We start from the raw sequence: 140,040 nt of genomic DNA on the forward strand, positions 1-140,040 counted from the left end.
TGGCAGAGGCCGCGGGACAATTAGTCCCCCGACTATAAAAAACCACATTACGGAAGGGCGTGGAGCCGGCCCTGCATTCCACTGGGGCGTCTGTGGAGCTCACGCTCCCCGAGACGCTCCGCTGGGCTGGGCCTAGGCCCCCATGTGCCACGTGGCAGCCCAGACAGCCACCCCGGCCACAGTGGGGAGCCAGCTCAGGCCCTCAGAGGACCGGGCTCCTCAGGGCCGGCCTCCCAGGACCCAGCGCTGCCCAGTCCCCACCCTGCGAGCCAGCTCCCCATCCCCACCCGGGCTCCTGGGATGCCCGTGGATCGTTCCAGACTCAGGGCACATAGCATGACTTTTTATGCCACCTTTCCTGACCCCTAATCCTTAATTCCCGTCTTGGGGAGCCAGCGGTTCACCCCAAGATGCCTTCACGGATGCTGCCTCTGGGCTAGACCCCACAACGTGCTTCTTTGCCCTGTCTACAGACTCAGAACCCAGGCCAAGCGCCGCGCGGGCGGCGACCACGTCAGGGCGCCTCATGGCCCCAGCAGGGCCCAGTGCCTGAAGCCAGGCACCCCCCCATGCTCGGCCGTGGATAGACACTCCTAGGAGAGGCCGCCGGCCTGCCCTCCCTGGAACATCTCTTTGTCTTGTTTGTTTCTTACAGGGAAGGGAGGGAGGACAGGGCCTGGCCCAGTTTGGGCACACTGGGTACAGGTGTAGCCACCAGCTTCTTCCACCCCTGTCCACAGGCCTCCCACCCTGGGAGGCCGGGTCCACTGCCCTCACTCAAGCCCTTCCCGTCCTGGGCTGAGTCCTTAAGGGACCTGGCAGCTTCTGTTTGCCCCCATGGAAACAGTGTGGAGATTCCCGGGAGAACCTGCTGGAGAGGGAGGCCTGGAGGGGAACTGAGGCCTCCTCGCCACGGCCAGCCCACGGCCACCCTCGCCTGGCAGCCGCTGCCTGCAAGAGCCACGCTGAGAGAGCAGGGCGGAGGCGAGCCTGCTGAGGCCGCCCAGGGCCCCATCCACAGCCCTCTAAGTTTGGGGCGTTTGTTACAAAACAGTAGATAACGTGGAGAAAGAAGGTAAGGAGCCAGAGTTCTGTGCCTGCCAGGCTGGCAAAGGCTTCGGCTCTGGAGAGACCGTGTGGGCTGCTTTTCTGGTGGTGAGCGCCGGGCCATCCCATGCCAGGTACATTCTTGAAAACACAGTGACAACCAGTACACACATACACGCACATGTGCTCATACACAAACATCTCCAGAGCAGAGCACGGGCGTTTCAGCTCCAGCCCTGAGCAGGGCCTAGCACTACGTCCCTGTCCACCAGTGCACACCCTGCCCACCACAAGACCCAGCCGAGGACGGCCCTCGGTGACCCAGCGTGCGCCTCCTGCCGCTGCCTCACTGCCCCGCGAGGGCCTCTGTGAGCCTGTTCCTCAGGCTCAGGATCCCCCAAAGGCAGCCTGGCATTAACTTTCCTCTGCGTCTCCCAGCCCGTCCTCAGAAAGAGGACAAAGTGGCCAGCCTGGACCAGGAGCAGGTGTCTCTGTCCCCTACAGGGACAGCAGACTGTGGGGCTGGGGTGGGCCACACTGCAGAAGGCACCTCAGCAGAGGCCACCGGCTGGGGCCCTCCAGACACCCACAAAGCCACCCAGCTGCTCCTGAGGGGGAGGGTCTTGTCAAAGACTGTTCAGTCCTGTCCAGAGGGCTGGACAGGGTTGCTGTGTGTGCTTGTGGGACCAGGATCTAGCACGGCGCTCTGTGGACACAGCTGGCTCCTCTCAGCATCCCATAGTAGGGCACAGGGACCCACGGGGTGCAGATGAGATTGGCACTCAGCGAGGTCGAGAGGTCAGAGCAACCTGCAGACAATCCATCCGTCATCGTGGACACCCCAGGGAGAGTGGGCTGATGTCCAGCAGCCTTGTCACTCACACGTGGAAACCAGCTGAGAGTACTGTCCACAGGCCTCTGTCAGGCCGCACGGCCGCTCAGCCGGCAGTGGACGCCATGCCCCCTCAGGCCACTCTCCTGTCCTGAGCAAACAGGCCGCAGTTGACGGGCCCTGGAGGAAGTGCGGTGGAGCTGCGGACAGCTGGCAGGTGTCTAAATTACCCGGCAGCTGGTCGGGCGGCATGGACCCGGCTTGCCGCCTGCTCCACCCAACAGGGCTCTTTGCTTCTCGAGAGGGCTGGGGAGGGCCGACCTCTGTGGCCATGCAGGCTCACGTGGACAGGAGCCACAGGGCAGGAAGGGTGGACACAGCCCCTCCTCAGACCCAGAGCCAGCCTCGGGAGCAGGCCCGTGAACAAGGAGCAGCCTCCCTGGACGCCACAGCCGGGGACACTAGGATCACCCAGGCCCGCCCGAGTCCTCATCCGTACAGTGGGGATGGGGCGCACACGGAGCCGCGAGGGCAGGTGTTAGCACAGGTTGCCCCGGACAGGCCACATGGTGCCCCAGGGCGGCTGCAGGAAGTCCCACTTGTCTGTCCACTGGCCGCCAGCTTCGCTGGACACTGAGGAGCAGCACATCCCCTCTCCCCACATGCTAGGCCCCGGGGAACCTCAGAGCCAGGCAGAGGAATCGCAGCCCTGTGGAGCTGTGACAGGCGGTCCAGAACAAGGGGCTTCCATCGGTAGGGCAGTGAGTCAGGAAACCCGCAGAGGTCCGTGGGATGGCCCCAGTTCATGAAGTCAGCCCTCTGCTGCAGGGACAGGACAGGCCTCTGTGTATGCGGCCCCAGGACACCTGCCTGCCCACAGGCAAAGCACTAGAAGGCACCCAGCCCCTGGCCCAGACCCTCCCCAGCAAGGCCCTTCCTCTTCCACCACCTCAGACGTCAGTCACCAGCTGGTTAACATTCCTGAACCCGGCCACCCTGCCCAACAGCTGCCAATGGGGTCCCCACCTGGCTCTGGACCACAGCCAGAGCCTTCCTTGCCCGCGGCTCTTCCTCCAGACCTGCCTGCACCCTGGAGCCAAAGTGATCATCCCTAACATAGCCCTGCTGACGTGACTCCATGACACCCCAAACCAGGCCCGCAGCTGCAGGGCCCAGGCCACACCACAGCAGCTGCCCCCAGCCGCCCCGGGGCCCCCTTCTCCTGAAGTCTCCACAAGGCCCATGGGGACCCACAACACATGCGCCTTGACTGTGTCTGAATCACACATGGCCGTGGGTCTCAGGGTATCTCCTGTCACTCTCCCAGAGGGGGCCACGATCCCCCCAGGTGGCCCTGACTCTGAGCAAGGCGGCTCTTGGCACCAAACACGAAGCTTAGAAACGAGACCAAGTCACTCTCCTGTGACTGTCCCCGCCCCAGAGAACTCCACCAGACCCCTCGAGTGACAGGCAGGCATGGCGGAGTCCCTCGGGGTCCCACAGTCCTCTCAGCAGCCAAGGACCCGGCTCCTCTGTGCACGGCCCGGCCCCGTGCAAGTTGAGACGTCTGGGGAAGCCTGGGGGGAGCAAATTAAGAGTCGGAGAATTTCTGAATCGGCCCTTTCCTCCAGGAACTCCCAGCATCCTTAGTGCCCTGCCCACACGCCCAAGCCCTCCCTGGGGCTGCCTCTCCCACTGCCAGAGTCAGCGGCTCCTCTGCACCACTCCGCCAGGGCACTCCAAAGCCCAGGCATGCGGGACCTGCTAACGAGTTCGGTGGGCAAAGGGCAGCCTTCGGGGCCGGGGATCCTCCTGCACTCTCTACATCGCCACCTTGAGTGGGGCCAAAGGACATGGTTCTGGGGTGCCCAGGGCCAGGCTAGGACCTTCTTCCAGTGGACGTGTGTGTGTGTGTAGTGGACGTGTGTGTGTGTGTGTGTGTGTGTGTGTGTGTGTGTGTGTATGCTTGTGTGTAAGCGGGTATAGTGGAATTAAACCCAGAGGAACTCTATCTCTGGGCTAGACTCCCAACCCTATTATTTATTTATTTATTTATTTATTTATTTATTTATTTGAAGCAGAGTCTCACTAAGTTATTAAGATTCTCGCTAATTACTGGGGCTGGCCATGAACCTGGACCTCCTGGCGTTACAGGTGTGCACTGTCACGCCTGGCTCTCTTTCCGGCCTTCTTATGGCACTCTCTGCCCCTCCCAGTTGTGCCCACCAGACACAAACTCACCACGACCCACATTCTAGAACAGCACAGCTGAATGGTGGCCCTAAAGGGTTCAGATCTTGAATCCATGAAGAGGGTCTTTGCAGATTAAGGCAAGGGTCTCTAGAAGGGGCAATCCTGGATTACCCGGGTGGACCTAGGGTAAACCCAGGGGCAGCGTCCTCGTGAGAGACAGGAGAGGAAGCAGCGCAGACGCTTCGGCGATCTGACCCGGCCCCAGGGGCCTGGCTCCCAGGAGCAGGAGGGAGCAGGCAGACGCGCCACCCCGGGGCCCTAAGCGAGGGCCTGCGAGCCTTGGGCTGGGGGACTTCTGGCCCCAGACTATAAACTGACTCTGCTGCAGCAAGTTGCCGTCTGTGGCCCCTCATGAGAGCAGCCCCAGGACACAGTGCCGCTGCTTCCTGTGCCCAGGGCAGCCAGGCCTGCGGCACGTGGGACAGACACACTGCCCTGTGGCCAGCCTGCCCTGCAGCAGGGTCACACCACCAGCCAGAGTGTTGGCTGAACTTGGCTCTGTGGAAAAATGGGCTTGCCAGGGACGGAGGCCGGGCTGGCCATTCGAGCCCCTCCACCGGCCGGCAGAGCCCTCATGTGCTCCAGCTCTCCAGCGGCCAGCGGCCTGCAGGCTGAGCAAGGCTGAGCTGGAGGGAGACAGAATCCCCAAAGCATCTGAGCCACGGCCCCGCTGAGGGACCCAGGCTGGCCGGCTCCGAGCACTGCAGTTACAGGCAGATTTTTACAGCATGGCTGATCAGGACATACCAGGACATCCCTGACAGTCCTGCCAGACAAAGTGGGAGAGCACAGCCCAGCACAGCCTCTGACCTCCCAGAAGAGCAGCTGCTCATGCCAGGATAGCCCACCAGCAGGAAGAAGCCCACCCACAGCAAAGACAGAATGGTTAACTCTGAAGCCTCACACGAGAGACAGAGAACCCTTTCCATTCTGCCCAGAACACAGTCCACAGGTTTCCAGGAGATGGGTCCTCCAGCCCCACTCAGTTGCCAGAGTCATCTCTGGCCATCTGCAGCCTGTGCCTGGGAACGCCACACAGAAAGGAGGACACTGTCCCATCCTCCTGGTGCTCGGAGCCACTTCAGGATCGCCCAGACTCTCCAGGAAGGGAGCTGCCACGTGTCTGAGCAACTGTGAGCTATGAACCCAGAGCTCCCGGCCATCCCAGGCAGAGGGGAGCAAAGGCCAACCCACCAACCCAGCCCGTCACCTCCAAGGCCCCCGCTCCCCAGATCTGCCAAAAAGGAGAGCCTCGCACGCCTCCAGACGGGAGGACTCCAGCTGTCCCATCCAGCTTGCAAGCCACGCAGTGGCCCCTGCTAAGCATTCTGCAGGTTGCATCTGGTCTCCTCAAGTCCCCGACAGGACTGACTCCCGCCCAGAGGCCCACTGGGTCTGCACCCAGTATCCAGCTAGACAAAGGACATGGCACCCAGATGGGATTGCAGCCCCGCCAGCACCTTTGCAGAACAAGAGCCCCAGATGACCGGCACCCAGCACGACCCTGCCCACCCCTGCACCTGCTGCGCCCCATTGGACCCGGCCACGCATGCCAGAGGAGTGCCGAGGCGTCACACTCACACACCCAGCGGTCAGCTAACACCCCTCACACGAGAGGCAGGGACAGAGGCCCCTGGAGCCCCAGCCAGGAGGCTGGGAGGCTGGGAGCCTCCACCTCGTCCTCCACTCCAACTATGTCCCCATGGGGGCCAGCAGAGACAGGCGGCACGCCTCTGGAGGAGAGGGGACCTCTTTCCTCCCACACAGCTACAGGCCCACCCATGGGTGTGTCTGCAGCCCACCCGAGGACAGCCGGCAGGACAACCCGCTCCTGCAGTCAGCCCCACGGCCAGCGCGGGCCTCGGAGCCGGGGAGGTGCCCGGCTGTGCTCCTGGGGCTTGGCTGCTCGTCACTGCCTTTAGGGCAGCTCTGGGCGGCACAGGGGCGGCAGTGGCTGGTGCATCTGGGAGGAACCTCGGTCCTCAGTGCGCTTCCTGCGTGGCGCCCGCAGCGGGAGCTCACTCGTCTACTCTGGGCACACGTACTCTCTTTTTTCATCCAATCTGAACAGGAGAGGCTCTGTGCCCTCATCTGCAGGCCACGAAAGGCCTTGTCCCGGCCTCTCTGGGGAGAGGCTGGGAAGCCAGCCTCTCACCCCCAGCAGCCAGGGACAGCGTAGCCGCCCCTCCACACTGCACTCAGTGCTGGGCTTTGCTCCCCTGCAGGGAAGCGTAGACATGCCCAGGCCCCCCTAGGTTCACCCACAGGTCAGCCACGACCCCAGGTCCCAGCGCCAGCATACTTACAGTACCCACACCTGGTCCCGCCTTCGAAGATGAACCCGTTAGGCACGGCCCCATAGCGCCGGAGGTCAGACAGCTTCCACTGGCCCATGACGGCTGGAGGGATGTCCCTGGCCAGGACAAGGGCGTCGTTGCAGAGGTGAAGGGTGGCTGGGCCGCTCTCCAGCTTGGTGCCTGGAGCCACCGTCACGTGGAACCTGTGCACTGAAGGCCAAGCAGGGGCAAGAAGGCATCACCGGGGGAAGTGGAGGCCTGTCAAAGGCAGCACGACCCCATGGCCTCCCTGGCAGCTGCTCCCCTGATGAGGGAACACGCAGCCTGGGCATGAGGTGGCCGTGGGGGCTGCCCACCATGGAACCCTCCACTGCCCTGCAGAGGAAGCGAGTTCTCCTGGGGCGTCCTGACCTCTGAGCCCCCCTCCATCCTAACAAGTGGCCTCATGGGTGGGAACACAGCACCTCCTTGGGAGCCCATCCCACCCCGACAGGAAGGCACTGCCACAGGCGGGGAAGCCAAGGCAGAGTGGGGCCTGTGCCAGAGCTCAGCCTGGCCTCAGGATGTGCAGGGCCACGGGCCACCTCCCTCTGGTGAGCACTTCTCCCAGACACTGGCCTCCCCAAGAGATGGCTGGGCATGCCCGGGCCCTGCCTGCGGCGTCCACAGCTGGCCGCACCCACTCCATCCCCTGCCCGGAACGGCCTGCCCCACGCTGCCGCCTCCTCAGAGCTGTGGCCTCAGGCGGACTGTCTTCTCCCGGCCTGCCCACAGCCGGCACAGGTCAGTCGGCCTCATAAGACCCTCACAAGATGCCTCTCAAGGTGCCCGGCGGCCCCTGCCTCACTCGGGAGAAGAAAAGGGACCCTGCAGATCCAGGCAAGCCCCCACTGGAGAACCTTCATGGAAAGGCAGTGCTTCCTGCCAAATGCTCCCGTGTGCCTGGCAAAGCTCCAATGTAGCACCCCATACGTTCTCTCATCACTTAGACTGGGGGGCAATGCTCAGATGCCAAGAATCTCAGCAGGCGAGGGCAACATGATTTAACATGGTATTTCTTCTGTGTGTGTGTGTGTGTGTGTGTGTGTGTGTGTGTGTGGCATTGGGGATGGAACCCAGAGGAATTTGACCTCCAAGCTACATCCCCTGCCCTATTTTTCATTCTTTATTTTGAAACGGGATCTCACTAAGTTGCAGAGGGCCTCACTAAGTAGCTGAGGATGGCCATGAACCGCCATCCTCTGGTCTCAGCCTCCCGAATGCTGGGATGACAAGCGTGACCACCATGCCCGGCTATTTTTCATTCTTTATTTTGAAACAGGGCCTCACTGAGTTGTAAAGGGCCTCACTAAGTAGCTCAGGCGGCCCACAAATTGTGATCCTCTTGTGTCAGCCTCCCAAATGCTGGGATTACAAGTGTGTGCCATCACGCCTGGCTTCTAACAAGGTATTTTAAAACCCAAAAGGCATTGCAAAGAACCCAGGAGGAAGGCCGTGTGGAGGTCACGGCAGGCCCTGTGGCGCCCGGGTGTAGGCCGGGTGAGGACCTGGCTCTACTTAAGACCTCCACATAGCGTTTGTCCTGAATTGGTGCATTGATTTCAATATTTTAGAAAATACTATATTAAGAGTCAGCGTGGCGGCGCACACTTGTCATCCCAGCATTTGGAGGCCGAGATAGGAGGGTCGTGGTTCCCGGACAGCCTCAGGTACTTACAGCAACTCAGTGAGACCCTGTTTCAAAATAAAGAATAAAAAATAGAACTGGGGTGGAGCTCAGAGGTAGAATGCCTCTGGGTTCCATCCACAATACTTCAAAAAAAAAAAAAAACAGAAAGAAAGAAAATACTACATTAAAATGAAAATATGGCTGCCCCAGCTGGGCGTGATGGCAGCATTTGGGAGGCTGAGACAGGAGGATCGTGGTTCAAGGACAGCCTCAGCTACTTAGTGAGGCCCTTTGCAACTCAGTGAGACTTGGTTTCAAAATAAAGAATAAAAAATAGGGCAGGGGGTGTAGCTCGGAGGTTGAATGCCCTTGGGTTCCATCCCCAGACCCGCAAAAATAAAAAATAAAAAATAAAAAAAAATATATATAGCCGGGCGTGGTGGCACACGCTTGTAATCCCCGCGCTTGGGAGGCTGAGACAGGAGGATCGCGCAGGTTCGAAGCCAGCCGCGCGCGCTGGCTTAGGAGACCCTGTTTCCAAATAAAAATGTAAAAACAGGTCTGGGAGTGTAGCCCAGAAGTAGAAGGGCTTCCAGGAACCCCAGTACCACCAAAAAAAAAAAATATATATATATATATATATATATGGCTGCCCCTCACCGCTCAGTGGTGTGTGTGTGTGTGTGTGTGTGCGCGCGCGTGCGTGTGCGTGCGTGTCCACAAATGCGCCTGGGGTTTCTGCCTTGTTCAGCACCCCAGTCCCGGGCTGCACTCCACCCCGTCCTCACAGTCAACCGAGCTCAGGCTCTGGAGGCCTGTCCACTCCACGCCGGGCGCTCAGGGCCCCAGGCCCACCCGCCCTGCACTCTGGGCCAGCCACCTCTGCATGCCACCCTCTGTAGACAGCTGCCCCCTCCAAGGCTGGCAGAGCTCGCCTTCCTGTGCACCCAGCAGCTCGGCCACTGCTCTCCCCCCGCCCAGGCTGCCCTTGCCCTGGACACTTGCTCCCCGGGGCCTCTGCTTGTGACCTGAGCCCCCATCCGGTGGAAGCAAGGGCAGGGCTGTGGGACGTCACCCTCTTAGATGCCAGGGCGCCACTGGACAGGTTAACTAACAGGGCCGAGTTAGCAGGCTCAAGAGCGCAGGGCCACCGCAGTCCCTGCACTGAGCACCCCAGGCAGGGCCGGGCTCTGTGGCTTTTTGTCTCAAGCATGAAGCCCAGGCCAGCCAGAGCAGGTAAACATCTGAGAACTCATTTCTAGGAAGTTCTCCCGAGTCCCACCTGCCTCTTCCGCCCACGTGGGTGGGGGGCCGCGGGACTCTCGGGGGCAGCCCTCTCCTCAGCCCCCACTCACCCTCGCCCAGCGCGTAGCGGATGCGGGCATCCCAGGCACACATGGCCTCACGGCTGTCGAAGCCCAGCATGACGGCCTGGGACAGGCAGATGATGGCCAGCGTGTGGGCCAGGCCCTCGTAGGGCAGGCCAGGCTCCAGGCCGCAGATGTCCTCCAGGGTGAGGCTACTGCGCTCCCGGAGGCCCTTGGTGCGCTCGGACTTGTCCTTGTAGGCCAGCATCAGCAGACAGTCTGCACGGGAGACAGGCAGGGCCGCGTGAGCCCACTGCCTAGGATGCTGCTGGCAAGAGACTGGCTTGCCAGGACGCCCCTCCCCACCCCAAGCCGCCTGCACCAGGTGGAACGCTCCCCACCCTCATGGCTCACCGCCCCGGGAGCAGAGGCAGGCCCGTGTCATGGCTGGGCCCCGTCCCCTGGCTGCCTGGCCGCTGGGGCCTTGACTGCACCAGGGTATCCGCTCTGACCAGGTCCTGCAGCCCACCCTGGCTGCCTACGGTCCGTGGCTCAGGGAGCAGACAGCTTGGGCCTCCTACCTTGGCTCTGTGACTGTGCCCCTGCCCCGGGCCTGCTCCCTGGCACACCAAAGCCTGCTTCACCTACTTGCTTTCTTGGCTTCCAGGAGATGGCCTGAGCTCTAACCTTGGGAGACGGGGCGCAGTGGGCCTTGGGGGTCACCCAAGCAGTGCTCAGGCCTCTGTCTCTTCCCTGCTAGACGGCCAGGCCGAGTCTTATCTCCTGGCTCCAGGGCTGCGCAGGTCCCCACCCAAGCTCCTGTTTTCCATTGGCATCAGGACTATCAGCGCTGTCCCCCGCTTAGTCCACAACATTCACAACTGCAAAACAGCACAGCTTTCCCATAGGGCAGGAAGGCTCAGCCACAGCACCCCCTGCCCATAGGGCAAGAAGGCTCAGGGCCACAGCACCCCCTGCCCATAGGGCAAGAAGGCTCGGCCACAGCACCCCCTGCCCATAGGGCAAGAAGGCTCAGGGCCACAGCACCCCCTGCCCATAGGGCAGGAAGGCTCGGCCACAGCACCCCCTGCCCATAGGGCAGGAAGGCTCAGGGCCACAGCACCCCCCTGCCCATAGGGCAAGAAGGCTCAGGGCCACAGCACCCCCTGCCCATAGGGCAAGAAGGCTCAGGGCCACAGCACCCCCTGCCCATAGGGCAAGAAGGCTCAGGGCCACAGCACCCCCTGCCCATAGGGCAGGAAGGCTCAGGGCCACAGCACCCCCCTGCCCATAGGGCAAGAAGGCTCGGCCACAGCACCCCCTGCCCATAGGGCAAGAAGGCTCAGGGCCACAGCACCCCCTGCCCATAGGGCAAGAAGGCTCGGCCACAGCACCCCCTGCCCATAGGGCAAGAAGGCTCGGCCACAGCACCCCCTGCCCATAGGGCAAGAAGGCTCAGGGCCACAGCACCCCCTGCCCATAGGGCAAGAAGGCTCGGCCACAGCACCCCCTGCCCATAGGGCAAGAAGGCTCGGCCACAGCACCCCCTGCCCATAGGGCAAGAAGGCTCAGGGCCACAGCACCCCCTGCCCATAGGGCAAGAAGGCTCAGGGCCACAGCACCCCCTGCCCATAGGGCAAGAAGGCTCGGCCACAGCACCCCCTGCCCATAGAGCAAGAAGGCTCAGCCACAGCACCCCCTGCCCATAGGGCAAGAAGGCTCAGGGCCACAGCACCCCCTGCCCATAGGGCAAGAAGGCTCAGGGCCACAGCACCCCCTGCCCATAGGGCAGGAAGGCTCAGGGCCACAGCACCCCCTGCCCATAGGGCAGGAAGGCTCAGGGCCACAGCACCCCCTGCCCATAGGGCAGGAAGGCTCGGCCACAGCACCCCCTGCCCATAGGGCAAGAAGGCTCAGGGCCACAGCACCCCCTGCCCATAGGGCAAGAAGGCTCAGGGCCACAGCACCCCCTGCCCATAGGGCAAGAAGGCTCGGCCACAGCACCCCCCTGCCCGCTGAGGCTTTCAGGCACTTTTTCTCCCAAGCACTGCCCAGGAAGAGGCTGTGGCATCAACAGAACCCAAGCAGGGGAGAAGAGGCAAACCCCATGAGGGACAGAAACAGAATGTGTCCTTAGGAAAAGCCCCTCGAATGTGTCACGGGCGCGCCAGGGCGCGACAGCACAGAAGGCTCCAAACTTTGCTCCAGGGGCAAGGTTGGGCCGCGGAGGCCGTGGGCATGGGCAGAGTGGGTGCCTGGTCTGCCCGCGGTACCCGGCCATCTGGGCCTGAGTGTTAGGAAGGCCTGGGGGAGGCCGGGCCTCAGCCCTGGAAAGCTGAGCCACGTCCACCAGGAGGGCCGCGGAATCTCCACCCGCCTGGTCCCGCCCACACCTGCCATGCTGGGGGTCCCCCAGACCTGGGGGAGCTGGCTCTGCCCCTCAGCCACCCGGCCCTAGGGAGACACTGGAGCTCGACTCCGTCTCCTCCATCCACAACACGGGGACAACAGGACACCCGCCTGCAGCCAGACCGGAGGGCTGAACGCAGGAAGGCGTGCGGAGTCCCGCTTGCAGCCCGCGCTCAGAACATGCTCACATATGCCCACCCATCGCTCAGCTGCGCATGTGACCCAGCCATAGACCTGCCTGGCCAGACTCCTGGGACCTGGCCACGTGCACCAGGCCAGCCGACGCTGCCCAGTCATGGCGCGCGGCATGTGGCCTGCGCTGGCCAACCCACCACCTCTCGTTGCTGCCAGGTCCTTGCAGGCTGACCACTCGGCCCTGGAATCATGGCCAAGAGCCCTGAGCAGGGCCGCTCCCTCCCCAAAGACCCACCCCTGGTGGCGCCCTGGCCCCTGCATCCGTGGCTGCCTCTTGAGGCCTGCCCACGGCCCTCAGGTCTGCCCTGGGCAGCAGCATCTCTGCCACGCTGAGGCCGGCACGGCCATCTCTCCTGACCTACACGGACTCCAGAGCAGCTGGAGGACGGCAAAGCCAAGTCCCCCCGCGAAGGCCCCGGTGACTCCCCTGGGATTCACCTGTGTGTGCGTGAGGGGCGGAGCCAGGGAAGAATCAAGATGACTCCAGGGATATGGGGAGGGACGGGGAGAGCCCTGGGTGGGGTTGGCATGGGGTCTTCCTGGATGAGAGAGGCTGGAAGCCCTCTCATGGAGGGCGACGCCGGCAGGCAGCTGCACCAGCCACTGGAGATGTAAAAATAACCGTGGAGTCATGAGCTCGCGGAAGCCCTCAGAGCCAGGACCGAGCCGTGGGAGCGGGAGGGCAGGCGTTGCAGCCAGGGCCTCCCAGGTGCAGGGAGAGCCCGGGGATGAAGGAGGCAGGGCCAGGCCTGGAGGCTACACAGGAAGGGAGACAGGCCACACCCACACGGCAGGACCCACAGAGGTCACGGTGACCTTGAGGCAGCACCCTCGGTGGGCGGAGACATAGACAGGAGGCTGAGGGGACTGCTGAGCACGCAGCAGCCTGGGGGCAGCACTGACCAGGCCAGGCCGTGCCGTGCCTCCTCGGACCAGAGGCACCCGGCCACACGGGGGCAGGATGTGGTGCAGGCCCCGCCTGGTCTCCATCTGACTCTAGGGAGATAGGTTTATGTTCACAGTGGCTGCCACCTGGTTCAGGCTCAGTGTGGCCCACGGCAGGGCTCACTCCAGAACTCCTCTGCTCTCCCAAGCACCTAGGTAGAGGGTGCGCCGGGGACCAGCCTCTGCCCAGCGCGAGATGTCTGGCTGAAGGCAAAGATGCTCGAGGAGGGCAGCGGCACTCCTGGCCGCATGGCATGCAGGAGCTGAGCAGATGTTAGCCCCATACTCTTCAATTCCCTGCCCCAAGAGGGAGCTGGGGAGCTTGGCCCTTAGGGCCCGGCCCTGTTTTATCACAGCACCAGAGGGAAAGGGAGACTGGCCAGGGGCTGAGATGTTCCCCCACCCCACGGGGAAGGAGGCAGGAGTGCAGGTAATCAAAGCATGAGGTACCAGCTCCAGAGGGCACCCCCTGGTCCACAGGCCCAGAGCCCCATGTCCTGCTGAGACACACCTGGAGGCGTTGGTCACAGAGCTACCAATTGGGCAGGTGAGGGGTCAGGTTGGCATGCGCCCAGGCTGCCAGCCTCCACAGCTTGTGGACGGGGGTATCTTCCTGTTGCAGGACTCCCAGCCCCAGCCTGCCTGCCTGAGTGGTGATGCCAGACTGGGGACCCAGGGGGCAGCACAAACCAGTCAGGCTGAGACAGGCGCTGTGGCTCCAGCCTGGCCGGAGCCTCGGGCTCCTGGCCCTCAGCCTTGCTGCCCACGGCGAGTCCAAAGGCTCTGCCTCTCCAGGACTCGGGTCCCTCCAGGTGGCTTGCCCATGCGGCAGGGGGAGGGTAGAAGCGCCTCGGGCCCGTCTCACACACCTGCTGGAGACCCGGCCCTTCTGCAAGTGCAAGAAACCAAATGTTTCTTGCCGCCAGCTGGACTCTAGTGCAGCCACAGAAGCCCATGGTGAAAGAGGGTGCGACAGAAAGGTGCCCTTGCCTGCCACCGGCCTCTGGGCCCTCCGCAGAGACACCACAATCTTAAGAACTAAGGGCCCTGGGTTTCTTATGGTAAGAAGGCAGGCTCAGCCCTCCTCTCCCCTCAAGGGCACGGGGTGTCAGGGGCTCTGACCCAAGGAGGGTCTAGGTGGGGACAGGAGCGTCCCGCCTCCTGTGGGACTGGGCAAGAGCAGGGAAGCCAGAGCGGAGGGGTCTGTAGCAGGATGTGGTGGGCGGCTGTAAGGCCAGTGAGAAGGCCATGTCTGAGAGCCAGGACCATGGGCAGTGCACTGTGCTCAGGACGCGTCAACCCCGCCACCCTCCGCACAGGTCACCTCCCACCCAGTCCCCAACCAGCTTCAGAGCCTCCTTTGGGACAGCGCATCTTCTCAGGCTCCCTGCCGGCAGACTCCCAGACGCTCTGGTGCGCACAGAGCACCCCCTGCTCACCTATGAGCTCACCCCATCGGGGCCGGCCAGCCCTGCTCTCCATGGTCAGGAAGAGGACAGAGACCACCCCCACAGATGTTCTTCAGGTGGGCGCCTGTCCCAGCTGCTGTGCCTGGGTGCCAGGCTTGTCTGGGGACTACAGGTGTCAAGCAGCCCTGCTGTCCCACTGAGCAACACCCAATCCTGCCGCCGCCTCTGCCCCGCCACAGCTGACCAAAGCCTTTCACACCCCCTGTGGCCTCCTCTGCCTGGTGGCCTCTCCCTCAGCAGCAGCATGACCCAGCCCTCCTCCCGCAGACACCCGAGGACAAGAACCCAGGCTCTGGGTGGTATGCAGGACCAGTGAAGAAATGCTGGCCGTGGACATGGGGCCCTTGGAAAGGAACTTGAGACCCATTCGAAAAGCGACTAGGTCCCCAGAGCCAGCAGCTCCGCACCCCCATCCACACCCCTCCCTGGCGCTGACTGACGCCTGTACATCCGCACGCGCGGCCACACGCCCCACCTCGCATTCCCGCAGACCCCGGGCCTGGCCGGCTCCAGGGCACCTGTCCTCTCCAACAGCTGCAGCCTGGCGCCAGCCTCCCTCCTGCGCGTGGAGCCTGGAGCTGCCCTGTGCTTCCTCTCCCATCAGGGGCACCGGCTGGGGAGAGGGCGGAAGACCATCCTCTCTCCGCAGAGGCCTGTACCCCCAACAAGAGAGTGCCACTTCTAGGAAAGGGCAGTACCCCTGCCTGGCAGCCCAGCCTCTGCCCGCCTGGGGAGGTGGGCAGGGAAGGCGGGGCACAGCTCCATCCGGGATGCGGGTTTGGGGGCTCCTGCTCTGACATGCTCACCCCCAGGCACTCAGAAGGTAACTTTCTGGGGTGCCGTGCTACTCCGTGCGGGGCTCTGGGGTTTGGCCCCGCTCCAGCTGCCACCCCTACCCCTGGGGCTCTGCTCTTCTGGAAAAGGGGTTGGTGGCCAGTGGGGCGGGGGACTGGGACCCCAGGGCCGCTTCATTGGACCCACCTCAGCTCCCGGGCCCCTAGGCAGTGGCAGGGTCCCCTCGGGCGCCAGCCCGGCGGCTCTCCGGTTACTGGCCGGCTGGGTTTCAGGCTGGTGACACCAGCTATTTCGGGCACTCTGGCGCAGCATAGGGGCCGCGGGGCCGCTCCGGCGAGTCCCGCCCGCCCCAGCCGCCCTGGCCACCCGGCCACTCACCTGCCACGGGCGACGGCTTGCGCAGAACCAGCCACCTACTCTTCCACTGTGGGGACAAGCACAGCGTGAGCTGCCGCCCCGCGCGCCCCCGCCCCGCGCCCCCGCTGCGCCCCGACCTTCTTGCCGTCCCGCAGTTTGACCTGGCCCTCCACCAGCGCCGCCTCCGTCATCTTCAGTCATGGTTCCGCTGCCCGCCGCGCCCTCTCCCCGCACTCTGGCCGCCCGCGGAGCCCAGGGTCACTTTCAAAATAGCTCCGGGAGGGCCCTGGGCTGGGCCAGGAGGGCGGGCCTGGCGTGGCGGGCGGGGCTCTCAGCGAACCCGGACCTGGCGGCAGTGGGGCGGGACGCCGGCGCCGTCCGAGCCAGCTCCGCTGCCAGGTGGAAGTCTGAGGGGTGGGTGGCTGGGCGTGGACGGCAGCAGTGCCCCACTGCCCTCTGGCCTCCGCCACCCCTGCCCATAGAGCAGCGTGGCCACCGGAGGTCACCTGAGGCGGCCGCTCTCCAGAGCAAACACCGCGGACCTATGGGAGGCAGGAGTCCTTCCCAAAGTAGGGACCACCCAGCAACGGCACTTCTGGGACAGGGTCCCAGTTCCAGAGCTTGTCTCTGCCCCAGCTTCACGCCCCTTGCCCCACCCAGGCCCTCGCGGGCACTCCTGACCGCACTGGCCATGGCAGCCCTGGCCCAGGACACTCTCCCTAGTGCCCAGGCTGGTGCCACACCCAGAGGTGACTGCTGCCCGGGCAGGTGGCAGGGCCACCTCTGTTCCTGTTCTGTTTGATGCACACTTCTGCTGGCGCACACGAGGCGGCCTGGAGGCAGGCCGAGGGCCCCTGGACATCGGTGCCCAGTCCTCCCCCAGGCCCGGGTGCACAGCGGGCCCTGTGGAAGCCTGCCCAGCACACACGGAGCCCCCCATGGCACCCTGCACAGCTGGGTGGTCTCTCTGTAGCCACAGTCCAGCGGCTTCTGAGGTCTGGCCTGGGCTTGATGCGAACCCAGTTTATTCTGGGTCCATCAGGTGCCATAGCCACCCCAGCCGTAAGATGGTCCTGTGACCCGGGACTTGACAGCACCCACGCAGGCAGGAATGGCGGTGCAGACGGGGGCCGTTTACACCAGGCCAAAAGCCCCAGACAAGCAGCGAAGCCTGTCCACCTGCCCACCCAATGACCCATCCCCCAGGCACGGTGGCTCTAGAGGAAACAGGCTCAGGGCCAGTGTCCACCACAGGGCAGGGGCGTGAACCTTTCTTTTATCCCATTCAGACCCCTTAGGCTGGGTACTGTCTGCCTCATGCAGAGGAGAAACTGAGGGTCAGACAGTGTGAGGATTTACGCCAGGACTGAGTGACCCCCCAGCATCCCACCTGGGGGACAGGCCTCAGGGGGACTGGCCGGGTGGGTTCTGTGCTGCCCTGATGTCCTGCAGGGGCCTAACATGGAGAGGGGCCTCAGACCCAAGAGGCAACTCTGGGCGTCACACCCCAGTCACCAGCGCCTCCGAGGAACAGTTGCCGCCACAGAGCCCCATTCATGCTCCCTGGACACCGCAGGCCCCAAGAGGCTACCCAGAACAGCCGGGGTGGGGTCAGGTGGCAGTTGGGACTATAGGCACGGATACATCCGCCGTCCCGGGCGCCTGGCACTTGCTCATCCCTGCAGGGAGGGGCAGTGGCTGCTGCATTCCCAAGAGCTGGCCCTGGCCCAGCCTCGGGCCACACCCGGCAGCTGCACCTGCTGCCATCCTGGCCCCGGAAGTGCGGGCGCCACGGGGGACAGACACCTCCCCTCCCCCACCCACGGGGCTCCTGGACAGACCTGCAGCTGCCAGGCAGTGAGAAGCAGGAAACGCTACCTGCTGAAAGAAGAGGTGGCAGGCCCCATCCATGTTTGGCTAAGAACTCTGTGGACCTGAACTGGCTTCTACCCCTCTTGGTGCCTCAGTTTCCCCAGATGTTATGGCCAGATTGTTGATTATAAGTGGTGAAACACTCTGGCCTATAAAGTAGGAGCTACTGGGCAGGACAGGTCTCTCAAGTACCAGAGGGGACAGCGGGAACTGGGGTACCTTGGGGGAACGGCAGGAAGGCACAGTCCTGAGAGGTACCACTCCACCCCACACCCCCAGGTGGGCTTCGAGGGAGCCTGTGGCGTGGGTCACAGCTGCACCCCTGGCCTTGCAGACCCCATGCCGGCGACCCACCAGCCAAGTGCACTCCCCCACGGCGTGCGTTTCTGGCCTCAGCTTCCTCCTCCAGCCTGACATTGCTTCCAAGAGCCCCAGGGACAAGATGGATGGGGGGCTGCAAAATGGCCATGGTGTCACACACGTGGAGGGTCCTGACTGGGGCCGACTCTTTCTCTGGTACCTCTAGGTGGCTCAGTGCGCTGGAGAAACACTAGCTGGCCGCACGAGCACTGGGCCTGCCACCTGTCCACCCCCAGGACCCCTCCTGACCTAAGATTCTGGCTGGTGGACAGTGTGGAAGTAGGGCCATCGTTTCTGGGCAGGCACCAGGTGCCCTGTGCCATTGTCCATCCTCCTTTCCTTGGTCTCATGGTGAATATTATAGACTGGTCTGTATCCCCCAAAGAAAAACCCCAAACAAAATTCATTTGCTGATCTCTGGCCTGCAGTGTGACTATGTGCGGAGGTGACGAGGTTGAGTGGACTGTAGGTGTGGACACAGCTGCCATCCTGGGCGCCCGTTCTGAGAATGTAAGAAAAAAGAGCATAGGCTAATCTCACTCATAAATGCAAAATCCTAAGCAAAAGACAAGTCAATCCGAAAGTTTAAAAATAGAGCATGTATCAGCCAGGGGCTCAGCAGGCTGGCCCTTAAACAGAGGGCATATTCACAAAGACTGGGTTGGGATGGGGACCACGGGGGCAGCTCGGTAGCCCTGGGCAGCTGCAGGGGAGAAGTGGGCACCGCAGGCCGACTGAGGGCCGTTCACACCTGGAGAGCATTCGTGGGCTCTGCGGCCCGGGTGCTTTTCTGCTGTGGCTGCAAGTCAGGGATCCCAGTACTGGGAAAGGGTGGCGGCCCCTCCTGCGGCCTCCTTCCGACTCAGTGCCCCATGTGGTCTGTGTCCGGATCTCAGTTGGGCTGCACTAGGACCCACCCTGATGAGCTCACTTTGTGTGAAGGCTCTGTCTCCAAATACGGCCACGCTCGAGGCCCGAGGGTCAGGACCTCGAGAATTCTAGGAAGACTCTCCACCAGTGCCGAGCAGGAGGGCGCCAGGGAAATAAGAACCCCAGCCCACTCTCTCCTCCCCATCTCCCGCTGGGATCCCACGTGGGGCCTGTGGGGGTGGAGGCCAGCCTGGAGGCCCGGCCAGTTCCCCTCCACACCCCGAACTCCCGCAGAGGAGGCCGGCTCCACAGCACACAACAGCTCACCTCAAGCGGGGCGAAAAAGCATCCATGCCCATCCCAGGCCACTCAGGAGGCGCACGTGTCTCAGAGCAGGCCTCCGCTTCCACAACGAGCTGTGGGGCCATGCAGCCCTCTGACCCCCAAAATGGGGCCCTCTGTCCCCCAAGCAGACCATGGGAGCCACCCACTGTCACTCTCTGTCCCCCAAAACAGACCGTGGGAGGCCTGCACTCACTCTGTCCCCCAGAACTAGCTGTGGGGGCCATGCTCCTTGGCCCCCACACACCCTCCATTCCCCAGAGTGGACCATGTGGGAGCCCACGCTCCTCCTCCAACCCCCAGCATGGGTTGTGAGGGGCCCACACTCCCTCTGTCCCCAAGAACAGGTCGTGGGGGGCCCATGCTCCTCCTCCATCCACAGAACAAGCGGCAGGGATCCACGCTCACACTCTAAACCCCCAAATAGGCCATGGGGCCATGCTCCCCTTTGTCCCTCAGAACAGGCTGTGGTGGTCCTACACCTGCCTCTGTCCTCCAATTGCTGTCCTGGGCTGTGACCAACCGGTGGCTGGGCCCAGGCCAGCACTGGGTGACACAGAAGGGGCAGGATGATGTAGGAGGGGCAGGTGATAGAGAAGGAGGAATAGACTTGGAGGAGGGGTGGGCGAGGGAGGAGGGGCAGGTGTTGGAGAAGGGGTGGTGATGGAGGAGGAGGCAGGTGATGGAGGAGGGGCAGGTGATGGAGGTGAGGTCGGCGATGGAGGAGGGGCAGGATGATGGAGGAGGGGCAGGTGATGGAGGAAGAATAGACTTGGAGGAGGGGTGGGCGAGGGAGGAGGGGCAGGTGTTGGAGAAGGGGTGGTGATGGAGGAGGGGCAGGTGATGGAAGAGGGGCAGGTGATGGAGGAGGGGCAGGTGATGGAGGAGGGGCAGGTGATGGAGGAGGGGCAGGTGATGGAGGAGGGGCAGGTGATGGAGGAGGGGCGGTGATGGAGGAGGGGCAGGTGATGGAGGAGGGGTCGGCATGGAGAAGGAGTGGTTGTTGGAGGAGGGGCGGGTGATGGAGGAGGGGCAGGTGATGGAGGAGGGGCAGGTGATGGAGGAGGGGCAGGTGATGGAGGAGGGGTCGGCATGGAGAAGGAGTGGTTGTTGGAGGAGGGGCGGGTGATGGAGGAGGGGCGGTGATGGAGGAGGGGCAGGTGATGGAGGAGGGGCAGGTGATGGAGGAGGGGCAGGTGATGGAGGAGGGGCAGGTGATGGAGGAGGGGTCGGCATGGAGAAGGGGTGGTTGTTGGAGGAGGGGTGGGTGATGGAGAAGAGGCTGACTGTGGGGTGGGGATGGGGACAGAGCCCACCCTACTGCGTCTTCCAGGACCCTGTCTCCCCTTTGCTCTTGGAAGTCAACCATGAACACGACTCCAGTGAGGCTTACTGGTCATGCTGACCCTGTCCCCTGCTCTCACCTCCACAACCAGGGTGGCCATGCCACCCATCCAGGCAAGTGAGCGCCCACCAAGTGCCAGCCTGTGAGGCAGGGTTCGGGAGTGCTGGTGACCGCAGTCAAGACCAGCATCGAATGACCGCAAGGCTTCTATGAGATGGCCACACCGTTCCCGTCAGACGACACAGCCAGGTTCTGAACGTGTCCTAAGCAAGCCAGAACCAGACATCTCAGTGCAAAGCCCGTGTCCTTCTATCCAGGCGTCTGCACTGGCCCGGGAGGACCTCCAGGACACCCAATGGCCACGTCAGGGGTGCACAGGAGAGACCTCCTGTGTTCCAGAACGTGGAAGAAGGTGGGCGAGGTGGGAGGCTGCAGCACGGACGGGTGGGCAGGCAAAGCACCACTCAGAGGCGAGCAGGCTCAAGGGGGCGTGGAGAGCCCCCCCACTCAGAGGCGAGCAGGCTCAAGGGGACGTGGAGAGCCCCCCCACTCAGAGGCGAGCAGGCTCAAGGGGGCGTGGAGAGCCCCCCCACTCAGAGGCGAGCAGGCTCAAGGGGGCGTGGAGAGCCCCCCCACTCAGAGGTGAGCAGGCTCAAGGGGGCGTGGAGAGAGCCCCCCCATAGGAACCACAGACCCCCCCACCAAGAGGCTGCGCTGGAGGAGGAGGGCTGCGGTCTGTCCTGCACCTTCTGTCCTGCGTATGGACTTTAGGACCTCAGGACAGCCCAACTCCCCCTGCAGCCCAAAGGCCAGGTGGTCTGAGCCCCTGGCCTCCTGGCCTGCTTTCCGGTGGGATAAGCCTCGGCACCCTGCCTGGCTGGAGCTGGGGCGGGGGCCGGTTCCCTGCGTTCAGCCCCATTACCTAATGCGTCCCCTTCAGAGCCAGTCACAGCCAGGGCACCACTGGCAGTGAGGCTGCGGTTTAGAGCGGCTGGCCAGCAGCAGGCGCTGTGGCGGCCTTCTTGGAGGTCCATATTTCTCAGGCCACTGGTCTGGACTCAGCTTCCATGTCCTACCCTGGGACAGCCCAGGCTTCCTGGACCCTGGCCACACACTCCCACCTGGGGTGAGCCCTGCAGGGGTGTGGGCTGGTCACTGTGTAGGCCTGGAGAGGGCTTGGGCCGGCCTGACCCCATGGCCATAGGACCAGGCCCTCCGAGCGGGTTGCAGATTCCCTTCTACACTGAGGAGCTGTGCTGGCCAGAAGCCCAGCCCTGAGGCCATGGCATTACAGCCTGCCCAGGCTGGCTCAGGCGGGAGGCTGGGCTGAAGACGGCGCGGACAGGTGTTTGGAAACATCTTTATTGTTGCAGGCAGGCAGTGGAGAGAAGGTGGGGGTCCCCCCGGGACTCAGGAGGAAGCTGTGGGCCTCCTGGAAGGCCGTACCCGGTCGTTGATCCAGTCCGCATAGTTGGCCACGCGGGTGTAGACACCTGGCTTGTTGAGCCTCCCACAACCATCACCCCAGCTGATGATACCGTACAGGTAGGCCACCCCGTTCTTCTCGCAGACCAGGGGTCCACCCGAGTCCCCCTGGGACAGAGACACAAGTCAGAGCCACCCACCAGCAGCCAGGGCCTGGCCCAGGGACATGGAGAGTCCTCCAGGGCCCCTCCTCCCCCAGCCTCCGTCCCCCCAAACGCCAGAGAGTGAGAAGCCGCAGGCACTCCCAGTGAGAGGGCCCAAGCCTGACAGCTCAGGGGACAGGCAGGCACTCACGGCACCAGAGGTGCAGAGCACAGGGCCACCCTGCGACACCACACGGCCTGGCAGCCCCTGGCAGCGCTCAGGAGACCAAGTGCCCGGCTCCCCCAACAGCTTGGCTCCACGCACTACACTGCTTCTGAGCTGTGTTGACCTCTCTGGGCTCAGTTTCCCTCCCTATAAAATGGGCCTTGCCTTGGCTTGGGTTGACATGTGACCATCACCAGGCAGCAGAGCCCTGGACCCTGGTTGGCTATTGGGATCAGTGGTGACTGATGAGCCCTTTGAAGACAGCGGACGTCTGATGTCTAACCCTGGCTGGCAGCAGGGCTGTACCCTGGTGCCTGTCGTCTGGTGTCTAACCCTGGCTGGCAGCAGGACTGTACCCAGGTGCCTCTCGTGTGACCCTGGGCTGTCTCTGTGCCGCAGCCTCCCTAATTGTTTGAGGAAGTGTTTCTGTCCCTGCTGTGAGGACGCCCTGCCTTCAGGGGCCTGGCAGCCTCCAGGACTGGGTGTCCCCGGAGCACTGGTGTGCTTTCGGTCCAAGGGTCTGTGCTGAGCCCGGCAGCCCTGTCATCTCATCCCAGGTGCAGAGGCCTGCTGTCTGGCCCGGGGGACAGGGCAGCGTACCTGGCAGGCATCGGACTTGCAGTCGAAGTAGCCAGCGCAGAACATGTTGGGGCTGATGTCGGCGCCGTACACCTCGGGGCTGCTGCACTTGTGGTCAGCGACGAGGGGCACCAGGGCCTCCCGCAGGGCGCTGGAGTAGCTGCTCGCATCTGCGGGACAGGGTGCCTAGCTGGGCGAGCTCCTGCGGCTTGCCACCGCTCCCGGGCCCCTGAGGGACCGCCCACTCACTCTCCTCCATGTGGCCCCAGCCCGCAATCTGGCACTTGTGCCCAGCGGGGAAGGAGACACCCGGCTCGGGCAGGCAGATGGGCTGGACGAACTGGGTGCGCACGGCACAGCGTTCCCCCTTCTTCTTCAGCCGGATCAGGACTGGGAAGGAGAGCGAGCGGAGGTCCTGCTGATGCAGTCCCCAGCCGCCGCCTCCCTCCCCGTCTGTGGGCCCTCCCCCTCCGGCGCCTAAGCTCATCCCTGTGCTTACCGAGGTCATGGTCACTAGGGTTGAACACGGAGTACAGGGAATACGGGACATACTTCTCGATGGCAAACGTCTGGGTCACATCCGTGGTGCGGTTGAAGAAGTGCTGGCCCAGCACCACGGAGACGCTCTCCCTGGGGGGGCTGAGCAGGCAGGTGGCAGCGGGGCCCTGGCCCTCTCCTCAGGCCCCTCGGGCACTCTCCCCTGGCCCAGGCTGAAGGAGAGGCCTGTGCAGGACTCTGATATGGGCATCGCTGGCCCATGGACAGAGTGAAGAGACAGGAGCGTGGGGTGGTAGGGCCACAGTGAGCCCAGCTCCAGGCCAGGGCTAAAGCTCAGGACTGCCCCACTAACAGCCCCGTGTGCCCTGAGCCGGGACAGTGGGTAGCGCTGCCCTGCCTGGAGGCTCTGTCTCAGCTGGGGACATACAGCCCTTCACCCCTGCAGGGCAGGGAGCCCAGGCCCCCATCAGCCGCTCTGTGCTAACTGGGCCTCAGTTTCTGCAGGGCCTCCCCTAGACCCTACTGTCCTCGTGGTCAGCATGGGACACAGAGCTGTGCCTGGTCAGTCCTAGTGTCTCAGAGCTCAGCCTCCTGTGGCAGGAGGGAGATGGGTCCCATGCCCGCTGCTGGGAGCCAGCTAAGTGGGTGGGCCTCAGTGTCCCTGGCTGGACGGTGACCTGGGGGGCTCCAATGCCATCAGTACCCACTTGTTTCCTGCCAGGTGGGCATCCCTCTAGCACCTGGGCAGGGTAAGGGATAGGGCCTGCCCCCACCCTCACACGCTCCCCGCCCTCCATCTGGAGATGGGCCATGAGGACCCTGTGCCCTGTCCCAGGGCTCTATGGAGCCTCAGTCAGGGCCCAGCTTGGGGCTGAGTGTGGAGTCCGGGGCGTGGGGAACAGGGAGCAGGTGGACAGAGGGACCAGGATGGACACATGGGAAGGCCCAGGCAGTGTGCCTGGCTGGAGGGAGGGTGGGCAGGCCAGCACTGGGCACAGATATGATGAATGGGGCTGGCGTGTGGGGCCAGGGCAGGAGGGCACTGGGTTTTGGCCGCCCAGCCCGTGGGCCAGGGTACGCACCTGTTGGAGAAGCAGTGGGCCGCCGACACCACCCAGCAGGTGTGCACCAGGCTCCCTGCACAGAAACTGTTCCCAATGTAGATGGCGGCCAGCCAGGGGTGGGAGCCGGGCAGGGAGGAGGAGCCCCCGAGGATGCGCGGGCGCAGGAACGTCCTTTTCTTGTGCCTCTTGCCACAGGTCGGGCGAGCAGCTGGGGCCGCGGACTCAGGCAGGCTCGCTAGAACCTCAGGGGCTGCGGGCTGGACTCGGGCCAGGGATTCTGGGGGCAGAGGTCACCTGGTCACAGTCCCAGCATTCCACAGGTGCTGGGACAAGGGCCCACCCTACCCGGAGCCCCGGTTTCCTCCTCTTTCAGTGACAGACGGCGAGAACCAGGCTTTCCCCATAGCCCACCCGATGGTCAAAGACCTCAGGCAGCCCCTGGGGATCTGACCCAGGCACTCCTGGTTCCCCACTCTGAAGTTGCACCACCCACCCCCCCTCCCTCCCTCCACAAGCCGCACCACAGGCTGGCAGGTGGCAGTACTCCCAGGAGAGTGCATGGTCCTTCACCACGTAGCACCAGGGCCTCTCGTCCTTGTCTGGGTTCCTGCAGGCATGGGGGAGGTCATGTAGGGGGCCTGTGGGGTGCTCCTGGTCCCCAGAGCCACACTGCTGACTCTGTGGGCCGACAGGCACCCTCTGCCCAGCACCCACCCAGGTGCAGCCTCCCGGGAGACTGGGAGCCACCCTGCCTACCCCAGAGGAGGTGCTGGGTGACCCCGGGGTGCTGACCGGCAGTAGGCATGGGGGCCCAAGCCCAGCAGGGCGGCGGCACCCACAGAGTCCACGTGCAGCTCCTGGTAGAGCAAGTCCGAGTTCCAGGCCAGGCAGTCCAGGCCCGAGGCAGCGGTGCTGGCCACGCCACGGTATTCCGTGCCGTTTCCCAGGAAGCAGCGCTCGGTGGGCACTGCGGACACAGTGAGCAGTGAGGCCAGGCTGCGATGAGGCCATCTGCACTGCGCCCGGCCCCCAAGGCCGCCCGGTGCTCACCAATGTTGCAGAGCCGCCCGGCATAGCCCGGTGGGCAGGCACAGACGCTGGTCCCCGAGTCCACGACCAGGTGGCAGCTGCCCCCGTTCAGGCAGGGGCTGTTCAGGCAAGCTGCGGGAGGGCGCAGACGCTAGGCTGGGGTCTCAGAGCCCAGCAGGTGTCTTCCTGGGCCCTGGCTCCCGGTGACCCTGGCAGCCCCTCTGCCCCTCTCAGTGGGACGGGACCCCTGTTGGGGCTCAGGACCACCCCTGCCCCCGCCATGGCTGCCCAGTGGCCATGCATACCTGTGTGCCGCGTGTCTTCGCAGCGGGCCCGGCCGCCCATGCAGTCACACTGCTCCACGCGGCCCTCGTGCACGCGGGCCCAGCGGTCCCCAGCCTCCAGATACTCGTAGCGTGTCTCGTCAAAGCACTTCTCTGCAGGGGGCTTGGTGAGCCCCACTGCCCTCCCCACGCCCTAGGCCCATGCCCGCTCCCTCCGCTCCCGGGACTTGCTTGGCCCCCAGGCCCAGCCCTCACCTACGCCGCAGTCCATGCCCGTGAAGGCCAGGGGGCAGGTGCAGTGGTAGGACACAGGGTCCTGGGTGCTGGAGCAGGTGCCCCCGTTGAGGCAGGGGCCGGAGGCACAGGGGTCCCGGGCAGCTGGGGACACAGGGGAGGTCCGGGGGCTGGGTAGGGGGCTGTCCTTCTACGACCCTAAGCTGTCCCCTCTGACACCTCAGGCAGGTGTGGGTCTGCCCCCCACCCCAGGCCCTCCCCCGGGCACCTGGGCAAGTGGCCCAAGGTCTTCACTTGGCATCCTAGAAGCCAGACCCCCACCTTGCCGGGCAACGTGGTCCACTGTGTGCCCAGGACTCCGAGTGAGCAAAGCTGCCCAACACTCCAGCCCCCACCAGGACTACGCCCCCACTCTGCCTCTCCAGGGCTCCCCGGGTGGGCACGGGGCCAGCCCTCACCACCAGAGGGTGCCTTGTCCCCACCAACAGCTGGGCAGCAAGGTCCTGCCTGGAGGGGCGTCGCCAACATCCCAGGCCACAGGGGGTCAGACCCACAGGTCCCCACTCACTGCAGGCAGGGCTGCCCTCAGTCCCTCCCAGCCCCTCCTAGCCTGGGACCCCCACCCCGACCCAGCACCCACCTGGGTCTTCCAGAGGCCGGGTGGCCTCCGCACAGTAGCCCCAGGCCCTGTCCCGGTCATAGTTGTGAGTTGTAGCACACCTGGGGACGATGCCAGGGTGACGGGCCCAGCCTGACACGGCGGCCGCAGCCCGGGTCCTTGCCCTGCTTGCCTGCACTCACCATTTCCTGCTCGGGCTCCCCTCTGAGGTGCAGGCGTGCAGCATGCGGCCGCCATAGCGGAAGGGGAAGCGGCAGGGCCGCCCGTCCTCCGTGAGCACTGTGGGAACAGGGTCAGAGGCTCCCGCAGGGCTCCACAGGCCCAGCACTCCCTGACTGGCCTCGGGCCCCTCCCAGAGCCGACCTACCCACCTTGGTCCCCAGGCCTGCCACTGGGGGGCACTGCCCTGGCTGGGGGAGGCTCCCGGCCTCCAGGCCTCCTGGCCTCCGCCTGCGGAGTGCTGTTTGCCGGGGTCTCCGTGGCCACAGAGGTGATAAGGATTGCAGGGGTGCTAGGAGTGGCCATGGCATTAGGTCCTGGGCCTTCTGTAAAGTTCTAGAAAAAGTCAGAAGGGCAGTGCCAGGTGGGTGTGGGACACCCCATACTCGGATCCATGTGGGGAGGTCGTGGCCCCGAGCCTTGGGTCCCATCCTAGGGCCTAGGATCCTGGAGCAGAGTCTGAGGGACTCAGAATCCCCCTGAGGCTCCTGCAGGCCTGTCCACTGCCCCCACCTGGAGCTCAGGTCACAGCCCAGCCAGGTCCCTGGGTCCATTTTGGGGTGGACAGGAGCAACAGGAGACCCTCAGAGGGTCTCCCATCTAATAGAGGACCAGGAAGCCCAGACCACAGAGATCCAGGCCTCAGTGGGACCCACAGCTCCAGGAGGGGCCCAGCAGGTCAGGCCCCAGGCCCCCCATGCGAGCCCAGCATCCCACCTCACCCCTGAAGGCCAGCCTTCACCCTGATCCCCATACTGGGACCCTGGCCCAGCCCCACCCCTACCCTGGGGGACCCTCTCTGCCTTGTCCTAGGCACTGCCTGGACACAGGAATCCTTGGCCACACTGCACGGGGTCAGCACTCACCCCACTGGCCTGGGGCTGGGATCCCCGAGACAGCAGCAGCAGCAGCAGCAGGAGGGGGCAGAGCCCAGGTGGGGGGCAGGGGCCAGGGACCCAGGCCCAGCGCCCCATGGCTCCTCCTGAGGGCAGCGGAGGCGGGAGGGAGCCAGCAGCCAGGCAGGCGGGGTCAAGGCCAGGTGGAAATGATTAACCCCAGTGTCCAGCACCCACCCACCTGCCCCGCACCCGCCCCTGCCCAGGCCTGGCCCACACTGGCTGGGGGTTCCAGCCCAACTGCAGGCCCCGTTGACCACAGAGCCAGCCACGATGCCTGTGAACTCTTCACAGGAGCCCGAGGTTCAGTCTCATGGCCCCCACACCCTGACCGGAGGCGGGGGTGGCACTGTTCAGAGCAGCACCAAGGGTAGGTGGCCCTGGTGGCCCACTGAGCACTGTAAACAAGCCCAGGCGGGACCCTCTGCTGGCCTGACTCGAGGGAACCCAGGACCCTCCCCACATTGCCGCCGGGCAAGCTGGGGCACTTCCTCCAGGAAGCCTTCTGACCCTGCGGTCTGTCCTGGTCAGTGCCCCTGGCCTGGGGCCGTGCTGGCACGGCAGGGCGCCAGGGACTGGCTCCCTCCTCTGGCCTGGGGCTCTGCCGGGGCTGAAGTTGGCTTGCTGAGTCCCCCAGGCCCCCGGCTCTGGGCCTCCCCTTCCACCTGAGCGGCCCTGGGTGAGCGCTGGCCCGCTCGGGAGCAGGGCCGCAGCGGGCTCAGCGCACAGCAAGGCCAGGCTCCTGCTTCCCATCCCGAGGCCCCAGCCCTGCCAGGCAGCCCACCACTGCGGCCCCTCCCTGGAAACACTGCCACCGCAGGAGGCCTCTGACAAGGCTGCCAGGACCGCCCCCATTCCAGGCCCCTCGCAGTGGCTCACGGCAGCCTGGGCCTGGCAGTGCCCAAGGAGGAGACTAGTGGCCAGCTGAGTGCCATTCCCAGGCAAGGCCTGACCACTAGTGGTCACCCCAAAGAGATGATGGAGGGGAGTAGATGCCAAAAGACCCCACACCAACCCGTGAGCAGTGTGGCGGGGACAAGATGGGGGCTGGGGGTGCAGGCCCCCTCCTCCCACCCCAAGGCTCAGCCTGGCCTCCCAAGGTGGCCTCCACTTCTCTGCACATCAAGGTCGAGGGGGTTCTGACCCTGGGACCTGGGCACCTAGCTCCCTCTCCTCAGGATCCCCTGACCTCACTCCCGGGCACTCTGCTTCTCAGGACCATCCACCTTTGGTAACAGCCCTTCATGAGGCTCCCTGAGTCCCCGGGAACCGAGCTCACCAAGGGCGGCACCTGTGCTCAGCCCTCGGCACCAGGCTGACACATGACACTCAAAATACTTTATTGGGCTGAGTTTGAACGCCGAGGGGCCACGCGGGGCTGGACAGCTAGCCCTGCGACCAGGTCTTCCTGTCCACTCCTGGCTTGGCTCTTGTGTGGCGCCCAGTGGCTGCTCCTGGGCCTCAGAGAACTCTTCCCTGGAAGGCTTGCCCCGCTGCCCCAGGAGTTCACAGACTCCCAGGCTGTCCATGTGTGAGCAGAGGCCGCGGTGGCTTGGAGGGGCCAGGTGGTCAGCTTCAGACGAAGGTGGCATGGTGCGTGTTGGCCTTGGGCTTGGCAGGCTCTCCTGGGCTGGGGCTCAGGCTGGAGTGGTCTGACGTCGGCGGCCGGCCAGCCCTTGCCCTCCTGGGGTCTGGCTGCACCCCCAGAACGTTGCCACCCAGTCTGGGTGTCACGTCAGTCACGAGGTCTACATCGATGATCTTGTTGACCGGGAGGTCTCGGCTGCGGCGGGCCCTGCCCCCTGTCACAGGGAGGAGAGAGGCGTCACCTCCTGGCCTGGCCCTAGGCTTCCAGAACCCAGTGTGCAGGCAAGCAGAACTGTCCACCCAGGGCCAGGTGGGGCTGCAGGCCAGGGCTCCCCCTAGAGGCCTCTTGTTACAGCGGCACAGCACTGCTGGCCCCTCTGAAAGTACACAGGGCCATGCCACCAGCCAGCCCAGAGTGTCAGGAGGCTTGTCTTTGGAGCAGCAAGGGGCCTGGGCCTGGGGGCTGGCGGGCCCGGGCAGCCCAGGGCATTCTACACCTGCACCACTGTGGGGGCCTCACCTCCACCCCACCCATCTGTGCAGCCCTCCTCAGCTCTGCGTCCTCCTCCTCCTCCTCCTCCTCCTCCTCCTCCTCCTCCTCCCAGAGGACATGTGGATGCCCCTGCCCAGCTCCCATGGCGTCCATGGGGACGGGGAGCTGTCCCTAGCCGGAGCCACCTCCACCCAAGGCCTTGCAGCTCAGCCCAGAAGCCCTGGAGGACAGTGCCATGGCCACTCCAAGGTGGTCCTCAGGGCCCCATGCAGGCAGGCACAGCGGGCGATCAGCAGGGGCTCATGAGTGTGGCCCAGTTTGAGAGTGGCATCTGCTCCCCACACTGAGCACTCCAAACCCCCAGACCGGGACCAGGGCAGCCTCTGGGGATAGACCCTAGCATGTCCTCTGCTGGGGACCCTCCCCTAGTGACTCGTGCTGTCTGAGGTGGGACTCTGGGGATGCGCCGCTGCCCAGCAAGCAGAACCTGACCCACGAGAACCAGAACTCCAGTCCCCACTACCAGCCGCCTGCCTCAGTGCCCCAGCTGCAGTGGGGAGGAGCCTGCCCCTGCCCTGCTCAGCCAGGCCCTCAGGCGACCACGTGGTGGCCCAAAGTCCCCGGCCCACCTCACCCTCAGCCCCAGGCTTCCAGAAATGGCTTCTACACAGCCTCGCGGAACCAACCCAGCAAGTGCAGGCCTGTGGGCAGAGGGCGCGGCGTCCTCTGAGGCCACCCAGCCCATCCTCAGACAAGTCGAGGCGGCATCAGAGGCTCCTCCTGGCTCCAGGGCGCCAGCGGCAGGGTGCTCCCTGCCCAATGGCCAAGACCGCAAATGTCCGGCCAGTGTCGCTGCTGCTCAGCAAGTACTCCCCTTAGGGAGCACCCACCCACCCCTGCTTGTCACAGGTCCCCCGGTCTCCAAGGCCAGGCTTCGGGGCCAGGAGCGGTGCCAGAGGCCACTGTCCCTCGCCAGCCCTGTGTGGCCACCTGGGCAGCCCATGTGCCCAGGATGGAGGCCCGTCTGCAGGAACGGGCAGCCCCTGCAGGGCCGAGGAAGCATACAAGCAGGGAGGGCGGCCCAGCCCGGCCCAGCCCAGCCGCGCTGAGCAAGCGCAGCCCTGGCCGTGACTCACTGCCAGCCGGCCTGCCGAGGCCTGCCCCTCCAGAGGGCCCCAGGGGTGTCTGCAACCGCGGAGTAGGTCTGGCCTCCTCCTTCCACCCTGGGAGCCTGCTTCCTCAGACCTCTGCCCAACACTCTCGAACACCCAGACTGAGGCTGAGCCAGCCTTCTGGGGCCCATGCTCCCCTCCTTGGTTCCACGTGGCTCCCCTGAGGGCGCCTGGTGGAGCCCACCCAGAAGGGAACCAGCTTTGCTCCTTTCCGGGCCTGGAGGACCCCTGCTGTCAGCCAGCCCCTCCCATTGCCTGGCCTCGAGGGTCCCCTGCTCGTCCACCGATAATGTCCTCTGGGCTGGGCCTGGGCCTCCGAGTCCACCTACCCAACCCATCTTTGAGACTCTGCGACTGAGATGGCCACAGTAGTCGGGCCCTCCTGGAGGGCAGTGTGGGGCAAGGGCCTGCAGGCTGCCGTGCTGGTGGCCTGGGGTGCTGCAGCCAGGCCCAGTGGCAGAGTCCCTCCTGCCCTGGGGACAGGCAGGTTGCATCGCAGGCCACTTGCAGCCTGTGGCGTCCACTCTGAGACCTGGCTGATGTCAGGTAGAGGCAGATGGGGCTGGGGGGGCTGGAGGACCAGGTGTCACACCCAGGCCAGGGACCTGGGGCCAGTGCTGGCCAGCGGGGTGCAGGGGCCTGGGGCCTCAGCAAGAGATGGGTGCTGGGACTGAGGAGGCGGTTCTTTGGGGAGGCTCTGGTGGAGGCTGGCCTCCAGGAGGCCAGCAGTAACGACACGGCGAGATTGGAGTGGTGTGAGTGACTCGGGCCTAGGAGTCACCCTTGCACACTTGTCCTGGGCTGGCGGAGGCAGGCCGGGCCACAGTTGCTTCAACAGGGGAGCTGTCCTGCCAGAGCTGGGGAGGTGCCCAGGAGTGGGTGAGAGGTCAGCCCGGGACTGACCATGTGAGGCAGTGGTCTGGATCACCCGGAAGTGAGGGCCAGGACCCCTGGTGGGGAACCCAGCCACAGTCCTTGGGAATGACATGCCCTTGGGGGCCCTGGCAGCTGAGAGACTGGGGCTTGATGCCTGTAGGTCAGAAGCCCAGCCCAGGGTGCCTGAGGACCCCTCCTGGAGGGCTCATGCCCAGCCCTCCTGGCAGCCCCTGAGCCTGTGTCCCCTGGGCCACCTGGGGGCTGCCGCTGCTGCAGAGCAGGGGTGCAGCCTGGCCACAACCCTGTGAGCCTGGCCTTCCTGAAGGGGCCGCGAGGGGCTTGCTGGCCTCCTTCCGCAGCCAGGACCTGACCACAGCCTCCAGTGACCACGTTCCAAGGTCCAGGCTGCTGGTTCCCGGGAGGACAGCGAAGGCTGTGCCTGGGCTGGGCGGGGGCAGTGGGATGGAGGCCTCAGAATGGGGAGGGTGCGGGGAAGGGCTGGCTGGAACGTCCATAGAGGGACATTGAAGAAGTAGGCCCTGGGAGAGCTCCAGGTGTCCCCACCCGGTCTTATGGCTGACCTGTGCTCCTGTGCTCTTGATGACCCCCAAGTGTGGGGTGGTCCTGCTACGGTCAGACCTCAAATCCCATTACCACAAACAGTTCCACAGCCCGTTCCCCTCATTAGGAGCTCTGTGTCCTTTAGGATATAATCCCAACCCCGCCAAGGATGTGCAGAAACGTGCACCGCCGCAGCAAAGAGAGCTGGCCACACGGGGAGTTGGAGTCACAGCCTCGGGCGTCCCACCAGCCCCAGGTAGCTCTAGGAAGGCAGCCTGGGACAGTTAGCAGGGCAGCGAGGCTGGCACAGGGCTGCACATCCGTTGCTCCAGCTACTTGGGAGGCTGGGGCAGGAGGATTGGAAATGCAAGGCCAGCTAGGGCAATTTAGAGAAAACCTGCCTCGAAATAAAAAATAAAAAGGGCTGGGTGTAGCACAGGGCAGAGCGCTTCCTGGCAGGCCTAGTGAGGCCCTGGTTCCACCCCAGCAACACAAAACCCAGTGAACAGCGAGGCCGGCTTCAGGCTGCCCAATCTTGGGCTGTGTTCCTGGCCCACAACCTTTCAGAGCACCTCTCCTTGGTAAGATCAGGGACAAGGCATGCCGCCCCAGCCAGGGGCCTAGGACAGCTGCCCGAGGCAAGCTCTACAGAGCGGAGAGGGGGCGCCCCCTGGCTTTCCCCACCACGTGACAGGCATTTTGCAGTTTCCTGTGTCAAGGCGCAAATATACACAAAATACACCATAGAGACCCACACACATAGATGCGCACATATCACACGGCACACACAGGCGGGCATACGTGTGCCATATGGACGGAAAACACACTGTAGATACACACCAGGCGCACACCAGGTGGACATGCACCAGGCCTGTGGGCGTCACACACACACACACACACACACACACACACACACACCCCGAGCAGCTGTCGAGATGGGCGCCAACGCCCCTTTCATTGGGAACCTCTAGCTTACGTATCAGAACACAGACGCCCAGGAGGGCGGGGCGGCCACATGCAGGCCAGCTCACACAGGTGTGGCCGTCCCCAGGCCTCTGGAGGGCTGGACCCCCAGGTGCCTTCCTCACGGTGGCCTGGCTCATGCGGTGGGCCCCGTGGGTAGCATTTCCTGCCCTGGGTAGCGGGTTGGTGACACTAAGAGGTATTTCGCGTGGTTAGCATGAGTGAACTTCCTTCAGCGCCAGGTGCAGGCTGTGTGAGCGGCTTCCCTGCAGAGAGGAGCGCCGTTTGAGCCTTATTAGGGCGCATCCAGGGTGTCCAGAAAGAGTGCACAAAGAGACTGCAGCCCCGGAGGAGCCTCTGCCTCCGGGAAGACCGGGCAGGCCGGTGTCTATGGCTGTCAGCAGCCTGGGGACAGGCTGGCGGAGCCTCAGACGCCCCTCTGTCATCTCCTCTAAGGCACAGCCAGTCTCCCAGGGTGCTAGGGACCTGTTCCCTACATTGCTGGTACTGTCCCCACCCCAGTGCCCCGAATGTGCCAGGGACAGGCCAGCGGAGGCCACCTGGCCAGGCACTGTATCCATGCCAACACCCTGTTGGGAGGGAAACTGGCCCTGTGTGGGCAACCACATGGCCTAGTCCTCCATACGGTCGGCCATGCCCTAGGCATGGAGTCAGGGACAGTCCCTGCAGAGCCCGGGGCAGCGTGTGAGTGGGCAGAGGCTCCGCACCAGCCCAGGCCAATCTCAGCTCTGGTTCCAGGAACAACTGGATGACACCAGCATGCCCACCTCTGCCACCCCACCTCTGCTGTCCGCCATTTTCGGCCCAGGTGGGGTAGTCCCAGGTAAAGAGGGCAGAGCAGACATGGGGGCCGCAGACGGTGAACACAGAAGCAGGGCAGCTGGGCTTGGCAGCCAGACAGGAGGTGCTCAAGAATTGTGTTGGGTGAACAGTACATTTTTAAAAGCCAGTATATTAGGGGCAATCCATTTAATTACAAACTGTGTAATCCTTTCCTAGATTCGAATGCAGCTGTAGTTTTGTGAAGTAGAGACACATTTAGAAATGGAGAAGAAAAGAGCTGAAAGCCAGTCCAGTGACGAGATCTAGAGTTTATTATCCTGGAAGAACAGACTCAGACACAGGTGGAAATGCAAACTGGCTTCTACAGAGGCAGACAGGAGGAGGCGTGGAGCCAGGCCAGGCGCCCAGGAGCCCGCCCCGCGCCGTGTGCCGAGACACAGACATGCATGGCCCATCACAGCCTGGCAGGATGTGATCCCGGGCGCCCTAGCCGGGCGCAGGAGCCCAGAGACCCAGGCAGCTCAGTCTAGATGGAGGTGTGCATGCTGAGTGTGTTCTAGGGAGCGCACACCCAAAGGCTCGTGGCCTCCACCACGGGGCTCCACACGGCCATGCGCAGGGGGCCCTGGAGCCCTGCTGGCCACATGCAGGAGCAAGGAGCCTCGCCTGGGCTCTAGAATGTGCGGCTGGCGGGAGCCACCCGATCACTGGGCGACTGTCACCTCCACACACACTGAACTCCCGCTTCCACTGAGATGTCCAGCAGGCTCCAGGGTGGCCGTACCACTTGTCAGGTGCCCAGCACGTGGCCTGGTGCTGGGGGCTGGGGGTGCAGCCTGACCTCCCCAGAGGGGCCTGTCCTTCCATAAACCACAGGGGCTTTGTTCACGTGCTCAAGACAAATACTACTTTTTTCTTCCATCTTGAGATTAAAACAACTAAAAATGGCAGCTATGCAGATTTTTAAAGTAACACCCACAATTTCAGAAACCTCAGCTCTGCTCAGGGTGTCAGTGGACCCAGGGTTCCTGTCCCCAGGTACCCCTGCAGGGCAGCTAATCAGCAGGTCTGAGCCTCAGAGTGACCCACCCTGACAGACTCAGACCTGGCACCCCCTGCCACCCACTCAGAGGCAAAGGAGGCTCCCAGAGACGGGGCCCACATGGGGAAGGGCGCCCTTGTGCAGAGCTCCTGCTGCACAGAACGGTGCCAGGTGGCCCGTGCCACGCTGTCCCTTTAGCTGAGCACGTGGACCGTGGGGCTCAGAAGCTGGAGGTACCTGGTTTGGGAGGTCCGGGTGTGTGCTGGGGGCTGGGGGCTGGCGGCAGCAATGTGCTGTTGGGGCTGCCGATGTCCCCCTCTCCCATCAGGGTCAGGTCAGCCACGTGCTCGTCCTCCACAGTCTGGATGTGCCCGCTCTCTGCGTCCTCTGACCGCCTCCTCCAGGCATGCGTGGAGCCGACGGCCCCAGGAGGGGGCTTCTGTCCAGGGGGGCTGGCCCCGGGGGGCCCAGGCGGGCTGTGGGCTGAGCTGAGACTGTGGGCAGAGCCAGGGCTGGTGGCCGGGCTGTCGCCGCCGTCTCGGGCTGGCTCCCAGCTCCCGCTGGGCGGGGACGAGCTGTCTTTGCTGTGGCCTGCTGCAGTTCTCCTGCCGAGGCCCTGGGCCAGGGCCTGGGTGGAGAGGGCGAGTTCTGTGGAAGCAGGAGGTAAGCGGAGAAACTCGGGCAACACCAGATCTTCCTTCCTCAGCAACCCACGCTGGTCATCTGCTCGGCTGCTCTGAGCTTTGGAAATGAGCTCAAAAAACTCTATTGGAAGGAAATCCACATTGACCGCTTTAGGGAGAGCAGAAGGCACCGTGCTGCACACGCTCGCGGGGAGGGGCCCTGGCAGGGCGCGCTGCCTGGGCAGATGAGCTGGGGCCGGCTGCTCCACCAGCAGAGCCAGCTGAGGCCGGGCCTTGCTCCGGGCACCACCTGCTCCCAGAGCCCCAAACATCACCCTGTCAGAGGCAGACCTGACGGGGCAACCTCCACTCCCCGGGTGATGCACGGATGGCATTTAGCCAGCCCAGGCCTGGCTGGCCGTAACACTCGGGGCCTTTTTACACCTGGGTGCTGGCTCCCTTCTGAGGACAGGACAGGAGTGATGGGCAGAGCCAGGGCCCAGCTGTGGCTGTGACACCCGGGTTGGGAGCCGAGAGCCAGCCTACAGAGGCAGGAAGAAGGCCCTGGCTGCCTCTTGGGGGCACCACCTGTGGGCGAGGAGCCACTGCATGGCACCCGCCCTACCTAGGCTCCACAGCCCTGTGAGGCAAGGTACCTGGGCCTTACGCCTGCCTGCTGCCGGGGAGGCCTACACACAGCCCAACTTCATCACTGGCTCCTTCAGAACCTTCTTCCTCATCGGGCCGGGCTTCCTACTAAACCCAAATGCGCCATGCAAAGTGCAGGTGTCTAGATGAGCTTCCTCCGGTCCCCAGGTCACCCCGCGTCTGCAGATGCGGAGGCTTTATACACTCAGCCCCGCCATCCTCAGAGGCCGGGCTCCGTGAGGACCCCGGAGTCACGGCGCAGCCACAGTAACAGCCGCCAGCCTCTCTCCTTCTGTCCCCAGAAGGCCTCCGTCTCAGTCTCCGGGGACTCTTCGGCTCCCCTGGGGGCCCGGGGCCACCTCCCGCCTGCCCGCCGCCCCCGGCTCGGCCCTGACCCGTGCCGACGGTCCCGCCCCGCACGGCGCTGTGCCCCGGCCCCTGCTCTCAGCCCCACCACTGGGCTTCGGTGGAGTCATGCCAGGCTGAGTGGCGGGCACTGGAGTCGCCGGCCCCGGGCGGGGCAGAGAGGGCTCAGCGGCTCGCTGGACATGGGGAGAGCGTTCACTGAAAGGTGAGGATGTTTAAGAAGTACACATACCCTCTGCTTCGTCCAAATTAATTTTCTGATATTTTTTTTTCCCAATCTTTGCAATAGATTCTTCTCTCTTTGAAAGCCGGGGATCCCTAGCATTTTTTCCATTTTCTCCTCTTATCTTAATAGAGTTAGACTTGCCTAGTGTTCCTTCCTCTCCCTGCATCAGAAGGAAAGTCAAAGTTCTACTAACATTCCAACACACGACAGCACGATTCATCTGTAGATACGAGCCCGTGAGACGCAGAGCGCACCCACAGGGACTCGTGTGCGCCGCAGGCGATGGAGCGCGCCAGGCCGCAGAGGGCGGCTCTGAGGCCCACCTGCCCCACGGGGAAGCTGAGGCAGCTCACTCACTCGCAGGACGTGGGGGTCCGCGGGGAGTGCAAGGAGCCTGCAGGCTCTGGGCCTCAACTCCGAGCACGGAGCCTCCGCCAGACGGACGGGCCAGGACTGGACTCTGGGGAGCGCAGGAGCCTCGCCTGCCCCAGAGGAGAGGGCGGGCGCGGGGAATTACCGTAGCCGAGTGGTTCCTGGGACTGGAGTCCGTGGCCGTGTTCTGTCTGGCTGGTGCAGCCTTCTGCTTCTCTGTGGATGCTAAACACAGTGCGACCCGCTGTGCAGCAGCCCTGGCTCCCAGGCCCCCGCACCCGGGTGCAGTCTGGTTCTCTGTGTTTTCTCGCGTGTATATGTCTGCCCACCCATGCGTGGGACTGGAAATTGAACCCAGAGGTGTTCTACCACTGAGCTCCACCCCCAGCCCCGTCTTATTTTTTATTTTGAAACAGGGTCTTGCTAAGTTGCCGGGGCTGGCCTTGAGCCTGTGATCCTCCTGCCTCAGCCTCCTGAGTCCTGGGACAGCAGGCGTGTTCACCACGTCTGGCCTGTTCCTCTGTCTTTGAAAGCAAAGCAATAGAGAAGCCAAATGCACTAAGCTCCTTGTCTAGGAGCATGCGCTGGCCGGAACCCACGGCACCCCCAGGGCGGGCGGACGCCGGGCGGGCGGTGCCCGGCTGCTCCCGAAGTACAAGGGGACTTGGGAGTCGTGTTCCGGCATGCGCGCTCTCTAAGGAGAAGAGTCGGCTTCATGGAGGACTCGCCAGGTACGAGCATGCCACGCACTGCACCTGCCCTGGAGGGAGGCAGGAGAGCTGCTGGGTGGAGCTGGTGGCCGCCCTGTGGGTGACATGCGCGGCACTCAGCCAGCCCACTGCCACCAGGGCTGGGCAGGGCGGGCACTGGGGACTGAAGGCGGGAGGGGCAGGGATGGGATCATGGAGGCCACGGGCTGCAGCACAGCGGGATGGAGACGGGCGTCCCGTGCCAGCCCTGCGTGACCCGCTTCGATGGAGCCCTGGGAATCCCGGGCCCAGCCCTGGAGAGGGAGCTTAGCCTGAGATTCCTAGAGCAGCCGCGTGCAAAGTCACCTGCCCCACCTGCACCAGCGTCCGAGGTTTACAGAGAGCTCTCCAGGAGACCAACTCCCTGCTGTCACCTGCCCCGAGGCCACACCTCGGCCTGCCTGAGGACAACTACAGGTGAGACTCACCCACCTGGCCTCAATGCCTCCCCTTCAAGAGTCCCAATCCCAGTGCTTGTAGATGGCAGGGGCATGAGGCCTGAGGCTGCTCTGAGCACTCGAGGGCAGGACGGCCATTTCGAGGCACCCAGTGGGAGAGCTCGGTGACCACCTGGCCCACCGCGCACCGTGAGCAGCACGGCAGTCCAGACGTGGCCAGCGTCGGCTCTCGCTGGCAGGCCCGCACCAGACCAGGGCAGGGGGTAAAGGGCCAGGAGGCCACAGCCCTTGGGGGGCCTGTTCTAGAGTGACTAGGGCTTCCCAGGAAGAAAAAAGAAAGACCTCTGAGTGCTTTCTAGCAGGGCGCTGTGGTGGGTGAGCGCCCTGGGTCTTCCCCACAGCTGACAGGCTCAGGGCATCGAGCTCACGCCTTGTGTTGCTGGCCCTCCCCTGTGGGGCGGTGCCACCCTCAGTTCCAGTGCCCACAGGCCCTGAGGTCACGAGCCCACTGCCTGACAGCGTCATTAGGGAGACTGAGAGCAGGCCGGGGCTGGCAGGCCGACGCACTCCACACACACCTTTACCTCTGGAAGGCTCCTTCTCCTCCAGGACAACCCTCTGTCCATCCAGACTGGATATTGGGGCACCAAGGTCCAGGGGCTCCTTCTCTCCACTCTAGAGACAGATGATGCACTAAGCAATTTATTTTGATTGGAGCTTCCTGGAACAGTTGCTTGTGACCATGGCAGCGAGGCCAACGGACCCAGGCTTCATGGTATCTTACATCAGCCAGCCCTGGGATCAGAGCTGCTGGCCAGGAACCCACAGGGTGGCTCTGTCTACCCATCGCCCGGGGGAGGCAGGACAATGGAGAACTCTTGGGGCACAGCTGGAGAGGGTGCGTGTACGCGCCCAGCATCCTGGCAGTGACCAGAAGCTGGCTAAGTCTTGACAGTGCGCATAACCTCTGTGGGGGCTGACCTGACAGTGCTGCAGTGGCCCTTCTCAGGGGGCTCTGGTAGCAGGGTACTGCTCACATGGGCAGATCAGGCCAGAGACGGGCAGTCCTAAGAGCAGCTGGGACCCAAATGGCCCAGAGCTCTTCTCCTTCGCTGGATAATCTCACGATTGGTAAATCTCAGCCCCTGCTTAAGAAAGGAGACTGGAGCCTGCAGTTTGGCGTTCTAAGCCCCATCAGCCCAGAGGGCAACAGAGAGAACAAATACAGGCTGGGGCGGCCGGGGCTCATGGCGGGCCGAGGCCTCCAGTACCTGCAGGTGCGTGCACCGGGTGCTGCCTGGGCTGTGGGAGACCTTGGAGGTGCTCTGATGAGGCTCCTCCCCAGAGCCACTGCTCAGTGGGGAATGAGCACCGCTCAGCCTCTCTACGGCCCATTTTACAGTGGGAGGCTGAGGCACGGGGCGAGTGACTGCCTGGGTCCTAGCAGCGTGGAGGAGAGGGGTGTTCCCAGGGCCAGGCTGGCCCATCTCTGCCCAGCAGACCTTGCAGGGGATGTGGCTCCAGACACTCAGAGCGGGTGCCAGGCATAACTGAAAAGCTTCCTCTTGTCCTCTTCAAGGCCAGTTTCCAAAAAATTTAAAACTACTTGGAATCAGCTCTGATAGAGCGGATGAGGGAGAAGGGCAGCGCTTGGAGCCAACCCGGCAGTGCGGGCCAGGCGCACGGGTCCCAGCCACTGGCTTGCGAACACCGTGGGGGTGAGGTGGTCAGGGCGCTGCTGAGCTTCTGCCAAGCTTCCCCCTTAACCTCAGGTACAAAGTAATGGAGGCCCACGTGCCGCCAGGTACAGCTTCTCCATCCGTAATGGGCATGCGGCTCGGCACAGTGCCACCCGAGGTCCACAGCAGGTGGATTTGGCAGCCCTATTTGCCAAAGATGGTGGGGCACTTCAGGAGAGTGTGTGTGTGTGTGTGTGTGTGTGTGTGTGTGTGTGTGCATGCGCACGCGCGCGCGCATGTGTGTGCGCGAGCATGTTTCTCATTTGGGTTTCTCTGGTGCAAAACCATACTGCAAATATCAATCCCTAGGGACTGTCCCGTAGCCCCGGAGGACAGTGACGCCAGGTGGGGCCCGGCTCCTCGCTGTGTCCTCCAGGAGCGACGGTGGATGCCCACAGGGCACGAGGGCTGGCACTCACCAGCCTCACCAGCAGGCCTCCCAGGTCCAGGCCGTACTTGGCCACCACGGGCCGCAGCACCTCCGTGACAGGCTTCGTAGGCTTGGCCTTGAGTCCCACCGACCGGTTAATCGGAACGAGATCCAACCTGGGAGGGGACATTCACAGAAAGCTCTTGTCTGTCTGCACCAGGAGCTCAGGAGAGTCTCCACGCAGGCCCAGAGGACTGAGCCCAGCCTCGGCCCTGAGTGCCTTCCTCCACGTGAGAAGAGTCCACGGCCTTTCTGATATTAACAGCTGGCCTGAGCAAGGGCCATGGACCTCGTGCTTCACGGCGGGCCTGAGCTCACGGGCAGCCTGGCCAGTGCCAGGGTCCCCAGGTGGAGGGCACTGACCCCTTTCCCGGCACGCTCTTAGGGCCAGAGCAGCCTATCACAGGGCAGGATGGGAAAGCGGCCCTCACATCTGCCCCCACCACTGCCAAGAGCCTGTCCCGGACGTGTGTTCATGCACTGGTAAGAGCAGAGGCCAGAGCAGTGCTTGAGCGCCTGGGGCCTGAGAAGCCGAGTGGAGACTCTGGAAGCCTCCAGAAATGGTGTACGTGCTGTCCTCTTACCGAAACAGAGTGCGCTTCTCCAGGCGCAGGTCCCTCGACGCCAGGATGCTGCTGTCCTGGTGCAGCACCAGCGGCTGTGAAACAAGAGGCAGCGAAAGTGGGGGCGCAGGTCCCCAAAACGCCGAGCACAGGGTGCACAGCTGTGCAGAACAAAAGAGCAGCTCCAAAAACAGCCGTGCAGAGCACCCTGCCACTGGCCAGACACCAGCCGCTGCCACAGGCCCCGCTCCTCACCGCGCACCCCCAGCTCGGGAGCCAGGCGCCCCCTCACCGGGAGGCCCGGCACCAGTACCTTGTCCCCGCCCACCAGGAAGAGGTCCACTGCGGCCCCGTTGATGCCATGGCGCTCGCAGAGTCCAGAAAGGACCTCTTTGATGGAGAATCCTGACTTGACGGCCATGGTGCAGGACGTCCCGTCTGGGAAGTGGATGCGGCAGTGCTTGGCAGCCTTGTCCTTCTCGGGTGCTGACATCCTATTGGCCTCTGGCTGTGGGCGGGGAGGCACAACATCACAGGGAGTGGGGAAAGGCCCAGGACCCCAAAGCCCACCTCATCGCTAGGCTCTCCAGTCATCACCAACAGTGTCTCTGGGCCACGTGCGATGTGTCCCGAGCTCTGGGTCTACGCCTTCCCAAGCCAACCCTCGCCCTGGACGTGGGTGTGCCTATGCGCCCGCCGCCTCTGGGGCTGCAGCATCAGCCCCTCCAGCGGCAGCACCTGCAGCCGCTTACCTCATTATCACCACTCCTGCCCACAGCGTGGACATCTCTTTAGCCTAAGGTGACTCCTAGAAGCTGGTTGGCTGGGCCCATTTCTGGCTCCCTGTCCTCCCATGCAGCTCCTCCCTCGAGGAGGAAGGCCCAAGAGGGCAGAAGTACAGGGCCGGCACCAGCCTAGGCTTCCGTGCTGGCTCACGCCTGGTCCCCAAGACCACCCGGGAATAAGACAGCTGGGTGCCAGGTGTGACAGACTCATGGTCCAGCTGGCCCCGCTGCCCAAGCCCACAGCCAGCCAAGCCAGAGAGGAGCCAGGGACCAGAGGCAGCGGGAAGGCCAGCCTCCCAGAGTAGGCAAGACACACATTCCAACGCCATAAGAGACATTTTTCGATCCAAACACTTGAGTTTGGAGGCTCATCAGGCACATCACTAGCTGACACGGCCCCTGGAGTAACTGAAGAGGTGGTGAGCCTGCACTGCTGGCTGCTTGGCAATTATCGATGATAGGACACTGGCAGCCAACGTCTCCCAAGAGTCCTATCAGACAGTAGCTAAGGAACGGCAGATCCTGCGCCCAAGGCCACCCAGCTCACTCCACAGCTGGGATGGAGGCCCGAGAAGCCCGAGACAGGCAACCGCACAGCGCGTGAGGGGCGCTGGCGCGGGGAGGGCGGCAGGCTCCTGGGGGGCTGCAGAGAGCAGCTGCGCAGAGCTGGCGGGAGGGACACAAAGCCCTGGCTTCAAAGTGCTGTGCCATGCCTCGTGGGAGTGCAGAAACGTTAACTAACGAGAACAGAAGAATTTAAGAAATAAAACCCAGGCTAGTTTTAGTCCTCCAGAAGCACCCCCCACCACCAGTTTCTCACACTGCTGGGGACCCTGGGCCAGGGACCAAGAGGCCGGGCTCCCTGCTGGACCCTGGGCCCATTTGTGAAATGAACGCCAGGTCTTCATCACATGCTGGTTGGGCAGCTGTGGCCGCTGGGACAGGGGAGGGGCAGCTCACCAGGTCCAGGCTGCCCGCAGAGGACACGGAGCCTCGGGACTCCCGACGGCACAGGCCTCCGTTGGCATGAAGGGCATCTGGGTCAGGAAACAGAGACGCGCCTGAGTCCAAGGGGAGAGCTTTGCTCTTGCTCACGTCATATAGACTAATCTTAGGCTGACCTATGTGCCGGGAATACTCCGACACAGAAAGGACTTTTACGTTATTTCATTGTGTGCGTGTGTGTGCGTGTGTGTGTGTGTGTGTGTGTGTGTGTGTGTGTGTGTGTGGTGCTGGGGACAGAATCCAGTGACATTCTACCTCGGGGGTACAATCCCAGACCTGCTTTTTATTCCTTATTTTAAAAGAAAGTCTCACTAAGTCACAGAAGGCCTCACTGCTGCTGAAGCTGTCTGCAAACCTCCATCCTTCTGTCTCAGTCTCCCAAGTACTGGAATTACAAGCCAGAAAGGGCTTTAAAACACAGATCTACTCCCAAGTCAGGCTGCTGAGCATGGGGTCAGAGGTTGTCAGGCTGGTGGTTGGTAAGGCAGCGCTCCCAGGTCCCGGTGGCCCTCCAACCACCAGCCCATCCCAAAGAAGTGGATTCCCAGGCTCCACCCAGGCCCTGCCCTCACCCTGGCTGAGGGGATCTGGGGGATCCCCTGCCAGCGAGATTGTAGGCACCCTTTCCAGACTGTCAGGTATGGGACAGACCACGTGGCGCACACTCCCATCTCCCAGGAACTCGGGAGCCCTGGCCCCATCTAACCACCCGGAGTCCATCCCCAGTGCCCTCTCCACCTCTGCTTTGGAGAGAACCCCTCCCACACAGCCAGCCAGGAGTATGGCCAGGCCCCCAGCTGCTCCGGGGAGGGAGAGGCAGCGCACAGAGGCCGACCCCGCACAGCACTGCCACAGAGCACGGGGTCTTCTCACCTGCCTCCCCGCTCTGTCATCTTGGGCTCACTCAGTAATGGTCGCTGCCCAGTTATAATCAGGGACCACAGGCTTAGTGCCAGCCCCTTGCCTCTAGGCAAGACCCTCATTCTCAAAAAGTGATCCGTTTCTCAAAGTCTTTAGGGAAGAAAGTCTTCCCCAGTCCTCTCCTCTCTCTCTGGCACCTGGCACGCACAGCTCCAGGTGGCGTGGGGACAGCGCGTGGCCAACAGAGGCTCAGACCCAAGGCCCTCCCAGCACCGCCCAGCTGCCTCCCTCCAACACTCGCGGGCAGCCCCGGCCCTAGAGCGAGTCCAGTGTGGGCCTGCTTTAAGGTCCACAACTGGCAATGCTTGATGCTGAGCTGGTGCACATTTTGTAGGAAGTGTAGAAGGCCAGCGTTCACCTGCAGACCCAGAACAAGGCCAAGTGCAGCCAGGCTCCGTGGGTGGAGGAGAGCGGCCTTTGTGCTTTCTCCTTTCTGCTTAAGCACCTGCTGCCTCGGCCAGGAGCAGCAGAGAGCCGCAGGGTCAGGTGAGCTGCCCCTGCGAGAGCCTCTGAGGAAGCTTCCAGAGCCTCCAGCCCGCTCGAATGCGCGGATCCCAGGCGAACAGGCCTTTCCTCGTCCTCCAGAGGGGCCTCTGCGCCCGCCGGCACCTCGGGGCCAAGGGACGTGCACGCACCGTGGGCATGGTCCCCAGTCTCCTTCTTCTTCTGGGACCGGCCCGTGCTCCTGCTCCTTGACCAGGAGAAAAAGGGCCCTCTCCGCTTCTTCTCGCTGTCTTCGTCCGCCGCGTCTTCGTTCAGCGACCTTCCTGATTTCGTTTTTCCACTCAACTGTAGGCAAACGGAAGCCTCGGGTAAAACGACGGGAAGCCACTTGAACGTTACGCAGCGCGCACACCAGGGGGAGGCCGAGCCGTGCGCCTAGGGACCCCGGGATGGTCTAGACGCCTCGGCACCCCGAGCCCCAGCGCCGCCCTGCTGGCCAGAGGCCGCGGCCTGGCCCTCACGCCCACGCGGCGGGGAGGCGCTGCCGTGGCACCTTTTTGGGCGTGGACAGGCTGGAGTGGTCGGAGCTGATGCTGTGCTTGGAGGCGGGGCTGCTGGGGACCTGCTGGGAGTCAGGCAGGGCGCGGCCTTCCACCTCCGCCAAGATGCACTCTTGGTACAGCTGCGACTTCAGGAAGCGAGTGTAGCTGTCGAACTTCATCAGGTTGAAGATCTGGGGAGTGAACACGACGCAGCGCGTTACAGAAGCGACTGGACATTCCCCCACGCCCCTCGGCCGTGCCCTGGCGTTTCCCTCGGCCGTGCCACCGCTTCTTATACAGCTCACTTTCTCTTAACAGATGTTCCTTTATCACTCTTAAAATGAGTGAATTCCTGTGATTCGTGCAAGGCCAGCAGCCAGGGCCTAGTGGCGGAGCAAGGGCTGCCTGGAGCCCCACCTCTTCTTGTGTTTCCTGTCAGTCCTGCAACCCTAGGTCACAGCAGGTCTGCCAAGGCCGGCGCAGCCTCGTCACATAGTCCCCCCAATTAAAAACATCAACAGACAGACGGTGCCCAAACAATGGCAGCAGGCCTCGCCGCGTTCCCACTACGCGGCGTGTGAATGCAGGGTGTGCTCCGTAGCGACCGTGCTGGTGGCTGTGGCCCCCGGGTACCCGCCACCAGCCTCAGCCTCTGAAGCCGGTGTGGTGCTGGTGGGCTGGTGTGCACTGCTCCTGCCTGGCCATCGTGCCCGTAGTGGGCTTGTTGGGCTGGGGCCCAGAGCCAAGCCAGGCATGGGCTACATCACTCAAAAGGGCCCGGTGTCGCCTCCACGTGCACACATGAGTACGGCCGTGCAGATGGCTGGGCCATGGAGGGCAGCCTTCTTGTGAAGTCGCCTGGCCGACCTGTGCTCCTCTGCACCGAAGCCCAGGGGCAGCTGCCCTCCCCACGCTGTGGTCGGCAGCTCGGCGGTGCCGCGTGCTGAGCCCAGGCCCACAACACCCAGGCCCGCGCCGCAGTCCCACCTGGAGCTGCTGCTCCTTGAACATGTCCGGGTGAGGCGCATTGAGGATGTCGTCCGCCAGCTGGGCCTGGCTGTCGATGTTGACCGGGGTGGTGGCTTTGCTGCACAGGAATTTACTGAAGATCTCCCGGGCCCTGTAGGAAAGCTGCCAGGAATGGAGGCGTGAGCAGCTGCGTGGCGTGGCTTCTCCGCGCCGGCTGTCTGCCTGCCTCACTGCTCCCCCGGCCTGGCACGACTCTGCGCACTACAGACCACACTCATGGGCCGCCCTAATGTGGATGCCCTGAGCTAATAAAGAAAAGGCCGAGCCAGTGAGAGCCTTTGCTGAACTCCTCCTCCTCTGGAAGCTTCCAAATGGCCCCTCGGCAGGTGCAAAGGCAGGACGTGCTGCCTGCGGCCCTTAGGAAGGCTCCCTGTGCCCCCGCCAGGAGTGGGTTCACACACGAGGCCTGGCAAAGCGGGGAGCTCAGAGCACGGGGCAGCTACCAGGCCTCCACGGGAGGGTCCCTGGGGAAGAGCCCACAGGCCTGGGCCAGGACGCCGAGGGAGGAGTGCCACGCCGTGGGTGGGGGTGCTCGAGCTCGGCTCCCCTGCCCTCCTCCCAAGCCCTATGCTTTGAGTGCAAAGCATCTGCTGGCAAGCCCCGTGGCTCAAGGCGCCCATGCAAACTATGATGGGCAAAATTAAAGATCATACATATTTAAAGTTTGATTCTGAAAAAGAAATAACTTATTTCCGATCCTGTGAAAACGCTTCTCCAGCAGCTGTACAAGCTGTACTGATGCCAGCCCTGCGCCAGCCTGCCGCTCGCCTGGAGGACCTGAGCAGGAGATTTACCTCTTTCTTGTCGTGAGCAGGAACATGGTTAAAGTGTTCGCAGGCCTGCCAGAACAGAATGTTCTCTTCACTGAATTCTTTCCTTAGAAAGTCCTAAGAGAAACAGAGAGAGGTGAGCTGGCCCCGCTCTGTGCCCGTGCCCGCTCAGCACTGGCCACGTCTTCATTCCTAGGGTCTCCCTACTGCCTCCTACGGAGACCACAGGTCACCACCAGCAAGCCTCTGTGACCGACCCGAGGGCTCGAAAACTGAAGGGCTGCCTGACTTCAAGGACGGCCACGCTGGCGCTCGCCCTGCTTTCTTGAGGGCCAAACGTGTCTTTCGTAGCTGGACCTGGCAGCACACGCCTGGCTTCCAAGCACTTACAGAAACACCGCAGCACCTGCTCTAGAGCTCTCGGCCAGGCCAGGAAGGCAGGCTGGGCCGGGGCTCCCACCTGGGCCCTTGAGGGCTGGGGCGGGTGCCAGTGTGAGGGGACTCTACCGCAGGCTGTGGGGGCTTGCGGGAGACGTGGTCGATGGGGGCCAAGACACCCCTCTGAGCCCTGGGTGCTGGATCCCCTCAAGCGGCCCCAGCACAGAGCATAGGCAGTGCCACTCACAGAGAAGTAGCGGACGCCGACGGGGTCCTGCAGCAGACGCTCGAACGACACGGCCCAGCTGGCAACCCTCCTCTCGCGCAGGCGCCGGCAGCTCTGCACGCTGGGGAGGCTGGCATTGCTGCTTAGGCTGTTGCTGCTGACGCAGTCCTTCAGGTCAGCGCCCGTCAACTCTGCGAGACCAACACAGACACACTGGCCCGCCTGCGCCTGCGCCTGCCCAGAGTGCCCGCCCCGGGGAGGCCGCCCCTGCTTCCAGCTGGCCCCACGGTGCCTGATCGGGCAGCGCGTGCTCCGCCGCAGCCGCCAGGAAGCTCGGACAGTAGCAGGGCACACACAGCAGACCTCACCTCGCTGGCTGCACAGGCTAGCTCAGACACAGCTCTGCTGCACACTCACACCCCATGACCAGGGGGTGGAGAGGAAGAGCCTTAAGCAGAAGCAGCACGCGGAGCTGCGAGAACGGCGAGAGCCAGAGAAGATGGCCTATACAGACGGAGGGGCTCGCCAGCACGACGCGGCGCAAGGCCTCGGCCTGCAGCTTGAGGCCTGGTCACACGCGAGTCTTTCCCCGTGTCATTCACCTCTCCACCCCTGGTGACCCCAAGTGGAGGAGGAGAGGTGTCCAGGAAGCCCCGCCACCATGCTGCCCGCGGACGGAGCAGGCAGCCTGACCTGTCCCCGAGAGCACAGCCTGAGCCTGGGGGTACAGCCAGCGCTGGGTGGAAACTGGGCACCGTGGCATGTCGGGCCAGAAGATGCATTCCTTGGCACGAGCAGGGCACGTCCCACGGGAGCGGAGCTGGATGAGGGCGGTGAGGCCACCACCGCACTGCGCCATGAGGCCTGGGCTCTGAGCAGCAAGGCCAACGAGGACAGTAACTCCTCACAGCACTGTCAAGTCCAATGAAACGCCATCATTTCACAGCTGCCACCCCGCTGCTTCATCTGCTCCGTGCACCAAATGGACACCACCCGCTGCCCGGCCTGTGGTGTAGGCCATCTGGGCTGGTCTGCCACGCAGCAAAACTCACGGGGTGAAACCCCAGGGACTAGTTAATGGGCTCCAGCTCCAGGCCAACCTCTGACATGCCCTCTCTAACGAGATGGCCCAGAAGTAGGAGAGGAAGGAGGTCTGCGTACGGCCGCAGGGGCCGTGATGACACCTGACGTTGTGCCCACACCAGACACGGACATGCGCACAGCATCTGTCACAGCTGCGGCCCAGGATGGTCTTCAACCCAGGGTGTGGAGGGCTTCAAAGAAGGTCACAGAAAAGTGGCCTTCAAGGCCAGGAGCAGGAATCGTGACCTCAGGCCTCCAGCGCTCAGTCTTAGGGTCAGTGAGCAGCTGAGGCTCTGGGCAGGGCCACCCAAGCTCAGCCAGTTCACACTCAGAGGGCAAAGTCAGGGAGTCACATGACTGCAACACCAGAGAGGATTCAAGGGAGTCCCCTAGAGGACTGAAGCCCACACCATTCCCTGGTGTGAACCCACCCTGGGGTCGGAGTCACTCCTGAGGTCAGTGTTCGTGTGGTATCGGGCACCAGAGCTCTGAGGGCTCAGGGAGGCCTGCGCTGGCTGGCACACAGCTCCGCCCGGCGCGTCTGGAGGGCACAGGCTCACCCAGGGGACAGCGCAGCCAGCGCCTCTAGGAACCCGGGGCCCGGCCTGGCTGCTGCTCCACTCAGCGGCTGTGCCACCAGGCCCACAGAACCATCTGGAAAGGCCTCCCCGCACTGGAAAGCTCCATTTACATGCGCGTGGGCTCAAACCACACTCCTGAGCACATCCGCACTCTCGCTCCGCCCTTCCCGTTGGGGCAGGGTCCCAGCGGGGGCTGGCTCTCTATAGTAACTGTGGCACAGGCACCGGTGGGCCCGTGGGCGCCCTCTGCAGCCTCTGACTGGCCAAGGTCTGAGCGCAGAGGCGCCTCCTGTAGGCTGGGCGGAGAGTGGGCAGGAAACCCCGCCAGAAACACCTGCCCTGGGCCGGCAGTGAGGCCAGGGTGCCTGGACACTGACCAAGGACGAGGCTCCAGGCCTCTCGCATGCAGGGGCCGGAAGCTGAAGCACCTGATGCCATCCCGAGGCAGAGCCAGTGCACTCAGTGGCCGCTGGCAGTGGGCACACACTGCTGCTCCTAAAATGAGGAAGGACTAGGGGCCAGTGGTGCCCAGCTGTCAACATGGAGGTGACCAGAGAGTGACCAGAACACACATGCCCAGCGGGGCCCTTGGTGTGGAGTGAGGGCGCAGGGCCAGGAGCCTTGCCATTCAGTGTGGTAGGCACACGGCCTCAAGACTCCGGGGGATGAGGCCAAGCAGTTTTCCTCTGGCTTCTTTCCCTGGGGCAATGAAGGTTGACTACGGATCAAAAGGAACGGAAGCTGACCTCGGCGTGGGAAGAGCCTTCCGTGCCAGGAAACGCATGCATAAGGCACCCAAATGAGGGCGCTCCCAGGGGCCCGTGTTCCTCACCCTGCGGGGGGTGGTCCGAGGCTGCCCAGGCGGCAGCCAAGCGGTGGGCACTAGGAGGCAGGCTGACCCACTGAACTGCAGAGAGCCCAGCTAACCCGACAGACCAGGATGAAGCTTTTCCTTCTCAAATAAAAGATGTCTGGATCCCAGCAATAAATACGGTGTCAGGAAAACACCTACTCCTGCTACCTGGAGGCACAGCATGCTGGAGGGAGAGTCCCACCAGAGCCCCAGCCCAGCCCTGTGCCGCCGCCCATCAAGCCAGCTGCAGGTCAGCCAGCCGGGGCCGTTCTGGCTTTGCCCGGTACTGGCCTTGCCCGGTACTGGCCGTCCTGGTGGCATGTTTGTCGAATGAATGAACGTTGGTTAAGGTATACGCACAAGATGGCCTTTATGTTGACTCAACTCATCTCTATAAGATTTGGCAAATACGAAAAGCTTCCTAAGACTCACAGATCAATAATGACTCTCTGAAAGGCCAATTCAGAAAGAAATTAACATTTCTGAAAAAGCAAACGACTCATCGCCTTGTGTGCTGGCCTGCTAGGTTGTGGAGTGCCCACTCTATGACATCTGCTGGTGCGGGCCAGTCCTCGCCCTAGGGTCTCCCAAGCATGATGTCACGCTGAGAAGACACAGCCTCGCGTGGCAAGACCCACACCACACAGCGGACACAGAGAGCCAGGAAGGACGCGTGCGGGCGAGGCGCTCGGGACCAGGGAGCAGCCACTGCTGCGCCACACGGCCCTTCACTGCGGGGGTTCCGGCGTGCCCCGCACTGCTGCGGGGCTGAGAGAGCCCCGCCTTCAGACACTGAGGGCTGCGTCCCCGCACGGCAACCCAGGCCCCCCTAGCCAGCCTCCCTGACCTGAGAGACCAGGCAGGACGCAGCCAAGCCTAGCACCACGGCCCAGTAGGAGCGCTGGGGGCAGCCTGACCATTTTGTGTTTGACGGCCACATCCCCAGGCTCGCACACATGCTTCAAAGCGGGGAAATCAGGGCGATTACGGTCCCATAAAAATGTCCCCACGGGACTGTTCTAATCCTAAGAGCTCACACTGAAACGTGAGTGACTCTATTTTAGATATGTGCATCTAGCCAGGCGTGGTGGCACACACTTGTAATCCTAGTGCTTGGGAGGCTGAGACAGGAGGATCGCAGGTTCAAAGCCAGCCTCGGCTACTTTGTGAGGCCCTCTGAAACTTAGTGAGACCCTGTTTCAAAATAAAAAATAGAAAATAAAGCCGGGCATGGTGGCACACACTTGTGTTATCCCAGCATTCGGGAGGCTGAGACCAGAGGATTGCGGTTCGCGGACAGCCTTAGCTACTCAGTGAGGTCCTCTGCAATTCAGTGAGACCCAGTTTCAAAATAAAGAATAAGAAATAGGACAGGGGGTGTAGCTCGGAGGTCGAATGCCCCTGGGTTCCATCCCCAGACCCACAAAAAAAAACAATAATAATAAAAGAAAATAGGCTGGGGGTGCAGCTCAGAGGTAGAATGCCTCTGGGTTCAATCCCTAGTCCTGCAAGAAATAAATAAGTAAATAAATAAATCTATGCATGTAAGTTGCAGAAGAATAGAGAATACAGAAGAGGGGGGGACAGAGCCCCTTCAGAGGGGCTAAGGCCAGAGACCTCCATGGATTCCAAATCACAGCCCTAGTCTCTACAGGGCTCAACACACACAGTCTCCTCCTCACCATGGTCCACATCAATCCTGAGTTTCACAGGCCACAATTGGGCTCGTCACATGCAAAGGGGTACACATTTATGGCAGGCCTGATGTGGGGTGCCAAGCAGCACCTGGATGTGAGGAAATTCCTTGCACACACCAAGGTTCCTACCCAAACCTCAGGGCCAGACTCGGAGGGACCACACACCAAGCCTCAAGTTCAGTGGCCATTCCAGCTGCCGACCTGAGCCTCTGGTGTTAACCCTGCAGCAAAAGCACACACCGTATTCTAAGCCAAAGAAGAAAGGACGTCTACAAGCTGGGTGCAATAGTGCATGCCTGTAACCCCAGCAGGGGGAGGCTGAGACAGAAGGACCTGCAGGTGTGAGATCAGCTTCAGCGACTTAGCAAGGCCCTTGGGCCTAGAGAGACCCTGTTTCAAAACCCCGAATTTAAAAAGGGCCAAGGGTGTATCTTAGAGGTAGAACGTCCCTGGGGTCAATCCTCAGGATGCCCCTGCCCACCCCACACACAGCTCGGCATGTAGCTTGGAGGTAGAACACGTCTATGTTTAATCGCCAGTAACAACAACAAAAGATATTCATAAAATACACCCAGCCTGTCTGGATCACTGCTTTAGAGAACATTTTCTAATTATTGTTGTGGTTTATTTTTTTTCTTTCAACTGACCAATCTGAGTCAAAGAAATGCTCTCCTGGTGAGAAAGCTCTATGGTTTGTTTCAGGCTGGCTAAAACTAGAAAAGCCACCAGTCGCGCTGGTCGGCTTAGCACACGGGCTACACGCCACACACCTCGGTCACACGCAAGACTGAAGTGGACCTGCGACACAGGCCTCTGCCCACCCCGTTCACTGGCCTAGAACCCCGACTGGGAATGGCCGAATCCAGCTCCACGCCAGGCGGCAGCCAATCCGCACACAGGCGCATGCAGGCCCCTCCCCGGGCACACATACCTGAAGACCGCTCAAGTCAGCCTGCCCTGACAACCACGGCAAGGTGACAGGCGGAGGAAGGACTTTACCTGGGTGAAGCTGATAAGAGCCACTGCGGTGCCACTTAACCACGTACTTCCAACCATTCACCGTAAACCACCCCTCTGAATCCATACCAGGGTCAGCCGGCACAGCCCCGGGGCCAGGGCAAAGGCCCGGGCCACACTCGGGGACATTGTTCCTTAGCTCGGCTTCCCGGGAGGGCAAGTTACTGCGGCTTCTCTGGGACCCAGGCCCCGCGTGACAAAGGCGGCCCTGGCCTTCCTGCGCTGCTCCTGGGAGCGGGCCCTGCGCCGCACAAAGCCTGGAGCAGCTGCATGCATAATTCACAGCGAGACCTTCCTCCACCACCGCCAAGCAGCCTGAATTATTTAGGCCGGGCAGCGCACAGCACCGGTGACCAAGCACTTGGCCCAGACGCTAGGACGGACCCTCCTGCAACGTGCTCATTACACGAGCCACAGAGAAGGAAAGATGAGCACTCCGGCTTCTCACGGTAGCCCTGAGGTTTCTAAACCCTTATTTCCCTGTGTCTGCTGGGAGGCTGAGAAAAAAGGATCTCAGGTTCAAGGACAGCCTCATCAGCTTCAACTAAAATATTCTATATCCCATATACGAACCTGTCTTCTCAATGAGAAGGGCACTCCGCAATCTGCATGGTTCCGGAGCATGTTTTAGTTACAGGAAAAGCAACCGGACGAAATCAAACCACTTCCCAAGCACAACAGCACAGTAAGGACAGATGCTGTGTGTGTGTGTGTGTGTGTGTGTGTGTGTGTGTGTGTATGTGTGTGTGTGTGTCTGGAGATTGAACCCAGGGGCAACCTACCTCAGAGCTACACCGCCAGCCCTAATTTTTTTAAATTTTGAAACAGGGTCTCGCTAGGTTGATGAGAGTCTCACTACTTACTGAGGCTGTCCTCAAACCTGAGATCCTCCTGTTTCAGCCTCCCAAGAACTGGGAGGATAGGTGTGTGCCACTTTGCCCAGCTCAAGGAACAGACACTTCTAGAGGAGACTGGCGAGCCCCGGAGACCTGCACCCTGCAGGCCTGGCAGGGCCCCCCCCCCGCCCCCTTGTGGCTGGGAAACTTCCCGGCACCTGGCAGGTGCGGGCCTGGCGCCTCTTCTGGGCAGGCCAGGCAGTGACTGTTTTCTGTTTTCTGGGGAACGGTCTCTAGCCATGAGCAAAGAGCCTTTGGTGCTCTGTTAGGGAGGGACGTGACAGCCGCCACGAAGCCTCGTGCTCCAAATCCGGCGGTGGTCTAGATCTGGCTGCGGCCACCGCACTCTGCTGCGGATCCCGGCTGGACACTGCTCCACCCACACGGCGTTACTGTGGCTGGGAACGCGTTCGTCAGTCTCAGCATTTTCTTTGAAAAACCATGCTACAAGTGATGGTGGCACATGCCGGTGACCCCAGTGCTCAGGAGGCTGAGGCGGGAGGGAGGATCGCAGGTTTGAGGACGATGCCAGTAACTTAGTGAGGTCCTGTTTCAAAATTTACAAAATCAAGGAGTAGGATGTGGCTCAGTGGTGGAGCAGCCCAGGTTCCCAGTAACACACACACATGCATGCGAGCGTGCAAGTCCCACACAGGGTTTAAAATGAAGGTGAGCTCAAGGCCTCCCTTTTCCACCAACACACTTCTCGACCTCAGTTTCTGAGGCGCCCGATGTGAGTGCTGGGGGGGACAGGCAGGCAGAGGCCCCGGAAGCAATGCACGCCCGCCTTGGGCCTCATGCTCTGGCCCACAGCCCAAGGAGCCCGGCAGGGCCGCGAGGACGCCCAAGCGAAGGTGCTGGCACCAGTCGGCCAGTCCCTCCGGGGACCAGGGCCACTTGGAAACACCTTCACTCAGCCTAGGAATGCCCTCCTCCAGCGCCCACCACGCACGCGCGTGGTAACGGGCTGAACCCAGGGACATTCTGCCTCCAGGTTATACCCAGCCCTGTTTTATCTTTATTTTGAAACAGGGTCTCACTAGGTGGATAAGTCTCACTACTTGCTGAGGCTATCCTGGGACCTGCAATCCTCCTGCCTCAGCCTTCTAAGTACCAGGATTACAGTCATACGCCACCATGCCCGGCTAGCAGCTTTTCATTCTGACATCATTTCAGGCTTGAGAAAAGTTAGAAGGGCAGTAAAAAGGACCCATGCCCCTCCCAGGCCCACTGGCCACGTCTGCTCAGCCCCTTCCATCCCCACCTCTCAACACACCCACCACTGGTGATGGTTTCTGAGCTACGTGAGACCACTAGGAACTGCCTGCCTCTTCACCCTGCAGCTGGCAGGACGAGGCTATCCTCTTATAAGCAAGTGCAGGCATCAATGCCAGGGCACTGCACACAGCCCGCATCCCAGCCTCGCCAGCCTGGGCTTTGCAGGTTTCCCACAGCCGTGTTGCCAGGGCTCCCAGACCTCCTCTGTGTCTAGGCCTTGATGAAGGCCAGGGGCTTTGTTTACAAACGTGCAATCCTCCTGTCTCAGCCTCCCTGGTACTGGGATTACAGGTGTACCACCATGTCTGGCGTGAGGTCAAGGATTTAAGACTGTTTCTTAATTTGAGTCTGTCTAATGCTTCTTGAGATTGGCAGAATACCCCAAGCCGACACTGTCCTTGGCCGCCTCTCTTTAGGAGGTGCGTGATGTCAGTTTGTCACGACATTCTGCTCAGTTCCGCGGTAGGGCACCGAGCTTCAGCGCTGTATCTCCCTCTCCTTGTAATACAGGTGGACCAGCCTTAATCCCAGATCTAAAATCCAAATTACCCAAATCCCAAACCTTGGACCAGATATGACATCACAGCAGAAAACACTAGGCCCGACTTCCAGTGACCATCACAGAAAACGCTGGCCCACGAAACAGAGCTCACAGCCATGCCTTTCAGGCTCTGTGCACTGGCATACCTGAAACATAAATGACCTTCACATGTTGACCCAGGTCCCATCCTCAAGATGTCCCTGTGTGTACTCGAATATTCCCCTCCAAAAGCAAAGTCTGAAGTCCCAAACACTCTGGTTGGTCCAAGCATTCTGGGCAAGGGTGCGCAGCCCGTAGTTAGACTATGGGGCGCACCCTAGGTTGGCAAGCGCCTTGCTCCTCATGGGGCCTGTTTCAGTGGCCCAGCTTCCTCTGGGCTTTCTCCTCCGCGTTCTTGGCGGGGTTCTGCAGTAAAGCCTCTGCCGGCATGGTTCAGTGGCGTTGATTTAGCTGATGGCGGAGCCTTCACAGATGGCCTTTCTCTGTCCACTCAGTCTCCTTCAGGGGCCCCAGTCTTTCAGAGGCGTCCTCACCACACACAGGGCACCCTCCTATCACCAATTGGAAAACCAAAGCCAAAACCTGCAGGCCAATCGCGTGCCTTCCCTCCAGTGGCCCAGGCCGCCGGCTCTGTCTACGGAACATCACACATAGACAGCAGCATCCGGCACACGCTCCCATGTCGCTCTCGGCCCCGGACAGCGCTGAGTGCAGACGTGCGTGCCTCCGTCTACACATCTGCTCAAGCTCCCCCAGTCAGTGCGTCGTCAGCCCCTTTCCATGTCAGTAGAGAACTGGCCCCGTCATCCTGACTGTCCTTAGCCATTTGCCCCTAGAACACACACAGAGCAGCTACGAGCCAGCAGCCCTCACCACAGCAAGCGCAGCGCACGCCAGGGCAGGTCCGCCGCGTGCTGCGTGAGCAGTTAGGACGAAACGCATCTGAAGGCTGCAGGGCCTCCTCACCACAGTGGAGGGATGGCAGTGTCCCTGGACAGGCCCCTTTGCGGGTGAGGCTGCCGGGTCTGGGGTGCTGTCTGACCTGCCCGAGGCTGGGGAGGACCGCGGAGCGGGGAGTTCCAGCACCACCACAGCCCTTCTCACTCCGGCGTCGGCCCGCAGGGCGATGCGGGCTGGGCAATTCCTAGGAAAGCTCCGGGGCTGCGTACTTGTGGTACTGCTGGGCCCAGGAGAAGCGCCGGCCCACGCGGGACCAATCTGCATCCGGGTCTCTCCCGGGGCCAGCGCTGCACCGTCTCATCTATAACCGCTCTCACAGCGCTCCGCAGAACAGACTTTCTGCATCCGAAGTGATGCTTCTGGAGAGTGAAATGCCAAGCAGATGGGGCAAATGCCAGGAGAGCTCGGCGGCCGCCAGGGTGGGCAGAACGGCAACGGAAAAGGGTCAGTGTGGGAAGTGTCGGGCGGGAGTGAGACGCATGCCGTCACTGCGCCTGCCTCCCAGATCCCAGGCTTGGAGCCAACAGCTGCCACCACCAGTGGCTGGCCGCCAAAGCCGCCTCTGGCCCCAGGAGCCCAGCACTGCCGCGAGGGGACGTGGCCCATTTTTCAGACGAGCTCCCTCTTCTAATGCTGGCTTGAGCCTTTGAAAGAACTCACATTATCTACTGGTGGCTGATTCCTTTGTGAAACTGATTTATATCATTTCCACGAATAGAATGCTTATGATCTATGAAGTTATTCTCTTTATTCTTGTGCCAAGAGCCACACATGAAGTTGAGCCTGGCCAGCTTGGCAGGCCCCACTAAGAGGACGCTGCCCCATGCAGGACTCCCGAGGGAGCCTCCCTGGAGCCTGGGCAGGGCCACGGCACTGGAAAAACCCAGGGCCACAAGGCCTACGCGCAGGGCCGGGGTGGAGCCGAGGAGAGGGCACAAAGCCCACGGGGCAGGCAGGACTCCTTCACCAGCCTGAGGGCTACAGGCCACCCACCAGGGAGAAGGGACACGAGACCAAGGACAAGACCATGACATGAGGGTGAGCGTGGCCTGGCAGCCATGTGGCCTGCACTTTCTGGGATGATTATGACTTTACATCATTTCAGTAATAAAGGCAGTATGTTAGATGTAAAGCTAGACAGAAGGTGATCTGTGTACTTTCTCCTTTTGAGACAGGTCTCACTATATTGCCCAAGACGATCAAGAGCCACCTGCCTCGCCCCTGAGGCCTGGGGACCACAGACGTGAGACTGCGCCTGGTTATTTGCACCTTTAGTACGGCTCAAGTTTAAAAGTCACTTGTCCTAGCCATGCTAATCCTAGCTACGCTGGAGGCTGGGATAGGAGGACCTCGACTTCAAGGCCAGCCTGAGCAACTTAGTGAGATGCCGTCTCAAAATACAAGAAAAGGGGCTCGGATGCAGCTTGGTGGAAAAGTGCCCCTAGGTCAGTCCCCAGTACTGCCCAAAAAGGGGGGCAGTTAGTCTCAAACTGGGGTTCTAAAACTGTGGTCATGCCCCCTGTCCCCTGACTTGCAGTTGCAAGCAGCTCTTGCCCACCCCTGGGCCTGCCGCCGTGGCCTGACGTCTCCCCAGTGGAGGGGCAGCGCTCGGGCGCCACCCTGAGGGCCTGCGTGCTCTCCCTCCTGCATGCCCACACGAGCTGCAGGCCTTGGGCTCTTGTATGGAGGGAGCTGTTGAGCTGGGCCCCCTGAGGGGGAAGCAGCCATGCCCTCCCTTTCTCCCTAAAACCAAGTGGGGAAGCAGTCGGCTCTGCTCTCTGGCTTCTTCTGGCTGTCCCACTGGCCCGGCAGGGTGGCTGGGGCGGCACGGCCACGCCCTGGCCAGGAGCCTTGGCGCTCCCCTGCCTAGCTAGGCAGGGCGGTCCACCTTTCCATAAAACAGTGGTATAAACCAGTGGTAATAATGGTGCTCTGACCTCACAGGGATGTGGCCAGAGCTCCATCCTTACTGAGTAACTGGGGAGCTACTTAGCCTTCCTCTAAAACCACGGTAATAACCATGTCCTACAGCATAAGAGCCACGAGAGTACCAAGCACACGGCAGGCATCCAATGCCAGTCTTAAGTGGGTCACCTGTCCCAGATGCAGAGGCTGAAGAGCATGTAATTTCAAATTATACACATTGTGCAGTTTGAATGCATAATTCGTAAAATATTTTTTCTTTTAAAATTTTAAATGTAAGCTGGGTGCGGTGGCACGTACTTGCAATCCTAGTACTTGGGAGGCGGAGACAAGAGGATCTAGTTCACAGCCAGCCTCAGGTACTTAGTGAGACCCCATTTCAAAAATAAAGAATAAAGGCGGGCGTGGTGGCCAAGCTTGTAATTCCAGCACTCGGGAGGCGGAGACCAGAGGATTGCGGTTTGCGAACAGCCTCAGCTACTTGGCGAGGCCCTTTGCAACTCAGTGAGACCCAATTTCAAAAATAAAAAGACTAAAACTAGGGCTGGGGGTGTAGCTCAGAGGCAGAATGCCCCTGAGTTCCATCCTTGGCACCACACAAAAAATAAAATAATAAAAAATCAGGCTGGGAGTGTAGCTCAGAGGTAGAATGCCCCTGGGTTCAACCCCCAGCACCACACACACAAGAAAAATTATACATAAATGTATATCTAAAACCTCTACTGATCCTGGTCCTATCCCCTCCCCAGAAATAACCCACCTCTGGGATATCAACATGCGGTCCCACAGAACTGCCGCGTGGCTCAGGAAAGCCGCTAACGTCTGGTCTGTGAGCTCCACTAGTTCTAGTGGTCAGGCCTGGCATGTGCTGTGCTCACAGTTTTGTAGTTAGATGGTAACATCACTTGTAAACAATGGTTATTTAGTTTTTTCCTCTCCATATTTTGGTTTACTTACTTGGTTTTCTTATCTTTTAATACTGACCATACCTACAGTGCGATGTTGAAGAGTCACCGAGACTGGGCCATCCCTGGCTTCTTCCTGGATCCTGATGTCAGACTACTGGGCGGGTCTTTAGAACAAGCCAGGTGAGTGCTCAGTGCTGCTGGATGTGCGTCTGGCCTCCATCTCGAGTCACCTGCACCCACTCCCTCATCATGAACAGATCTGCTCGCACGCCCCCAAGAGTCCTCCCTGGAGGGCAGGGCTGTTATACTCACAATGCACCCACCAGTCTTCAGAATAAAGGAGAAGCTCAAAAAACCAAACTGCTAAATGAATGGGGACCTGAGATGTAAGTTCCCCATGTCTAACTATCCTTGCATTCCGTAGGTAAAACACAATTACGACTGCACTTTTTGAAAACACCAGTGGGTTCAATTTGCTAATATTTAGTAATTCTTTGTTCATAGATGAAAATGACCACTAATTTAGTGTTCTCATGCAATCCTCATCCAGTTTAATAGTGAGGACGGCTAAATCTTATAAAATGAGCTGAGTAGCCGGGCATGGTGGCACACACTTGTAAGCCCCGCGCTTGGGAGGCGGAGACAGGAGGATCACGCAGGTTCGAAGCCAGCCTTGCTGGCTTAAGAGACCCTGTTTCCAAATTTTTTTTAAAAAGTATAAAATAGGCCTGGGAGTGTAGCTTGAAGGTAGAAGGGTTTCCAGGAACCCCAGTACCACAAAAAAAAAAAAAAAAAAAAGAGCTGAGTAGTTTCCTCAACTATACCATGTGTGGTAGACAAAGTTAAGCTCAAAATATACGCTGCTCTCTGCGTGGGAGAATTATGCATGCTCCTGGTGCCAAGGTCAGGCCCGACCATGATGCGTTTCGGTGAAGCCTGTGCTCCAAGAGGAGCAGCGTCAAGGACCATCAGCTGGCTCTGCCGTGTCCCGAGGCCCCCAGTGTCCCACACAGAAAAGCTCTGACAGCCAGGCTCCTGCGGGGAACGCTTAAAACAAAAACAAAACCAAACTGCAGTAGGCACGTTAGAAATGATCTTCTGTGTTGAAGCCACAGGGATTGGGGGTGTTTTTACTGCAGCGTTACTTAGCCTGAGCTGACTGATACACTCACACATAACTGGTTTGGGCCCAGTGGGATGGGTGCCTGACCTCCAAATCACGTTGCCTCTGCTGATCAGCAGCTAATCCGTTTCTCCTCCTGTCAATGTTCATAGTCTGTATTTTCCTATAAGTTGTCCAACTGATCGAGTCATCAGAGGGATTAGTATAGAGTGCTCATGTAATTTTCTTGTAACTTGGGTCTCTAACTACAAGTAGGCACCTTTTCATCTGTGGTGCTATCTTTGTCTTCTCCCTAATTTTCTTACTCATAATTGCCTAAGACATTTCTTTTAGTGCTATTATTAAGTTACATACTATTTTTTTTTGTGTGTGGGTCTGGGGATGGAACCCAGAGGCATTTGACCTCCAAGCTACACCCCCAGCCCTATTTTTTATTCTTTATTCTGAAACAGGGTCTAAGTAGCTGAGGCTGTCTGCGAACCGTGATCCTCTGGTCTTAGCCTCCCGAATGCTGGGATTACCACGCCTGGCTATTTGTTTTATGTTCTCTTTTTATTCTTATTATTTCCTATTTTAATATAGCTTTGAATTTATTTTATTTTTGTTTTATCCTACTTCCTTTTCCTTTGGTACTGGGAACAAACCCAGGACCTAAGCCATACCAGGCAAGCACTTCACCACTGAACTGGAGTCCCAGCCTTTTTTAAAATTTTATTTTGAGACAGGTTTTCATTAAGTTAAACAAACTGGCCTTGAACTTGCCTCAGCCTTCTGAAGAGCCAGGTTACAGGTGAGTGCCACTACGTCCAGCTTTCCTGCTTTCTTATGGTGAATGCCTACTTCCTGTATTTTCAAGCTTCTTTCTAATATGTACCTTAATGCTTTAGATTTTTCTCTAAAAATTACTGGTGTTGATACACAGTACTGTAATTTCTAAATAATTCTAAATTGTACCAGGGTTTCCATTTTAATTTGCTCCTGACCTATGGATTATTTACAAGTATGGCTTTAACTTTCAAATGTATGGCTATTTTTGTTATATTTTTGTGACTGACATCTATTTAACTACCCTGCTGGCAGCAGATATGATTTGTATGATATATATATGTTTTCTAAATGTGGTAAATGTCCCGTGTGCATCTGGGAAGCAGTGTGTTCTCTAGCGGGTGCAAAGTTCTGTCTGTCTGTCAGATTTAATTTGGTCGTCTTGTCATTCAAACACCCCAAGGTCTCGCTGCTTCTCTGTCTGCTCGAGCTCTCAGAGTCCGCAAGGCCTGCTGCTGTCCACAGGCGCATGCGTCCCCTGCTGAAGCCCCAGCATGCTCTGCTCTGTACCCTCGACTGGGCACTCTCAGTGCACACTGTCCCTTCGCTGAGTTACACCGTCTGATGCTACCATAGTGATGCCAGTCTTACTTTTTGTAATATCTCCCTGTGTCTTCTTTCATTCAATTATCTGCAGTCTCCTTGCGCTTCGTTGCTGTGAAACTGGGTTTCTGGCCTTCTAACAGTGTCTGCCTCCCCTGACCCCTTCCCGTCCTCAGGTCTCATCGTCCTCTCCAGACCCCGTCTTGGGTGCCTTCCTCGCCGGTGCCCACAGCAACGGTTCCCCACCCAGGCTCAACTATATTGGAAGTGCAACCAAGCAGCGATGGTCATGCCAGGAGGACGCCTGTCCTTCACAGAGCTTGATGACAGGCCAGAGACTGCTCTAAGCACATCAGTGCATTTCACTCTCACACCTCGGTGAGATGGAACCTACCATCCCTCGCTTCCAGACGCAGGAACTAGCACGCGGCTGGCGACAGCAGAGCCGGGACCACACTACACAGTTGTCTCCAGAGTCTGCTCAGATCTGGAGCTCCAGCCGCCTGCTGCCTCCGCCACCTCCTCCTCCTCCTCCTCCTCCTCCTCCTCCTCCTCCTCCTCCTTCTCGTCCTCTTCCTCCTCATCCTCTTCCTCCTCATCCTCGTCCTCTTCCTCCTCCTCGTCCTCTTCCTCCTCCTCGTCCTTTTCCTCCTCGTCCTCGTCCTCTTCCTCCTCCTGCTCCTGCTCCTTCTCCTCCCTCCTCCTCTCCCTGGGCCCCATGCATGCTAGCCAGGCAAGCACTCCAGCACTGAGCTGTACCCCAGCTCCCCAGCCATCTCATAGGTTCGAGGCCTACCATTTCTTGGGGATCTCTAGTCGCTCAGATTTACAAAGGCACCGTGTCACCAATACTCTGAGGACCCCAACTTGACCCTTGCAAGTCCAGCACTGCGCACTGTGCCTGGGCACCCACTTGGACTCAGATGGACATCTCAAGATGGTGAGTCTGAGCAGCACAGACCACTGCCCATATCCGCTGCTTCTTCCCCAGCTGCTCCTTCCCATCTCTGCAAACCAGTTTCCCAAAGCCAAGGCTGGAATGGGGGCCTCTCCTGCCTGGCTCTGACAGCTCTTTTAGGTCCAGAGCTGGCCCTTATGCTCCTCCTTAGTTCCTTCCTGCTTTCTCTAGTCTCCCCAAACTCAGGCTAGGGCCACTTCCACTCAGCCCTCAGGTGTCGGCTTCACTGGGCCCCGGACTGCTGTGCTGATCCCAGCTCCCTGTTCTCTTCCTGCCACCAGCTTCACCTCCTGCTAGGACCTGTCTCAGCCACCAGTGGCATACATAGCCTCCCATGGGCTTCTCTCCAAGACAGGTGCCCTGAACACGAGTCCTGGCAGTGTGAAACAGTACCATTTCTCCCCTCTCCTCCGCAACCACAGAGCCCATCACTGGGTGGGTGACCCCCGGCCCAAACCACTCTCAATGAATCCTGGTTTCTGACACTTACAGGGCTCCCTCATCTCACAGGCAGCTTCTAAGAGACACACGACGCCACTCAGATTTAGTTTTACTCCCGGGAGCCTGGCCTCAAGATCTGTATTGAGTGAGGCAGTAAATGGCTACACAGCGCAGGTCACAAACCTAGAATTAGAGCACTTGAGAAACCCCGCTGCCCCATGGCAGGGGATGTTTGTGGCTTGTGATAACATTTCTGATTGGGAGAGTCAAACACAGATCCCAAAGTGAAGCAAAGACGGCTCCGGAAAGCTGCCAGGGGCTTGAAATGGGGTCCACGGCGTGCAAGAAAATGCAAGGGCAAGAAAGACGAGGACCTTCAAAAACAAGCACGAGGGCCACGTCAGCGAGAGCCACGCGCGGCACACAATGTTAAGTCCTGAGCCAGAGAGAGACAAAGAGACCAGCAAAGTGAAACAGAGGCCGGGAAGAGAGCCACAGGCGGACGACTCCCTGAGGGCGGAGTTGCTTCAAGCAGTGGGAAGGATCATCCCTGCAACATGGAGCTGGGGGAAAATGACTCATCCCTACCTCACGCCATACACAAAAACCCATCCCAGTGGATCTAAGATACCATATAAATGACAAAAGTGCAATAGTTTTACCTCCATGGTCTTCAGAAGGGCCAAGAATGCTTCAGAAGACACAAAGCGGTGCTCTAAAGAAGACATGATGTGGTGGCGCAAGCGCAGCGATGCACATGTGCAGTCCCAGCACTCGGAGGCTGAGGAGGAGCGCTTCGCGGCAGCCTCACTACTTACTGAGGCCTCCACAACTCAGTGAGGCCCTGTTTCAAAGTAAAGAATAAAAAACAGGGACGGGGGGTAGCTTGGAGGTTGAATGCCCCAGGTTCCATCCCAGACCCACAAAAAAGAGAGGGAGGGAGGGAGGGAGGGAGGGAGAGAGAAAAAGAGAGAGAGAGAGAGAGCATGAGCAGCGGGATTGCTTTCAGAACTGTGGTCATGAAAGGCAACACTGAGAACAAACAGGCAGGCTGCAGAAGGGCTCACTGGCATACATGAACTCGGCATAAAAATGACTCCCGACACAGGGCTTATGGACATCTGTGGATACAACACAGGAATCGTTTCCAGAATTCATACTCTTCAATTTTCTACTAATCACTATGGTAGGCAATCTAAAAGAGAAACAAATCTTGAATAGGCACCTCACAAAGTAGATACTCAAGTGGTCAAAAACACATGTACAGTGCTCAGCTCACACCCTGGAGAGCTGCAAACCAGAACCACAACCCACTGCCCATATCCACACCGGAATGGCCACAACCAGAACAGACAGTGAAGCCAGGCATGGTGGTGCATGCCTGGAGTCCTAACACTTAGGAGGCTGAGACAGGAGGATCGCAGGTTCAAAGCCAGCCTCAGCAGCTTCGTGAGGCCCTCAGCAACTTGGTAAGACTCTATTCCCAAATAAAGAAGAAAATGGAGGCGTTGCTTGGAGGTAGAATACGCCTGGGTTCAATCCCCAGCACCACAAAAAAAAAAAAAGAAACAAAAAGACAATGAAAGTGCTGGAGGGTGTGGACTAGAGTCCTCACACCCTGTCGTCAGTGGAGGACTGGCAGTGTTTACCACACGACCCAGGGCCCAGCATCACAGCAAAAGCCACGCAGATGTCCACCCCAAGGCACCACTGATGAGTTTCCCAGCACCCGTCGTGCAGCTGCAAGTCCAAACCAACTCAGAGGCCACCAGCAGGAGGAAGGGTCAGTGGTGACCGCTCTTGAGACGGACTAGTACGCAGCCAGGAGAGCCGCCGCTGCGGACAGTGTACGCAGCGCAAGGCACTGGGTGGGTGTCAGAGGCCAGACGCCAGAGTGTGCACCGCACCCACAGTGTCTCAGTGTTTAAGACGAGGCCAAAGCGGCCCGCGTCTGCGGCCAGGCAGGCGGCTCCCACCCCCCCAACCCCCTGTGTGCTGCCGATGCATGCGGGGCGCCCTGGCTGGTGCCGGTCTCCTCCGTGGCAGCTCACTGTTCAACAGAAAATGTCGTTACTTAGAGACACTTGTAACCACGATGCACCCAAAGTGTCGGGACATAGTAGCATCATGATGGGGGAGGCGGCCTTTCTAAATTAGGGCCGCACACATACGAAGTAATTTTGCATAATGATGTAAATTAAGTATTCTAATTAGCTCTTTGTTATCTACATTCATTTCCAGATTTTATCTACATCTGACATGCTCAAATTGGCCACGATCTGGTTTTGGAGGGACTCGTCGCTGGGGATAAGAGGAGGGCTGTGGCGGCTCGCTGCCCTGCACGGGCACACAGATGGCCGCGTGCCTGGCCACCAGCAGTGCTTTTGTTTTTACCCAGCACCCAGGAAAGTGACTGATCCAGAAAAGGGTCACCGCGTGGTAATGGACGACGCTGGTATGGGTACGCCAATGCAGTGCAGAGCTGGGTGAGGGGCAGCAGGAGGGACCGGGCAGGGGCTGGTCTCGGCCTCCTGCTTCCTGGCCCAGCTGGAAACACACAGGGGCCCGCCGCACGGGACGAGCACCTGCTCCCGCCACTCCACAGTGATTCTCTTGCCGTTGCTGCTGCTACTAGGGATGGCCAGGGCCTTGTGCGTGCTAGGCACGTGCTCCCACAGAGCTACCTCCAGCCCCAGTGTTTTCAAGATAAATCACCACTGGCCGGGCGTGGTGGGTGCGCTTGTAATCCCTGTGCTTGGGAGACGGAGACAGGAGGATCCCACAGGTTCGAAGCCAGCCACATGCGCTGGCTTAAGAGACCCTGTTTCCAAATAAAAATATAAAATAGGTCTGGAAGTGTAGCCCGGAGGTAGAAGGGCTTCCAGGAACCCCAGTACCACTAAAATAAATAAATAAATAAATAAATAAATAAATAAATAAATAAAACAAATAAATCACCACTGGCGTCAGTCGCTTGAGCCTGATTAATGTAAACCAAGTTGAAAGGATGCCTTTTTATGGTCGGGAAAATTAGGTCAGGCTCTCAGACTTGGTGACTGGTTTAAAACAGTGCTATAAAAACTTTGGCCACAAGGGGGCCACACAGATGCCCCCGGTGTGCAGTGTGCGCGCCTTCATCACCACGGGCCTGCAGGAGGGGGCCTGCTGAACAGGAGCAAGCACCCACACGCGACACGGCTGACCTCGATCACACATACAGCACCAGCCAGCGAAGGCACGCAGCTAGCCCGCTGGCCAGGGCCCTGGGCCCAACGTGTCTTCTTTGAGCAAACAGTGGTACCAGCGCCAGCACGTGGCAGAGGGCGTGTCCCCCTAGCCAGCCTGAGGGGCCTGGGCCCTAAGCACACAGACAGTAGCATGGGCCACTGTGACGCCACCTGGCAGGCACGCGGACTGCTGCCTACACGCACAGCTCTGCCCGTCTGAGGACCTCCTGCTCAGTGCCGGCCATGCCTCTAGAGGGGTGCTGGACAAGCCACGGCCCCAGGGGTCTGAATGACCCCCATTCCCTGCAGACAGCGGGAGCCCAGAGCTGGCCCCTGGAGGGATCCCGTGGCCTCCCCTGACCCAGGGTTCCACTCCACTTCTTCACCCTGACACTCTGACCTTTTACAACTGGATGCTTGGGAAGGCAGTCGGTGCGGCTGACTCCAAGATACGGAAAGTCTGTTCACCAGCTGCCGCCCAGGCCCAAGACTGCAGGCACCACACACCGCGGGCAGGGCCCCCTGGAGCGAGACCCACGCGCCCTGGGTTTCCTCCGCGGGGCAGGCGACACGCCACGGAAGCTCTTGAGATGAGGGGCCACTGTGGCCGGCACTTTGTTCTGATTTCTCTCTTTCTTTTTGTGGTACTAGGGATGGAACCCAGAGGCATTCAAACTCCAAGCCACACCCACAGTCCTTCCTTTTATTCTTTGGAAACAGGTCTTGCTAGGTTGCTAAAGGCCTTGCTGCACTGCTGAGGCTGGTCTCAAACTTGTAATCTGTTTGTCCCAGCCTCCCCAGCACTAGGATTACAAGTGTGTACCACCGCACCAGGCCTTTTGTTCTTTGGTATGTTGGGGTGCTAGGGATTGAATCCAGGGGCATTCTGCCTCTGAGCTACACCCCCAGCCACCCAGCCCTATTTTATTTTTTATTTTGAAACAGGATCTCACTAAGCTGCAGAATACCTAAATGACTGAGGCTGACCTCAAACCTGTGATCCTCCTATTTCAGCCTCCCAAGTACTGGGATTATAGATATATACCACCATGCCCAGTTCTCCCAACCTATTTTATTTTGAAACAGAGCCCTGCTAAGTTACTGAGGGGACTCAAACCTGTGATCCTTCTGCCTCAGCACCCCACCACCACCACCACCAAGTGCTGGGATTCAAAAGATCCTTATGAACGTTCAAATTCAACTACACTGTTATGGTTTTCTTTTGTTACTCAGCTCTTGTATTAATTCAGTCCCGAGATCTTGCCAACGAGCCCACAGAAGAACTCAGGGGCTAAGTGAAGGGGCTGCCTCTCCCTCCAAAGCTCTTTATCAAAGAACAGCATGTGCAGGGAAGGGCGCAGAGCGCAGGCTGTGGCTCAAGGAGCTGGCACAAGTGCGCACCGTCACCGCTCCGGCTAGAGCAGCCCGGCCTCCAGGGGAGCACTCTTCAACCCTGACCCCGCGTTGCCAGCCAGGGCTTGCGTGTTTCTCATGCCTAAGGCCTCATAAAAAAGAGCTTGGTTTGGTTTGGTTCTGTCCCCAAGAATTAAACTAACAAGTTCCTTGGAGAGGGGAGAGTGCACGCCTACACCGCGCGGGCCTCTGGGAGGAGGAGGAGTGAGGACAGGAGGACGAGGGGACGCCATGGTCGCCCTGTGCTGAGAGTGAAGCTCTGAGGAGCAATCCTTAGGTCATGGAGGAAGGGGCGTGGTCAGCGACTTCACCACTTTTGAACTTCTGTTTGCTAAAAAAAAAAAAAAAAAGTCAGCCAGGTGTGGCGGCGCACGCTTGTAATCCCAGCATCTGGGAGGCTGAGACAGGAGGACTGCGAAGGTTCAAAGCCAGCCTCAGCTACTTAGGCCCTTTGCAACTCAGTGAGACTATTTCAAAATAAAGAATAATAAAATAGGGCTGGGGGTGTCTCTCAGAGGTAGAATGCCCCTGGGTTCCATCCCAGTACCGCAAAAAAAAAAAAAAAAAAAAAAAAAAAAAAAAAAAAAATCATGATAGAATTACTAATAAAAGTCTCTCCAAATATCCTGTAGAAGTAGAACACAGTAAGTGCTCTGGGAGGCATCTTGGCAGAAACCAGGTCTCTGTGCTTCGCAGACAAAACCTACAGTCTGATTCATGTGTACAAAACCATCACGGCAATTCACATCCATCGCTACACTACATGATTCAGGATATACGTTTTAAGTCTAAAAGCAAGCCATAAAGAATGTAATGCGTTAAATCAAATAAAGGGCTCTGGATAAAACAACCACTTTCTTTTAGCATGTGACAGTTAACATTCCATTTCTGCTATTTAGCCAACATTTTTGAAAAGTGTGTAATTAGGCTGCACTGCTTCTCTGATGAGAAAAAAGTGCTGTGACTTCACCAACTAGCGCTGTCTGTCAGTAGCCGTGGCATCGCTTCTAGCTTTCTCAATTCCCTGTCTTTCATGATTTTACAGTGTGCAAAGTTACTTGCCAAAGTATGGACAACTGCAATACTCTCTATTACTGGTAGTACATGGTGGTACATGCCTGGAATCCTAGTACTTGGCAGACCAGACAGGAGGATCATAGATTTGAGGCCATCCTCAGCAACTTAGCAAGACTATTTCAAAATGAAAATTAAAATAGGGCTGGGGGTGTAGCTTAGAGGTAGAATGCCCCTGGGTTTAATCCCTAGTACCAAGACAAGAAAAATACCTTGAAGATGGATGCAGTTTATTTTTTTCTCTTTTTTTTCTTCTTTTTGTTTTTGGTGGTACTAGGGGTAGAACCCAGAGGCTTTCTACCTCCAGGCTATACTCCCAGACCTTTTTTATATTTTATTTGGAAACAAGGACTCACTAAGTAGCTGAGGCTGGCTTTGAACCCGTGCGATCCTCCTGTCTCAGCCTCCCAAGCGTGGGGATTACAAGCGTGCACCACCACGTCCGGCTTGGATGCAGTTTAATTCCCCCAAATTACTCCAGCTATAGCAGCAGCCCTTCGGCACCAGCAGCCATGGAGGTGCTCACCAGGCCTGTGAGAGCAGCCCGCTGCGTGGCACCCCAGGGACAGGCTGAGAGGACTCCACCAGGCCCGGAGTAAAGGCCACTCAGCCCAGGCCGCCTGTGGGTGCTGGGTAGAGCCCATCCTCCCCCAGCGACGGAAGTGCGTGGTCAAGGAGCACCAGCAAGTATGGTGTAGAGCAGGTTAGGTTATGCCAAGGATAGCAGAGGTCACAGTGAGCTTTTCTGGGTACAGAGACAGAAGTTGAGGGGGAAGCCTCCAAATCTCAACCCCTGACACGGTTAAGAGTCAACTGTGTTAAGTTTAACACAAAATATAAGTGCTTGAGAAACACCTAGAGGGCACCAGAGAGGGGCCGGCTGCTGCCTGGGAGGGAGGAGGGTGGAGGGAGGAGGGAGACCCAGCGGGGCATGGGAAGGCAGATCCCCGTCAGGCCTGGTGGGACCCTGACCACCACTGCTCACAGGCATCCAGCTCTTGAACCGAGCGGGTTCCTAGATCCTACCCAAGAGCCCACACAAGAACTCAGGAGGCAAGAGAAGGGCGTCTCTCCTCGTCCGCGGGGTCCCTGGGGCCACTCCGGCGAGGCGCCCTCCTCTCAGGCGTGCTCAGGGTCTGGAGCAGGGCCCCGCTGCGCCAGGAGCACAGTACGAGGGCAGACGGGCCGCTCCCACTCTCGTCCACCCCACCGCCTGCCAAAACTCCACTGCAGATAAAAGCCAAAAGGCGCTGTACACGAAGGCCACCCAGGGTACCAGGTCCTCCTGCGCCCTGCAGCCGGGGCAGAGCCGTCAAAGAAGAGGGACGGTTCAAGCCACTCGAGGACTGGCGAGATGGAGATCGGCAGGGAGGCTGCAGTGGATGGCGGCTGAATGCAGGGAGGCGCTGAGGGCAGAGCTGAGGCTCCCGTGAAGGACCCGGGGACAAGAGGCACGGGAGAGCTGCAAGCGAGAGTGAGCGAGAGGTGTCCAGGGACGGGCCATCCATCGCCTGACTCCCCACCCATGGCCGGAGTGCCTGAGGACACTGCTGATGGCCTCCATCAGCAGGTGTCCACGTCTCCTTGGCGCATCGCAGAGCAGCTATTCACAGAAGCCATGCACTCTGCTGTCTCAGGGGCGACTGGCGTTGGAAGCTGCCGTTCCATTTAAAAACTAGACACAGAATAAACACCTGTGCCAGCAGCTGCAGCCAGGAGACGTGGAGGATCTTCCCAGGGGCCTGGTGACCACAGCCGGCTTGGCCAGAGAAGGCACAGCTGTGTGGCTAGGCCCTGGCAGGCTGAGCACATCTCCCTCCCTCCCTCCAGACATGGCCAGGCCCAGCCCCTCCCCCCCGAGGCACACCCCCAGGCTCACCAGAGGCTGCTTCCCCATTACCTGTCCGCTGCTGGCTCCAGAGCGTAGAATGATCAAATCTTCAGGGGAAAGATAAACCTAACACTTCCTCACCCGGTAAAGACAGGAGTCGGTGGAGAGGAAATCCCGGCAAAGCTGCTTGTACAGACAAACCAGGCAGCCTCGAGCCCAAGCCAGGCCAGGAGCCCGGCTCCTCCCACGCCGCCCTCACACACTTCTTCTTTCTCGCTTTTCTTTCTTTCTGCAGAGTTGGACCCAGAGCCTGCCGTGCCAGGCCAGCGCTGCACCTCCGACTGGGTGGGCCCCACCCCACCCCTACTTACACGTGGGTCTTAAGGACTGAAGATCCCCTTCCGGGTTGAGCTCACCTCCTGGCTGGATCATGGGGAAGTCTCTGGATGCTACTCCTCCTCTCGAGGCAGAACCCGCTGTGCTGTGCCCCACCAGCTTGCTTCCAGAGCCCAGCCCCCTCCTCCCTTGCCAGAGGCTGCCGCTCCTGGGCCCCCACCTTCCGGGAACCAGAAAGGCACGCTTGCTGCCCCGGCTGCGGAAGAGCACGTCTGGCTTCCTTACAGTAAAGCCTTCGCCCGCCCGGGAGTGAGACACAGGACCAGTACAACACAGGCGGCGTGCACACAATGGCCAGAGCGCAGCTCCCCGGCCCGCTAGCTGAGCGCACAGTGCTCCGGGTGGGCAGCGCCAGGCTGCTTTCTAAAGCCGCCCTGGCCCCGCAGCGCTGGAGCACATTTTCCCACAGAAGCCATGTGAGGCCGTGGTTCCCAGGCTCCCTGTGTAGGCCCGAATCTCCTGCTGACCAGGACTATAAAAACCTCTGCCTGCACACACATCCACGTTTCCGCCGGCCCCTCTCAACAAGCGCCTGGCTTTATCTGTGGGGGGCGACAGGGAGCGTGCTGGGCCCTCAGGACCCGGCACTTTGCAGCAAGATGGCCAGGTCACAGGGACAGGGCATAAAGGCCAGCCCAGAGGCTGGGGACCAGGCAGGCAGGGAGCCTGGCTGCCAGCAGCTGCCCCGGCCCAAGCCCCACAGCCTTACCTGGGGACCTACTTCTCAGCCTGCCTCGGTGGCCCTACATGGAACAACGGCATAGCCTCCTGCGATGAACACACGAAAGAAGCCAGGAGACCTTTCCTCTGGACACTTACAATCAGAAAGGAAGGTGGAGGAACAGTAAGCATGTTTTGGAAAAGTGGCTGCACGGAATGCTCATGCTGCCTGGCATGGCTGCTGCCGCCCAGGCATGCTCCTGAAAAGCGTCCCTACCCCCCCCAGGAAGAGGACCAGCCCTGTGGCCCGAGGCGGGGAGCCACCCGCCAGGACGCAGCGTCCTCAGAGAGGGTGCTGGAGCAGGCAGAGCCGGAGCCAGGGGCGTCCCACACTTGGGGAGGCTTCCTGAAATCATAACGTGGATGCCATAACACAGATCCATGGATCCCCTCCTCTCTCGCTGAGAGAAGCGAACTTTCAGTGGTGAGTAAAGATTTGCGGCCATGATTAAACTGGACTACTCACACAACACCTGAAGCTTATGCGTTTCCTACAGCAATGGACGCCTCCAACAGCCGAGAGGAGGGTCAGGAAGAGCGCAACGCCTCCACCTGTGAGGCCCGCGCCTCGCGCACCCTGCTTCTGTTGCGTGGAGGGAGGTTTCCCTACTCCCAGCTTAAGGCTGATTAAATGACAGGATCATCCTTACAAATAGCACGGGAAGCGCAACTCCTTTTATTCAAAAGACTAACTCCAGCACAGAGCTGCAGGATCCCCGGGTCTGGGCCCCAGGTGCGAGCAGGCTTGTAACTCAAGACGCATTCCTTCTGGCTTCCCACAGAGCAAGCCCAGAAGGGCGGCCCTGCCTGCCGCTGCCACCAGGGCTGCCAGCCCCTGCCAGCCTAGAGAAAGCAGCCCTGCCAAGCAAGTGCAGGCAGGCAGGGGCAGCAGGGAGTTTCTGGACACTGGGCCTGGCTTCTCCGTGACTTAGATACAAGTTCAGGCGGCAGCCGCGCTCAGCACAGAGTGACAGAAAGTGCACACTGCTCAGAGACATCAGCACCCAGCTCTCAAAGACAGCGAGCAGATTAAAATCACAGAGCAGCGGCGGGCGCGCGCAGACAGCGTCCGTGAGCACCGTGAGCACCGAGCGAGCCCTTAGAGGAGGCCTCTAGGCAGCCGGGGGCGCCTCAGGACGGCGGGCGCTCGGGAACGACAGGGACTGTGGAGCGGAGCGAAACATCTCTGGCTATTTCCTTTTGGGATCAGTCCCACTAAAAGAATTCCTTCACACAAAATTGCTTGAAGACAGAAAGCAAGCCTTGGTTGTCTTCAGCCGTGCTCTCCGTTTGCTACTGCACGCCGCCCAAGACGTGAACTTAGCAGCCGAGTCGCTCACGTCCAGGACTGCTCGGAGCAGCCGCTGGCTGGGGAGCAGGAGGAGCAGTGCGAGCCCCAGCCTGTCCTGGCGCACAGCGTGCGGGGCAGGCGCCACGCCGGGCACAGGGCGGCGGGGACGCCATGGCTGCCACGCACTCCAGAGCCACCCCCACGGAGACCCGGACCCTCCCACGGGCGCGGGGGAGGGGAAGGTGAAGACCTTCACATGGCATCAAATGGCAAATACGTTTTCACAACTTGAAAAGCTCATGACAAATAATAAAATAGACATCAAAGTGTGACTTACCCCCATCAGACACAGTTGCAGACTGAAAGAAAAGAGAGAAAGACATGGGTTAATTAGGCCTCATGACAACAGGAAGGACCAGGTGGGCGCAGTGCGCTCCCTGCAGGAGCCCTGACCGGGTGAGTCAGGCCTGGCTCCGCCCCGCCCGGTGACTCCTGCAGGGAGGAGGTCACCGTCATTTTCCTTTGAAAAGAACAGATCCCAGCACGTCAGGCCTTACAGCCTCCTACCAGCCTCAGTGCCAACCACTTAGGCTTCCCTGTGGGCCCGCATCTGACAACCCTGCCTGGGGTGCCAGCCACGAGGGCCCTGACGAGCGCCCACTGGCCTGCAGGCCCACCTGTGAATGCCCACCGACAGCCCTTCCCCAGGATGGGTGGGGCCCGCACCCACAGGCGCCCCAGAGATGGTGTGGGAGCAGCCCTCAAGGAGGACGGGAGGGTGGCTCTAAAGGCCCAGGGTTAAGGACAGGCCCCGGGACAACAGCCGCAGAGCAGTCCTCTGAGGGGCCTGGGAGGGCTGTCTGGGCGCTCCCAGGAAGACCTATGGGGACGCCGGGGGCCAGGGAGGTGGGGAGCTGCTGGACAGGGCAGGGAGAGGAATCTGGAGAAGGGCTGAGGGAGGCAAGCACTGAAACGGGGAGCAGGGCTGCACCCCCGGTGGGGTGTCCTGGTCCCGACACTGGCCACAGCCCTGAGAGTGGACAGGAAGCAGGATCCGATGGCTGGGTAGGCAGGCCCATGTCTGATGTCCCCCACATGCAGTCCTCTGCTGCCCTGACTACAGCACACAGGCGCCAGGAATGCGCCCTGCCACTGCCTCTGAGCGCACCCAGGCCCAGCCTCCCAGGCGCTGCCGTCCTGCCCCATGCAGCGCTTGGGCCTTGGGGGACTGCTGGGAGACTGGCACTCAGGGCCTCTCCTTCCAGGCACTGGCGATCAGATGACCGCAAGAGATGGCCGGATGCAGCGACTGGAATCGCAAAACAGAGCTGGCACCTTCCTGCATCCCAGGCCGCCCGCAAGCAGGGGAGACCACTAGGGCTTTAAGGCCCCTCAGGCTGAGGCACTTGCCTCTAATCCCAGAGCTTGGGAGGCTGAGACAGGAGGACTGCAGGATTGAGGCCAGCCTTGGCAACTTAGCAAGACCCTCCATGTTTCAAAATAAAAAATAAAACCGGGAAGAAAGGAAGGAAGGAAGGACGGACGGATCCCGCGCCGTTTAAATTGGAAGCCAGTGAGCCATATTAGTCCAATGTGACTCTGGCCCTGCCTACCAGACCATGCGGGCCAGCCAGCCAGCCGTCGGCACTCCACAGGACTGCTCCCGAGGCCCCCACTGCCGGTTCAGGTGGAGCCCACACCTGCAGGATGCAGAGGGCCCGCCTCGGGGGCATGTCTCTCCCCCAACCCAGAGGCTGTCCTCAGGCATCGGAAGCCCTTCCTGACAGCGGCTGCCTCAAACCGTCCCGGGGCCTTGTTCAAGCATAAAACCAGAGTCCAGAGGGTCCTGACCTGGTCCTGACCACGTGCCACAGGCATCCTCTCGACTCCCATCCCATCGGAGAAGGCCGACACTGCCCAGCAAGCAGCGTGGGCCTCCTCTGGAAAGCGGCCACCCTCTCCGTGCCCTGACCACGTGCCACGGCGCGCTCCCTTCGGACCACGGGCAGGTGGTGTGCACAGCCGCGCACAGCCAGGAGGGCTGCCAACAGCAGTGGCTGCAAAACCCGCCTTAAGAGCACAAGCTTGCCAACTGCGGGTGCGGCGCGCGTGTTCGCAGGTCAGGGCTGAGGGGAAGAGCCCAGGAGGGGCCTGGAGGTGGGGCGGGGGCAGCGCGCTCCTCCAGCAGGGCTGCTGCCAGGGCGTGTGCCACACAGGTGACACCCACCCAGTGGAGTCCACACACACGCTTTTTAAAATTATTTTTTCAAACAGTTCTGGATTTATCAGGGAAAAAATAGTACAGAGACAAACATGCTTTTAAATACTGCTCCCAAAATTTTAGGCTATCCCCATGAGGCAAGAAGGCAAGGAACTGGGTGCAGCGAGACCCCCAGGGCAGGCCGCCCGGACGCGAGCCTGGCCACCGCATGAGGGCCGGGACTACTGTCCCCGGCCACAAGGCCTTCAATGGGAGCTGTCCTGGGGCAGAGATGGCCTGGCTCCAGGTAGCACCAAACAAGCATGCGGGAAGAAAGCCTTCAAGGTCCCCCAAACCACACCACCCAAACCCATGCTCACCACCAAGGCCCGGGGCCACACGGGCAAGAATCCGCAGACAATGGCCTCAGATGCCAGGGAGACCTGCGCAGCATGCCAAGTAGTCGTGAAATGGGCCGGACGGTGGCACACAAATGAAATCCCAGTTCTCGGGAAGCTGAGGCAGGAGGGTCACAGGTTCGAGACTAGCCCAGCACTTTAGCAAGGCCCTCAGCAACGCAGCGAGACCTTGTTTCAAAATAAAAAAGGGCTGAGGGTGTAGCTCAGAGGTAGAACCCTCTGGGTCCAACCCCTAGTACCACCAGCAAAACAAAACAAACACACATAACTAAAGGAATAAAAAGTGCAATAAGAAAGGGGCAGCAAGATGGCAGATTTGAAAGATGATCACAGAACACTGGATGAGGAGAAGTGTAGCTGCTGAAGCTCAAACCTCAGGTTAAACAGACACTCAGGGCTTAAAGAAAACACTGGGGAGTTGGAGGACGGTGTTCACAGAACACACTGTGTGTAGCACAGGGCAGTAAGTCGCAAAAGCAAGAACAGAGAACGAGCAGGACAGACACAGGAGCTGGGGGAGGCGAAGCCCAGCCCACGGGCGGCCGAGGGGCCCTCCGCCACGCCCGAGGGATGGCAAGGGTGCCGCCCGCCCAGGAGATGTTGCCAGGTCCCATCTATGTCTTGGTAGTTAGCACTTTCCAGAGGGGACTCAAAGTCTCTGACCAGGGCCTTCCCTTCCCTCAGTCTGGGTTCCAAGCCCAAACTCTAAGGAAAGTTCTAGAGACTCCGGGAGCCACGACTGGTAGACTCTGCTCTAGGACTTCACCTACTAAGGCCAATGAGAACACGGAGGTCACAGATAACAGCCCTCATCTTCTCAAGGTCCCTGAACTCTGCACACAAAAAAAGACGAGCCAGTCGCTAGGTGTAGTGGCACTTCCCTGTGATCCCAGTGCTTGGGAGGCTGAGACAGGAGGATCGCAGGTTTGAGGCCAGCCTGGGCAACTTAGCAAGACCCTGCTTCAATATTTGCAAGAACAGAAAGTGCTGGGCATGTGCAGCTTGGCAGTGGAGCAGCCTGCAGGAGTCCCTCTGACACGCCGGGCACTGCGCTCTCCTGGCACCCATGAGGGGCCTGTTCTCAGGGCTCACTGTCACCCTGGTGGTAAAGTCGGGTGGGCAAGCACAGCATCACCTGGACCCAGGGCCACGCCCCCTCTGAGCTCACACACTCGGAGAAACAGGTGACAACGAGGTGATCTGTAATCACTATAATCTAAAGGCTTTTGTTCCACAGCTAAGGTTTATTCTATTCCAAGAGCGCACCTGGGAGACAGCACTGTGCGCCACACAGACTGCACCAACAGCCCGACGCCCGCGCCCTGACCGGGCCACAAGGTAGCCGAGGAATGTGCCCTGGAGGGGCCGCACGCCCACCCGCAGCAGAGGGTGGGGAGAGGAGGGGCGGGGAGGAATTGCCCCCTTTGCCTTGGGATGAATGACAGGTCTGACTGGGACCACAGGACCCTTCCTGGGCTGCACAGTGGCTTCTGAGCACGGCCTGGCTAACAGAGCAGCAGTCCAAGGTGGCCACGACTCAGAGATTCCCAGTCACAAAGCGCACCGTCCGCCAGCGGTACGGGCTCGCCGCACTCCGGCGTGACTTTCTGATGTGGTGTCTGCGCCGCTCGCTATCTCCAAGGTGGGGTGGCGGGGCGTGCACACGGCGGGCGGCACTGCGTGGCATCATGGCCAGGTCTGCCCCCCAGGGAGAGAGGAGGCCGTTGGGCCAGAATTACTGGCCTGTAATCAGCACGGGTAAGGGAAGAGGGCACCTGGAGGTCTGTGTCGAGTCCAAGAAAGGTGCATCTCAGCACTGTTGGAGGCTTTAAAAGTCACGCCATCAGGGTGACTGGGGGGAAATTCTATACCAGGATTACAAATATGTACACTTTTAAGAATTTGCAAAGTATGTAAAAGAAATACTCTCAGTGACTAAAAAGACAAACGATTCACAAGGAGCGTCAGAGGGCATCAGCAGTCGCTGCCCTTAGGTGGTGCAGCTATGAGTGTCCTGACAGGTGAAATCTGTGTGTCTTTAAGGTGTGCAAGGTGCTACTTTCACCTAGGGATACGCTGACAGGACCGCCATGACTGTGTGTGGAGAGGGGCTGTCCCAGCCAGCGCGTCTCAGCTGCAGAACGGTCCCCAGCACCGTCAGCACGTGGCCCCTGCGTCTCCAGAGCCACGTATTCTATAAAAACATCAGCACCCTTTGCCCGCCACCCCTCCTGGCCTGGACCCACCCGGCCCCTGACCCCATGAGCTCAGCGTTGGCATTCTGCTTCTCTTTACCTACTTCACCTACATGGAGAGAAAGAGACAGACAGACACAGAGACAGAGAGGGGCTGGGGTTACTGGGGACTGAACACACGAACAACCTACCTCTGAGTTACACCTCCAGTTACACCCTTTTTATTTTTATTTTCAAACAAGTCTTTCTAAGTTGCACTCTGGCAGCCGCTGCAAGGAAGGACCGATCTTTTCTGTCTGTACCTCCCTCCCTCAGCACGGGGCACCCCTCACGGTGCCCGGACTCCCACCTGCGACCTTGCCTGGCAAGCTTGCCCCCTGGGCTCAGCTCCACCCGCATGCCCTCTGGCCGCTCTCCGGCCAGGCCTGGACCCTGGGACAGACCGGCCACCGACACAAGACTGTCCCCAGCACACAGCCAGTGCCCTGTGGCTGATCTGGACCTCAGAGTCCTCAGGCCTGAGCCCGGCAGGCCAGCCCTGCCCTCGCCCACAGGCACAGGCACACACACGTGACTTCTTTAACAAGCAGAGACCACTGGAGAACAGAGCACGCTGGAGGAGCCACACACTTCCAGGTTCACACTTGGACGCTCACGATGGGGAACTTCTGTCATCCAAGAGACACGTGCGTGCCGCGTGAAGGCACACACGTGTGATCCGCACGCTTCTGTTAGGGACACCGGTGACAAGCGGACTGTGGGAAAGGGGTGTGAGTGTGGAGGCGAGGGTGCAGTGTACACCACACGGCCCACGCGGGCCCAGGAAAAGCAGTGATGCTTAAAAGTCAAAATGTTTCTTGTTTTAAAGTGTGCCTCCCAAATTGATTTTCAAGCTTCAAATAAAATCAGAAAAAAACTGCACCAGAACAAGGCCACAATGATGTCACCTTTCAAAGAATGTAATGTCCAACGGTCCTCTCCTAGCCACGCAGGGCAAGGGTCGAGGGCTGGGCCGTCGGTGCAGACAGCAGGTAGGTAGCAGGTGGCGGCCGCGCGGGCCAGGTGAGCTGCAAGCAGGCACTGGGCAGGACGTGGCTGCAGGCTCACAGCAGCCCGAGTACCACGGGCTCAACAGGACAGGTGGTCAGTGACCACCGACGAGAGGAACTGAGCCAATCTGGGCTAACAGAGAAACCCAGGCCAACGCACCAAGATTCCCTGGTGGCTCCCGCTTAACCTAGCAAGGGCTCCATGTTGCCTAGAAAAGAACTGCTTCTCTTCTGTGGTAGGATCCTTTTGTGTTTTCAAAATATTAAACGGGACCCCAGTGCAAGAAGAGGCAGACACTCCTTGGGCCTGGGAAGCCCTCCTGACTCTGGCCCCAGCACCCCCAAGCCGACAGAGTCAGGACACACCACCACTGCCCTGGGCATCCTTCAAAACACTGAGAGAGTGCACGCCTGCGACCCCAGCGCTGGAAGGCTGCCCAGGAGGATCCCAGTGTAGGGGCAGCCTCCGCAGCTGAGCAAGACCCTGTTTCAAGTTGTGTGCATGGATTTTTCTTTCACTCTATACCCCAATATAAAATTACAATGCACCATATTTTAAAATTCTAATAAAACTGGCTGGGGATGTGGCTCAGTGATCGTGCTGGAGCACCCCGAGTTCAATCCCTAGTGCCACACACACACAAAAAAAAAACACCAAGAGACAGGCCCAGTGTCCAGCAGCAGAGCCCGTATTTCATGACTGAGGAAGGAAAGGACGACTTGAGGTGTCAACAAACCACAACCTAATGGCCACCTCTCACAGCGGCCCCAACTACTGTCCCTGACATCCGAGGCCCGAGGGGTGGAGTCCCAGGTGAGAGGGCAGGGGAGGGCGATTCCACCTGTGGCTTCCAGCCACACACACAGCTGCTGGCCCAGGCTGTGCTGCGCCCTGCTACCTCTCCTGCACGGCCTGGCCAGGGGGCTGCGGGCTAAAGGATCTCAGGGGTGCCGGGAGGGGCGTGCAGTGGGTGGGGCCATTTTTCTTATGAAGACTCACATTTCTCATGGGTTGTGGACTTTAATGTCTCCTCCAGCAGTTCTTCCCAGCATCCGAGACTGTGAGACCCAACCATTATGTGGCTTATTATACACAAGAGATCGCTTTCTCTTGGCCAAGTGCGTACGTTTTCTGCATGAGATGTGGAAGCCAGGGCCAGTGCGTCTGGCCAGTGGGAGCCCCATGTCCTCTCTGGGCGGAAGTCCCAGCAGTCAGGCTTCTTCCAGGAGGCAGGACCAGCTCCGCGGGAGGCTGGGGAGCTTTCCCTTCAGAGCGCACGGAGCTCAGACATGCTGACCTTTGAAGGCAGAGCTTGCACAGAGCTTCTGCGCTCTGCTTGAGCCTGCTGCGTGGACCCCACTGTAAGGACGGACTACCAAGGAGAGGAGGGGAGGGGTCCCTGAGGACCACAGAGCTGCTTCAGAACAGCCCCCTCGCCTCACCTCTGGACCCGAGGTGGCCTCAGAGCCAGGTGTCGACGCAGGGGACCTGGTCCCCTCCAGCCCGCCGGGCAGCCAGCCTGGTCTCGGTCCCGTGGCTCACAGGGAGGGCCAGAAAGCGGGGAGCCAGCTGCCGCTGCCACTGCTCCGAACCACACCTTAGTGCACTCACCCGCAGAGCCTACTTGCTGCTTCAAACGTTTTCAAACATTTGAAAAGGCAACCTAAATCATTTACAGGGCACATACAAAGGGAGATTTCCGTGACTTTAAAACTCGATAAAAACAAAATGTGTAAAACATGCTTTAATGTACCATTTAGAAGGAAGTGCTGCCTGCACGTATACAAACAGCTCACCAACGAGCTGCTCCACTGAGGCCACTGCCGCCCCAAACCTGCGCTCCAAGGGCACCAGGGCTCGGAGTGCCTCCCCTGCCCTGTGTCCCGGAGTCCCAGCGCCCGCCCCAGCCCTGCCCAGGAGGAAGGATGCAGCTGGCCTTCTAAGCTGACTGACATGCCAGTCATTTCTCAACTAGCAGTTTCTCCGTCAGCTCTCTGCATAATATTTGAATTTAATATTAGAAAAATAAGATTAGCATTCCCAGAAAAAAATCAGTTTAAAATTGGTACCCCCTGACGCTCTTCTGTACATAATTTTCTTTTAACCTTTACATCAGCACAGCACAGCTAGAAAAGGAAATTAAAATTATTCTTATCTTTTTGTTGACTCTCAAACTTTTTAAAAATATTTTATGGGTATGTTCAACTTCATAAGCTCATATGACAATCATTCCATAGATTGCTAGTAGTTATATGTGTACACATATGACAGACAACTGAGGACACAGTATAAGCCACAGCGTAGTTATTTAGAGAGCACGAGAAAGTGCGACATGTTTATCTAGCCGGAATAGAGTATTTCAACAAAATTAATTTGCTCACATCTTTAAAATGTGATCGGCTGCCATGGCAAGGGAAAGGAAACCCCCGCCGCGCCCCAGAGGGCTGCTTAGGTGAGGCTAGCCCGGCGGCAGCCCGGCTCCAGCACGGTGCGGGCTCCGCGGCTCGCTCCAACTTCCACATACGAGAAAAGCAGGCTCAACTTTTTGCTGAAAAGCACGTGGAAATTCCACTGCTGCCATTCACAAAACAGACTCAAGTCCACAAGTAACCAGGAGCCAAGTTCTTAGAGTGATGCTGTTTAATGGCAAGGAAGCGCGGGCGGGCATGGCTTACCTGCTGCTCAGCAAACACGTCCGTTTCATCTGACAAGCCCCTTTCCAAATTCATTGCAAGACAAGAAAACTTCTGTAACTCGCCAGGCACCGGGTGTAAAAGACAGCCTGTCTAAAAGACGGGGCAGCGTGCCTGTGCATGTCAGGGGAGTTCAGACCTCTCCGCTGAGGTGCCATGTGCTCCCTGCGTAACCATGGCAACGGGACCCGAGGAAGCTGTGGTCTGCCAGGGGCTCAGACGCTATCTCAATTGTCTCATGCCCAGAAAAGACCGCCGTTGGTATAAATCACGCCGTGAGATCATTTTAAAAGCACTTCCTCTACCAAAGCAGAACACCCTGGCCGATGGGGCGACTCCCCAGCCAGCAGGAGCACTGTGCAATGTGTTTTCCGCAGCGCGCACGGTGGGCAGTGACTGCTTGGCGGGCACGCGCCTCTCCTCGCCCGCGCTCCTCAGCTCGGCCAGTGCCGTCCGCGTGTTCCTGAAAAGCCCTCCACGCAGTCTGATCTGCCTCGCCCACCTCCCAAAGCCCCGGACAACGGGACGCGAGCAAGTCACAAGGGCTCCTGACTTGAAAAAGGGAGGAGAAGGAGACAAAGCCACGTCCAGGGCCTGTTCCCCTCCAGGCTTGGGCTCGTCCGGGAGTTGCCACCGCCAGTGTGGCGTGGGGCTCCACTGGCTGGAGGGGGGCTCGGGGCTGGCTCAGGCCGCTCCGGCTCACCTCTGCTTCTGAGACCACACTAAAGCACAAGAACGCTGAGCGGGCGGAGCGCGTGGACAGGGCACGCGCAGTGGCCACCGGCCAGGCAAGACCTCCAGGCCTCAGCTCAAGCCTCAGACACCCTTCCTCAGGGACCTGCAGCCATCGAGGGTGGCGCTCACCCTCGCCACCCCCTCCGCAGAGCACAGGGGATGCCAGGCTGCCGCGGGCTGGGGTGGGGAACCTCCCTACAGCGGGCTCCCCTCCACAGACCCCGCACCCGCAGGGTGGGGGGAACCCGGCAGCTCAGCCCTCTCTCTAGAGCTGCCCCTTGCTCTACAGACAGGCCCACCCACCTGTGCCGTGGTGGGCCAGAGGGCCAAAGTCACACACAGCAGGCAGGGGACAGGAGCCGAAACACACACGTGTGGCCTCCAGGACCTCAGAGGACGTACCCTCTCCTGAGCCCCAAGCCCCTCCCAGAGGCAGCCCAGAGCATGAACGCTCATCCTCACTGTAAACCCAAACCACAGCCCGCCCGAAAAGGGCCCATGGCTGCCCCCGCTGGGCAGGCTCCTGTCAGCTCATCAGCTCCTCTGCCCGGCCCTTCCTGCTCGGCACACACACACACGCACACAAGGACACACGGCACACTATGAGCACACACTCTCAGACAAGCCGGAGGCTCTGTGAAGACAGTGGTCAGTTCTCGGGTAAGTGGAGTCATGCCTCCCACCCGCGCTGGTCTAGAGTTCGGGAGGGTGCCCGAGAAGACTCCAGCAGAGGCCAGCACCGCGTGGGCCAGGGCGGCGAGTGTGCGCAGGGAGCTCACGCGCAGGGAGCTCGCGCTGGACCTGGAGGGCTCTGCCCAGAGGCCCACGAGCACCACGCTTGTTTTGTCCGAGTCACGCAGGTGGGAGTACCGCACCAGCACACACCAAGGAGGGCCGAGGGGAGACAATGCCCCGGGCTGCAGTGGCCCCTGGTGCCAGGTCCCTCATCTTTCCTCCCTTGCTGTGCCTGGCCCCTGTGTGACTGGCCACTGCTGGACAGGCCGTCCTCCTCTTCTGCAGGTGAGGACAGTCTTGGGCAGAGGAGGCCAGACCCCAGCGCCTAGGCCATCGCTGCCCATTTCCTGACCCTGCATGTGGACCTGCCGGAGACCAAGGCCCAGAATCAACTGATGACAACTGGTCCCGAGGCCATTTGTCCTCGGAGTGGCTCCTTCCCCCTGCCCCAGGGGGGCCTGTGCCTCCTTTGTGTTGGGGGTCAGCTTCAGGCCCTGGGAGCCATCACAGCCCCCCACAAATACAAAGCTGGATCAGGCACAAGAACCCTGGGGGGCAGCAGCAGTGGTCCTAAACAGGATGTTAACAGAAAGCGGGCCAGACGCCAGCTCAGAACTGTGAGTCATTCTCCACCTCAGGTTCAGGCTTGTCGCCTCCCACACCAGCTACCTGGGAGCCCAAAGAGGGGAGAAGCCACCTTATGGCCGACTCGCCCCGGGTGGGCCTGGCACCAGCCATGGTGCTAGGTGTGGTGCTCCGGCCCTGGGCACCTAGTGTATGCCGCCTGGTCAGATGAGAGAAATTGCTTGCCGAGCTGAGCACCTAGTACCAGCACAGCTTCTATTACCTTGCCCTCCCCCAGGGCACTGCCAGAACTGGGAACTCCAGAGTCAGGCTCAGACACAAAGACGTTGAGAAGCTGGGGATGTGGGCAAAGGGTCTGGCCAGAACCGCAGGACAGAAGGAAGTGACATCACCGCGTGGAAGGGGGTAAGAACCGCAGGCCGGCAGGACTGACCTCAGCGAAGTCCAAGGCCCTGAAGGTACGTGGGGCCTCCAGGCCTGCCTGCCCGCTGAGCCCAGGGGAATAGGAAGACCGGCTCTCGAGGTTCCCAAAACAGAAGGGGAGATGAACCTCGGAAGCAGTGGACACAAGCTGCCCAGGCAGCCCCAGACGGGCTCGCCTGCCACTCAAGACGAGGGCACTCACACCTCCACATGCTCAGCTGTGTCCCCAACTTGCCCCGGGTTTGGTCAGCAGGCGAGACTCCTGCCCGGGCCTCCGATACTCAGGAAGCCCTGCCACTGTTCAGGTGCCAATCCCAGAGCCTCCCCTGCGCTAGTCCCAGGAAGCCCCCAGTGGTCAGGACAAGGGGGAGGGCTGCTCTGGTCCCCAGCTCTCGCCCAACTAGCTCTCCCTGACCTCTACCTGCACTCCTGATCTGAGGGGTGCTGGGCCCCACCGTTCATGGCCCGGTACTCAGAACCACCCTTCGCCTCACCTCCGTGCGCCACCCTCACCGCACTCCACCCTGCGCTTTCACATGCCTGCCAGGAGGCCAGCCAGGCTTGCCAGGCCAGGCACGTGGACTCTGGTCACTGCTGTACCTCCAGAGCCACAACGCTGTCCAGCATTGAGTCGTCCAGAGAACACCCATGGAATGAGAAAGTGCTCTGTGCAGAAAGAAATCCTGCCATAAGCCTCTGCCCACGGATCTTACAGAGAACTGAGAGAACGTCCCATGTAAACAGTTGGAAAAATAGCCTGGTGTACGAAAGACTTTATAAGCAAAAACTTCTAATTCTCCTGGAAACAGCAAAGTATGAGTTTAGGAAAGAAGGAAAGGCGAGCTCATTTTGAGCCATCTGTCAGCCCTGTCCCTAGAGAGTGAGCGCGTCCTGGCTGAGGGCAGGACAGTGAGCTGGGCCTCTCGGGGACCTTCGTTCCTCAGGGTGCCTGCCCAGGTTGTGACTCTGAGGAGGTAAGGAGGGGAGCGGGTCTCAGGTGGCATCAGAGCCACCGCTGAGGAGACCCTTCCAGCCCCTCCTGCCATCTGTCCCCTCAGGCTGCTCCCCCACACCTAGAGCAAGGCAGGAGCGTGACCTGAGCGCCCCCTGCCGCCCAGCGCTGGGCACTGCCAGTCCCTGGGAGCAGTACCTGGCGCCACAGGTACCAGCACCCCTGGGGTGAGGAGACTCAGCTCCTCCAGCAGTGCCCTAGAGGATGGCGCGATAGACAAGGACCAAGACAGTGCGGCTGGGCGCTGTGGGAGTCAGGGCTTCGGATGCATGAGGCCTAGGCCGTGGGGCTTCAGCTAGGAAGGAGCTCACGCCAAGGCAACGCCAGCGGCCAGGCAGAGCCGCTGGACAGCCCGGAGCCGTGAGGGGAGGCTGTGCCTCCTGCCGGCCGGCCTCCTGCAGAAGCAAGGCGCTCAGACCGGGACATGGCAAGCCTCTGCGAACGGGCCAAGCAGCAGGGCCCCCTTTGCGGGTGACCCCACGCTGTCATGAAAAAAGCAGGCGACAGCCTCGGACAGCACGACTGTGGCCAGGAAGACGATGAACAAGAGCCAGCCTCAGGGCCCGGCCCGCCACCCCACTCGCCCTGGCTCCAGCTCCTGTCAACTCTGATCCCACGGCGGGGCCCTTTTCACTTGCACCCCCAGGCCCCCGGCCCTGCCCAGGTGGCCACAGGACTCCAGCTGCCTGTGCGGATTCAGATCCTCCCTCCCACCTGCCCCGCAGGTCCCCCCAGTGGCACTGAACTGCACACTTAAAAATGGCTAAAATGGTAAATTTTGCTATGTGTACTTTACCACAGCAAAAATTTGACAAAAAAAAAAAAAAAAACATTTGGCTACTCTCAGCCATTTTTGTTTCCATGAACATTTTAGAATTATTTTCTTAATTCCACAAAATGCCTAATAAGATTTTTTATTAAAATTGCAATGAATATATGGGACATTTTCTAACCATACCACAACTGATTTTGCACATTGGCCGCATACCTAGGGCTGAGGCTATGCCTTGGTGGCGCAGCGCTCACTGGCATGCGTAAGGTGCTGGGTTCCATCCCCGCACCACAAAAGAGAAAACAGAATTTAGCAAGGTTGCTAATGATAGATCTATAGGTAGCTTGGGATTTTCTGTTACAATCCTCTAAGATTAACATTTTCATTTCTTCTTTGCAAGTTTTTAACTTCTATTGTTTTTACTTCCTGGGTGCACTAACTAGGAAACGCTTCCAGTAAGACTTCCAGTTGGAAGGTGACAGCAGACCCCGCCCTTAGCCCTGCTCTCTCAGAAGTGAGTGCCAGGTACCTCACAGGGGTGCTGATACCCTTGCCATCGGATTAAGGAAATTCCACTTAATTCTCTTCATGTGGAGCGGCACCGGGGATGGAACCCAGGGGTGTTTTATCTCTAAGATATACCCCCAGCCCTATTTTATTTATTTTTTTAAATTTGAAACAGGGTCTCACTAAGTTGCAGGGAGCCTCACTAAGTTGCTGAGGTTGGCCTCAACCTGCAATCCTCCTGTTTCAGCCTCCCAAGTACTGGGATTACAAGTGTGCACTACCATGCCTGGTTCCCTTTAATTCTTATTTTGTTAAGTTTTGTTTGTTTTACCATAAATGGATACTGAATTTTACCAAAATTTCCCCTGTATCTGAGGTGGTTTTGTCTACTTACTGTTAATGCAAGTTTGACTGATTTTTCAAATATTTAAAAAGACTATATCCTTGGAATAAGCACGTTTGTGCCCCTCTCTGACTTGCTGGACTCAGCTTGCTGATATCTTCCTGAGGACTCTCCCACCTGTTCCTAGCGAGCTTGCCTGCCACTTTCCTTTCTTCTATGTGTTAGATCTTTGGTGCCGAGGTTCCGGGGACTCACAACATGAGCAGGGAGATGGCCCTCCTTCACCCCTGTTCCCTGAGCGCGTGGCTCCGTTACGTAGCTGCCGCTCTCACCCACGTTACTTCTCTGCTCTGAGACACGCTGTGTGGCCCATATGTGGTCAGCTTCTGCAAACATTCCAAAATGACTAGGAAAGAATGCCTTACGGGTGCGATGCCACACGGATGTGCGTGAGTGAGAGCTACTACCAGGCCCGGGCGGTTAGGCACCTGTAGAAGGCCAGATGTGAAGGGCAGGTACATCTGCTGCGGTTTCGGGAAGTCCCCGCGCCTGCAGCCAGGCAGAGCCCCTGGGGCTGAGTGGGGGAGAAGAGCTGCGGGGAAGCGGGCCCTCGCTCTAGCGAGGCTCTCGCTCGCAGGTCTCCCCTGGGGAGGCAGAGAATGCGGTGTTGCGAGGCAGGCCGGGCAGCTGCCCGTCTCACAGTGGAAGCAGCCAAGGACGGATGGGCAGAGGCCGCAGGCAGCCACCTCAGTAAAGCTGTGACCTTCGTTCACCTCAAGCTCGGGCCAGTGCTCAAGCCCAGAAGCCCGTTTCAGGGAAAGGCCAGATGACAAGAAGGCGCTTGGGCACCAAGGCAAGTGTCCTCCGTGGCCATCACAGCGTTTCCCCAGGGAGGTCAGGCTGCTGGCTGGGGACATGAAACCGCGCATCAGGGAACGTCTGCGGCCGCGCCCCAGGCCCGGGAGGACCCTCCCGCCACCTGTCACGTCACAGAGAGGACCTGTGCCACCGGCCTGTCCCAGAACACCGCTGGCTCGTGCTGCCGTGAGGTCGCGGCCCCAGGCTGACGGGAACAGAGGAGCGAGGGTGGCAATCACCAGGCCTTGGTCCGCGGGGCACGGAGGCAGGAGACACACCGGCAGATCGATGCCCCGCTAATGGGACGGGGCTCTAACACACTGCTCTCACCAGGGCAGCCAAGGCGACAGGCCCCGGAGCACCAGAGACATCACGGGGGGCGATGGCACAGCGCTGACCGTAGCCCCAAGACTCGCGGCCAGGTCCAGGTCCCAAGCAAACAGGACACCGTGCACTGCCACGACACTCTGCCGAGGAGCAGCCTCGGTGCCACTGGGCCTGTGGACGTGCAGGCTCCATGCGGGACAGGCCGCCCGGACGCTGACCCTGTTGGGAGCCTGGTCCTGGCCCCTCTGTGGGGCAAGACTGGCATGGGCCAGTGTGGGAATAGGCCACAGACCCATGGGTGGCTCGCTGCCAGGGCATCCACCTGCTCTCTGGACCCACGCCTGGGACATGGGCACCTCCAGGCCACTGAAGAGGAGGAGGATGAGTGAGATGGGTCAGCTCAGAATGGAGGCACAGGCCAAAACGGATGCCTGGCCGGCAGTGGCCAGGGCCCCAGCGAGTGTCCCAGCCACTTGGGGTGGAAACAGAAGTGGCCCCAGGCAGGAACACACAGGGTTCAGGGGCAGGGTAAGTGGCCTGGCTGAGGGCCAGGGCCAGAAAGAGGGGTTGGAAGGTGAGGGCTGGGGAGGCCACACAGAGGCAAGAGGAGGGGCAGGACGTGGGCACTTCCCACATGGCCACAGCCCACAGATGGCCCCTGGAGGGACCACACAGCCAGGTCGGCAGGGGGGCTCGGCTGGCCCCAGAGAGCATGTGCGGCCAGGGTCTGTACACAGCCCGTGCCTCTGCTGGCTTCAGTCCTGGCTGCCTGCCACGTTGCCCCCTCAGGACCACTCACAAGCCGGCCACTCGGAGGTGACAGCCCACACCCTGCGCATCCTGCAGCGTACCCATGGGAGGGGCCCCTGCAGGTGTGAAGACCGGGAGGCCCAGCACACCTGCCCAGGAGCACCAGAGAGGACTGGAGGACACCTGGGGCTTCCCAGGAGAGCCTGCCACCACAGGGGGTGAGAGAGACCTGTGCTTCCACACTGGGCCATCTCCAGGCAAAACACCAGGAAGGACCCAGGGTTCCGCTCTGCCAGAAGCGCGAGGCTGTGGTGGTGATGGCCAGGGCGACTGCGCAGCCCGCCACCAAGCCCTGGGAGGTGGACTGCACAGGGCCTTCTTCCACGGTGCCTCTGGGCTGTCCTGAAGACCAGAGGCAAGAGACGTGCGCCAGCCCACATGCCATTCTTACAGCAGACACAGAAGGGCCTGTTGCTGGGGGGGAGGAGTGGGGGGGAGGCCCAACACGGCCTCGGCCGTGAGAAGCCAGACGGTGCCGAGGCCAGCTCAGTGACCCAAGCGCCACCTTCTCCTCCCGGGCCTCAGACCCTCCGAGGCTTCTGAGCAGTGGGCTTGGCGGCCTGGGACCAAGGCCCTCACCCGAGGGTGGGCGGGGTCCAGTTCTGCTGGATCCCCAGCCCTGGCCTGGCCTGGCCTCGCTTCCCCCACCCCGGGACAGCCGCATGGACTCACAGCTGATCCACAGAAGCACCCTAGCCTGCCGTGTCCGCGCTCCCTCAGGACAAGGCACAGGGCACTCCGCGCCCCATTCCCACCTGCAGGCACGGTGTGCCACACCCCACCCTGCCCAGCACCCCTTCCCTTCTCCTCGAACAGCAGTCAGAGCAACCCAGGGTGTGGCTGCCAGTCACCCACCTTCCTCTTCCAGAACATTCCCACACAGTCCCATGCGTGAGCCAGAGGGGCCATGGATGGGAGCACTTGCCATGCTCTCCACAGAGGGGGCTGCTTCCAACTTCCCCGAGTGTCGTCACCACAGAGGGGCCACACTGTCACACATTCACAATGGAATGCCTCGTGGCCGTAAGGTGACCAAGCTAAGACCACAGGAGGAAGATGTGTGTGTGTGTGTGTGTGTGTGTGTGTGTGTGTGTGTGTGTCACTGGGGATTGAAGCCAGGGTGTTCCACCACTGAGCTTTACCCCAGCCTTTTTCTTATTTTGGACAAGGTCCTGCTAAGTTGCCCAGGCTGGTCTCGAATTTGTGGTCCTCCTGCCTCAGCCTCCCAAGTCCCTGGGATTACAAGTGTGAGCCAGTACACTGGCCTGTATGACTAAATCTTGAAGTCACGGTGCATGTTTCAGAATCGGCACGCTGAGGCATAAGTATGACTGCATCTGTTAGAATTTAAAACACAAAACAAGAAGCAGAAAGATCGGCGGGTGCCGAGACCAGGGGAGGGGGAGGCCGAGCGAGCCAACAGAGCAGGGTCCTGGGGCGGTGTCACCCTCTGCTCGAGCCCCCCAGGCCGCGCGTCCCCGCACGCGTCCCAACTGTCCACGCTATGAGGGTGGGCCCTCGCTGCGAGCCTACACTTCTCCTGGGCGCCTGTGCTCTGCGCACCACGCGCGACGAAGACGACTACCTTCTCGCGACTGCGGGAGGGGTCCCCGCACTGGAGCTGCTGCTCACGGCTCCTGTGAATCTAAAACCGCTCCACAGAAGAGCCCCCGAAATGATTCTCTTCCAGGGTCAGTGCCGTGTCTTTAGGACAACTTCAATAAATCCACAGGGCTAAACACCCTCGTCTGAACAGTGCCTGCGTGGGGGGCTTCAGGTAGGAAGGTGGAGCGAGGTGCCCGGGAAGTTCTCCTCCAGCCAGTGGCTCCTGCCCAGGGGAGACCAGGGTGGACCCGAAGAGCCAGGTGCTCGGGAGGCTGGTCTGCATCTTCGGACCCTGAGGAGGGATGCTGAAATGGACCTACCTCTAGGTCGTCGAGGGAGCGAGTGATACTGAGCCTCTTGGACCTTCCGAACGATCTCCGGGCAGAAGTGCGCTGAGAAGTCTGGGCGAATCCAATTCCCCGCCCAACTTTGGAGTTCTAAACACAAACACAAAGGAAAGGATGCGTCAGCCTGGCCTCCTGCAAAGACCGTTCAGTTTCGCTCTTCGGGCTGCACAGGAGCAGAGGACCACTGCAGGAGGGAGCTAAGGGGACTAGTCCTCAAATCAGCCTGGCACAAACTGCTTTCGTGTATTTACATGATTAAAATGCAAACTTAAAAGAGCCAGTCGTCCTAGGGTTTCCCGGCACTTGCTCTGCCAGCTGCCAACAGTGCGCCCCAAGCATCACCCCCCAGGCCCACTCTAACCAAGCGGCCAGAGGAGAGCCTGCCTCAAAATGGCCACGGAAATAGCAGGCCGGATGTTTGGGGTGCAGAGCGGGAACAGGAAGAGCAGTAATTATCAGCATAAAGGCTGGTTCTCAGCAAGGTCGAGCTCTTGCATAATTTTCTGAGCATTTTAGGAAATAAAAGCACCCCTAAACATTCCACTGATGTATGAAGAACAAATCAGCCCGATGCATGAAACACCAGCTATTAAGACATTTCTCCCTCCAGAAATGCAAACCAGCCAACTCACCAACTGTCTATCTGGTGTCTTTCATGATGCCAGGCACTTCTCCACTGTGACACGGATCTAGCAACTAGCAATCGGTTCTAACAATAAAAGCTCACAGCTGGCGAGCAGATTTCCTGAGCACTTGAAATCCTGAGAGCCACTGCAGGCACCAAGGCGCCAGCACCGTCACCCAAAGGCCTCTGGCTCCTTCCACGTGCACCAGAAGCTCCTGCGTCACAAGGGAACCTTGCAGTGACCCCTGGCAAAGCTCCGGGGCTCACTGTGGCCCACAGCTGCCTCCCCCTGGGAAAGCACAGGAGTGACATCCAGGCGGCCCGCACTCTCTCCCCACCCCACAGACACAGCAGAGGAGCAGGTGCAGTCTTCCAGGGACTGCAGGTGTGCCACGCCATGCCTCTGGTTGGCGCTGTCCCACTCAAGTGCTCCCCATCCGGGGTGCTTCCTCGGAAGAGACCCAGCCCCATGCCTGGCCCTGCCATCTGCATTCAATTTCAGAACCTGCCCTGCAGCCATGTGGCCACCCAGCCCGTGTCTCAGCCCCCCTTGGTCACCTCGGCGTCAAAGGCCCCGGTGCCTCAGACACTCAGAGTCCCTTCCCCTCCCACCCCCCAGCTGCCACAGAAACCCCACCCTGCACACACTCGAGGTCTGTGGCCCATCTGCACACTGGGCGGTGAAATCCGAACGCAGTCTGGCCGGGACGCAGAGTCAGAGCAGAGGGGAGTAGCACGGGGCAGGCCCAGAGAAGGCCACCAGGAGGAGCGCAGCGTGGTGCAGTACCTGGGAGACTGAGACAGGAGGACCTCAGGTTCACAGCCAGCCTCAGCAACCTAGTGAGACTCTCAGAAACCTAGCAAGACCCTGTTTCAAACAAAAAATAAAAAATGGTGCTGGGGTGTAGCTAGAGGGTGTTTTGGCTGTGTGGAGAACGCGGCTGTGCACAAGGGTCTTTGAGCCTCTGCTTTCGGTCCTTTGGGGTAGAGCTCAGAAGTGAGCTCACTAGGGATGTGGTGGTCCTACTACTAATTTTTAAAGGAGCCACCATACTGCTTCCATAGTGGCGGCACTACCTGACATTCCTGCCAGCAGTGCAGCTGGGATCCCCCACACCCCCACCCTGCACTCTCCAGTTTGGGGCTGTTGGTTCGTTCTGTGATAGCAGTCTGCGAGGTGCGAGGCACTGGTCTGCCGTTCAGTGACACCGAGTGTCTATGCGTGCACTCGCTGGCCATTTGGACGCCTTCTTTGAAGAAAAGTCCATTCCAGTCCTTTGCCCTTTCAGTCAGGCTGTTGAGTTAAAGGGGCTTTCTGTACGGTCTGTACATTAAGCTCGTATCAGAGAGTGTTTGCAAACACCGTGTCCCAGCGAGGGGAGGGCCTCTGCATGTTGTTAGCTGGGTGCTTTAATAAGCGCACTATTAACGTTTTGGTGTGATGCAGCTTATGAATTACTTGTTGCCTCCGGTGCAGGAATTTAAAATACCTCATCTAAGCATCTCAAGCCCGGATCACAAGCCCCTGCCGGGTAGGGCTGTGTCTTCGGTGGTCACCACTGCCCCCACCCCGCCCAGAGTGCTGGTATATAGTAAGCATTCACTCAGCATTTACTGCACAATAAACCCACTAAGACAACAGAAACCACGTCAGCTGAAGGTTTTCCAGAGATGACAGCAGGTTCTGAGGCCTGCGATCCTAAGCTCACAGCTCTACGTCTCCCAGAGCTCCAGGCAGGGTCCACCTGGAGACAGACGCCACAACACCCACTAGCAGAGACAAGCCTGGGCCCAGCTGACTGTCCAGGAGAGCTGGAAAGGCAAAGGACCCCAGACGTGGAGAGGAGGGACTGTTCAAACTCAAGGCCCGAGGGAGGCCTCCTGGACGACTTCTGGGAACCCTGATGGCCTGGGGGAGGGATGCCTCAACAGGGAAGAGCATTGCCATGGCAACATCTCAACAGTGGAGAGGAGGGACTGTTCAAACTCAAGGCCCGAGGGAGGCCTCCTGGACGACTTCTGGGAACCCTGATGGCCTGGGGGAGGGATGCCTCAACAGGGAAGAGCATTGCCATGGCAACATCTCAACAGGCGGCCCCTCCAGGGCCCCAGGAGGCAGAGCTGCCTGAAGACCCAGCTGGGGAGGGGAGGGGTGCTGAGGGTGTAGCTGAACGGTGCGCCCTTTATGTCTGTTCTCATAAATCTCCATGTAACAGGAAGGATTGTAAGCCCAAATAAGATAAATCAGAATCACCAACATTCCACCTCGAGGGTAAACTGACAAAATGACCGCACCGGCTAGGGAGCGTTTTATGTGTGAACTGCTGAAGGATGGCTTGCGGGCTGTGGGAATCGCCTTCTTGAAGAAGGAGGAAAAGCGACCGGGTCTTCTGTTCAAGAGAGAAAAGGCTGAATGCATAGGGAAGGACAGCACGCCGCCAGCACAGCCAATAGCGTGCAGACACTAGGACCACGGCTCAGAGGAGGCGCTTCAGAGAGGACAACAAAGCAGTGGCTTGCACGCAGTAAGGAGCAGACAGCGCAAGCCTGAAAAGCCAGCACTCACAGGCCAGGGAGCCAGAGCCAGAGCCCGGGAGCGCCACGGCACTAACCGCGCCGTCCTCCCGGCAGCCGCGCCGGCCCATCACAGCTCTTTCTTGGCCTCGCAGAAGAACCTCAAGTTGGACTGGGAGCCGTCCTACCATCTACAACTTCTACAACCCTAAAAGGAGCCCTGAACACGCTTAAATGAAAGAACAGGAAGTACCCGGGCAGGGCGCACAAGGTGAATGATCCCTGCGACTGAGAGGCTCAAAATGAAAAGTTAAAACGAGCTGGGGTGAGCCAGTGTGGTGCGCACACTTGTCACCCCAGTACTTGGGAGGCTGAGACGGGGGGATGGCAGGTTAACCGCCGGCCTCAGCTACTTAGTGAGGCCTTCGCAACTCAGTGAGACCCTGTTTCAAAATAAAGAATAAAAAATAGGGCTGAAGGTGTAGCTTGGAGGTAGAATGCCCCTGGGTTCCGCCCCAGTAAAGAAAAAAAGGGGGCTGGGTGTGGCTCAGTGCTAGAGCACCCTTGGGTTCAATCTCCAGTGCCCATAAATAAATACATAAATACATAAAATGCACAGAAAGTGGTGATGCGGGGAAGCCGATTCAGCTATATGGTGAGAGGGAAAACAGACCTCATCCCTAAAGGCGTGTGGCTGTGTGCGCGTGGACGTACGGGCATTGTGCATTCCAGGCAAGCACTCTACCACTGAGCTCTCCGGCTTCACATCTTAGGAACCTTCAATCCTTTTTATTTTTAAGACAGGGTTCCCTAAATTGGCCAGGCTGACCTCAAACTTGTCATCATGCTGTCTCAGTCTACTGAATAACTGTGATTACAAGTGTGCACCACCAGGCCTGGCTTTTTTTTTTAATATAAGATTCATACGCCAGGCCTGGTGGTGCACATCTGCTAGTTCCAGTACCTTAGCGGCTGAGACAGGAGGGACACAGATTCTAAGACAGCGTAAGCAATATAGGGAGAATCTCAGCAACCTAGAAAGACTGTTTCAAAACATCACCTAAAAAGAGCTGGGGTATAGCCTGGAGGTAGAACACCCCGGGTTCAATCCCCAGCACTATAAACAAACAAATCCATGCATCAGAAAAAGGAGAAGGGAAGAGAGGAGAGAGGGAAGAAAAGCTCTGCCTTTGATTTTAAATTTTTATGAAACTAAAACTCTGATGCCAAAGCCAGACAAAGACAATGAGGAAGAAAATTACAAGATCCCTTCATTCATGAATACAGATTTAGCCGGGCGTGGTGGCGCACGCTTGTAATCCCCGCGCTTGGGAGGCAGAGACAGGAGGATCGCGCAGGTTCAAAGCCAGCCGCGCCCGCTGGCTTAGGAGACCGTTTCCAAATAAAAATATAAAATAGGTCTGGGAGTGTAGCCCAGAGGTAGAAGGGCTTCCAGGAACCCCAGTGCCACCAAAAAACAAAAAAACAAACAAACAAAAAAACATAAATACAGATTTAAAATTTTACAAAAATATTAGAAAACCAAATCTGCCAGTGAATAAAAAGACCATGGTGCCAAGTTCCCTTTATTTTGGGAATTCAAGCATGGTTGCCATTTGAAAACCTATCCCTGCAAGTTGCCATATTAGCATCAAAAAGCAGAAACCCACATGAGATCAATGAACACAAAATACTCAGAAAGAAAAGCTAACATTAAGTCGGGCATGGTGGCACACGCTTGTAATCCCAGCACTAGGGAGGCTGAGACAGGAGGATCGCGGTTCACAGCCAGCCTCAGCTACTTAGTGAGGCCTCTGCAACTCAGTGAGACCCGGTTTCAAAATAAATGTAGCTCAGAGGTAGAATGCCCCTGGGTTCCATACCCAGACACGCAAAAAAAAAAAAAAAAAAAAAAAAAAAAAGATGTTGCAATCATTTAATCATTTACATTCCCCCAAATGTCTTGTCCACGTCTCCACTTTCTGCTTTATTTATTTAAATAATATTTAAGTAAAGGTTAGGGAAGTTTTCTTCTGTTACTATTGTTAATACGTGTTTTCATGAATGGATGTATAATGTTAGTTTTTCTTTTCTTTTTTCTTTCTTTCTTTCTTTTTTTTTTTTTTTTTTGCGGGTCTGGGGATGGAACCCAGAGGCACTTGACCTTCGAGCTACACCCCCTGCCCTATTTCTTATTCTTTATTTTGAAACAGGGCCGCACTGAGTTGCAAAGGGCCTCACTAAGTAGCTGATGTAACCGCGATCCTCTGGTCTCAGCCTCCCGAATGCTGGGATTACAAGCGTGTGCCCCCACACTCAGCAGTAATTTTTTTAAGTACACTACTGTACTTAAAAAGATTATTGTGGAACAAGAAGCAGACCCCACACACATGAACACACCACCTGCGACCAGAGGGGCACTGCTGACCAGGCGGGAGGAGGCGCTGCGCTACAACAGCCGGCCGTCCACACAGAAAAGTCAACTTTCACCCCACCTGCTTCTATTCCTTAACATTAACTCCAAGAACTTTAAGCAGGAAAAAAAAAGAAGAAAACGCTTCTTGCCTCAAGCTACTAATAAATGTATTACTTAAGACGCATATGTAAACCATAAGGGGAAAACGATCCATTTGGCTAAATTAAGAACTCTTAGTCATCAAAAGACACAAGGGGGTGAAAAAGCAGGCCACAGGCTGGGGAGGGGTCCGTGCGGCGCAGGCGGGCGCCAAGCGCTGTGCCCCCACCCACCTGCAGGACCCTGGGAAGAAGTCTGAGCAGGTCCCTCAACAAGGAGGAAATCCAGGCCGTTATCACTGGAGGGGAAACCAAGGCAGAATGAGATGCTGCTCTGTAACTGCTAGATTGGCAGACACTTGCGGGGCCTGTCAACCGCCCCCCCAGAGGCCTGCACGAGAACGCTCCGCACAGCACCATGATGGGTCTGCCCCACGGCCGCATGGCGCGGTACGTGCACACATCTCCTGCAACACAGAGTCAGCATGGGCATGCGGCAGCCCCTCACACGACCAGGGATTAAGGCTTTGAGGTCGTATTGAATGATTAAAACTCAAGTGTAACCCCAGCACTTGGGAGGCTGAGACAGGAGGATCGAGGTTCAAGGACAGCCTCAGCTACTCAGTGAGGCCCTCTGCCACTGAATGAGACCTTGTTTCAAAATAGAGTCAGAGTTAGAACACTCCTGAGTTCCATCCTCAGTCCTGAAAAAAATTTTAAAAACCCTCAAGTTGCAGCTAGACACAGTGGTGAACACCTACAATCCCAGCGACTCAGGTGATCTCCAGCTCCGGCCCACGTGGGCGACTTGAAGAGTAAAAAGCGAGGCGAGGTTCCGCGGAGCACTCCAGGCTCACGCCAGCACTGAGAAGTGACCTCAAGCCCTCAAGCTACAGACTCTGTCATCAGGGCGCTGGAGCAGCAACAAAAACAGTGTGCTGACTCAGCATTCAGAACCAGGCTCTCCTGGGTCCAGGAGGCACTGGGGGCCGCTCCGCTGACTCGCCTCGACCTCCTGGAAGCCAGGCAAAGCAGAGAACAGTAAGTGCGCCCGTCCCCTGCTCCCGTCCCCACTCCTCTGGAGCCTCCAGATCAGCTAAGGGCGCCCTGGGGGCCAGCGCTCCCGTGGACAGCAACTTCACCACTGTGGCCCGGGCCCCAGAGACAGCCCCCTAGGGCAGCCCCTTCCCCTCCCAGCCTCCTTCCTGTGACTGGGGTGGGAGTGGGCAGGGCCAGCCCCGGGGCGCTGTTCACAAGGGTGGTGGGGCCAACAGCATGAGGACTGGGTGCGGTCGCTCTACAATGTCCAGACATGGTCTCGCCATCTATTTTGAAACTTCCTCCCATTGTCCTGGGAGCAACTGACAGGATCTGTTGCTGAGCCCCGCGCCCTTCTGGCTTGACGTCCTATGGAACCTCAATTAGCTATGCCTTCCAGGGAGTTCTCACCAGCTGCTTTTATAATCCCATTTTCTCCTCCAAGGGAATTTTTTGGTAAATGAAATGTGTTCACATTCCCATTATAAAAACAGACAACACAAGATGCAAGTTCCTGGCGTCTCCCAGTTCTCAGTGCCTGCCCTGAGATGGCCGTCGCCAATCAGCTGGGAGTGTCTGTTAGAAGATATAGAAGAGCCGGCGCGATGGCGCACACTTGTCATCCCAGCACTCGGGAGGCTGAGACCGGAGGACTGCAGTTCGTGGCCAGCCTCAGCTACTAGTGAGGCCCTCTGCAACTCAGTGAGACCCTGTTTCAAAATAAAGAATAAAAAATAGGGCAGGGGGTGTAGCTCAGAGGTAGAAGCCCCTGGGTCCCATCCCCTCACCCCAAAAAAGAAAAAGAAAATATAATGATAAAGAAAACACAGTGCTAGCCGGGCGTGGTGGCGCACGCTTGTAATCCCCGCGCTTGGGAGGCTGAGACAGGAGGATCACACAGGTTCGAAACCAGCCTCAGCTACTGAGTGAGGCTCTCAGCAACTTAGTGAGACCCTGTTTCCAAATAAAGTATAAAATAGGTCTGGGAGTGTAGCCCGGAGGTAGAAAGCCCCTGGGTTCCACCCCCAGTACCACAAAAAAAAAAAAAAAAAAAAAAAAGGAAAGAGAAAGCACTGTGCTAAAGATCAGGCTTTTCATCGAGGTGAAGCCTGGAAGGGAACTGGCCAGAGAGAGCCCATGAGAGGCAGAAGGGCCCCTTTCTTAGACAAAAGCTTTCTACAGGGCAGCAGGAGGGAGAGCAACACAGGCGTATTTCTCCAACCGGTAGGCACAGCAGCCAGAGAAGATCAATTTATGGTGCTTGGGGGAGGGGGATGGTTAGAGGCATCTCCCTGCCCTTCTCTAGGGCTCTGTTCCCGGCCTCAGTCAGACCTCACAGCACCCACAGTGTTCCCTCCTGGCTCTCCACAGTCACACACACACACACACACACACACACACACACACACACACCTGTGCACACTCTCAGGCGGCCTGCAGGGAGCTGAAGCTGTTACACACACGGGATCCTAGTGAATAGTGTGTTTCTGTGACTTGCTTCTGCACGTACGCCTTGGGACGCGTTCCTCCTCGGTCACACATACGTCACGTTTTGTGGCTCCTGCCACAAACATTCCCCTGTCCCAGACAGGCATCTTGTGCTCTTGAGCCAACAAGAGGGCGGGCTCTACGTGCCCCCAAGGAACTAAAAGCCCAAGAGTAGGCTTCCCACATGCCGCACACAACTCCTTGGCCCCTCTGTACCCTCTCCCCCACTTAGGTGTTTCAAGCAGGTAGACTGTCGGAAGGAAGGGCAGAGGAACGGTGCAGACTTTGGACTTAGGGCGGTATGTCTCCATCTGTCTGCTCTGTCAGACCGAAGCTCTTCCCTGGGGGTCCAGCAGCTGGGTGTCTTACCCACACCTTGGATCAAAAGCCTGAGGGCTTGGACAAAGGGCCTAAGGAGGGAACACCTGGCATGGGCCCTCCTACACAAGGTCAAGGTGAGCTTGCTGCCCAATGGGCAGAGGAGCCCAGCCTGCTCCTGGTCACAAGAAGCACCCCAGGGTGCAGTGGGCCAAGACTCAAAGGGAAATGGTGAGGAATGGGGTGGAAAAGCTCCAGCATGATCCTGGGAATCTCTAAGGCCACTGAAGTACCACACACATGGTCAGGAAGACCTAAGAAGGCCTATGTCCTCACCTGTGACCTTGAGAAGGAAGTGAAGGCTAAGGCAGAGCACCAAAGGCACACCCTGGCACGCACACACCATGAGGCTGAGATAGGCCCTAATGGCGTCTCTGTATAATCACTATCTGACCAGAGATAACCAAGCAGAGGCCTCGTGGTCACATAACAGAATACTCCAGAGAATCGCTCAGGAGGAGTCTCTAAAAACCTTGACAACATGCAACAGCAACTGCTGGCGGGTGCTGGGGTGGGGAGGAGGGCATCCTCACCATGACTGTCCCGCCACTGGGCCCACCTTCGCTGCCCTGAGGCTGCATGAAAGACCCGAGACCCAGCGTGTGCAGAGGGCTGTGTGGACGCTGCATGGCCAAACAGCTGTCAGACTGGCACTGACCACACTGCCTGCCCTTCCTTGCCAGCTTCTGGTCCTGGAGCTAGGCCTTGCAGACCACCTTGCCCCTGCCCACAGGCTTGACACCAGAGGCCTGGGGGAGCGTCCACGCTGGCACAGGTGTCTGCTTCCCCTGGGCCCTGCTTCCTTGGTGGTAGTGGGTGGACTGGCACGGGAAGGTCTGACCTCTTCCTCACAAGCCTCTTCGCTGTCCCTGTGCCCGCCCCGTGGTGGCAGTACTCTCCTCGGGGCTGGCTCGGCCATCCAGGCCCTCCTCGTCGCTCTCCTACCCTCTCGTCACCTCCCACACTTACCCCCCAGGCATTCTCATCCGCCTCCTTTAGCAGCCAACACCTTGTCCCTAGGTAACAAGTCTTTACAACAATATTCCTGTTCAAATTACAATTAAACTTTCAGTCTCCTGGCCGTATCCTGCCTGATTCAGCCTACATTTATGCAGTGTAATGGTTCAGATATAAAATGTCCCCTAGAAAAGCTTATGGGCTAGACAATGATTCCTGATTCTGAGGTGGGGCACGGCTAGAGGAGGTGGTCACTGGGGGCATGGCCGTGGACTGTATCTGTCCCTGGCCCCTCCCTCACACTCTCCCTCTCTGCTTCCTGACTGCCATGAGGTAAGAGCAGCTCTTCCTCCCCAAACCTGACCTTGGAGGCGTTTCTGCCTTAGTGCCAACCAACCATGGGCTACCTCTGAAACCATGAGTCCCAACCAACCATGGGCTACCTCTGAAACCATGAGTCCCAACCAATCATGGGCTACCTCTGCAACCATGAGTCCCAACCAATCATGGGCTACCTCTGCAACCATGAGTCCCAACCAACCATGGGCTACCTCTGAAACCATGGGTCCCAACCAACCATGGGCTACCTCTGAAACCATGGGTCCCAACCAATCATGGGCTACCTCTGCAACCATGGGTCCCAACCAATCATGGGCTACCTCTGCAACCATGAGTCCCAACCAACCATGGGCTACCTCTGAAACCATGGGTCCCAACCAACCATGGGCTACCTCTGAAACCATGGGTCCCAACCAATCATGGGCTACCTCTGCAACCATGGGTCCCAACCAATCATGGGCTACCTCTGCAACCATGGGTCCCAACCAATCATGGGCTACCTCTGCAACCATGGGTCCCAACCAATCATGGGCTACCTCTGCAACCATGGGTCCCAACCAATCATGGGCTACCTCTGCAACCATGGGTCCCAACCAATCATGGGCTACCTCTGCAACCATGGGTCCCAACCAACCATGGGCTACCTCTGCAACCATGAGTCCCAACCAACCATGGGCTACCTCTGCAACCATGAGTCCCAACCAACCATGGGCTACCTCTGCAACCATGAGTCCCAACCAACCATGGGCTACCTCTGCAACCATGAGTCCCAACCAATCATGGGCTACCTCTGAAACCAAGGGTCCCAACCAATCATGGGCTACCTCTGCAACCATGGGTCCCAACCAATCATGGGCTACCTCTGCAACCATGAGTCCCAACCAATCATGGGCTACCTCTGAAACCATGAGTCCCAACCAATCATGGGCTACCTCTGAAACCATGAGTCCCAACCAATCATGGGCTACCTCTGAAACCATGAGTCCCAAATGAACTTTTCTTCTTCTAAGTTGTGCTCATCAGGCACTGTGGGCACAGTGACAGAAGAGCTGACTAGAGGGGAGTGACACATCCAGCCATTACTGCACCAATGGAGTCTGGTAGCACGAAACCCAAGCAGCTGACATTTCAAGTCTCCAGCACCTCTGCCTCCCCTGCCCGAGCTCCTCTTGCTCTCTGGCTTCCAGGCATTTGCCTCTGGCCTGCCGTCTGCTCCTCCCGCACCCGGCAGCGGCCTTGCCTGCTGTGGACAGCCACTGCCTATTACCGTCTGGGTGGAAAACGTCCCTGGACCTCATGTTCTGGAGGCGGCCATGCTGGGAGCTGGGGCCCTGGGGGTGTCCAGGGACGTGTGGCCGGGACCCCAGTGAGGGTCCCTGGACCTCATGTTCTGGAGGCGGCCATGCTGGGAGCTGGGGCCCTGGGGGTGTCCAGGGACGTGTGGCCGGGACTCCAGTGAGGGTCCCTGGACCTCATGTTCTGGAGGCGGCCATGCTGGGAGCTGGGGCCCTGGGGGTGTCCAGGGACGTGTGGCCGGGACTCCAGTGAGGGTCCCTGGAGGCATGGCCAAGTACAGCGCACGCGCGTGTGTGTGCGTGTGCGTGTGCGTCAGGGATTTGGGATCATAGAGGTGGGAATGCTGACTGATATCACCTTGCAGGCTCAGCAAACCTACCAGAGGACATGAGGACCCACCTCGACAGTTACCTCGTGAGCCCTGGAAGCGTCTGGCCCTGGGCGCTGCGGGGTTAGACTGCACTAATGAAACAAGGGGCCACTTAGCAGAGACACACAGGGAGACCACAGCGGGAGCCCAGGGACACAGGCCTGGCTCGTGGCCCAGGAAACTAGGCCTGTCACTTCCTGCGGCCCCAGGGCAGTCTGAATGCCAGCACTAACTGGCCGCCTGGTCATGGGCAAATCTTCTGTCACTAAAATGGAAAGCAAGTCACCTGCTTAGGGGTGCCTGCAGACCGCTGTGTGTGTGGGGGGGTGAGGAACTAGGGCAGGCTGCAAAGCGCTCCCCTCACCAGTCACACCAGCTCCTGGGCTCTGTGTCCCATCTTGGGCCAGTGCAGGCTGTAACACAAATACCCTCATGTTCAAGAGATCTGTGTTCAGCGGAGCAAGCATTAACAAGAAGCCTAAGGTCTGGCGCATGACCCTGCTCATTACTGACTTCAGCCTTCCCCCGCCCGGCTCCGCAAGGACCCGTTGATTCTCCTGCAAACTAGAGGCTGAGAGCACGCGTCCCCAGGTGTCCCGAGGACACAGAGGCCGTGAGAGCACGCGTCCCCAGGTGTCCCGAGGACACAGAGGCCGTGAGAGCACGCGTCCCCAGGTGTCCCGAGGACACAGAGGCCGTGAGAGCACGCGTCCCAGGTGTCCCAAGGACATAAACCACCGTGCAAACCATCCGACAGCACAGAGCGCTACAGTGTGGAGGCGCCTCTGCTCTGTGATGTGGCGAAGGGGCACTCCTCACAGAAGCAAACCCCTGGGCAAAAGGCCATGGTGGGACCCATTCTTACATGTGTGTTCAAAGGACCGTGGATCCCCAACTTCAAGTAACAGGTGAGCCACTCTCTGGGGGCCGCTACCTCCCAACCCTGTCCAACAAGGCCAGCCCCCCAGGCCAGCTCTGGAAGTGCTCCTGACCACACAGCTGTCCTCCAGAGAGGGCGGGAGGACACCGCCCTGCGAGTCAGGCTCAGGATGCCTACGGCAAGGAGAGACGGGACAGGAAGCAAGCAGGTGAGGCCTCCCACCAGAACAACCTGATACGCTTTCAGCGTGTTTGTGGTGGTGCTGGGGATTGAGCCCAGAGGTATTTGACCTCTGAGCTACACCCTCGGTCCTATTCATTCATTCATTCATTCATTGTAAACAAGGTCTTGCAAAGTTGCCGAAAGCCTCTCTAAGTTGCTGAGGCTGACTTCAAACCTGTGATCCTCCTGGCTGAGCCTCCCAAGTACTAGGATTACAGGCATGTGCCACCACACCCAGCTTTTCCTTTATTTTTAGAAAAAAAACAAATTAGGTTGGAAATCCATTGGATTACAACTGGTTTCTTTTTCTTTAAAAGAATTTATGAGAGCCCAGCATGGTGGCACATGCTTGTAATACCAGCATTTGGAAGGCTGAGACAGGAGGATCGAGGTTCACAGACAGGGAGGCCCTTTGCAACTCAGTGAGACCCGTTTTCAAAATAAAGAATAAAAAAAATAGGGCTGAGGGTGTAGCTAGGAGTAGAATGTCCCTGGGTTCCATCCCCAGTACCACACACACAAAAAGAATTTATATTAAACAGGACATGGTGGTACACATGTAATATTAGTACTCGAGATTGAGAAACTGAGACAGAAAGATCATAGGTTCAAAGCCAGCCTCGGCAATGTAGTGAGGCCCTCAGCAAGATCCTAGCTCCAAAATAAAAAGGGCTGGGGGTGCAGCTTGGAGGTAGGGTGCCCTTGTGTTCAATCCCCCGTGCCAAGAGAAAAGCCCACTACGAGATGGAGGGTGCTTGGGCATGATGCTCTCCAGCTGCCTGGCAGCCCCGCCCGCCCTGACCAGCCAGGGACCTCGGGAGGGTTTTCAGAGGTTAGTTTCAGCTATTGAGAACCAAATGTACACAAACACAGAGACAGTCCTTCAACCACAAGCACTCTCTGAAAAATGCTTCTTGGGCTCGAGCAGAGCCAAGTGCCCGCTGCCCTCTGGCAAACGCCAGCACCTACACCTACACCCCTACTGCTACCCAGAGTCCTGGAGGGCAGGGGCACGGCCCTGGCTTTTATTGTTTCCTCTGGCATGTCCCACACTTAGCTCCCAGGGGAAAGCAAAGGCCTGCACAGGGCGGGGAGGTCTAGGATCCGGCACAGTGCGCTCAGCATGGTCCCTGGCCTGCGCCACCGCTGAGCGCTGAGTCCAATGGGCCTTTTCTGCATAGCAGGAGGTCCCTGAAGGAGGCAGACGGCTGTCTACCCTCTGTGGCCACCCACACTATGGTTTGGACATCAAATGTCCTCTAGGAAAGCTCACGCATCGGCAATACAAAAACGTTCAGAGATGAGATCACTGAATCGTGAGGGGTCTAATCATCAGTGGATAAACCCACTGACAGGCTAATAATTTGATGGGCTGGGTGGTCACACAGGCAGGTGGGCGTGGCTGGGGAAGCAGGGCTCTGGGGGTGTGGCCTTGGGACTACAGTATCCCTGCCCAGCTCTTGCTGTCTCTGCTCAGTCTCCACGACACGACACATGCTGCCGCTGCCCTGTATGCTTCAGAGCAGCCCTGCCGCCGCCTGCAACCATGGGCCCCAACACATCTTTCCTCACCTAGGCTGCTCCTGTCAGTGCAGAGACAGGAAAGCTGACCGAGCAGCCTGCGAGCTAGCTCTCAGGCTTCCACAGTCCTCTCACCTTGGACGCTGGTTTAAAGACTCTGGGATCAGAGCTAAAGAGGGCTCCAAAGGGACCACCGGAGAGGAGTCCAGTGGCTGCGGAGGGAACAGGGGAGGGAAGAAGGGCTGGCCCAGGCTGGGAGAAGCCACCAGCCTCCACCCGCTGGGGCAAGGCCGAGGCTGCAGCCTGGGGCCCAGCAGGCACTGCAAAGGCTGTGAGGTCGCAGGGCCAGCCCAGAAGCAGGTCCGCGGTGTGCCCGCTCAGGAGCTGGCCGGGTCAGAGCATCAGCGCATCTTCCTCATTAGCCCACACGCCTACCTTCTTTTCTTTGGTCTTCCTGAGGTTTCCATGGGGCCCGAAAATGGTTTGCATTCCGAAAGCCTTCCGGGGCCAGTCCCTCTTCTGGGCGCTCAGGGGGGCCTGCGGGAAGCTGCCCTCCACCCTGTAGCGGTCCGCAGGAATCTTGCTCATGGGCGGGGGCAGCGTGCCGCAGTTGACGCTGGACCAGCCATCGGTGGAGTCCGTGTAAGACTCCTGGTCGCTGGCGTGTCCGCACTGCCAGTCCTGGAGCACGTGGACAGGGAGCCACCGCTGGTTGAAGCCACAGGCTGCGCCCATGGCGCCCCTCTTGGAAGGAGGGACAGAACTCCTCGAAGAGGCCAGGGGAACCTCCACGTGAGAGGCCGGTCCTAAGTGCTTGTGTAAGTCCCAGAACCTGTCCGTCTGGGGGCCGGCCTCAAGAGGGGAGCTGCCCTCGGGGTCATGGCAGAAGGCTCCATTCCAGGGCGCACCCCAGGACAGTGAGCCCCTCCCGGCTGCGCCCTCCCAGCCCGGGCCATGCCTGCTGGAGCCCGCGCCCAGGTCGACCACCAGCACGCGGTTGCTCTTCTCCTCCTGGTTGAAGTTCCCGATGCCACTGTCGCTGTTGCTGCTGGTGCTGTTGTTCTGGTGCGCGTCGGCGTCCCCGTCCAGGAAGGCACGGGCCCGCACCCCCTCGATCAGCTCGCCCATGTCTCGGTACAGGACAGAGATGAACTGCAGCACGGGCAGCGAGGACGCCGGGAACTCCAAGCAGCCGCTGGTGTCGGGGTCGGCCGTGCAGGCGAACCCAAACCGCCGCGCGATGCCCTGGTGGATCTTGTGCTGAAACAAGTCCGGGTCCACCATGAACACGTGGCAGGACGTCCGCAGGCCGCCTTCCTCTTCCTGCGCCAGGCTCCCGCCGTCGCTGTTCTGCATGGTCACCAGCCCAAAGAAGCGCCTGTCGTCGGGGCACACGGCGCTGAAGGCCAGCTTCTCGGCCGGGTACTCGGCCACCACGCCCGCCTTGTCGGCACACAGCTGCACACAGTCGTGCATGACCTTCATGGTCACCAGCGAGTGGATCTTCTGCTCCGCGCGCAGGCGCCGCATGCAGCCGCGGATGGCCTGCAGGCTGTCGGACTCCAGGTTGGAGCTGGTGGAAGGAAGCTCGATGGAGCCCAGGTAGCCCACGACCATCGCGACATTTAAAATGCTCGCGTCCAGTCCAGAGTCGTCACGACTGTCCGGCCCGCCGCTGAACGCCGCGTCATCATCAGTGACCCGGGCTATCTCCTCCCTCGACAGCAGGCCAGGCTGCGGACTCACACTCTCCTGGCTGTCAAACCGCGCGGCCGCGGACTCCGACAAGGACCTCTGCTTCAGCCGCAAGGGCTCCGAAGCACTGGCGCAAAGACCCGGATTCTCAAAAATCATGCTGAAGATCCCCCCCGACTGCATCTCCTCCACGACCCTCTCGGCCCTGTTGATGCCCAGGGCTCGGGAATCCAGCTTGGGCCTCAGCCAGCCCTTCCCCTCGCAGAGCCCGCCCTCCTCGTCACTGGAGCAGGACTCCACGTGGCCGGCGCCCTCGCCGATCACCATGTGCAGGACGCCAGAGCACTTGCCGATGAGCTTCACCACGTCTTCGTGAGAGGCTTTCCTCACGTTGATTTCGTTGACGGCAAATATCTGGTCTCCAGCGCGGAGGCCGACAAAATCGGCGGGGCTGCCCCTCATCACGCAGCTGAGGACACAAGGCGCCTGTCCCGCCAGGGTGAACCCGAAGCCCGCTCGGCCCCGGGCGACTTCCACGCTCCGCACGCGAGGGGGTGCCGGGCCGGGCAGCAGCCGCTTCCCCGGCTCGCCCGCCCTGTACATCCTGAGGCGCTCCCGAGAGCCCGGGCATGTCGTGTTATTCCAAGGGAGCCATGTTTCAGGGACTGCTGGATGCTACCATACTTCCTCTCGAATAATGCCCTGGAGAGAAAAAACACGAGCTCATTATCAACACCCCATCTTTGTACCCCTTACTGGTATTACCTAAACATAAAAAGACGATTCATAGCCAGGTGTGGTGGCACAGGGTTACAATCCTAGTACTTGAGAGGCTGAGACAGGAGGATTGCAGGTTCAAGGCCAACCTCGGAAACTTAGCAAGACCCTGAGCAGCTTAGTGAGACCCTATTTCAAAATAAAAATAAGTTGGGCTGGGGGTATAGCTCAGAGGTAGAATGCCCGTGGGTTCAATCCCCAGCTACACGTGCGCGCGCGCACACACACACACACACACACACACACACACACACACACATATGCAGATAATTCATAATAAAAACAGTTGCAGAAAGTCTACAGTTTGAAGCAGAAAGTGTTTCCCACAGTAGCAGCTGGCTCACCCCTGGGGTCTGCATGTGTGGACCTCTCAAACAGCAGCTTTGCCACCATCTAGATGGACCCCTCTCAGCCCCGGACACCACCGCAGGCCGTAGGCATCTGAACACGCCCTTTGAGGTGCAGAGACCGGAGTGAAGAGCAGGGCCTGGTGCATTTGGGGCCAAAACCCCTGAAGATCACCTCATCCAGCCCTTCTGAGCACGACACCCTCGAGCATCTCCCCCAAGAGAGGAGTCGCCTCATATTAGCTCATATCCCTTTACCCCCGCAGCTCATTTATTTTGAACGACTTGTTATATGGGGAAAACACATTAGTTTGAAACAACCTCAATCAATAAAACCACAGAGGTCACCCAACAGAAGAGAAAAAAAAAAATAGCCAAATAAATGCAATGTTAATTTTTCTAGGGAACATGACTTCATAAATTACAGTATTGGATGTCACTGAAACAGACCTGCATCAGAGTCCCCAAAACCACCCCTGGAGCCTGGCCCCCGAGAGGACTCCAGGACTCAGCGCAGACGCACACCAGGGCTACACTGCTGCCGTGCGGGCACGCGAGGCTAGGAGCAGCACACCCCCAGAGCCGAACAATGGCGAGTGCCAAGCAGGGAAACAGAAAAGCCCTGCACAACTCGGAGGAAAAGACGGGCTTCCTGGGAGAGCACAGTGCCACGGACACGCAGGACCACGAGAACGGCGCCAGGCCCAGCTCACAGCGCAGAACAGCCTGGCCACCCGTGGAGTAAGTACCACACAGCCACTCCTGAGACTGCAAGCCTGGGGCTGGGGGCTGGCAGCAGCAGCTGCCCACCTGCAGCCTCGCAGCCCCCCTGGAAGCTGGGCTCCAAGATGTGCCGCTCAGATTGCCACAGCAACACACCAACAGACTGGAGGCGCTGGTCCCCAGCAGGGGCTCCAGCCACCCACACTGGCTCCGTTGGGAGAGGGCTGGGGCTGTGGCTCTGCGGAGGTCCCTGCCCCTGCCCGGGCTCCTCACTCATGCATGAGCAAAGGAAGACAGACGTCTTTACCAGACTATGTCCCAGGCCTTTAGAAGCATAGACAGGGCCCAGGACAGCCCTCCTACAAATACCTGATCACAGCCATCCATCTGAGGCAGCAATGAAAGGGCGCAGCTCCGAGAACACGGTAAAGGTCCACGATGCCCACTGCGCACCGTGGCACCAGGTCTCCCGCCTGCGTGCTACCTACCGCTTCCTGCTGGGGCTAGGCTGGGCTAGGCCCCGGATTCCAGCCTTTGTCAAGACCAGGAACTTAGGGATAAGGACGGAAGTCCTTCTAAGGACTTCTCACCAGGCCACACATTCTGGGTATAAATGCAGGGCCCCAGCCCACAGTGCCCCAGCAGCTAAATAGCTCTGCCAACACGCGGGTGAGCTGCGCAGCCTGGGCCACCCCACGCCACATGAACGCCTCCTGTGCCAGGTGTGTTCTGGGCACAGAGGAAATGACAGGTTCAACAGGGCCGTGCGGGCATCCCCAAGGGAAGGGTGCTCTGGCTGCAGCTTGTCACCCCAGCCTCGCCTGCCCCTGCCTTCGGACGCTCTCCCCACCCTCTCTGCTGGTGCCTGCACCATAAGCCAAATCACGTGGCTCGCCTCCCTGGCCTGGGGTGCACACAAACACGGATGTGCACTCATAGCCGCAGGTTTCTAAAGGCCTGCCAGGGTTTGGATGGGGCTTGTCCCCCCACCAAACTCTTGTCAAGGTTGAACACCCAATGTAAGGGTGCTGAGCAGCACTGGACCTTTAAGAGGTGGGGCCAAGTGGGGGCAACTGGCCCTTGGAAGGGACCGATGCCTGGGGGAGGAGCGGATCAGTGCCCACAAACCGGCCCAGACCTCCCCAGCTCCCTTCCTCTCCCACCAGGTGAGCACTCTTGGGAGTGCTCCCGCTCCCGCCACGTGACGCCAGCAGCCGTGCCAGATGGGGCAGAGGCCCACCAGTTGGGGCCACTGGAGCGTGGACTTTCAGCCCCAAACTGGGAGCGAAATAAAAAAAACTTCATCAACTTCCCAGCCTCGTGTTTTTGTTACAGGACAGGAAAGGGACTGAGACGGGGCTCCGGGACAGCGTGCCCCAAGCAGGGGCCGAGCAGGTCCCTGGACAGAGAAGTGCCCAGCAGCAGAGCCGAGCAGGACCCAGGCTGCTCCGAGCGCCCGAGCGGCTCAGTGTGTTCAGACTTCCCTAAGTTCAGAACGTAATTATTTTCTCCGTACGTTAGAGTTGGCTCTTGACTGGCCTCCAAAGGCCACGTGGTGAGGCGTGGTCAGGAGCCACGGCGCACGGGAAGGTGGCAGAAGCTCGCGAGGTGGGCCTGGTGGAGGAGCCAGGTCACTGGGCTGTGCCCCGCGGGGCTGGGCCTCTGCGCTTCCCAGACTCCTGAGGAACACAGCCCTGCCCAGCACACACTCCCCGCCATGATGCCTCGCTACCAAGGCCCGAAGGTGATGGGCAAAACTGACGCAAACGTGGGCCAAAGGAAGGCCTTCCTCCTAACACACTGATCTCTCGTGTATTTTGTTCTAGTCATGGAAAGCTAACTAATGTACCATATTTTCTAAGAACAATACAGCTACTTTTATAATAATTTCTTTTTTTTCCCTCTATGCCAGGTATGTTCTGAGCACAGAGAAACAACAGGTTCAACAGGGCCATGTGGACACTGCTGAGGGCAAGGATGCTCCGGCTAGTAAGAAAAAGCTTACTATGGTGGCACACGCTTTTTTTTTTTTTTTTTTTTTTGATGGTACTGGGGTTCCTGGAAGCCCTTCTGCCTCCAAGCTACACTCCCAGACCTATTTTTACATTTTTATTTGAAAACAGGGTCTCCTAAGCCAGCGCGCGTGGCTGGCTTCGAACCTGCTCGATCCTCCTGTCTCTGCCTCCCAAGCGTGGGGATGACAAGCGTGCCCACCACGCCCGGCCATAGCACACGCTTTTAATCCCAGTACTTGGGAGGCTGAGACCAAAGGATCGAACCTCAGCAAGTTAGTGAGACCCTCCGCAACTTAGTGAGACCTATTTCAAAATAAAAAATAAGCCGGGCGTGGTGGCGCACACTTGTAATCTATACACTGCCAGCTGGAGTGAGGGTCAGGGCGGCACAGGATACGTGGGCGCTGGATCCCAAACTTCCTCCAGGCAGGGAATGGGCTGGGCAACCATCTCCACTGCAAGCAGGTGCCGTCGTTGGGGAGGGAAGAATTGGGCAGAGAGGACTCGGGAGCCCGGGAGGCCAGGTGAGGCCACCGTTCCTAGATAACGGGCTTCCCACATGTGGCGGGCTGGATTTCAGGACCAGTGCAGCCCCGCCTCCGTCCGCCCCGCCTCTGCCTCGCGTAAGCAGGAAGATCTTTGGCATTCTGTCTCCACCACGGCTGCATCCTGGCTGCTAACTCATCTCCCCAGATCATTCTACGGACAGGTAGCGTGCTCTTTGGTGCTCCAGCGGGGCACCCACTCCAGACCCGCGCCCACTCGGATGCTGAGATTCTGCGCTATGAGCTGGTGCTGCCCTGGGAGGGTCCTGGGGGACCACACTTGGATGTGGGGGATGGGAGTCGCTGGGCCCAACACCAGACAGTAAGGGGTGGCCTCCGAGGTGCCCCAGGATCCAGCCTCTGCGTATCCTGCCCTCGAGTCCCCCTTGGGTGCGAGCTGACGTCCTGACTTGCTTCTAACAAATGGAACTCCCAAGACTGGTTACAAAAGGACTGTGGCTTTTGTCTTGCCCACCCTCTCCCTCTCCCTCTCTCACCCTCTGCAGCCGCCACGCTGCGAGCTACCCTGACAGGACACCCACAGGACAGGGAATGGGTGTCTGGGCCAGCGAGGCCTTTCATCTGCCAGCAGCGATAGCAGCAGCCTCAGAAGTAGACCTTCTGCGACCACCAGTGGCCACTCACGTGAGCTAGCAGGGCTTCCCGGTGCAGCCTGGCCGACACCACATCCCAGCCTCACGGGGGCCTCGCCAGGATTCCCACCCCGGAGCCGCCAGACAGCACACACTGGGGAGGCCACGCTGCTACACTCGTGGGCATCTTGCTATGCAGAAACGATCACACGCCATACGATGCGGAGCGTGAGCACTTCCGCTCGGTGTGCGGCCGATCCAAAGCAGCTCGGCATCTATCTCAGGGGGCGATGCTTTTGCGGTGCGGTAGTTACACGTGCTCCCCAAACCGAGTCAGCAGTGGTGATCAAGGAATTCACGCTGCACGCGCCAGAGACTGCCGAGAGCGGAAACAACTGGCCAGAAGTGTGACGACCACTGGGTGGCTAGCTAACCACACAACCTCCGCAGCTAAGCAGAGCTAGCCCATTGTACAAACGAGAAGCCGAGGTCCGTGCACCACATCCTGGAGAGAGACTGAAGGCAGTCTGTGAGCAGAGGCCATGGGAATCAACCTTCCTGAAGACTCTCCACTGACCAGAGCTCTTCCCCGCTTCTCTGAGTCTACCGAAAACCCTTGGCAAATTCGCATCCCAAGCTGGACATTAGTGACCGAGTCCGGGAAGTGGCTCAGCAGCCACAGAAGTGGAGTGTGCCTGGTGCCTGACGATTTATTAGGCCAAACAGAAGAGCTCATCTATAAAGTGTTCCGGGTCAGCACTGTCTGTCAGCAGAGTTCACGCACGGGGCTTATAGATTGTTCAATTATAGGCCTAAAGAAACTAGAGGCCAGGCAGCAGGCCACACGCGAGATGCCTCAAGCCGGGCCTCAGGGCAAGGGGCCTGCCCTCTTCTCAGCCAGTCTCCACCAGAAGATTCAACTCACTGCTAGGTGTTTAAAGAATTCACCCAAAAAAGGAAAGCAGCTCTTAGAATCAGAAAATATGGCAAATATGAATAAAAACAGGAGAAATAAGTACCAGGGGTAGAAGAGACCAGAAGACTACGACTTTGGAACACTTGGCTTCTCTGAACACACTGGAAGAGCGCACACACTTACTGCAGCCCAGCAACACTGAGGATTCAGGAACTAGAAGCGACGGAGGGCTGGCCGTGCTAATGCCACGCTGGTCCTGTGAGGAGAACGTGGCACGCTGGCTGGCTTGCTCATCTGGCCCCTCCTCACCTCAGGGACACTTCGCGGTGGTTTTACAGCAGGATGCGCAGGGCTCAGTTCCCAGCCACCCCCTCGCCCAAGTGCAGGTCACGCTGCCCAGGATGGAGGGACAGGGCCAGCTCCCGAGCGCCCAGGCTGCAGGTGTGTGCAGAGGCAGGGACCTCGGCACTGGCTCCTGTCCCAGCCTCCCCAACGGCCCTGCGTGAGCAGCAGTGCCAGCCCAGCACTGGTCCTTGTTTAATGAAAGGAGAAGAAAGTCCAGCTTCGGCAGAAAAGGCACCATCTTAACTTACAAAGGTGTGTTCCTCTGGCTCAAAAGCACTAAAATATTAGATCTGAGTGATTCCAACCCTTTATAATATAAAGTTTACCTCAAACAAAATCCAAAGGCCGCCAGTGCACAGGCACAGTGTGTGTGAGCTCCCCGACCCAAGGGGCAGTGAAAACGCACGGCTGACAACTGGGAATCGAAAGCCCCAAACTTGCACTCTCACGTTGAAGGGCGCCCAGGAGCCCGAGCGCGCGCAAAGCCTCTGGGGCAGGAGAAGATGGCAGACACACTGTCCACCAGCGCGCCCAGCATGCTCGCCTCACTCCCCGCCCCACGCTCCAGCTCGCTGGGCGTCAGTACTGAGGTGGGGTCGTTTAAAATGATACACTTCTAAATTTCATGTAACACAGGAAGACCTCTGTATTCAAAGAAGTTGTAAAGGGTCTCATTTGGAGGAGGAAAGCGCCTTGCAGAGAGAAAGCCAGACTCCAGATGGGAAATGGGAACGGGCCAGGGGAGGGGAGGGGACACAGGAGAGCAGAGGCAGCCAGGAGGGGCAAGAGAGCCGGCCAGTGGGGAGAGGATGCAGGGGCCACACCCGGCAGCTCACCAGCCCCGTGGCATCCGGGAGGCAGCCCCACTCCTGCCCTGGTCAGCCTGAGTTGTGGCCACCCGAGGCCAGCCACACGCACCTGTGGCTGCCTCACCTCCCTTCTGGCAAAAGGCCACTGCTTCCTGCCGTCCCTACGCCAGCATCGCCAGCCTCCCACCTGTGACTTTCCTGCCCACTCGGAGTCCAATGGCTCAGTGGATTCTGGGGCAGCGCCAGGGACACTAGGCGTAGCCCAGCCTCCGGAGCCCCAGCAGTCCTGGGCAGGAAGGCAAGAGGCTCCATCTGTAGAATGGCCTCTCCTGAAACTGCCCTCCTGCTCCCTCCCGCTCCCTCCTGCCTCCCAGCCCGGGCCTCCCTCCTCCCTGAGACGCTGGCCCATGCCTCCGCTCCTCTCGCCCCTACTCTGGGACCGCAGACCAGAGGCTGTGCCATCCAGGGACTGGGGCTCTCCACTGCAGTGCTGTGGGTATCCGTGGGTGCCCCCATGAAAGGGGGGCAATTTCTGTGGACACAGAGGGGAGCCCATAGCCACAAGGAGCCGGGACTGGACATGTAGGGTCCACTGCCACCAAGGTCCGAAGGCCTCGGAACAGCGTGAACACAGAGGTTCCGCTGTGCAGGAGCACACGGACCCAGGAAACCAGAGCGGCCAGGGCCCCCAACCCTCCCAGCCAGCCGGCCCACCACCTGCTAGGGCACCAGGCTCAGGAAGGGGGAGCTGCTGCCTTCCAGGACAAGTCACAGCCACACACAGGGCACTGTGGCGCCATGTGTGCCCAGGAACACACACAGGCTCACAGCTCAGCCTGTTCCAGGTCATGCTCCACTCACCTTCTCTCTGATCTTGGCCTGGTAATCCTGAGTGAGTTTCAGGCCTATGGACAATGAGACTATAGGGTTGGTGGATTTAGCAAACAAAACACAGGATACCCTGGCACATCTGATTCCAGAGAAGTGACAAATCGCGCTTTTTTATGGTACTGGGGTTCCTGGAAACCCTCTACCTCCGGGTTACACTTCCAGACCTATTTTTATATATTTTTTTTATTTGGAAACAGGGTCTCTTAAGCCAGCAAGAATGGCCTCGAACCTGCCTATCTCCTCCTCCCAAGCACGGGGATTACAAGCGTGCGCCACCACGCCTGGCAACAAATCGCTTTTTAATATAAGCATGCCCTAAATATTGGGCAGCAACATTCTACCCAGCAAGTCTGACTCTGAACGGACAGCCATGCTCCAGCACCTGTGGCCCCCTTGTCTGGGAGCCGCACACCTGCTTCCTTGCACAAGGCATACACGGCCCTCCCAAGGGACAGGAGGCGAGGCGGGCAGGCAAGGCCAGCGGCCTCACCCTCACCGGCTGGCCGCCTCCTTTCCTAGCCTGCAGCGCCCAGGCCAGACTCAGCCAGCTGCTCTCCCCGAGATGGTCTTGGCCCAGGCCGCCACACCAAGCCTCCCTGTCCACCCGCGCGGGAGGGTCCCCAGGGCTCCCAGCACCTCGCTCGCTCACTTGTTCTCAGGACAGCAGTGGAAGCTTTGCAGACATACAAGCAGTGTCAGTGCCGGGCCCACACGGCAGCCCAGGCCAGACCCCCTGGAGCAGGACACCGGGAGGCCAGAGGAGGTTCCTGGGGCAGGACGCAGCCCAGGCAGGTGCAGCGGGTTGAAGAGGGCCAAAGCCACCCGTGAACGTGACATTACTTACGGAAGGAATCTTTGCAGAGGGGATTAGGTTAAGGATCCTGAGGTGCGGGGTGATGTCTGCCCAGGAATGGAACCACAGCAGGGGTGAGGGGAGACGGGAGAGCTGGGGCAGCGAGCAGAGTGGGCAGAGAGGAGACGCGGGGAGGGATGGCGGCCCGCGGCTCCTGCAGCTCAGCACCCCCACTGGAGGGCCGCCGCTCAGCCCCACACACCCAGTCACCCCCGAGGCTAAACGCAGCCCTGTGTCCTTAAGGGAGGATGCAGGGGGATCACGCACAAGGCAGCCATGGGATGGTGGGGCCTGCAGGGAGCCTGGAGCACTAGTAGCCAGAAGTGGCAGAAAGGGTCCTCCCTGGGCCTTCTGAGGGAGCGCGGCCCTGAGGACACCCCCTCAGCCCTGAAATGCCATTCTGTGGGCCAAGCCCTCTGCTTCCTGACAGCCTGCCACAGCAGCTGCAGAAAACTCATACAAGGGGCCCAGAGAGCACCCCTCCTCCCAGGACCCCCAGCCCTCCTAAAGGTGAGACGGCCTCCCAGCTGCTAAGTGCTAGCCCACAGCGCAGTCCTCCTCCCTTGTGGCCGTGGTGTGGCTCTGCCCCCAGGATGGGCTCCAGGTGCCCGGTGAGACTGGGGCCAGTGAGCAGGCAGCCTGGCACCCACTGGTCCACCCGTTTCCCTGCATCGGGCTCCACTGGAACGCAGCTCATGGCAGACCATGGCTCCCTGCCGTCTCCCGCAGCCTGCCACTGGGTAGACACTGGGCACAAATGTGCTAAAAGGCGCATGCCCACTCCCAGCCTCGCACCACCACGGATGCCAGCCAAGAGCTACCTGTGTGCTAACCACTGTCCCCGACCATCTTCCACGCATCGCCCAGGTACCTCCCACCACCACCTTGCCGTTACCCTTTTTTCAATATTTTGTTCCTGAAACAGGGTCTCGCTGTATTGCCAGGCAGCCCCCACCTCCTGGGCTCAAGTGACCCTTCTGCCTCCGCAGCTGGGACCACAGGAGCACACCAGTGTGCCAGGCCCTCTTTGTAGGTAGAAACTGGTGTGGGAAAGTAGTGTGCCCACCGTCAAAAAGGTGATGGTGGGTGGGGAAAGGCACGAGGTGTCACCCTCAGCGAGCCTGGACGGAGCTGGGCCCAGGGAAGCAAAGCACAGCCCAGTCCCTATCCTAAGAAGTGCACACAGCCCAGGAAGTCACAAGAATGTGGCCTCACTGGCCCAATTAATTTACACATCAAAAAAGCACCTACTCTGAGACAACTTAGGACACAGGAGCCAAGCTCTATTGAAGAGCACTGTCTGTGTCTGTCTCTGTCTGTCTGTCTGTCTGTCTGTCTGTCTGTCTGTCTGTCTCTCTCTCTCTCTCTCTCTCTCTCTCTCTCTCTCTTTGTGGTCCTGGATATTTAACCCAGGGACATTCTATCTCTGAGCTACATCCTCGGACCTACTTTATTATTTTTATTTTGAAACAGTCTCCCTAGGTTGAGGAGAGTCTCACTACTTGCTAAGGCTGTCCTTGAACCTGTAATCCTCCTGTCTCGGCCTCCCAGGTACTGGGATTACAAGCATGCACCACCATGCCCAGCTTTGAAGGCTGCTTTAAGGCAGGAGTGACAATGTATTCACTAGTCACTTGGATTCCTGGGTTAAAAAATAAAAAAAGGCCGGGCGTGGTGGCGCACGCTTGTAATCCCCGCGCCTGGGAGGCGGAGACAGGAGGATCGCGCAGGTTCGAAGCCAGCCGTGCTGGCGTAAGAGACCCTGTTTCAAAAATATAAAATAGGTCTGGGAGTGTAGCCCGGAGGAAGAAGGGCTTCCAGGAACCCCAGTACCACCAAAAAAATAAAAATAAAAAAAATAAAAATTTAAAATTTAAAAAAAATTTAAAAAAAGCAAACTTCCAAAGACAAAAGCTTGGCTACTAACCAAAGTGCCAGCAAGTCTTTCAGTAAACTGACAAAGGCTCATGTGTTTTCCCTTGCTGCTAAGCCTACTTCAAACCAGAAACGAAATATAACCACCAACTAGTCACACATCTCATGGCAACGATCCGTCAACAATGGACCGCGCATGACAGCGGCTCATAAGATCGTATCGGAGAGCCGGGAGTGGTGGCGCATACTTGTAATCCCAGTACTTGGGAAGCTGAGAAAGGAGGATCGCAGGTCCCTGGCTAACCTCAGCTACTCAGTGAGGCCCTCCACAATTTATGAGACCCTGTTTCAAATTAAAGAATAAGAATAGGGCTGGGGGGTATGACTTGGAAGTAGAATGCCTCTGCGTAATTTCCAGTACCACAAAAAAAAGGAAGAAAGAAAGAGAAAAGAAAGGAAGAAAGGAAGAAAGGAAGGAAGGAAGGAAGAAGAAAGAAAGAGAGAGAGAAAGAAAGAAAGAAAGAAAGAAAGAAAAGAAAGAAGGAAAAGGTCATAATGCCTCGGACATCTCAGCTGTCTTAGTCTGTGTAAGTGTGCTTATGATGCTCACAGGTCACACTCCCCAACCATGGGCTTTTCAGAACATATCCATTGGTAAGTGACACGCAATTGTATTTAAAGGTCTTAGAATGCTATGAACACAGGCAGAAATCAGAGGGGACTTTTCTCCCCAAAGAAGGCTGCTCCAAGTAAGATGTGTTTGTACAGATGACAGGCGCCCAGGTGGAGAGCCACGGCCAGAGAACAGAACGGGGGATGGCAGGGTGGCTGGACAGTCAGGGCCATCTCATAAAGGAGGCAGCTGGGTGACAGGAAGCCCTGACATCTCTGCACAAATTCCACACAGGCCCCTAGTCATCCCTGAACTGTCCTGCACAGGAAGACTCCAAGGAGCCCCACAGCGGCAGGCAGCTGGAAGCGAGGGCACAGGGACGAAAGCAGAGATTTCAATGTGAATCCTGACAAATTAACTACAAAAACAAATATTAACCCTCATCGGACAAAAAGAATCCTAAGTTACTACAATAGCCATCCACCACGTCCAGTACACAACCAAACGGTACTAGATACTCAAGGACGCAGGGAGATGCAGCCCTGCATCAAGAGAAGTCAAGAGAAGCTGACCCAGGTGTTAAAATTATCAGAAAAGAACTTTACAGCAGCCAACATAAATGACAAATAATATAAAAACTTCAGTCCTCAGACAAATGGGCTCACCAGTGCCCGGCTCAACAAGGAGAAGCACGTCATCCTCAGAGCTAGGGACGCTGAGGAAGGGAGATGCCCCGGGGGTCTGGTAGGGAGAGGGGCGGGAGAAAGAACTGAACTGGCATGGCTTCAGATTCGCCAGCAACACTAAAACTAAACACAGTGAAGCAACATCTTAAAATCCCGAGGAAATAACCATCCCTCCAGGTTCTATACCCAGCTAAGGGCAGTAGAACAAAGATGTTCTCGCCAGTAGTAGTGGCACACGCTTTTAATCCCCGCGCTTGGGAGGCTGAGACAGGAGGATCGCACAGGTTCAAAGCCAGCCTCACCTGCTTTAGTGAGGCTCTCAGCAACTTAGTGAGACCCTGTTTCCAAATAAAGTATAAAATAGGTCTGGGAGTATAGCTCAGATGTAGAAGCCCCTGGGTTCCACCCCCAGCACCACACACAAAAAAAAAGATGTTCTCAACCCCCCCCAAAAAAATTGTATGATGTTTCTTAGATGTCAGAACAAGGAGTTAACCTAGAGAGAGAATAAGGACCCAGGAGGCCAAGACTGGGGGCAGGGTGATCCTGACTGACAGCTGGGCGCAGGTCTCTGGGAGACCAGAACAGACTGCTGCGGGGTCTCCCAAAGACCCCAGGGAGGTGGGAGTGGTAGTATGGAGACGAAAACCGGCTCTGACAGGTTCTTATAGCAATGCAAGCCCTCAGGGTCTGCAAACCCACAAGGCCACCTGAGAAAGGAGTTGGGCGCCGGGGTCCTACTAGGCTCAGCGATGAACCAAACTCAGCCATAAGATATGAGAGGCCACGACAACGGCTGCTTTACCAAAGGAAGTGAGATGATTAGGTGGGATATGGCAGCCGGGCGCGGTGGCTCACACTTGTACTCCCAGCATTCGGGAGGCTGAGACGGGAGGATCGCGGTTCGCGGATAGCCTCAGCTACTTAGTGAGGCCCTCTGCAACTCAATGAGACCTGGTTTCAAAATAAAGAATAAAAAAAAAAAAAAAATTGGGCAGGGGGTGTAACTCGGAGGTCAAATGCCCCTGGGTTCCATCCCCAGACCCGCAAAAAAAAAAAAAAAGAAAAAAAAGAAAAAAGAAAAACTGATGGGATATGGAGAGGGGGAAAGCTGAGGCCTCCCTCCACCTTCAAGAGAAATAAAAAGATAATGTCTTGCCGGGTGTGGTGGCGCGCGCTTGTAATCCCAGTACTTGGGAGGCTGAGACAGGAGGATCACATATTCACAGTCAGCCTCAGCAACTGAGTGAGGCTCTCTGCAACTTAGACCCCATTTCAAAATAAAGAATAAAATACAGGGCTGGGGCGTAGAGCTCAGAGATAATGCCCCTAGTACCACAAACGCAAAAACAGATGACGTCCCAAGCAAATGCTAAAGGGGCGACTTGAACCGCAGCGGATACTTGAGAGTACACCACGCAGGCAGCCCTCTGGGGCCGAGCAGCTGGCACAGAACAACACCATCTGGCTTTCAATCCGTGGCCTAGCCGTCAGCCAGGGTCCTGGGAGGATTATCAAGACTGATGCTCAGAAGCCGGGCATGGTGGCTCACCCTGTAATCCCAGCATTCAGGAGGCTGAGATAGGAGGATCGTGGTTCGTGGGCAGCCTCAGCTACTTATAGTGAGGCCCTTTACAACTCAGTGAGGCCTTGTTTCAAAATAAAGAATAAAATAGGGCCAAGAGTGCAGCTCAGAGGTAGAGTGCCTCTGAGTTTCATCCCCAGTACCCCCCAAAAAAGAAAAAAGATTGCTGCTCAGGGACACAGAGAAATACCTGTAGGTGGCATGCAGTGTGCGCACACGTGACTGTGCTCATGTCCTTAACGACTGCATGAGGGAGGGGAGAGCTGGGCAGGCGCACATCAGGACGGCGCACGACTACAGGGCCGGACAGCGAGACCAAGGGGGAGAGAAGGAGACCGGAACGCAGACAGCATGTTCCTCCTCCTTCATGTAACCCCAGACCTTAAAGATGCAGGGGAAGGGCCTCTAGCACAGCTCCCCTGGAGCCCGCATGAGTACTCCTGGGTGAGCCTGGGGACTTTCTGAAGCCGTGGGCCCTAAAATCAAAAGTTGCATGCGCCCATGTGCAGAAGAGATCGCTGAAGAGATCGCTCTCATCAGCTTGCCAAGAGCGCCCGCACTGCCGACTCCCGGCGGGCCTTGCACTCCGAGCAGCCGTGTCTTCCTGGGACACGGGTTTCTAGGAACACTCCAGCCTGGGCGGGGCAGCAGAACCACAGTCCTCCTGGATCCAGGCACAGCAGGGCCACGGACAGACCCTGCCTGTCTCGGGGAAGGCAAGTGACATGGCCACTCCCCAGGCAGGGCAGGGAGACCACTTCTTTCCAGAATAAAGTCAGGAGCTCTGGAGTGTGTTGAACAGCAGCCTCTAAAGACACCCCGGTCTAGAACCCTGGGACGGTGGGCGCCCCTCAGGGCAACAGAGACGTCTTCACAGATCTAAGTGAACTGAGAAGGTGGGGAAGACCCTGAATTGTGCACCTGGCCACACACACAATCCCTAGGGTCCTCAGAGGGCAGAGACGGAGGGAGAGCTCGCGACGGGAGAGGAGAAAGCGCAGGGCGCCGGGAGCAGGCCGGGAGCCCGGGAGAAAGGCCAGCAGCAGCAACAGAGGAGCAAGGGGCGCTCGCCAGAGCCGGGGCCGCGGCCAGGGAGCCCGCTTCAGACTGCTGCCAATGGAGCTAAGAGGATGAATCTGTAGCTTTGTTTTGTTTTGTTTCTGCAAAACTGGGGACGGAACCCAGGGGCATTCTACCTCCAAGCTACACCCCAACCCTATTTTTAATTTTTTTTTTTGAAGTACTGGGGTTTTGAAACAGGGTCTCACTAAGCTGCAAGGGCCTCACAAGTTGCTGAGGCTGTCCTTGAAGCTGCGATCCTCCTGTCTCAGCCTCCCAAGTACTGGGATGAAAATGTGTGCCGCCACACCCGGCTGAATCTGTAGTTTGAAGCTACCAAGTTTGTGGTACTTTGCTACAGCAGCAACAGGAAACTAATACAAGTGCTGATTAGAAAATAAATAAGAAGTTTACAGGACTTCCGCCAAGTTCAATGAAACGAGAACTGTCCACGCTGCACTCGCTGTGTGCTCCCGCTGCCCAGAAAGCAGTTGGTAACTAACAATGAACACGGCACCCTCCCTGCAGCCTGGCTGGCTGGCTTGGCCCTTTCAAACAAAAATGTCAAAACACAATGAGGCCAAAAACCCAGGCTGAGCCTCCTGCGGGAGGTAAGCCACGGCTGCTCAGCGCGCCCTCTGCTTCCTCCCCTTCGCCACCTCTCCTGGGCTCCACAGGCTTGTTGGGACCCGGCCCTCACCTCCAGGCCCTGTCCATCATGGTGACCACACTGTCCTGCCCTGCCGCCCCATCGCCTCTCCTCTGCCTGCCACATCCCCTTCCTCTCCCAGGCCCTACTTTCAAACAGAGGGTGAAAAATAAGCTAGCCCTGGGCCCCAGGTCCCCTCCGCAGGGCGGGCAGGCCCCAGGCAGCACCTCCTTCACCCGCTGACCCTCAGGGACACCCCACCTCCGCAGCCTTGGACACCCACCCTGCCCCGCAGGCCCTGCTGGCCTCTGCCCCTCTCCTGCCTCCGCTCCTCCCTCAGAGGCCTCCCTCCTCCTCGTCCTCGTCCTCCCAGGAAAGCAGCCCAAGCCTGCCCGAAGGCAGGCTCCAGCCTCAAGAGATAGCATGCAAAAGGCTGAACCTGCAGCTTTTCAGGAGAAACACCGAAAGCGCACGCCACCGCCCCGCAGGTGTGCAGGGCTGCCTCCGGTCCGCTGACTTCGCTGAGGCCCACAGCCAGCCTGGCCTCCACATCTAAAGTGTCCCTGAAAACCAGGCCTGTGCTGGGCCTGGCGCCTGACCCCCGTGTCCTCTAGTCCCACAAACCACCGAGAAAGGTGCACGTGTGTGTGTGTGTGTGTGTGTGTGTGTGTGTGTGTGTGTGTTGTGTGTGTGTGCGCACGCGCGCATGAAGAACTGGGGACTGAATCTAGGGACATTCTACCTCCGAGCTACATTCCCAGTCCTTTTTAGTTTTTAGGACAAGGTCTTACCAAGTTGCCGAGGCTGTCCGCAACCTTGCGATCCTCCTGTCTCAGCCTCCCCAGTACTGGGATTACAGGTGTGCACCACTGTGCCTGGCAAGGTAAGCATCTAGGCGTCACAATTCCGAGCCCCTCTGTCTACACTCCACAGGTCTGAGACCTTTCTGTTCACACTCCACAACTATGATCTCCCTAAAAGTCTCTCCTCTGATTTTTCGGGGGAAAAAAACTTCATATTGTGACAACCAAGTTTCTGGAGACTTAAACACAGTCCCTGTGACCCCACTGTGTGCCCTCCCCACATCGCCTCTTCTGCATACAAGTCTCAGCTCCCTGGCCAGGTTCCCAGAGCTCTTCCCAAGGTGCCTTGCTCACCAGCCATCCCCCAGCCCGCACCTGCCCACCCTCCCTCGGCCACTCGGCCGACGCTGAGCAGTGGGCAGCCGCCCTGCCGGGGAAGGTCCCCACAGGGCACCTTCCGCGTGGGCACGCTGCCCTCCCACAGCACAGCACACCGTGAGCAACAGGAGCCTGCTGTGGGCACAGAGGCGGGCACAGCCCCTGCAGCCGCCCCCAGGCCCAGTGAGGACGAGTCACACAGAGGTGGCCCTGCCTGAGGGCGCACCCCGCCAAGAGGCTAGGAGGCCGGAGCCAGGGGGTCCCATCAGGGCCCAGCATCCTGCGTACACTCCACGAGTCTGCGCTCCTCTGTCTACACTCCACACCTGAGTCCCCACATCCCACAGGTCTCAGCTCCACAATTCTGACCCCAAATGTCCGCACTCCACAGGTCCGAGCTCCCTGTCTACACTCCACAGGTCTGCCTACCCTTCACAATTCTGATTCTCCTGTCCACCCTCCACAGGCGCCTGCTACATTCCACAGGTCTGAGCCTTCTGTCTACACTCCACAATCCGAGCCCCCTCTGTCTACACTCCACAGGTCTGAGGCCTCTCTGTTCACACTCCACAACTCTGATCTCCATATGTCTACATTCCACAGTTCTGAGCCCCCTCTGTCTATACTCCACAACTCTGATTCTCCCTCTGTGTACATTTCACAGGTCTGAGGCCTCTCTGTCTACACTCCACAACTCTGATCCCCTTTGTCTACACTCCACAACTCTGATCCCCCTTTGTCTACACTCCACAACTCTGAGCTCCCTGTCTACACTCCACAACCCTGATTTATCCTGTGTACATTTCACAGGTCTGAAGCCTCTCTGTCTACACTCCACAACTCTGATCCCCTTTGTCTACACTCCACAACTCTGAGCTCCCTCCGTCTACACTCCACAACTCTGATTCACCCTTTGTGTACATTTCACAGGTCTGAGGCCTGTCTACACTCCACAACTCTGATCCCCTTTGTCTACACTCCACAACTCTGAGCCCCCTCCGTCTACACTCCACAACTCTGATTCGCCCTCTGTGTTCACTCTACAGGTCTGAGAGCGCTCTGTCCACTCTCCCCGCCTCTGATCTGTCTACACTCCACAGGTCTGAGTCCTCTGTCTACACTTCACGATCTCCTGCTGAGGCTGGCCCGGATCCTGGAGTCGCTTCCCAGAGCTTGGTCCCTGGAGACCGCCTCTGCCCAAACAAAGCGGCCGCTGGTCAGGCCCGACAGAGAGCCCCGACGCCATCGCACCGGCGGCCTCCGGGTTTGGACCCACCTGGCGGCCCGGCTCCGGCCCGCCGTCCGGGCGGGAAGCGCCCGGGCCCGCGAGCCCCGCCCCGGGCCCCCGACGCCACCCGGGCCGCGCGGGCGGCGGCCGGGAACAAAGGAGGCGCGGGCGGCGGCGGCGCGGGCGGGCGGCGGGGCGGGGCGCGGCCGGGGGCTCACCTACCGGGGCTCGCTCCCGCCGCTCCGCCGCCGAGCCACGGTCGCCGCTGCCGGGGGCGGGGCGGGGCCGCGCGAGGGGCGGGGCCGCGCGAGGGGCGGGGCCGCGCGAGGGGCGGGGCCCGGAGCAGCACGGGGTGGGGGCGGAGCTCCAGGACCGCACCGAGCCCGGAATGGCTCCGGGCCGGGGCGGGGCTCCGGCGTGGGGGCGTGGCTCCAGGAGCGGGCGCCCTCTGGAGGCGGGTGGGGGCGGGGCAGGTCGCCGTGGGGGCGGGCCCACGCGGAGGGGCGGGGCCTCCGGGCCGGGGCGGGACTTCCGCCACGCGGGGGCCGCGGGCGTGCCTGGCCCAGGCTCTCCGGCCCGGCCCGGCCTTTTCTCTACTCTCCGAGGCACCAACGCCCAAACCGGGGCGACTTTTTGAGCACGTGCAGGGGCTGGAAAGCGTGGCTGCTTCCTCCGCAGCAGGCGGGTGGTCGCTGCGTCCCTCAGGCGGCACCTGCGGGGCGGGGCGGGGCGGCGCACCCACGGGGGCACCTGCGGAGGAGGGAAGGCGCACCCACGGGGGCACCTGCGGAGGAGGGAAGGCGCACCCACGGGGGCACCTGCGGAGGAGGGAAGGCGCACCCACGGGAGCACCTGCGGAGGAGGGAAGGCGCACCCACGGGGGCACCTGCGGAGGAGGGAAGGCGCACCCACGGGGGCACCTGCGGAGGAGGGAAGGCGCACCCACGGGGGCACCTGCGGAGGAGGGAAGGCGCACCCACGGGGGCACCTGCGGAGGAGGGAAGGCGCACCCACGGGGGCACCTGCGGAGGAGGGAAGGCGCACCCACGGGGGCACCTGCGGAGGAGGGAAGGCGCACCCACGGGGGCACCTGCGGAGGAGGGAAGGCGCACCCACGGGGGCACCTGCGGAGGAGGGAAGGCGCACCCACGGGAGCACCTGCGGAGGAGGGAAGGCGCACCCACGGGAGCACCTGCGGGGCGGGGCGGCGCACCCACGGGAGCACCTGCGGGGCGGGGCGGCGCACCCACGGGGGCACCTGCGGAGGAGGGAAGGCGCTCACCTGCGCAGCTGCCAGGAGTGGCGGTGTCGGCCTGCGGGGTGCGCCTCGGGTCCGCAGCCGCTGTGTGCGGCCTTGTCTGCGCTGAGCTTTCTCAGCTCTCTGACCTGTCCACCCCAAAGAGAATTTTATTTTATTTTTGGTGGTACTAGAGTTCCTGGAAGCCCTTCTAACTCTGGGCTACACTCCCAGACCTATTTTGTATATTTTTATTTGGAAACAGGGTCTCCTAAGCCAGCACGGCTGGCTCCGAACCTGCGCGATCCTCCTGTCTCCGCCTCCCAAGCGCGGGGATTACAAGCGTGTGCCACCACTCCCGGCCTCCCCAAAGAGAATTTTAAAGGAAAGTTTTTGTGACTAGGATCACGATGCTCCCCCCCCACCCTGACTTGTCTCCTCCAGTCACTGTTTCTTGGAAATTCCATTCCCATCCAGTTGTGACTAACCAAAGTATTTTCAGCAACCAGTCCACGGGGAATTTTACTGTAACATCTAAATGTGGGAGGATCAAGTCCAGGATTCTTACCGGCTGGCCTTGTCACCTAGACAGCATCCTACCTGACTGTATCAAGTTGTCATCACAGCCACAGCTGGAACCTTCAGCCCCCCCACACCATCTAAGCCCCTAGATTCTTCCAGTTCCCGTGTTTACTGGTGCCCCCAGTGCTTCCAGGACAAGACGCAGCTTTCTAACTGCAGGCTTCTCATCAAACACACCCCGCACAGGAGCCTGAGAACGCACACTGCCTTGGTAGCTGTGTGCGAGCCCTGAGATGTTGGGGCCAGCTATCTACAGCAGCGCCCAGCCTGTCCCTGGACCCCGAGGGGGTCTGGGGAGTGGGTTGGAAGCACCAGCCTGCCTGGTTCCACCCTGTGCCTGTGCCTCCTCTCCTGGGATGTCCTCCCCCGAGCTCATTCTCCCTAGCTGGGATCCCTCTGCTATCCCTGTTATCTCTGCCCAGCGCTGGACCTCTCCCCGCCCTCCCGCCTTACCTTACCTCCATCTCTCTTGCTCCCTCAACACCTCACCCACTGCCGGTGGCTCTCCAGCTGACCCCCGCCACGCCAGAGGAGCCCTCGCCTGGCTTCTAGCTCTCACTGGTCTTGTCTGACACTAAGTATGAAAGGCCCTCCCTCACCTGGGCTGCCCAGGAGCACACTGCTTTGCTGAGCAGAAGGCTGGGCTGCTGTGGCCGGCTCGGGACAGTGAGCTTGTGGTTCCCCTGCCCCCTGGCCACGCATTTCTAAAAGGGGTTTCACTCTGCTCTTCTCAAATTACCACACTGAGGAATGCCATCTGCCTTCTCCTAGGACCCGAATGGAAAACGCAAGCCCTGATGTCTAAGAGCTGCTAAGAAACGCTCAGGGGAGGGGGCGGGGGAGCCTGTGCCTCGCAGGTAGAACCTCCTGGAGCAGAGCCAGGCCAAAAGGAAGCAGGCCCCAGAGCCCAGCATCCTGGCGCTGCAGGGCAGGGACAGAGGGTAGAGCGTGGCCCTGAGAGGGCACACCAGCGCAGGTCACCTCTTGCCCGTTGCGCCTCCCTCCACAAACAAGCCCCCCCGGGTCCCCCAAGGACTGGGGAAGAACAGAGGAAGGGTGCTTACCAGGCCCCCTGGGCCTGTGCCCGTCCTAGGCTATTCTGAGAAGCCTCCCAGGGGAGCCAGCCCATCCCTGAGAGAGTCATGGCTCCCGGGAAGTGGGAAGAAGTGTGGGATAGAAATGTGCCACATGTCACACTGAGAACAAGGATGAAAAAGGGAAACTGAGGCCTGCTTTTTGTGGGGGTTTTTTGGTGGTACTGGGGTTCCTGGAAGCCCTTCTACCTCTGGGCTACACTCCCAGACCTATTTTATATTTTTTTATTTGGAAATAGAGTCTCCTAAGCCAGCACGCGCGGCTGGCTTCGAACCTGTGTGATTCTCCTGTCTCTGCCTCCCAAGCGCGGGGACTACAAGCGTGTGCCACCACGCCCGGCTGAGGCCCACTTTGGAAAGAGCATCTTGCCAGCTAAGCAGAGGCCCTGGGCAGCTCGGCGCTCCTTCTCTCTCCCTGCCCGGTCTTCTCCTGTTGACTGTAGCCTTCCTGTGAAGAGCGAGGGACCAGACCAGGTGGCCAGCACAGCTCTGTGGTCCAGGGCCCGGCCCGGCCAGGCCTGGGGAGGGCAGCCTGTCTGGCTCATCCAGCAGGGCTTCAGATTTGGGCCCAGCCTGTGGGACGACAGCGTGGCCCTGTGCTGGCAAAGCGACAGGTGACATGGCAACGGCGCAGCGGCCATGCCCCCTCGTCACGGGGATGAGGTGCAGGTAGGAGGCGTCAGGAGCTGAGCCATCACCCTGGGCCTGGCACTCGGTGCTGAGCCGAGGAGGCTGGGCACACGGCGCAGGCGTCAGGTGGGCTTCCCAGGCGGCACTGAGAGCCCACTGGCCTCTGCTCCCTGGGGGCCTCCAGCTCACTCCATCCCCAGGACAGCCGCAGGGCGCCGTGGCCCCACCATGCGCTTGGGGCCCTCCATGTTCGTCTTAGGTTATTAGCGCCCCCTTCTCTCCAGGAAGGGGCCCTGTTTTGAACATAATAAGGTCCCCTAAGAACTAAGACATGTTCTCTAAGGAGGCCTTTAAGGTAAATGAAGTAAGCCCGTCACAAAGGACGGAGACCATGTGACGCTGCTTCTGGGAGGTCCCCAGAGCACTCAATTCAAGGAGGCGGGAGGAGAATGGCGGGCGCCGGGGAGGGGAGGGGGTTAGTGTTGGCTGGGGCAGAGTTTCAGCTGGGGAAGCTGAGAACATCATGGATGGACAGCGGTGACAGTGCCACAACACCATGAAAGTGCCGTAGGCTGCCCAGCTGCGCACTTAACAGTGGTGAAGCGCCGGGCGTGGGGGCACACGCTTGTCATCCCAGCGTTCGGGAGGTTGAGACCCAAGGATCGCAGTTCACGGACAGCCTCAGCTCCTTAGTGAGGCCCTCTGCAACTCAGTGAGACCCGATTTCAAAATAAAGAATAAAATAGGACTGGGTTATAGCTTGAAGGCAGAATGCCCCTGGGTTCCATCCCCAATACTGCAAAAAATAAAAAGTGGTGAAGATCGGACAATTGTGGAAACCAGCATGGGCGCCTCAAAGCATCAGAGCTATCCACTCATGGCTTACATCCAGAGGAGGCTGCCCGCTCCTGCAGCCCCAGCGCTATCCCAAGAGCTGGACCAGGATGCAGCCCAAGCGTCCCCGCCGGCGAGCGGCAAAGAAGCGGCCTTCAGCCTGGGGAGCAGATGGGACCCCGTCCTGCGTGGCGGCAGGGTCGGACCTGGGAGACGGAATGCAGAGTGAAGGAAGCCAGCAAGAAAGACAGGCCACCGTGGCCCCTAGGAGGCAGGGAGCCAGGGCCGCCCAGCAGGCTGGGAGGTGGGAACAGGAGAGGGCTGCGTGGCCAGGACCCGTGCCGCAGTACTGGAAATGGAACCCAGGGGCATTCTACCTCTGAGCGACATTCCCAGCCCTATTTTTTTATTCTTTATTTTGAAACAGGATTTCACTGAGTTGCAAAGGGCCTAAGTAGCTGAGGCTGTCCACGAACCTGGATCCTCCTGTCTCAGGCTCCTGAATGCTGGGGTTACAAGCGTGTACCGCCACGCCCAGCTTGTGCTTCTTGAACTTACCTACCTGGTGGCCCATTCCCTCGAGACACCGAGTGACACCCCATCATGCTGCTTCTGTGCCCCACCCGGGGAATGGCCACAGCTCTGTAGCCTGCGAGCATGGACACCTGACCAGTGTGCCTGGTCAGTGCCAGGCTGCCAGCCCTGGAGCCAGTGCCGCAGTGGAGTCCTTGTTCTGCCCCCGCCAGTGCCCGAGGCTCGGGACTAGAGCGAGGGCTCAGGGACGTGGCCTCTGTGTGCCCCGGGGCTAGGGACCTCGTGCCCTGTGCCTGGCACACAGGACACCTGTGCATCGAGCCACGCCCCTGCCTGCAGCTGCCAGCACACAGTAGTGGCCAGGTCCACCCCGAATCCTGCAGCCTAGGCTGTGCCTTGGCCCCGCCTGCTCCCTGCACAGGAGAGGGGCTACTTAATGCAGAGCCGGAGCTGCGGCCGTCGGCACCGCCACCGGCCTCCTCTCTCTCTGCAGGAAGCTGGTTTGGAACACCCCATGCCCGCGCCACTCTCAGACCCCTGAAGCAGAATGTGGCAGGCAGGGGCCGGACCAAGCCTTGCAAAGCTTCCTGGTGAGTTCTCAGGGCAGCTGAGCCTGTGGACCCCACATCTCCCTTTAAAGGATCCCAGTAGCCGGGCATGGTAGCGCACGCTTGTAATCCCTGCGCTTGGGAGGCGGAGACAGGAGGATCACACAGGTTTGAAGCCAGCCGTGTTGGCTTAAGAGACCCTGTTTCCAAATAAAAATATATAAAAGTAGGTCTGGGAGTGTAGCCTGGAGGTAAAAGGGTTTCCAGGAACCCCAGTACCACCACCAAAAAAATAAAAAATAAATAAATAAATAAATAAATAAATAGGCCGGGCGTGGTGGCACACGCTTGTAATCCCAGCATTCAGGAGGCTGAGACCAGAGGATCGCGGTTCGCGGATAGCCTCAGCTACTTAGTGAGGCCCTCTGCAACTCAGTGAGACCCGGTTTCAAAATAAAGAATAAAAATTAGGGCAGGTGGTGTAGCTCGGAGGTTGAATGCCCCTGGTTTCCATCCCCAGACCCACAAAATAAATAAATAAATAAATACATAAATAAAAATAAATAAAAAATAAAAAACAAAGGACCCCAGTAATAAAGTGGCCAGATGGGAAGGCCGGTCTGCCCCGCAGTCCCCTTGCCCCTGCACCCGCGCGGCTCCCTTTAGGGGACAAGCGGACGGCCCAGCCAGCTCCCCTGGCCCCTGTGCTTCCTGCAGGCCACTCTAGAGGCGCACCCTCCTCCTCACCCCCCTCCTCCTCACTGCACCGCCCTGCTCCTCACAGTGCTGGCCGCCCCCACCTCAGTCTGCGGCCTCCAGCTCCTGCCCCCAGCACCAGCCTGCAGCCCCTGGCCGCTTTCGCCCTGCCCGGGGCTTGCCGTGGGCCAGCTGACCGCCGCAGTGACCAGCATGCCTCCACACAGGTGTGCTGGGGGCAGCCCATTCTGCAGAGGCCAGATGGGGCTCAGTGGCCACTCAGGCCACTCAGGACTGGGGCGGGATTGGAGGCCTTGGATGAAGAGCCACGGGCCTGTCTACACGGCAATGGGCTCCCTGGGTGGTCCATCCTGCTGTCTGCAGCAGGAAGTGCAGGGCCCTCCGCAGCCGCGTCCTCCAAGCTCCATGGCCTGCCCCTTGGTGCTGCCCAATGGCAAAATGCAGTGAAGTCTGTCTAGGGCTCTCATGCTTTTTCGGTGCTGGGGATGGAATCCAGGACCGCACACATGTTAAGCACATCTCTGCCCCTGAGCACAAGGCTCCGGGATTTCTGGGCAGTTTTTTCTTCCAGAGAATCTTGGTTGTGAAGGGAGGGACGGGGGCATTGTGCCGATGCTGGGGAGCGGGACAGGACAAGAGCTGCCCCTGGACCCGGGGACAAGGTTTGTTTGGTACCTAGAAGTTTGAGGGCAGGGCTGGGGTGGGGACATCAGAGAATTAGATGTGGGAGCTGAGGCCCCCCACCAGGTGGCCCAGGTGGAGGACTGAGCCTCGGGCCTGCAGACACCCACCGGCTCTGGCTCCTAGAGCCCCAGCCCTCCCCCACCCTGGGACCCGCCAGCCACACCCCTGTGTGGTGGAATTCATGGCCAGTGAACAGATGAAATAAATTAAGTGAAGCATAATGTTTTTAACCAGAACACACGAAATTAATTAAATAGGACATATTGTTACTAAATAGAGTGCTTATTAATTAGGGATATTGTTACCAAATAGAATATTCATAAGTTAAACAGACCATATTGTAACTGAACAGAACTTGTATTAATTAACTAGACCACACTGCTCTGTACAGCACTTCCCTTATTCTTCCTGAGCCCCAAGAAGGATCACTGGAAGTAGCTGGTGAGCGGGCCGAGGAGGCCGGCCTGCAGCCACCAGCAGGGGCAGTCTCCAGGGCAGGAAAGGGCTTTGCCCAGCAGCTGGTGTCCACCTGCGCGGCAGGACCACCCGTGCCTCAGCTGAACGGGGAGGTGGCAGACGTCCACCTCCTGTGTGGACCCGACTTTGAAATGTCTTGTCGAAGGGCCAGCGCACAGCTGGACTGGACCCACTCTGGCTGAAAAAATACCAATTCAAAGAAAATGTCCCTTAGCACTTTCCTTCACAGAAAAGTAACATGAAATGAACCAGAAAGCGTAAAAATAAAAAAACAACGCGCACACCTATGGGTGTCTGGGACTCAGACCCAGGCAGTCTACACTGAGCTACAACTCCCAGCCCTTTTTATTTCTTATTTTGTAACAGGGTCTTCCTAAATCACCATGTCCCGGCCTCAAACCTGGGGTCCTCCTGTCTTGGCCTCCCACGTCTGGGATTACAGCAGTGCGCCACTGCACCCAGCCCCATACTGTTTTTTTTTTTTTTTTTTTCCTGGTGGTACTGGGGTTCCTGGAAGCCCTTCTACCTCCGGTATACACTCCCACACCTATTTTTTAACATTTTTATGTGGAAACAGAGTCTCTTAGCCAGCGAGGCTGGCTCCGAACCAGCGCGATCCTCCTGTCTCCGCCTCCCAAGCGCGGGGATGACAAGCGTGCGCACCACGCCCGGCAGCCCCATACTGTTTGGATGTGGCTCTCGGGCCCTCAAGCAGCCCTGCGGCTGACAGTCCTCGAGTGGGTGCTGGCTCCTGTGGCAGGGGACCACCTGGCTCACTCTCCGGCTGCCTGGTGAGTGGGTGGCATTCAGAGCTCACCAGAGATGAGGATTTTAAGGGAACTGGAGGTTTCAAAGAAACAAACTGGCTGGGCATGGAGATGGTGACACACGCCTGTAATCCCAGTGCTTGGGAGGCAGAGTCAGGAGGATCGCGGTTCGCGACAGCCCCAGCTACTCAGTGAGGCCCTTCGCAACTTAGTGAGATCCTGTTTCAAAATAAAGAATCAAAAATAGGGCTGGGGGTGTAGCTCAAAAGTAGAACTGCCCTGGGTTCCATCCCCAGTAACAGCCCAAGTCTGCCTTCTGTGGTAAATCCCTGCCGTGTGCACAGAGCTGGTGCTGCGGGCTCTGACCCACCGGCCCGCCAAGTCCCAATGACAGCAGGCCCCGGGGACCTCCCGAGAGAAGGCCAGGAGAGGAGGCCCGGAGAGGAGGCCCAGAAAAGGAGGCCCAGCCTGCATGGGATTCGCTCAGCGGACAGGCACCATAGGCACTGCAGTTAGGCACATACTGGGCATGGGGAGCCGCGGCCTGCTGCCCCTGGGGCCTCTTTCTCGCCCCGCAGGGGGAGCAGCTTTCTTCAGCACATGTGGGGAGCCATTAAGGTTTTCCCCTAAAAGAATATTTCTGACTCAGCTGACTGTCCTTCGCCCAGAGTCAACAAGGTTTGGGGCCATAGAAGGTTCAAAGTAAAAGGTGGTGACGGCACGAGGGCATTGATTGACCTGCCGTGATGTATGTGCTTTGACTCTGTCTTTATTGTATTCAGGTGGTGATGGCACAAGGATATTGAGTGACCTGAAACTGTATAAATACCTCTAAAGAAATAAACCCATAGTCGGCCCAATAGAGAATATTGACCCAGGAGCAGGGGTCGGCCAGTAGAGATATGGACTCAAGAGTAGGCTGGCGCCCCCCCCCCACGTTAAAATTAAAAATTCTCGGGTTCAAATTCTTAAGAATTGAATTCTTGGCTGGGTGTGGTGGCGCAGCTTGTAATATCCGCACTTGGGAGGTAGAGGTAGAGACAGGAGGATCGCGCACGTTCGAAGCCACCCGCGCTGGCTTAAGAGGAGACCCTGTTTCCAAAAATAAAAAAGTATAAAATAGGTCTGGGAGTGTAGCCTGGAGGTAGAAGGGCTTCCAGGAAGCCCAGTACCACCAAAATAATTTTTAAAAAGAATTGAATTCTTTCATCCTCACTCCTCTCTTCGGAACCCATACTTTTGCTGCCTGGCTCCGGCAAGCACAGTGGTGGGCGCCTAGGGGCCAGTGACGGGGTGAGGGAGGCCATAAAGTGACACACAGGACGGACTGCAGAGCGCGCTGTGGTTGCTGGTGCTCAGCACCTCCCCTCTCGAGACCTGCCGGTCAGGCGCGCCCCTTGCCCCCACTTGGCTCCCAGGGGTCAGCTCACTCCTCCCCCAAGAGAAGGAGGAAGGGTGCTTACCCAGACCCTGGCCACAGCTGGGGCCAGAGGTGGAGCCCGAAGGTAGAACACCCCTGCTCCCCATCCCTAGTACCAGCAAACAGAAGCAGAGATAACAAATCAGACCCTGTCATCGTTCACAGTGCCGTCCCCTGGTATTAGCCCAAACCTGGGTGTTAGTTAAGCAGATGCATAGTTAACTGCGTGAGGTGGACAAGGGCAGGCATCCTGGGGCCCGGTGTGTGCCCTCGCCCGCATCAGCCTGGCTCGGTGCGGCCCGGTTGCCGCGTGGCCTCGCTGAACAGTGCAGCAGTGGTCCTCAGCCCAGGGCGAGACGCCGGAGCTGAGCGCGCCCAGAGCCGATGGCCGTTCACGGCCGCAGGTGAGACCCTCACCTGAGCGCGGCCCTGTCACGTCCACTCCCTGCGTGTCCACTTGCCTGGCTCCGTTTCCATGTCAGCAGGTCACAACAGCCCAGGAGCCAGTGCTGTCAAGTAACTCTGACCCCACTACACACAGAGGCAGCTGGGCGGGCGGGTTAGGAAGTGGCTGAATGCTTTGCACAAAACAGGCCCCACCAAGCCAAGCGTCCCGTCCTCCTGTGCGGCGGGCCGCCATCCTGCTCACGGCTCCAGCCGGCCAAGCCGACTGCTGACGCCACCTCCAGGGCTCCAGACTGCAACCTCCGCCTGGCACCCAGGCGGCATGTCGGCCCCTCGCAGCCTTGTCCGTCCTCTGGCTCCAATGCCCTTGGGACTTTCACGGGTGCTCCTGCTTGGACGTCTTGGCGAGCTGGCCCAGAGTGGCCTCTGCCTCTCCACGAAGGGAAGGAGGCCAGGATGGAACCAATTACAGGCTGGAGGCTCAGCTGTGAGGCTGAGCATCAGGGGCATTAAAAGTTTAAGGGGAGCCAGCGTGGTGGCGCACACTCGTAATCCTGCTTGGGAGGCCGAGACAGGAGGATCACAGGTTCAAAGCCAGCCTCAGCAACTTAGTGAGACTGCCAACAAATTAGCAAGATTCTGCTTCCAGATAAAAAATAAAATAAGGCTTGGAGTGTAGCTCAGAGGGAGGAAATCCCTGGGTTCCATCCCTAGTACCACACACGTGCACATACACACACGCACGCACACACACGTACACGCGCACACACACACACACACACACACACACACACACAGTAAAGGGGAGTAAGGTCTGCTTCCTGCATTGTCTCTGTCTAGATATCCCCAGCCCACACCTCAGCACCCCACTTCTCCCCTGGGACCAGATAGAGACCTGGCAGGCTTTGCCTTCAAGCCGGGCTTTCGGTGAGGCCTGGTCCTTGCCTCGCCTGCTGCGCAGCAGCACAGGGAGGGACCCGAGCCACAACCCCGGCTGGGGGCTGGAGCCGCTCGCCCGCCTCCTGGGCGCCCCACACAGCCTGTGTTGTCACTCCAGGGCCACGCAGCGCCTGCATACCACAGCCGCGCCGCGCCGCACGCCTCGTCCTCTCAGGCTGTGTCTTCCTTTAAGCCCTTGAACCTGTTCCTAGCGGCAGCGTTATGATTATCACATGCTATTTCCTCATCGGGGTCATTTGGGATCTGTTTTTATTTTCTGCATTTTACCAGTTTCTTCACTTTTAAAGAAGTGTTTAGTGGACATAATTAACTCTGTGCAGAGCTTTGGATTCAGTTATATTCCTCTGAGAAGTGTTGATTGTATTCCAGGGAACTTAATTTGACTGGACTCAAACTCCACGCAATCTCCTCTGCTGAGGGCAGAAGGTGCACCTCCGAGAACTCAGCCTCCAGCGGCTGCGGTTTTGCTGAGCCCTTTGGGGTCTCCCCATGTGTGCACGGCTTGAGAGGAGCTCACCCACAAATGTTAGGGCCCAGCCTCTCTGCGGGTGCCTTCATCTTAGGATTTACCCATCCTTCCAGCCGCTCCCCTAAAAACCCAGCTCTGTCTTGTAACACCAACCCCAGCCACGAACAGGTTAAGACGCGCCAGTGGGCGGCCGGCACAGTGGCGCATGCCTGCTATCCCAGACAGGAGGGTCACAGGCTGGGGGCCAGCCTCAGCAACTTAGCAAGACCCTATTTCAAATTAAGATAAAAAAGGGTTGGGTGTAGCTCAGAGACAGAATGCCCCTGGCAAAATGATAATAATAAAAATAAACCTAAACCCATGGATATTTTGTAGTGGAGATTGAACCCAGGGACATTCTACCTCCAAGCTATATTAAAATAAAATATTTTATTTTATTATTTTGTGTGTGTGTGTGTGTGTGTTTGACAGGGTAGTTACTGGGATTGAACACCCAGGGAGATCTACCTCCAAGCTATACTCACAGCCTATTTTATTTTATTATTTTGTGTGTGTGTGTGTGTGTGTGTGTGTGTGTGTGTGTGTGTGTGACAGGGTAGTTACTGGGATTGAACACCCAGGGAGATGTACCTCAAGGTACATCTGCAGCCCTATATTTTCATTCTTTATTTTGAAACAGGCTCTCACTAAGTTGCAGAAAGTCTCGTTAGTGAGACCTCTCCTCATTAGTATTTGAGGCTGGCTGCGAACCTGGATCCAAGTACTGCAATCCCCATCGGCTTCCCAAGTACTGGGATTGTCAGTGTGCGCCCCACACCCAGTTGTTTTTCATTTTGAAACAGGGTCTTACTAAGTTGCTGAGCCTGGCCTTGAATGTGTGGTCCTCCTGTCTTAGACTCCCAAGTACTGGCATTACAGGTGTGTGACACTATTTTCAAGTTGGAGAAACTTCTGGCCGAGGCAGAAGCATTCATAACTGTACTAAAATTCTTCAAGGAAATATTTATGTTTGAGAAAGAGGCACAGATTTTATATATTATGGTCAGACATTGTCCTGGGATTGATGAAAATACACTATTATTATCACAGATAATATTACATGCTACTTAAATTTTTTTTCTTGAACCAGGCGTGGTGGCACACACTTGTAATCCCAGCATTCGGGAGGCTGAGACTGGAGGATCGCGGTTCGCGGACAGCCTCAGCTGCTCAGTGAGGCCCTCTGCAACTCAGTAAGACCCTGTTTCAAAATAAAGAATAAAAAAAAATAAGGCAGGGGGTGTAGCTAGGAGGTCGAATGCCCCTGGGTTCAATCTCCAGACCTGCAAAAAAAAAAATTTTTTTTCTTAGCCAAGTGTAGTGGCACGCACCCTATAATCCCAGTACTTGGGAGGCTGAGACAGGAGGATCACGGGTTTGAGGCCAGCTACAGAAATATAGTGAGACCCTGTTTCAAAATAAAAAAGTAAATAGGACTGAGTAGAGCCCTATGTGTTCAATCCCCAGTAACACACACAAAAAAAGGTTTTTTTCTTTTGATACTGAGGGATTGATTCAGGATTACTGTACCAATGAGCTACTTCCCAACCCTTTTTATTTTTAATTTTGAGATAGGGTCTCGCTAAGTTCTTGCCTAGGTTGGCTTTAAATTTGGGATTCTCTTACCTAAGCCTCCCAAATCTCTGGGAATAGAGGTGTGCGCCACCATGCCCAGCCATGCTATTTAAATTTTACCATAAAAATCACCATGACTTGCAGTAAGATTCTCACCATCATTTAAAGCAATATCTAGATTCATACAGTATTTCTAAAGTCTTCCAAGTTTTCAGTGCTGAGATATTATTTTTCAAAATACCAGAATATTGCTAAATAAATAAAACCTCTCTTAAATGACAGTATGTGTTAATGTAACGCGGTAGAAAATCAACCCTATAGAATTATTTAAGCTCATTTTACGTGAATTTCCTTCATCACCACGCAAATGCCTTCATTCTCTTAGACTTTACTAGAATGTTATTTTGGCATATTTCACATGAAGCTTTATTTTCAGAGGAGAAAAGCCATTTTCTCTGCAATTAAAAATATTTTTTTAATTTTGAAAAACATGAAATAACCATTCTGTGTTTCTCTTTTCTTCCCTGGGTAATGCTGTCAATAGCAATCAGCACACCAAAGGACTGGAGCAGGGTGTGAGGCTGGTGTCACCCCAGCACTCAGAGGCGGAGACCGGAGGATCGTGGTCACAGACAGCCTCAGCTACTTAGAGAGGCCCTTCGCAGCTCAGTGAGACCCTGCTTCAAAAAGTAAAAAGACTAAAAAATAGGGCTGGTGGTATAGCTCAGTGGTACAATGCCGCTGGGTTCCATCCCCAGACCCGCAAAAAAAAAAAAAAAAAAAAAAAAAATAGCAGGCTTATAAGTGGACCAGAGACCTGAACCCACATCAACAATCAAATTAAATACAGACGGGCTGTCGGGCTTGGTGGTGCACTCCTGTGACACCAGTGCTTAGGAGATAGGAGGACCACAAGTTTTAGGCGCAGTAACTTAGTGAGACCCTGTTTTAAAATAAAATAAAGCTGGGCATAGTGGCACACGCCTGTGATCCCAGCACTCAGAGGCTGAGACAAGTGGATCGCAGTTCGCGGACAGCCTCTGCAACTTAGTGAGACCTTGTTTCAAAATAAAGAATTAAAAATAGGGCTGGGGGTGTAGCTCAGCGGTAGAATGCCCCTGGGTTCCATCCCTGGTACAGAAAAAATTAATTAATTAATAATTCAATAAAAATAAACGAGGGCTGGGGGATGTACCTCAGAGGTAGAACACTGCTAGGTTCAATCCCCAGTATCAGTCAATATAAATAAATAAATAAATAAATAAATAAATAAATAGGCTAAGCTAAGCACTCTGACCAGCAGAGTACGTCAGACCTGATTAAAAACCAGAGTTTCCTATATTCTGTTCAAAAGAAACATTATATATATATATTTTTTTAATTATTATTATTTTTTTTTGTGTGTGGTACTGGGGTTTCTGGAAGCCCTTCTACCTCCGGGCTATACTCACAGACCTATTTTATATTTTTATTTGGAAACAGGGTCTCTTACGCCAACGCGGCTGGCTTCGAACCTGCGTGATCCTCCTGTCTCTGCCTCCCAAGTGCGGGGATTACAGGCGTGCGCCGCCACGCCTGGCAGAAACATATTTTAAATACAGAAACACATTTAGGCTAAAAGCAAAAGGAAAAAAAAACGTACCATGGAAAACTACTGTAGAAATCTGGAGTGGCTACATTTTTAATATTTGAGGTAAAAATTGTGAGAACTAGAGGAGAAAAATAACACAAAAACATTTATGGCTCAATATGGTAACATTATTCTATCACAAATTGTTGAGAAAACCAAACAAAATAATGAGTAAGGATGTAAAATACTCAAACGACACCATTCCACACTCTGACCTAGTTAACATGTGTGGAAGACAAAGTCTGTCCCCCCAGCTACAGAACGCAGATTATTTTTCCTGTCCACAAAGCATTTGCCAAGAAAACCTGCACTGGGCCGCAAAACTGATCTTAGTAAGTGTCAAAGGGCGAAGGCATGTAACACATGTTCTCCAAGAACAGAAATAAGCAGTGCTATAGACACACTCTCAACTTTTGACAATAAAGTAACACTTTTCAATCATCCATAGGTAAAAGGAAAAATAATAGGGAAGTTAGAAAAATATTTTGAACTGAATAGTAAAAAGACACAATTTATCCAAATGCAACATATAAAACCAAAGTTCTTACACAGACAAGTTTGTAATTAAAAATGCTCATATGCAGCCGGGTGCAACCTGTAACCCCAGCATTCTGGAGGCTGAGACTAGAGGATGGCGGTTTGCGGACAGCCTCAGCTACTCAGCGAGGCCCTTCGCAGCTCAGTGAGACCGGATTCAAAAATAAAAAGGTTAAAAAATAGGGCAGGGGGTGTCACTTGGACACCCCCAGTACTGGGTTCCACCCCCAGTACCGAAAAAAAAATGCTCACATGCGAAGAGGGGATTTGAAATGAGTGGTGTGAGCTTCCACACTGAGAAGTGAGGGACTAAAGAGCTAGCTAAATCTAAGGCGGACAGAAGGAAGGCCTGCAGATAACAGAAGGAGCTGAACACAGCCAGCTATGTGCAGCCAGACACATGCCATCTCAGCACTCGGGAGGCTAAGACAGGCCCAGAGGCTCCAGGCCACTGCTGGGGGACTGGCTAAGACCCTGCTTCAACAGAACACCAGGACTGGACGCATAGTTCAGAAGCAGAGCGTCCCTCGAGTCAATCCCAGCACAAGAAAGAAGGAAGCCGGGCGTGGTGGCGTAGGCCTGTAACCCTAGTACTTGGGAGGCTGAGACAGGACAGCAGGTTCGCTGTCAGTCTCTGCAATTTAGCAAGACCCCCAGCAGCTTAGTGCTTCAAAATAAAAAAGGAAGCCAGGCGTGGTGGTGCACGCTTATAATTCCAGTACTTGGGAGGCTGAGACAGGAGGATTGCGGGATCACTGCTACTTAATGAGGCCCTCTGCAACTTAGTGAGACCCTGTTTCAAAATAAAGGATAAAAAATAGGACTGGAAGCCGGGCGTGGTGGCACACGCTTGTAATCTCCATGCTTGGGAGGCTGAGACAGGAGGA

At 58.8% G+C, this 140,040-nt stretch overlaps 3 protein-coding genes across 8 annotated transcripts in view; all 3 read right to left on the minus strand.

Moving 5' to 3' along the window:
- Positions 1–15,766, minus strand: part of DOK7 (docking protein 7) — a gene marked incomplete at both ends in the record, with an annotated part of 22,401 nt that extends 6,635 nt beyond the window's left edge. The window contains 4 exons of one of the 3 annotated variants that reach the window (XM_080698047.1): positions 6,439–6,639; positions 9,454–9,684; positions 15,597–15,642; positions 15,737–15,766. In XM_080698047.1, coding sequence (XP_080554173.1) covers positions 6,439–6,639; positions 9,454–9,684; positions 15,597–15,642; positions 15,737–15,766 — 508 coding nt within the window. Of the gene's footprint in view, positions 1–6,408; positions 6,640–9,453; positions 9,685–15,596; positions 15,643–15,712 lie in introns of all 3 variants that reach the window. The other 2 variants (XM_080698046.1, XM_080698045.1) reach the window with 2 other exon arrangements.
- Positions 15,767–21,774: 6,008 nt separating this feature from the next.
- On the minus strand, positions 21,775–27,658 carry HGFAC (HGF activator; the record flags this gene model as incomplete). 2 transcript variants are annotated; one of them, XM_080698174.1, is made up of 14 exons in its annotated part: positions 21,775–21,957; positions 22,759–22,907; positions 22,987–23,127; positions 23,237–23,376; positions 24,318–24,576; positions 24,821–24,906; positions 25,092–25,266; positions 25,350–25,460; positions 25,634–25,765; positions 25,868–25,990; positions 26,487–26,566; positions 26,648–26,744; positions 26,837–27,020; positions 27,551–27,658. In XM_080698174.1, 14 exons carry the CDS (start codon positions 27,656–27,658, stop codon positions 21,775–21,777), a joined length of 1,968 nt encoding a protein of 655 aa, XP_080554300.1. The 2 variants fall into 2 exon arrangements, with proteins under 2 accessions (XP_080554300.1, XP_080554299.1); XM_080698173.1 differs by having other exon boundaries at positions 24,318–24,549; positions 24,773–24,906.
- A 1,497-nt stretch (positions 27,659–29,155) lies between these two features.
- RGS12 (regulator of G protein signaling 12) lies at positions 29,156–106,927 on the minus strand (the record flags this gene model as incomplete). Of its 3 annotated transcripts, XM_080697424.1 has the most annotated exons (17): positions 29,156–29,382; positions 35,316–35,843; positions 36,948–37,101; positions 37,459–37,538; positions 39,039–39,135; positions 40,619–40,745; positions 41,214–41,287; positions 41,506–41,700; positions 42,938–43,014; positions 44,539–44,692; positions 44,901–45,080; positions 45,877–46,020; positions 46,713–46,805; positions 47,314–47,483; positions 73,209–73,230; positions 90,461–90,577; positions 105,065–106,927. In XM_080697424.1, 17 exons carry the CDS (start codon positions 106,925–106,927, stop codon positions 29,156–29,158), a joined length of 4,302 nt encoding a protein of 1,433 aa, XP_080553550.1. The 3 variants fall into 3 exon arrangements, with proteins under 3 accessions (XP_080553550.1, XP_080553551.1, XP_080553552.1); XM_080697425.1 differs by lacking the exons at positions 29,156–29,382; positions 36,948–37,101 and having other exon boundaries at positions 35,781–35,843; XM_080697426.1 differs by lacking the exons at positions 29,156–29,382; positions 36,948–37,101; positions 90,461–90,577; positions 105,065–106,927 and adding an exon at positions 81,411–81,464 and having other exon boundaries at positions 35,781–35,843.
- Positions 106,928–140,040: the final 33,113 nt, after the last annotated feature.

This window comes from Muscardinus avellanarius, assembly GCF_963383645.1.
Source record: "Muscardinus avellanarius genome assembly, chromosome: 6".
Classification (NCBI taxonomy): Eukaryota; Metazoa; Chordata; class Mammalia; order Rodentia; family Gliridae; genus Muscardinus; species Muscardinus avellanarius.